Source organism: Malus domestica, chromosome 14 (genome assembly GCF_042453785.1).
Source record: "Malus domestica chromosome 14, GDT2T_hap1".
NCBI classification, from domain to species: Eukaryota; Viridiplantae; Streptophyta; class Magnoliopsida; order Rosales; family Rosaceae; genus Malus; species Malus domestica.
This window is the reverse complement of record NC_091674.1, coordinates 245,639-367,534: the sequence shown is the minus strand read 5'-3', so window position 1 is coordinate 367,534 and position 121,896 is coordinate 245,639. Positions and strand designations below refer to the sequence as shown.

Here is a 121,896-nt window from a genome sequence, read left to right as displayed (position 1 = left end):
TTGCTATTCACCACCATATAATCATGCAAACATGTTATGTTTCATTCAAATTCCTTTTATTTTCGGATGAAGATGCTCAAGTTGGCTCAATGTTAGAACTCAACCTATTACTCTTTCTTATGTAGTATGTTAAGAGAATGGCGTTTTCAACTTAACTTAGTCCCTAGCATGCAATTTAGAATGGTGTGTTCATAGATTTAACAAGTAGAAATCATTAAGAACGAAAAGAGTTTAGTCATCACAAGGCATCGTAAGTACTGGCATTGTCTTACTTATCCTAGAAATTGGTTCACATGTTAATCGCAATTAACAAGTACTACTCTAGAACATATGTAGGTCCTCATTCGATAAGGGCAGACACACACATATTCATAGCGTTCAAATCCTAGATATACTTACTAAGTATGCATCTGTAGAAAACACATAAAGAATTCATCAATGAGACAAGTAGTGAATCAATTTTCATCCATTCATAAAAGTAATTCAAACAAAATGTCATAACAAAGTTGCAATCATATTTGGAGCTTCAAAACAGCCCCTAACTACTAAAAATTTAGTTACACACAATCCTTAAGTTAAAACAAAAGATAGACATGAGTTTGAGAAGATAGAACCGAAAGAAATCGACTGAGGCCTCCTCCTCTCTTTCCTTCCTTCCCAACACTGGTTTTAAACCAATTCTTGCTGCATCATTTTCTTCTCCTTAACTCACCCACTAATAGCCATTTAGTGATGACAATAAGTGAGAGGAAATGGTAAAACAATTGTAACTCTTTGGGTAGCCTTTATGACAATTACTCCTCCTTAATCCTCATCTTTAATTCCATTCCCTTTTATATTTGAATAAGTGTCAGCTGACTTGTTCTTAGCTGCATCAGTTTTGGCTACTACATTTATTGGGTTTATTGCTTTCATTGCAGTTACAAACTGCTCAGCCTCTTGGTAACCTATCAATGTTAAAACTGCCATAACTTTTTCTAGACAAATGATATTAACAATCCGTGAAATGCTCCAGAAAATAGACATCCGTAGCTTTCCAAGTATATAAGGCTCATTCTCTAATTCATTATGAGCTGTTCGAAACTTGCTTCTAAAGTCAGCTGATCTGCACAGGCAGTTTTGACGAATTTGTTACTTAAAATCCCACTTGTGCTATTTTTCTTTTATTTGCTTGACAAATCCCACAAAACACAAAAACAAAGTAAATAGCTCAAAAATATAAGGAACTAACTAAGAAAAGACAAGTGACTTTGATGTAAAATTGATGCCGTTGACGAATACGAGCCGGACACAATGAACAACTCAAGAACAAGTATCTATTGTGCTCATGACGACACCAAAGATCTCGTGCAACACGAGCCATTGGAACAGGATGGACGTTACAATCAATTGATCGCTGAACAATACACTTCATTGCAAGAGCCATACTAGTTGTACCCGTCAAAGTGACGTGATTGAGCACTAATGGGGATTGCAACAAGGTCAAGATAATTAAAAGGATCTCGTGGTGGAACAATAAAGTTCTTAGTTTATTTAGTGTTTTTTTTAAGTTTACTTGATGAGTTTATGTAATTTTATTTAGTGTGTTTTTTAAGCTTATTTGATGCGTTTATGTAATTTTATTATGATAATAATACGTGGCGTGACGAGATTGGTTAAAAATCCTATCCGAAACTAAAACAATTATTTATTTATTATTTTATAAAAAAATTAATAATATTTTAAATGGGTTGTGTGCCAGCGCATTTTGTAAGGGTGAAGATGCATTTGCTCTAAGTGGCTCGTTTGTTTGAGTGGATAGCATGTTAAAAGTTCTACACACGCTTAGGCGTACCACGTCATCCATATGATTGAGTAGTTAGGTCTACCACCATGCTTAGTAATACAGGTGCATTGTTGCCCATCACTCTATTTATCACGATTCAATGAGTTTAAATTTTTGTGTCTATCCACTATATATAGTTTGTAATTTATATCATATAACATTGATAAATAGAATTATGAGTATTACTATCACTTAAAATAATGAGCAAAAATATTCCCAAATAATACATATAGTACATATAAAGGACTTCATATAACTGCCAAGGAATCCGAATACCCATTAATATTTGATTCATGGGAAAAATATTAATGGGATAAACTAATGATCAATAACTACGTTAAGTATATGATTAATATCATTTGCATTGAATATTTTGTTCTTTAACTTCTGAATGATTAAGCCGGTCAGGTCTCTGTCAGTGTAAAGGACGACGTCACTTGTTGATTGGTAAAAAGAATCTAAAGTGCTACTCCAAATGGATGGAATCTCTATCCTGCTGTGCGGGTGGTAGACTCTGATATTGATTTCCATCAAAGATTCTTTATCACTAGTGATTCCATAGTTTCCATGATCTTCACCAATATTTTGGCCCCATTCTATATCTACCATCCATTCATTAGTAGTTAGTAGATATATGTCCAACTATGTGATGTTTTCTTATCAGAAAGTTGTTATAGTTAAATTGTGAATCCGAACCATTATTTATGTCAGTTCTCGTCTCTAATCCTTGCGTACTTCTTTAGCTTTCTTATCAAATTACTCTTTTAAGGTTATTTTGTAATTTTCTTATTAACTTTTTCGGTTTCATTTGCAAATTCAAAAAGTTAAAGATAAAAAGAGAAACAATTATTTGGCCAACAAGTGCAAGAGTTGGGGTTTTATTCGATCAACTTTGTTGTATATAAAGAGGTTCTGGCTTAGTTAATCATAAGTGAAATGGGGAACAAATTCCCTAATTTTGACCCCAAATCATGGGAATTAAACACCAATCAATCTGTATTTTCTTTTGCCATATATTTGCTATTCACATTGTATACGTATTTTTGACGTTACCAAGAAAAAAAATTGTATGAGTCATTTTCTAACAATTTATAAAAACGAAATTCTAATTTATCTGTAATATCGAAGAGTGATCACTTTTTATGCGCATGATAGAACTAATTACGAATAAATGCACAGGCTCCACTACACAGAATTTACGTAAGCAGCAAGCTTCTTTGGATGTAGAGATAAAGCCAGGTAGGGTTACAGGGCTTAGTGGGAATGGTAATGCAATGCTTCTTTTGTGTCTTGTTTTTATCTCGTTATCGCTTTAATTTGTTGGCTTGGCAACAAGGGATATATATGTAAGACTTAGGCGTATTACGTTACGTAGTGGAATGATGGAATCCAACCTTTTGACCCTCGGCCTCCATTCTATTGGCTTCACTTAATTTCATCCCTTCTTTGTAAGCAAAAACAAAAGCACTTCATTTCCCTCATCCTAATGCTTTATTATACCCCAGTATAACAACAACCACTTTAGCTTTTTGACTTGTCCATAATATATTAAGAAGAAAATAGGATTACAGTCTAGTGGTATTCTTCTTCACTTGTAAGTGAGGGTTTTAAGTTCGATTTTCGCCAAAAGCGAATTTGAACTACATTATTGCTAGCTCATTGTAAGACTAAGCCTACATTCCATTCCCTAAGTGTAGATAATATCATTTGTTCAAAAAATAAAAATAAATAAATACTCTTTTTCTCTGTTAATTCTGTAATGAAATGAGATATCCATACGAATAATCTATGACAATCAAGAGGGGATCAAAATAAGAGAGGAAAAAACCCAAACAAAATTATAATTTGGTTAGCATAAAGTCTCGAGTTTAAATTATGCCTAGGCCAGTCGTGTGAGCTGTTGCATTTGTTAGAACATATGTGCTCCTTGTTATGTATAAGGTTCTAAAAAATGCTAAGCGCTAGTCCGGCGGCAAGCTGGCACCTAGCGGCTAGGCGGACGCCTAGGCAACCTAGGCGGATTTAAGTAAATTTCTTGTATATCTTGTAAATAAGTGCATATTAACACTTACAAAAAATTATACTTATATGAAATCCATGGATATAATAATAAAAGAATGATAAAATGCAAAAAAAAAGTATCCAACAAGTCCAAAATTTAAAAACGCATTAAGCATATATGCCATATAACCATAGTGAAGATTATTGTAGGATGACACATGTACAATAAGTTCACAATTTAAAACCACATAAAATGTAAAATAGGAGGAAATATAAGAAAATAAGTAAACAATATCGGAGTGTTTCATTAAAACTCCCTAGTTTAAGTAAACTATCTTTATATATATAAATTATATCTAAATAGGAGTCATATTTAGCTCTAGCTAGCTATATACAAATCATTTGTTATTTGTGACCTACCTGTGGAACGTAGGGTGTGTCATGTAAGACCTAATCTTTCTCATACAATCAAACATTTTGATGCCTTTTTAATCTATATTATCAATCAAATGACTAAGTGCAATTAGTCTAGTCTTCCTAGCTCGAACATTTTGTTTTGTTTTTATTTAGGATTTTAAAATAGAAAGTCACACGCATTTGGGTGACGTGAGAGCACATACCTTAGCTATTTGGGCTCAACATATGAGTTAATATATTGTAATAATAATACATATATATGGTGAAAGTTGAAATTCTACCCTAAAACTAATTGACTATTAATAAAAAATAGCCACTCAACATAGGAAAAGAATCGACAAAAAAACTTAACAAGTACTTTATTTTTCTTCACCTTTTGAAATAGGGAGTTTTAACGAAAAGTCCACGGTACTGTTCATTTTAACAAAAAACCATATTTTTACACTAAAAAGTCAAACATGATACTATTCATTTTACCCTTTATTTTGTCCTTATCACTAAAACTCAAAGTTTTCAAGCCCTTTTCATTAGTTTTTCTTTTGAAATAATTATTAACACATTTAGTGCTGTTTATTTTGAAATATACAAATAAAAGGAGAAAAACAAGATTCTATTTCGAAGTAACGAAGTAACGAAGTTTAGCCATTCAAATATCTGGTATAACTTTTGGCCAATGATTATATTCAGCCTCGTGGCCTATATCTCTACCTTGTTAGCAGAGATTCTACACTCAAATCTCATTTACGAAAGTTTGTTGTGTTGTTGAAAAAAAATTGCATACATATACTTGAATGTGACCCAAAGTTTCAAGTATATATGGATTGAACTCTAAAGATTTAATTTTGTATTAAAAAAAACTCTGAAGATTCTATTATGTTCTTAATCTATGGGTCAAATTTATTGTGAAAGTTTTTGTACTACAGTCTATTAGTATTCTTCTTCGCATTATAAGTAAGATGTCGTAAGTTTGATTTTTGCCACCAAAGGCGAATTTGAATCAAATTATGACTAGTTCATTGTGAAGTTTAATTCACTTCTCTATCATTTAATGTAGATAATATTGATTATTTAAAAATAAATTATAAAAATGTGTTCCTCCTTTTATTTTTCTTATTAATTTCAGGACATGTCCATTTCACGCCATGTGCATGCATGAAATAAGGTCAAACATCAATCTCTATTTCCACAAGCAGCATACTAGTCCATCTACGCTCTCCATATAGTTAAAAACTTAATGTTTATGATATTTACATCCTATATCATAAAGGTACGTGCCAGTATGATAGGTGAAGCCAATAAAATCCATTTGTTGATACACAAAATCAGTGAGGACTTTGGTACAACAGAAAGTGTTAAGTTTGTGACATCCGCTAGATTGCTCTGTTTATTAGTGTGGATAAGTATGTAAATGGCTAGGGACAGGGAAGCAAACACAAGATGTACGTGGTTCACCCAGATTGGCTATGTCCACGGAGTAGAGGAATTCTCATTAATTGTGAAGAGTTTACACAAGTACATAGGTTCAAGCTCTCCTTTAGTGAGTACTAGTGAATGATTTAGTACAAATGACATTAGGAAATATTGTGAGAGAATGATTTCTATTTATAGAAGAGAGTTTCTAGTTTCATTCTGACATTGACACATGTCGTGTTGTGATTGGCTTATGATGTCGACACGTGTTGCACTATGATTGGTTTATGATGTCGACACGTGTCGCGCTGTGATTGGCTTCCTGGTTGGAGGGAAACTCTTTTGGGTCCTTGACGGTATAACGTTGACCGGTGCTCAGTAGTTTCGGGATTGGTCAAGTATGGTACAAACACCATGAATTGCTACATGTTCGTATACGACATTAACCATTCAATCGGGTTTCATTCTTCACCACATGAATCATGGAGAAATACATGAAAGGAAATTTTGGGAAGATGTATCTTGCATGCATGCATGCATGCGGATAATGAACCCTAATTTGAGCAGGATAGTGCTATCCACACATCCATATATGTTTACTTCTCACATACTTCTCTCAATTTTCGACTGTCCGATCGAATGAATTGAAGAAGATCAATAGACAAAAATTATGGACATTGCTTGATGATATGGGATGAAGACATTTCAATCAAAGGGAAACTCCAATCCATGCCACGGTGCGGAATCAGTTAACGTGGTGTAAATTCGAGCAACATCACCATGAGACGTCGATCAATTAAATTTCTTTTCTCTTGTATGACTTTAACCTAAATTATGATGAATGTGAATTTATTTAGACACTCAACATTATCATATTTTTGTTGACACATTTTTTAATACTGGCGGATCTATATATAATAGTACGATGCACATTTTTATGTAAGATTACCTCTATTTGATACTTGAAAACATTGATAATTATATGTCTTAATTTTGTTTGTCGAAATAAATTGTTATTATTATTAATAAAGTTACATAAGGTCATTGTTAACTAAAAGAAATTGATTGGTTAGATCAACAACTTGAAGGAGATTCTTTTGATCATTAAATTGTCGTGATTTGAATAATGCGTATCATGGTTTCCTTTATTGCTTGAAACTTGCCTTGTTTTGTATCTTTCAGCTGACATTACCTGAAAAATCAAAGATTTAAGAAAATCAATCTCTCTCACTCTCACCACGTAGCATAATGGTGTGTGCATGTTGTTTTTTTAGTACAACGATATATTTTACATTAAAAGGAGAAGAAGTTTGGTTAAGCCACACATCATTGTTTTATACCCTACTTAGAGTAATACTAAATATTTAAGAATAATGTGTGGAAATGAATGGGAAGGTGGCAGTGTCAAGTGTGATCGTGTGTGGGAATCTAAGTGGTACAAAATCCAACAGGGGTAGGAGCATCGTATATATTCGTATTCCTGTCATGTGAGATGGAATTAATCATCATCATCATCATCACTTTAGAACTCGTTTGGAGGTGCTTATAAAATGATTGAAAGCACTTTTAGTGAAAATATTTTTGAAATTAATCTTTAGTAAAATCCAAGTGCCTTGGAAAAGCATTTAAGTGTTTCCCTTAAGAAGTACATATCTGGTGCTTATTCCATAAAACATTTAAAGTGCTTCTTCCAAAAAAGTATTTAAAGTGCTTTTGGAACCCAAAATTAATTTCACTAAAAATATTTCCAAACGAGCTCTTACACTTTCCAAAATGATATGACTATCTTCTTTATATATACAATTACACACACACATGTGTGTGTGTGTGTCTATATATATATATATGCGCGCACACAAGTCTCAACTCTGAAGAATTCCATAGAAGCAATAGCTAGAGAATTGGATTCTACTTTTGTCGCAATTCCCTCGGTTTTACTCATATATGCATTATCGACATCGATATATATTTATATCCACACTTCAAATTCGACTCTCTATCAGTAGTCATTTAACTACAACATTTAAGCTCGATTGATCAGTGTTGGCTGCCGCTGCATTTCTGGTTCCTCCTGTTGGTCTCTCTCCCTCTCTCTCTCAATTAGTCCGTGTATATATGTATACATATCTACACATGCACATATATATTCTTCCTTGTCTCTCTAAATTCCACTACAATTCTTTGGCTGTTGATCTGTATTGGTTTTGGAACCCTCGTGATTTTATCATCATCAATACCAATTTCGTACTGAATTTGCTTAAGGTTAATATTTCTTGCAAGCACGTAACAAAAGAGTTGACGTATAAAAAAAGGTACATGCACCTTTTCTTGAACAGAGAAAATGGAAATGGAAAATAAAAGTTGAAAAGGAAAACACTGAAGCTAATTCACATGCTAGAGAATTACGTGTTAAGAAGCTAATTCACATGTCTTAAATACGTACCTAGTATTTATTTATTATATGCGAAGAAATATCTAGGTATAAAGTTTGCTTGAACTGCACACTTGAAAGGCTGAAGCACCTTGCTGTTATATGGCTTGTTGATCCTTCTGTTTCTGCAAATCTCAGAAGCATTTCTTTCATCTTTCCTTTGTGTTCTTTCTTTTCTTTGGAGATAAAAGTGATCTTAGAAGTTTCTGAGCATGGAATCATGCTTTTTAGGTGATTATCAGTAAGGCACTTACTTTCCAATATGCAAACATTCGCAGGTAGGTCGTCTACACCACATGACTTTGTCTATCACATTGTTTTGTTTGATTTGTCACTATTTACTTTTGGAAAATGAAAAGATATTGTACTTGTGCTTGTGCATTGTGTCGTGGTGTGCACATAATTGCCAATATGTTATAAATGCATGATTGATGTTGCTTAATTAGAATACGGGAGATTGGCAAAAAAGGTGAAGACTAATGTGGGTTAGACACTTTACTGTACTAGTGCTGCTGTTTAATTATAGATAACTAGTGCAATTGATCATAATCAAGTATTATGAGTGTGAGAAACTTCAAGTTAATTAAGTACTGTAAATCGTTGAAACTATGAAAATAGTAACCTTAATAATCAATTACTTTAATCTCTTCAGAAAAATATAACTACTTGGCTAAGTTTCATGAACTTCAAAACAATTTTTCACCGAAATCAACACATATATAAAATGTTACAATAATCAGAGTGTGTTTGGAGAACCAGTTCTATGTTCGTAAGAGCAAATCGTCAGCAAGTACTGGCACAATTTTTATTTTTTTGATAAGTTTGTTTTATACATATAATATGCAGACTGGGGTTGAAGTTACTGAAATGTCATCCTTAATGGTCATTTACTTTGAAAAATTGTTATAGAGTGCAAATTGATGTATAATTCTTAATAATAGCTAGCTAGAGAAGCGAATTGAAATAGCTGAGCTTTTAGATTCTGAGACAGACAGTTGAAGAAGGAACAAAGATGAATGCATTAGTGGCAACCAACAGAAATTTTAAGTTGGCTGCTCGGCTTTTGGGATTGGACTCCAAGCTTGAGAAAAGTTTACTGATACCATTTAGGGAAATCAAGGTAATTATGCATATAATCTCCCTTCTGTATACCCCTTGGTCTTAATTATTAGTATATTTCACTCTAAAATTAATGTGGTTATTTTTCTTACATCCAGGGAAACATCAAGAACATTCATGGATTGTTATTGTTTAAACCTTAATACATAGTTGACTCAAACTTGTCACCAAATTTCTTATCAAACTAAAAGAAATTTCCCAACTGTTCGTCTATTTTCATTTACGCTTTAGCCATGAATATTTCAGTTTCAATTCCAGCATTTTCAGAAGATATTTCACATGTGTAACTGCATTTTTAATTCTAGGATACAATTTGAGGATATAGAAGATTATTTACTGAGTTTGAGTTTTCTCCTTTCATTGATTTTGAACTATATATTTCGGTGCAGGTTGAGTGTACTATACCGAAAGACGATGGCAGTTTGGCTTCATTCGTTGGCTTCAGGGTTCAACATGACAATGCTAGAGGCCCTATGAAGGGAGGAATCAGATATCACCCAGAGGTATATGCATACTTTGTTAAGTTTCACTTCGACAAATGCAAATGGTTGTCATGTATCAAGACTCATTGCCATGAAAGTGTCTCTAACTGTTATGGATCCATCTATGGAAAATGTAGGTTGATCCAGATGAGGTGAATGCTTTAGCACAGCTCATGACATGGAAGACCGCGGTAGCCAACATCCCGTATGGTGGTGCCAAAGGGGGTATAGGATGTGATCCAGGGAAGTTGAGTATTTCTGAACTAGAACGACTTACCAGAGTATTCACACAAAAGATACACGATCTTATCGGAATCCACACCGATGTTCCAGCACCAGATATGGGGACAGGTCCACAGGTTGAGCATGGCACATTTTTCATTAATTCTTTACATGAGATTTGATCACTAGCTGAAGTTGCTAATTAATCAAGTTGATCAGCTTGAATGTCTTCTAAACTTTGGACTGAATTTTAGCATTTTTTTCTCTCAATCTTTTTCCTTTTTTTTTTTTTTGTTTAAACAGACCATGGCATGGATACTAGATGAGTACTCAAAGTTTCATGGCTACTCAACTGCAGTAGTGACTGGAAAACCTATTGTAAGTAAATCATAATAAAAAGTTACTTCAGTTAAATTGTCCTCCTTTATTCGATTCATGGCAATCTTGTCTTGCAATAGTTCATACCTGTGCTACTAATTTTGTTTGTTTTTATTGCGTAACATTCTGTAATTTTTTTTGTTAATCAGGATCTTGGTGGATCACTAGGAAGAGATGCAGCAACGGGAAGAGGAGTACTTTTTGCAACAGAGGCATTACTGAATGAGTATGGAAAGAGCATCTCCGGACAACAGTTTGTTATACAGGTGGACTTTTACTGAACACAAAAAGTTTGTATGGTTGAGAGTCTGAGACTTGAGCCTGGATTAGATTTCAATTGATTTAACTTGTTGTCTAAGCTAAACTAAATCGATTTCAGGGTTTTGGGAATGTAGGCTCGTGGGCGGCCCAGCTAATCCATGAGAGTGGTGGCAAAATAGTTGCAGTGAGTGACATCACTGGAGCCCTAAAGAACAGCAAAGGACTTGACATTCCAAGCCTGCTCAAGCATGTCAAAGACAACAAGGGAGTCAAGGGCTTCCATGGTGGAGATCCAATAGAACCCAGCTCAATCTTGGTTGAAGATTGTGACATTCTCATTCCAGCAGCCCTCGGAGGTGTCATCAACAAGTTCGTACTACATAATTCTAATTTCTAATAAGCAGTACGAAAACTACATCAAGATTTTCGAAACATAATGAAAATCCTGAAATTAATATGGCTAGCCATGATGATCCAACTGTTGTTTTTGAATGTAGGGAAAACGCAAATGACATAAAAGCTAAATTTATAATCGAAGCGGCTAATCATCCTACTGACCCTGAGGCTGATGAGGTTGGTGCTTCGTTAATTGCTTGACAATTAGATTTAGAGAGGGGACAATTAAAACACCAGTAATGTTTAATTAGTTAAAATGAACATTCTTTCCTCTATTTTGCAGATCCTGTCAAAGAAAGGTGTTCTAATTCTTCCTGATATATATGCAAACTCTGGAGGAGTTACTGTTAGTTACTTTGAGTGGGTGCAGGTATATATCATATACACCATATACATATTTTCAAAACATTTTAACTTTACAATACAATAGCCATGTTTATTATTTTAACCTCATGCTACTAAATTGGTGGTGCATAAATTGCAGAACATTCAAGGATTCTTGTGGGATGAAGAGAAGGTGAACAATGAGCTCAGGACTTATATGACCAAAGGCTTCAAAGGTGTGAAGGAGATGTGCAAAACACATAACTGCGACCTCCGGATGGGAGCCTTCACGCTCGGAGTTAATCGCGTTGCAAGGGCGACTGTCCTCAGAGGGTGGGAAGCCTGAGCCTAACCCTGAGACAGTTTGAATAAAGATGAGGGCTCTCTCATGAGACTCCATTTCGTTTTTACTGATTTGGTATTTTGCTACCGCATGGAAATAAATTCAACACAACTAATTTCGTAGTATTTCTGTGTTGCATAAATATGTTTCCCTTCCAAGCTTTATCATGAGATATGTATATGTTCGACAAATAAATTTCACCTACAAATAAATTGCACATGTGCCTTGCATGTAGGCCGGAAATTTATATAAACATGGATTTTAAGATAGCGAGCGTTCACTATTAGTTTCCGCTAATAGACGATACATGTGATGGAAATTCCACTATTTAACTTTTAACCAAAAGATTGTGTCATTGATTGAGAGAAACTCAAGTTTAGGTTCTTTCTTTGCCTTGTGGACTTTTCTCATGCAGATATTATAAAAATGACAAGATTGTTGGAATATGAATTGAATATAAAGTGGTTATATTCAATTGAAATGCTTGGAGATAAACAAAGAAAAACAGCTTGCACAAAAAGAAATATGTACAAACTGGACTGGAAACTTACAATCAAGTAAATACATGAGCAAATAAAACTATATTGATCAAGTGTGAAATGCCATCGGATTGGCTTTATGTTGATCGGATTGCTCTAAGATTGAGATTGAGATTGAGATTGGTATGGGATGAAAGGTTTATGGTCCAAGGGTTGGAAAATCCTTTGACAAAGAAAAGAGTTGATGAATTAAAAGTAAGAAGGCTTTTTATTTGTACTTGTGTTCTGATTGTTTGAGAGATTTATTGTCTCGGCTTCTTCATGTATGTAAGGAACAAAAGCATTTGCTAAGGAACAATTAAGCAGTTGATTTCATTTCCATGAAATGGGTGAATATTAAGGCCCTATTTACGAACGAACAACATTTTCAGGCCTCATTTGAAGATATTTTAAAGAAAGAAATGAATGACAACTTCTTTATTTTGTCCAATTGAAGAAAAATTCTCTCTTTTAAACCATTTTTGTAGTGACAAGTAGTGTATCTTTTATTCATGAATAACTTTCAACTTGGATAAAATATAGAGGTTTTCATCCATTCTTTTCTTTAAAATATGTTCATTGTAGCGAACTGTCATGTCCCATTTAGTCCTCCTTATCAAACGAGGCCTTACAGTTAAATTGTTAGCAAGAGGCGTAGCCGCGTATGCGGTGGAGGGGAGAGCGATTGGTGTTGTCAGGGAAAACAATGGCAAAGCCTGTAAATAAGTGTACACTTTGTGGTGGTTGTTTACTTGTTTAAGTAATTCACATTAACCATTTAAAATGTTAAAAGCATGATATTGTATTATTGGATTTGGATATTACAGTGACAATGAATGCATTTAATGCAAGTTACTCTTATGAAAAAGGGTATTTTATTAAGGAAATGAATTTCACACGTCTCTTTTTATTTTTGACAATAAATTAAACGAAAATAACGGACATGATAACAGAGGATTGAAAGACTAAAAAAAATGTGCTTGATTTCCTATTTACAAATTTCTCACAACTTTGGAGAGCACTGACAGCAAATTTCCTTTTGACCAAAAAGTATTAACTTTTTTTTGCTTCCGTCCGACGCTTTAGTCATGAAAAAAGAACTCACCAAAATCACAATTATGTTATTGATTTCAACTCTTTTCAGAGTTCTGTTTAAAGGTGTGGTGAGCCAACCTAATGGTATCTTGAATTCAAACCATTCGTCCACTAAAGATTTCAAAGATATCTACCTTTTGTTAGCGGGTGAGGTATTGGAGGAAGTTAAATAAAATGGAAGTTTGAAAGATCTTTTTATGAAAATATACTAGAAAATGTGTGTGCCCTTCGCTGCGAAGATTGAATGTATTAGTCGTAACAGACATGTACAAAAAGATGCACTAAAAAGGCGGCAAGAACGGAATCACACCCTCAAATGCACCAACGCAGATAACACATACTAATGCCCCTTCATACAAACTGCAGGCCAAGATGCGCAAAAAACATTTGCATATTCCTTGAGGGAAAATTTCTAGGCTTTTGTTATATTATGTATTAAGGATAACCAAATTGTATCCCCTTAACACTAAATTTGTTCGAGTCACAATCCCCTTGCAAGGGTTGTAAAACTCAAAAGCTTACTGTCCAAAACCAAAATAACGTGTACCATTTTCATGCATGTGCAACATATGCCTTACACTGGAAAAACGTTTAAAATCAAATACAAATTTGTAAATCACGTACAAATTTTGTTTTACATTTTTATAATCAAGTAGCAAGTAAAATTACAAACTTTCAGCAATCTCAAAGCAGAAATTAAGATGCAGAGATATCCCCAAACATACAATATATTGTATGGAAGCTAACCGTAAAGGTTTGTGAAGCAAAATGCGGCATGAGGTTCCTCTTGAACAAATTGGAGGTACTTTAGCCTCTGTTCCTCCTCCTCAGTCAAAACAATTACAAAAACATAATAGTTTAACTAAAAAATGCATGATGAAATGGATAGTCTTCATGCAGAGAGAAAGTACTTTAATTTTTTTTATATAATATGAGACAACTATAAAAAATTATCTAGCATTTTTTCTTAGGTACATGTATAATAATACACAATTTGATGGGTGCCTAAGTAAATTTGTTAGGATTGTCAACTGGCTAAAACATATTGGAAAATAATCAAAAGAAAGCACTTTTAGTTGGTTAACTATTATAAACAATGGAAATTAGTATGAAAGTACCAAACTAAATCCCAATTAAGACAAAAGGCCTGCTTGACCAAGTTTAATAAACCAACATAGATGAATTTATCTATCATTATTGTTTGTCGTATATTTGTAGCTTCATCTATCGTCTTTTCTTGACTTTCTCAAATTCTCTCACTACAACCTCATTCATCATTCAATGAATTTAGATTTCAGATATAGACAGATGACGCATTATTGACTCTAATCCTCACTAACCAACGAAGCTTAAATGCTACTATTTTGCTCAAATTAAATAAATTGCACCCCTCTTCCCCATTTTCCACACAATTCAACACCTAAACAATGCAGCAAAAAACAAAAGAAGGGATAAAAGATTGTTACCTATGGTTAAATTTATTTATAATGAAAGTTGTTTTAGCTTTTTGAAAGAAGTTTTACATGAAAAGTATAAGGGGTGTGATATCCACACACCCCTTTTTACTTCTCCCACACCTTTACGGTTTTCGGCCATCGGATCGGATGAATTGAAGAAGGTCAACAGACGAAAATTAATAAGAGATGTGTGATAAGTAAAAAGGGGTGTGTGGATAGTACACCCCAAGTATAAAATGGGTGAATCAAGCTCTTGGAGCTCTTTGAACCACTTTATGAGCCTAATTGGTACAATTGAAAATGAAGAGTGTAATCAAACTTCATGAGCCTAATTGAAACAAATTAAAGACCATATTGAAAATGCATTAAAAGCTTATAATATGTTGTATAAAGCCATTGAACTTAATTTCAAGTTGCCTAAGAAAATGCCTAGTATATTCTGGCACTTGAGTAATCACCTCTATACATCGGTGTTCGCTTGCCTAACAAAAAAAAGAACAGAAATGAAATAAATTGCAATATATTTGGAATACTGGTGTATAAAACGTAATTTTCAAATCATATCCAAGCTAATTAAAATGCTAATCCCTTTCAATTAAGCTTGGGAGCCACTGATCATGACATGTTATAAATAGGGAAAAAAAAACTAGATGAACAACAAAATGATGTCGTAATCTGCAGAAGATTAATACCTTGACTAACTAAATGAATTGAGAATGAAAACATCTAAAATTCTAATAATTAAGTACAATTACCAGAGGAAGCAGAATAAAATGTCAGAAGTGATACATTAAGATAAGTTTGGCGGCATCAAAATCACTGAAAAAACATGCATAAACCCAACATGCATTAAATCACTAAGACTTGACTTCACTTGCTTGTCAAAATATAAAAAAATTCAAATAATATTGATTCCATAAACTTGTTCAAAGGAAAAAAAAAATCCAATCACCTCTAAGGCTCTAACCATATGGTGGGGGGACTTCCTCTTCCGCATTTAAATGGTGAATTGAAGACCGATGCTGGCAGTATACCAAGAGCAAGTGCAACCCGTCTACGGCAACAAAAACACAATTGACTTTCACACTACATAAATAAATGATGAAATAACACATGCCCCCAATGCATTGTTTTTTTTTTCTTTCTTTCTTCTGTGTAGTAATAAAAAAAGGATAACATTGCCTTGAAAACATATGACATACATATTATATTCCGTAGCCGGTCATTGATCATGCATAAAGAAATAACGCATGTCATTTAAGCCTCTGCACAAACGCAGAGAAGAGGAAAAATTTGTCTTCTTTTAAAACAAATTATCTCCTTGTACAAACCCATAGAGAAGAGGGTAAAATTGTCCTCTTCTAAAACAATTAGACTTCCTGAATGAACACACAGAGAAGAGGATAAATTTGTTATCCTTCAAAACAAATTTTTCGAGGGCACAAAAAAAATGACCTCCCTTTTCTACCGCCTTGATAAGAAAAAAAAAATCACACATTCATACACATATGAATCCAACCATGCATTTTAAACAAATGCCAAGACATAGATGGCTATAGAGGTTTTTTTGCCAGTGACTAAACCAAAACCACCGGCAAACAAACAGTGCAAGCCACGTAAACAAACAAGTACATAGATGCAGCGACAAAATGAGGAGAAACAAATACGGACAAAGAAAATAACTTTATTAAAAAGAAACAGACATATAACCGCATAAACAAGCACGCTAGCATATATTTTAAAACAACCAAAACCAAGTCATAGACACACTTGATTTCCTCGTCCAGCAATCAAAATCAAACCACATCTATAAACCATGAAATACCAAATATGAATATAAAAGGTGATCGTCACCTAAAACTATATAAATTAATCGGCAAGGAGCTGCAAAAGCAACAACAGACAAATGCAACCAAATAACAATGAAAGCCATTACCTTACAATATGTGCATCATGCATTCAGACACACTAAGTTATCATTCATTACATTCAAAATTTTCTTTACTTTCATTTTTGTTGTATTTCTATCAATGTCTAAACTTACACTAATTCTTGATAATTTGTACATATTTTCACTGTAATTAGAATAAGTACTAATTCTTGATCATTTGTACGTATTTATATCGATGTGGCTTGGTGTCCCTATTAACACAGATATAATCGGTTGAGTTATTTCAACTCTGATCATTTAGGAAACAATCATCACCTCCATCTTTTCTCTTCAGGAAACAAAATCCCATTTTTGATGCCTAAATCACAAATTACCACGATACCATATCAAAAGCAAAGCAAATTAAACCAAATCACCCACATTTTTTATGCCTAAATCTCACCAAATGTACGCTTAATATTGAACTAAAACCTATTGTTAGTTTGAGTACTTTTGGTTTTGCAAGAGAGGAGAATGTGCGTTATTTAGAAGTCTGCTTTGGCTTTTCTTTTACTGTTTCTACGGGTTAGTTTGTTATTGTGTTTATTGAATTGTGATTTCAATACTCGTATAAATTTGTAATTCATGAGCTTAATCTCTTAACTTATGTTTTGATAAGTTTAGTCTTACAGTGCCTTCTTAGTCTTATTCTTCCGGGTCTTCCTACACCTTTTTTTGTGCACTGCTTGTTATTATGTCAATTGAACTCCTGGTAATTGAGGTGCTGGGATTAGTGGGATTAGTGTTGCTTCTTCGGTTGACCTTCTTGTGCAATAGGTGGTGCTTCTCCCTTAGAGAATTAAAGAAAGCTTGATTTGTATTGAGTGTATTTGCTAAAGATTTACATGTTACTTTCATAGCCAAATAAGATAAGTAAATAATTATAAAAAAAATGTATAATGATACAGACAAGGAAGTATGGGATTGAATTTGATTGAGCACCTGGTTCTTTAACTCTCTATATGGTATCATAACTTCTTGGACGGTTTAGAATCAGAGGGCACAATGTCTTCGAGGCTGTGAATTTCAAGAACATCTTGAAATTGAGACCGCCAACTAAGGTAATTGTTGCGACCCATAGGAGTGGTGATCATATTGGAGATATTGAAGGATGTAGGAAGGGTTGAGGTGGCCATGACAAGGGAAAAGCGGGAAAGAAAACGCAGAAGTAAGGTACAGAATTGAAAGGCGAGCGTTAGCTCTTCTGGAAGGATGATACCATATAGAGAATTAAAGAAAGCTTGATTTGTATTGAGTGTAACGCTTTGTTATATGTACAGATTTACATGTTGACTGTTGTAGTAGGTAAACAAATACAATAAATGAGATAAGTAAATACACAGACAAGGATTTATGGGATTGAATTTGATTGAGCAACAATGGTGGTGTGATTTGTAATATTCTTGTCAGCTTCTTCTGTGGCTTCAACTTCCATCTCATTACCGAAGACACAGACAACACAGTTTCGATCAAGAAAGAAAGATTCTATACCAAGAACTGTATCATTTCAAGAATGAACTTACACAATGTAAGAAAAAGAAATGGAATAATTGTAAATTGTAATGGTACCAAGAATTGTCGGATGTTGGTTCTATCGTTTCTTCTCAAAATGAATTGTCAGGTTGAAAGCAGACGCATAAATCATAGCAGTACGTACTTACCAACACCGAATTGGTACCTTATCAACGAAAATTCTTGGCGCTTCAGCCTTTTCATAAGCTACATCCTCTATTTTATGGACCATTTGAGATTATTGCTAAAGTGGGACGTGTAGCTTACAAGTTGAAGCTACAGAGCCATTCAATCGCTGGTTGGTTGGCAATCAGTTAGAGTCGATCTTCTGGTGGTTGAGCAGAGCTTGCTCAAAATTCAAAAGCCAATTCTTGTTCTTGTCTTTCATAAATCTCAGCAAGTTAGGGTTAAGGTAGATTTGGTTCTATCACAATTTTAGTCATGTCGTTACTGATTTTTTTTTTTTAGCAAGTCGCTGAGGCAAAAGCAATTCAGGGGGTGAAATGAATGAGATATATAAGAATTGTCTTGTAGCGAAAATATCCCAACCAACAGCGCAGCGAGCACTCAGCACAGCAGGGATAAGCCACTTTATCCTCTGGTGGGAAAAACACAGAAGAAGAAGGTGATGAGTAGCATGGCGGCTTTCAGTCCGTTTTTGTCACCCAACAGTTTCACTCCTCTCTCTGGTACTGCTAAACACACAGACTACCATTCATCTTCTTCTTGTTTGAGTAGGTTGCTGCAGCAGCACTTGTGCAAAACTACTACCACTAGTACTAGTAACAACAGCAAGAAGAGAGAATTCCCAGCTGCGTCAGTGGCGGCTTCAAGTTCAATTTCTTTCCCCTACCAACCACCTATCAACGTGGAGCAAGAGTTCAGCGGCCATGGAGTAGTCTTCAAGGCCATTGGCGACAGCTGTGTGGCTAAGATGGAACTGGACAATGGAAGTAAAGCCATCATGATGCTCCCAAGTGGCCTTATCACCTCCTACAAGGCTTCCATGTGGCATGGCGGCACTGTCGAGCTGCTGCAGTCTTCAGTCTCCGAATCGGAGGAGAATGGTGTCGGCGGTGCCGCTGCCGCCATAGCCATTCAAGGAGGGGTGTCTTTAGCCTTTGACTGTTCGAGTGAGGTGGGTCAACAAGTTCCTTGGTCGCCGACTAACTGGGCTCTTCATCAAATTACAGGGAATCCTCAGGATCACATTCAGGTTCCTTTTTCTAAACTATTTTTCTTTAACAGTACTAGCTAGTTGCAAACTTAATCACATTGTAGCGGATAAGGTCGTCGAACTACTTAAAAGTAAAGTTCTCTTATCAAAGTTGTGTTGCCGGGCAAATGCTTAAATTGAACCAAGATAAAATCTAGTCTAGAGACTCTAGACCACATATTCAGACAATAATCGAACTTAGTCAATTGCCTAAATTCACAGTTTGCAACATAAACATCTTATGTTACGGAAGATTCTAGCAAAAGAAAATTTCTAATGTATATTTAGAACAAAATGCATTGGCCATTGGATCACCATATACCATTTGCTTGAAACTAAGTAATTGAGAAAGAGACAATCTGCGTATAGAGGAGTAGCTAGTAGTTAATTCTAATTTCCTGATCAATCAAGCATTTGATTTCAGGTAGAACTGATTAGCACAGATTCAGAGGACATGATTGAAATCAAATACATTATCACTCTCAAACAAGATGTCTTAATCTCAGAGATTGTAGTCTCTAATTCTACATCTTCGTCGCTCCAACTAACCGGCTCTATTTTAAGTCATCTGACGGTAAGCTCACCGGATGCAACTTATGCTATTGGTTTGGAAAGATCAGATTTCTTTACCAGGTTGCCAATTTTGTCAAGTTTTGGTATCATTCCTCCCGACTTTGGCATGAAAAATGAAGCTCAGATCAGCAAACTATGGCAGCAAATGGCTGGCTGGGGCCCAAATAATCAAAATGATGGCAAACAAGCAGATACAAATCAGAGAGGAAATAATGAAGAAGAAATGGAGGGTGAAGAAGATGACAACTATAAGCATTTAAGAGAGCAAATGAGCCGAATATACACCAGTGCCCCTACCGACTTCACAATCATTGACAGGGTACTTTCCTCCTATATTTCACTTACAAATTCAGGTTTTGGTAGCAAATTCAGATATTTGTGAATTGTGATGGAACAGGGTAGAAGAAACTCAGTGGTAGTAGGAAGAGATGGGTTTGATGAACTATACATGTTCAGTCCTGGCTCGAGCCATGAAGACTATGGCAAGTATGCTTATATATGTGTTGGCCAATCTGCCGTGCTAAAACCAATAATTGTACATCCTAATGAATCATGGAGGGGAGGACAGCGCTTATACAACCCCAATCTCTAATTTCTCAGCACATGACTCAGCTCTTATCTTCTAAGCTTCGGTGTACCAAGCATACAAAAGAATATAACTTTTATGATATGAGATTGTGTACAAAAAAGATTAAAGTAGCTCGAGTATGTTGTTTGAACTTTGAAACTCCAATTCATCTCAGCATGTGAAAGATTACAACTTTCAAACATGAAAGAAGGTTCTTGCCACAAAGATACATGCTCGTTTAAAAAAACCACAATTTCAAAAGCAAGGATGAACATTTCCTCAAGAACACAAATTGTTCGATTCTCTTCAGTACATCGACCATTCACAACTGGTTGTGATGCTTAAATTCTAGTGCTACAGAACATACAGAGATGCTACTGTCTACTACCATTGTTCACTTAATCAAAAGAAATTGATCCATCAGAATGAGAAGACTAACATGGAAGCGAGTACATTAAGTTGGAACTAGATAATAACCTTCATGCCCTTCGCCGTGGTCATTAATCCAAAGTAGTGGCATAGCTACTGCAAGTAGTGTGAAAGAAAGACCACAAAACAACTTAACAGCAGCCTTTCGATAGGGATTTTTTATGCCAGCCTTTTGAGCTACTGTTTGGTTTTCTGGAACCACCTCATGAGATATTTCATTTTCTGGAACCACCTCATGAGGCACCTGAACATCAGCATCCCCTGGAATGCCATCTGTTGATGACACTGATTCAGGACCACCTTCGAACTGCTCACTGCCACCATAGAAGCTACCATGCTCCCCGTCATCATAGTTTGCACCATGTGAATAACCATCTTGATCATATCTGACTTTTGGGCTCCAATCACATTCGTTCATGGATAAACTTCTAAATCTTCTAGCTAGTTTTTCGGAGAACTTTGAGTTGGCATTATTTGGTTCCTGAAGAGAGTGAACAAGTCTTCTCGGAGTATTGAAGATGATGTTGTCCACGTTGATTGGAGTGCGAGACCTCTGAAGCACAGGAGAGGCAATATTGGTCAACTTCAATACCATAATATGCAATACCAATACCATCCCAAGATTAACAACATCAAAGAAAATCATAAGATTGGCAGATTTTAATAAAAGTTCAGTAGACAGCAAAAGTAAGAAATCAGAACAGGAAGCAGGAGATTATAAGAGATTCACTGGACAAACAACTTAAGCTGTTTGGGATAAAGGTAACCAACCAATTTCATTATGGAATCAGAGAAGGATATTATGAGTTTGAATCCCTACAATTTCCTCCTCTCAACATAAGTTGAATTCCAAATGTTGGGCTCTAATGGTGAGGAGAGAACCACGTGTGAGGAGTGTCAGAACATAAAACAAGTGTCTGTTCATGTCCTTGGCTTAAGTTTTTGGGATATAGATAACGCAACAAACTTTATCGACTATTACATACCATGCCATTCCAAGATTGACACTCTTTTATGGAATGCTAAGCTTTTCAGCAGAGACAATTTCCCAAAGAGTTAGACATGGTAAGTACTTTGGGCAATCATTACTACAATTACAATCCAGCAAGCAATTTATTCACTTTGTTGCTGCATTACTTTCAGTTAAAGTTTTGACCCATGCTCCCAAAGTTAGTTGGATAACTACTTTTACCACCGTCACAATCAAATCAGCAATTGTAACTTCAAAATAAAAAGAAGTAAAGACAATAGATTTCTACCATATATACAACAGTACATGTGAAACTCACCCGAGGACTAGTTGTGGTGCTTCTTGATACTACATTTCTAGGATTTCTTTGCTGGAACCCTGTAAATTCCTCATTGCAATCTCCATCGCATTTCATGAATTCATTACTCCCAGAGTTACCTGGAAATCCATTCGCAAAGGCACTACCCTGAGCAATCTCCGAGAATAAACCATCCTTGAGAGACACATCGACTCCTCCATTCTCATGACTCCAAAGCTTCCGGTTTATGCTCCTACAATCATAAATTGAGTTTTGGGTAGCCTGACTACTCATTGTTACAGGTGAGTCAACAAATGAGTCATATTCAGCAAAGGAATCCAGAGTCTGTGATTCAGGTGACACTGATGCAGGAGACTGATCACCTCCACTTGATAAGTTTCGCCTCCTGCTATGGTCTCTCCTACTAAAATTTGACCCACAGGCTGAACCAGGAGCCTTTTCAAGTTTTGAACCTTTATCTGCAGCTATTCTCCTTGCAGTTTGCAGAGCTTCAAAGGCAGCCCCTGAGACATAAGCCATCTGATCAGACTGACACTTCTCCATTTCTTGAATTATCAACTCAATCTCAGAGATAATGCTCCAAGGATCCAGGCACTTCATCAAGAAATTCACCATTTGAATAGCTGACAACCGTTTCTGAGAATTCCCCTCCGCTACACCAGTATTCAATATCCGGATTCCAGCTTGTATCAACAACCTAGCATATGGTTCAACAATTAATGCATTACGCTTTGCAAGAGCCATAACCAGACCCATGTGTGCATTTGTCTGAGTGGACTTCTCCTCCAAAGCTCCAGAAACATTCTGGCAGACCCTATTGACCATCTCATCAGAAGCAAAACGCCAATTATCTGAGTCAACAAGAGCCCTTAAGCAAAGGGCAGCTCCAGAAGTCAAGCTCTCTTGAGAACCCAAGAGGGAATCTGAGAGAGGAGTGCAGAGTGAATGAATAATGTGCCTCTTCTTGTCTTCAGGGGTGGTTGGGTCAATCCCATATCGAGCAATAGCTGGGACGACCTTTGAGCATGCCTGTTGAAGAGGGAAAGACCCCGCACTCGAAGCCAAGGTCTTGATTATGGTGGCCATGATGCTGTTTATTAGAGGGACTATTTTGACACCGTGAACACGAGCAAGAACTTCGTAGAGCGAAATGGTGCATTCTCCAGACAAAGAACCAGTTTCTTTAGTCTGAGAAACTTGAGCAAGAAACATGGGGATTGCCTTGGAGTCCAAATCTTTCACATAGGATTTGAGTGCTTTCATTGCTGATCTACGACTATCAGCATCTTTATCAAGATTTTCCAACTGACGCCGCAGTATCGGGCTTAAACTTCTACCCATTGTTGGCCTGCATCCAATTCAAGAAAAGAGTTTATTGAAATGATTAATGCCTAACAAAATGGTTTCATGAGATGGGTTTTTCTAGCTTTGCAAGAGAAACGCAGAATCAAACGCACAACCATGAAAGTCCAAGACTTTGGAAATGTCTGAAACTTTCCCAAATCACAAGAATTGGAAAAGTATGAGGTTTTGAGCATTTGGACGGCAATAATAACCACAAATGTCAAAACTTTTCTGGATCTCTTAGTCCTAAATGTCAAAAATTCCAAAATTGAGGACAAAAGCTGGTTTCTTTCCTCACATTTTGCATAGAAATCAAACAGATAAATACTCGTTCGCTGCAGAAAACGATAAAAGGTATATATTTTGTAGATAAAATTGATAGGGCAAAGCAGCACAAGAACTCAACATAGCAAATGGGTTTCTCAGATTTACCATTAACAAACATAAAAGATCCAAAAAAAAAAAGAAAGGGAAATTTAAGAAAGTAGTGCTAGTGCCTTTAACATCAAGAACTGAGAAATACCTTCAAAGCTGCTCTCTCCTGATGCTTGGGTTTTGACTCTGAGCTGAAACGGAGGTTTCTGAGAGAGAGAGAGAGAGGTTTGGAACTTGAGAATTTGTAATTTGAGGGGTTGAATAAGAATTCGTGTATTAAGCGTATTATAGGGAGGGCTGTATGTATTGATGAGCTTTCCCTTTCTGGCAGTACACAGTTTGAGAGAGAGAGGCCAGAATTTCAAATCTTCCTTGTAAATTCCACCGCTCTCCCTTCTCCACTGGATCACACAATGAAACTTTCCTTTTAGACGAAAATGCCCCTCTTTTTAATTGACTTTTTACAAAGGCCTTCTTCATGTTGCCTTGGGAATTGGATTGCCCCTTTTCTAAGTTTTAGTGTATAATAAACCCTTTGAATTTGATAATAAGTGGTGATCAAATATCCACCCTTGATTTTGAATCTACATAAGTTTTGAACTTATTTTTTCTTAATTGTTATTTTTTAATAGGAATGGATATTCAACTTCAGAAATAATAAAAGCAAGAAAAGAAATACTTTAAAAAAAAGTATTTTTAATAAAGAGATGAAAATTTTACATTTGTAAAATATGTATGTATAAGTTATATTTTTGTTTTTTTTCTATCAAATAATATAAGTTATACTTTAATAAAGGGTATAAATTCATGATTACGTGTCATTTTACATGAAAAATTAGAATATGACTCAAATAATGTAAAAGAGTCAAAATAATATCTTTCATTTTTGGGAAAATTAGGTTCACATCATTCTTTTTGTTACTCCATTGATTAAAATCCTATTCATTTTCAATTTTTTATCAAGGTCCTTGGGTATTAATAACATCATTAATTATTTAAATAATAAAATATTTTTATTTTTAAATATATTCCTTTAATGTTAAAAATGTTACAATTAGTATATTTATATTTATGGCTAAATTTTTTTATCATATATTTTTATTTTTAGTTTGTACCTATTTTTTATTTGCAAATATTTTTTAATTTGTACCAATTTTCTTTTCATTTTTAATTTGTACCCATATATAAGCTTCTTTTTGTGCCCATATTTTTTAAAGTTTTATTTGTGTTTGTACCCATGTGTATACCGTCACGTGACATTTAATCAATGATAGAAAAATTACATATGGTATATTTATGTTTTATGCCTAAACTTTGTATCATATATTTATATTTTTCGTCTGTACCCACTTTTAATTTGCAACATTTTTTTTAAATTTGTAGTATTTTCTTTTTAGTTTTATTTTGTACCCATGTATTAATTTCTTTTAGCACCTATATTTTTAAAAATTCATTTGTATTCATAATTTTTAATTTTTTATCTGTACCCTAATTTATTTCTAATGTACCCATTCTTCTTTATCAATGTACCACTTTGTTATATGTGAAATGTACCAATTTTTTTAACACTATGGATAAATTCTTTTGCCATTTATTATTTATTATTTTTACATAGTTTTTATCCATTTATTCAATCAAAATGTTTGAATTTTTTTATTGTAACCGTTTCTAATAGTATTATAATGAGGGATTTTAAATTTATAGGATTATAAATCTCATAAAATATCAAACAATTAATGTCAAAACTATAAAAATATAAATATTAATAGTAATATAATGAGGTGTACAAAGTCAAGGGACCTTGATCAAACTTTGAATATTATTAAGATTTTAATCAACGAATGTTAAGGATTAGGGACCGCATCCAAAGTATCCCTTCATTTTTTCTCTCTCCCGTCCCTTTTCTTTGGTCGAATTGTTCTCTCGTCTTCTAGACAGACACATAGATATGTCCAAATTACACGTTGCAAGGATATAATTAATGAATAAGGTCTTAGAGTTTCAACATCCCAAGGACCGAGAAACGATGGAAATCCCAAGGCTGATTTGGTCATTCGCATTCAACTTTATCCGGGAATCATGGCGGGGAACTACTGTATTTTTTAGATCATACCAAATGGGTCATTTCCCGCTCTGCTTTCCCTCTCAATATTGGAATGACTCTAATACCCCATCATCCGATCATGACTTAAATGTCATGGGTACACCACATACATAATTTACGTGTCAAATTGCTAATAATAAAAAGACATGTGTAAATTTTCATCACCTTAGCGTTGTATTATTGATAATGAAAGCCGCAATAACTGTATACTTATGTAAATTGTGCTTTTAATAAGTAGAGAAATAATAGACCATAGATCCTTAAACACTAGTTTATCGTAGCTAGCAGCCTGGCCCAGCAAAAACTAAAAACCACATATATCTAAAATAGTAGAACGGCAAAAATAGTGACATGTTTACAAGCTCGGGATAAAAGTAGAGCTCATGGATACGAGGATTTCTTCATTGAGGAAGTCATCTCTCCAAATAAAGAAGAAAGAAGTTGCAGTTTTTTCAGGATCTACATCTGGCATCGTTTTTTCTACAGCGGAAAATTCTGTGTTTTCACTCAGATTTCGATTTCCAAATAGTTATAATCTTTACCCAATAAAAAGCAATCAAATTTGCGCTTGAAATGAGGAGAGTAGAGGGGAAGTTGTTAGATAAGGATGGCATAGAAATAGATACGTGTAAGCATCTGAGTAAGCTCACCATCATCACTATATTACAATCCTCACCAACCTTACGGATTATAGTCATAGACTCATAACCTTCTCCCCGCTCTTTCCAGGCTAAATGATACTGAAACAACAACCATGTATAATTCATTAAAAGCAACTTAGGCCGTGCGAAAGATATCACTGTTGACTCTGTGGTTGTAGTCTGCATGTTGGACAGTACCACTTTCCCTTGAATCTTGTCTCGGGTGTCAACCCAACACATGCGTAATGGAACCATTCACCTCCTTGGCACTGTCAATAAACACAATAAATACCAAACTTCATACGATTAACCTTGCACATATTTATTTTTCTACATCCAATGACAACCAATATTGTTTTTTGGTCAAACCAGTAAAAGGTTATGCAACTAGCAAAACAAAAACCAGATTTCTCATAGTTACAAGTTGTAAATCTATAAAGTGGATACTTAACTGATATGGATTTACTGTCAACTTTTTCCACTAAAAGCATGTAGAAAGTGATTACAAAGATACTGCTGAAAGAGTTACAACTATGAGCGGATCTGCCACCCCGAATTTTCAGGGTTCTCTATGCACTATGATTCTTTAAGAGTGCATATGAATTCCAGCTCATTTATTATTATGCTATTACATAGGCACAAAACTCAACCCGCTCGCTTAATGTTTGGATGAAGGACTTCTAATTCCTAAGCATTTAGTCAAATGAAAAAGAAATGGATCACAAAAAGTTTGATAAGAGGAATTAGAAAATTCCCCCCACATGAGCATTACAAAGACATGTAAGAGGGATTTGCAAATCCCTCTCACATTACCTTTTGTAATGCTCATGTGGTACATTTCTAATCCCTCCTATCCAAATATTTGTGCCCCAGTTCTTCCTCAATATGCCTAAGTCCTTGGAATTTGGAAGTTCCTTACCCAAACATACACTAAGTTCCCTTAAATTGACACTCATGAAATGAAGAATGTTGAGAAAATTAATGCAAAGGATCCAACTATTGATATTTTGTAGTCTATTGCTAATATTTGTTGCTGCAGATGATTCTACTATCGAACTTCTAATTTAATGAACAGATGCATTCCATCCAAAAGAAGCACATAAAAGGTAATTGACCAGATAATGAGAGGGAAGAAGAAATTAAACAAAAATGAAGCCATAAGGACTTACATTTTCATTGTCACAGGCAATCATATCTCCAAAAGAGACCTGAAGAATGATGATAATTCCTTTAGTTCAAAATATGCAGCAGACATTTTCAAAATAACTGAAGAAACTGTAAAAATGAGGTGCCAAAGAGTAGCTCAAATTGAAAATAACTAAATTTCAGGCATAACCTGATGGCAAACGCAGTAGGTAGGTTCATTTGGATCAATGGGTTGCTCAGCATCAATGGGGACAGCATAATCCTTTTTATGGCTCCCTGGGGGAGGCATGAGCTCAAAGTCCCTATCGCGCTCTCGATCCCAGTCCCTATCCCTATAATCAAGCCTTTTTGATTGAGGTGTTATATAAATAGGCTTGCGTTTTTCATTTTTAGGAACAATAGGTAATGGAGGAAGAACTGCTGGTTCATCTGGTGCTATTTTACCTTCTGAGAGAATCAGAAAGCACATAATTTAGTAGAAGTAGTTTATAAATGTTATGATTCATTGATTTCAATATATGCATCCTCAAAACAACATAAGTGCTGCCTGAATTGGCTGATATGACCAAAAACAAACACTAAGATATCTGGCAGTCTAGACTTTCACAAACTACTGTACCTTGCTTCAAATCTTCTGCAAAGTGATTCAGATCCTCATCCAATCGTTTTACATGACTATCTATCTGATACAAACAAAAGATGTCAAATTTCTGTAAGTTCCAATCATAAAAGGTTCAAAAATTCCAAAACATTTGAACTTGCAATTAAGGGAATTGTTAATGGCACTCCAACAATCTCATTTTGCACTCCAAACTTTCTATAATTAGAAAGAAAAATACACTTATGAGGAGTGCAGAATGAGATTTTTAGAGTGCTAATAATAGTTCCGCAATTAAAATCCCATAATACAGTTACACCAATTAAAATCCCAAATTTTAACAGCAGCCCATTTGACTACTAGACAAAATTCGAAGAAACGCATCGGATTCAGCGTGCCAACTACAATGTAGTAAAAGAAAAGGCTCAGCTTACCAGGTCATAAGCTTGTTGTGCCAACAAAACCTTCTCAGTACATAGACTCAACGCACTATCCTGATTCGATTCGATTTCTTTCCGCATTTTCTCAATAGCGGCTTCATCTTCTTCAATGTTGTTATAATTATTGTTCCATTTCTTTGAGCTCTGTGAAGACAATCCCAGACAGTACTTAGTCTGCTGCCTCGTCTGGTGTATCATGGCTTTTTCCCAAACACAAAAATTTCATCCACTTATCAGAACTTTGAATCGTAAAAGCGCCAAAACCAAAAACCCTAAAAATTAAAAAACTGAAAGCGTTGGTCGAATTGAATAAGCGTGGCCTTACATTGAGAGCGTTCGTCGAGTTCTCGGATGGTGTTGAGGAGCCTCTGGAGCTCAGCAGGCAATGTGTTTGCGTCTTTGGAAACCAAAATTCCCAAAATTCAAATTTACACGAGATTCAATTCGAATTTATTTCAAATTCAAGTCAAATTAACCAAAACCCAATTGAGGGATCGAAACATAAGCTTACATTCAAGATAGTCGTCGACGTACACTCCGGTCCTTGCAATTGCCATCGCTGCAAGTTGGGGATTTTTTCTATCTAGGGTTTCTCTCAAAATTCTTGTTCTACGGGATGAAATACACAAGCCGCGTCGTTTTGGTTAAAACCTTAAGGATGCGTTTGGCACGTGGGAGATCCATAGAGGATGGAGGATTAGTTTTTCCTCTCTTATTACAAAATTTTGGATACTAATAATTACCCTCCCAAAATATTTAAAAATTAGTTAGACTCGTAGTAACTCTTCATATTTAACTCTTTTTTCCAATTTTATCTCTATTAAAAAATAAAAATACTAATTTATCTCTTTATTCTCTCATCTTTGCCAAGCATGGTAATATGGTAATAGGAATATATATATATATATATATATATATATATAATTCCCACATTTTTACCAAGCATGGTAATATGGTAATAGGAATATATATTTCCCACTCTCTAAGGAAAAGCATGGAGCTTTATTTTCCATGAATTTTGTTTTCTTGTACCAAAGGCAGCACAACAAAATGAAATAACAAAGCATAAATAACAATCTTTGCAAAAGTTCAATTAAAAATAAAATTATTTAGTTAGTCAAATGGTAATAAATAAATGAACCGCTCGTAATATTTCAATACCTATTATATATTGATTAAACAATTTCTACTTTTATTAGTTTTTTACATATATGATTTTCACAATATAATATTACGATTCGAATCGTAATTATGAGTTTTGGCGAACTAATTACTAACTATATTTGTGTAGAAAATTTGTGCAACTAAATCTCATTGATTAGAAAACACTTCACGTGGCGTGTTATCTCAAGAGTTATTATAAAAATACATAGCACACGTCACCACCACGTATGATTCGTCTCTGTCACCGTCACGTACATCAACATATTAATATTTGAGATGTCTAACTTCAGTATTTCGAGTATTCTTATGTAAGTGCTGACGCATCATCCTCACCAAATAATAATATATCTCCATAAGCACCACCTCAGATCTCCAGTCCATCAAGTCATGGCTGCACAAACTCCTACCAGAGAAGCTGAACACTACTCTTCTTCTTCCCCTTCCCCTTCCCTGCCCCTCAACGGCCGCGTAGCCATCGTAACCGGCGGTTCGCGCGGTATCGGCCGTGCCATTGCAGCTCACCTCCACTCCCTCGGCGCAAAGGTCGTCGTCAATTACGCTTCATCAAACTCAGCGCAAGCAGATCAATTAGTCTCCGAGCTCAACCAGACAACCCCAAAATCGCAAGCGATTGCCGTCCGAGCAGACATCTCGGACCCGGACCAGGTGAAGCAGCTCTTCGACAAAGCCGAGCAAGAATTCGGGACCCAACTCCACATCGTCGTGAACAGCGCGGGCGCTTTGGATCCCAAATATCCTAGCGTGGCCAATACGGCGGTGGAGGACTGGGACAACACATTCAATGTCAACACCAAGGGGGCGTTTTTGGTTTCTAGGGAAGCGGCGAATAGGGTTACGCGCGGCGGCGGTGGGAGAATTATTATGATTACATCGTCCGTCGTCGGGCGGCTTCCGCCTGGGTACGCAGCCTACGCGGCCTCCAAGACGGCGGTGGAGACGATGGTAAAGATTTTGGCCAAGGAGCTCAAGGGCACCGGAATAACTGCCAATTGCGTTGCGCCGGGGCCGGTGGCGACGGAGATGTTCTTTGCCGGGAAGAGTGAGGAGATGGTTAAGGGGATTGAGGATGCTTGCCCTCTGGGTCGATTGGGCGAGCCCAAGGATGTGTGTGGGATTGTGGGGTTTTTAGCGGCGGATGCTGGGGAGTGGGTCAACGGCCAGGTCATTCGGATCAACGGTGGATTTGTCATTTGATCAACTCTAGCATTTTGTGTGTATTTGCTGTTTGTCTTGTGATTTCAATATTTCGGAATCAGATTCGTTGTTGTGATTCCGATTTCGATAACACGCTATTTTAAATTTGTATCAATGTTGACGGGGGTCATACATACATAAGTTGTAAATATTTTAAGAGTCCTAAACCATAATACCTGTATATAGAAATATAACTTCCTTAAAATCATAAAAAAATTTGGCCCCAACTTGGAATCAGTTGTGTATTACTCTTCCTGGCGCTGAAAGTTGTCTAATGATTCGTGGAGAAATGTTTTTAAAATGATTGAAAACGTTGTTGTTAGTGAAATTGATTTTTGATTCCAAAAGCACTTTTAAGTGTTCTTTGAATAAACACTTAAAGTGATTTTTTAAGATTTACTTGAATTTTTACTAATGAATAGTTTCAAAAATATTTTCAACAAAACTTTTTCAGTCATTATAAAAACATTTTAATGAATATAGGTGAAGAGAGGAAAGAGAGATTGGTTCACTTTCTCTTATTGATCTTTGTGTGTTGTACTGAGGATACAAGCATATATCTTTATATATAGAGGTTTTCATCTGATGCTTATTTGAACGTATGAAGAACATTTACATTCTAAAATAGTGAGAACCAAATTTCCACTATTAAACCTGTAATCTTGACTTTCATTCTTCCGACTTTCACATGTTTACTTTATGTGGACTTTCACACTCATTTCATAACAGTAAGAGCTATGTATGTGGCGGAATAAAAATACTTATCAATGACTAGACCAAATAAAACAAGGGTCAACATGTAGCAAACAAAGCAATTAATCTACATCTTCCACAGAATCATTCCTTGCAGAACTAAAATGAAATCTCAATCTATAATAATTAAGGGTGTTACTTGCATAGAAAATAAAAGAAAACATTTAACACCTTGAATAGCTTAATGCCTTTGCGTAGGTAACCATCTTTGGCACCAATATGCGCAACTCCACTTGCATTTGGTTTCTTATCCTTGAATTTCCATGTGCATGCAGACCCGAGCATCCAAGTCTTCTCTGCGTATTTCATAATTCCAGCCAGACACATCGACATAGCAATTTGCAAGCAAAGAGATTTGGTAGCAGCTTGTCGTCCTCAAATGCATAAGCAGTAATGCTGTAGGGACTGCCAAGGTGGACCAGAAGAAACGATGCCCACAAATTCATGATTTCATGGCCATCACATCTGGAGATCTTTCCGAGGGCGGTAGTCGTAACTCGTAACCCAATCCGCTGATAAATAAGCAGTGCATGTGATAAAATTTCAGATCCAGCCGTTGGCAGCGTACTTCCTCCGCGTGATAAATGTCACTTGGAGAACTTGTAAGCTGAGGTTGCTCACAAGTCGCCCGGATGTCCCATTTCATCCAGAACTAGCACCACCTTTCTTTCCTTCTTAATAACTCGTAATCTGAAACCCACGATACCGATATTTTGAACACTACTTCTTCCTTGTATTACCAAACCTAGCTAGTTAATCTTCTTATCCAAACCTAGCCAGTCAGAAATTCTAACGAATGGTGTAATGTGGCAATGATTTAAACCTCAATGGTGGTAGTTTGATTTTGAGAACCTGAAGAGATTTTTTCAAATCACGACAAGTCTTATTGGGTACAATTGAGACACTAATATTTGATAAATATATACGGTACATATACACACACACACTATTATTAGGAGAACTTTCTTTGTCAACCAATGAGGATGAAATCTCAAATTTGCCTTTAACGTAATAATGATTTTTAACAATTGCTCATAAAACTAAGGGCGTTAAGGTTATTTCAATTTACAACTCACCCTGATGTAGGTACTACAAGAAGTATGATCCCTATATTAAATGTGGATGTTGGTGGTTTTTCATCTTTCAAAGCCATGTTTTAGTTAGATGTTTAGAAACTACAATCTTTAGTGTTGAATATTTATCCTATCAGTTATTGTTGGATCCTTATATAGTAAAAAATCAGCCAATTATGAATTAAAAAAGTAATCTAAGAAGAGAGAGTTTTCTCCTTTCTTAAAGTGTTAGGTTTGGCCGTGTTGAGTGAATCCATGATTAGCGGCGTTGAGCGAATTCGTTGCCCCCTGATTGAGTGATTCCCAGGTATTTATCCCCTTGTTCATTTTATTAACCCTTACTTCTTTAACGTGTCACACGCTGTCCTAATTTTTCTATATTCCACAACTCCTTATAGCCTCTCACACATGAATATCATGTGTATGTTGCTCGTGTTAAATTGTTAATAAGATAACGAACATATGTACAAGAGGGTCAGTACTACGGAAAAAAAAAGGCAGCTATGAGATATATGAATAAGTTGAGGTTCAACTATAAAATCAATTGACAATATGAGAAATAGTCCAACTACTTATAAGCACATGCAATGTTCCTCCTCTCACTAATGTGAGATTCATTCTCAACACGTCATTCACGTGTGTCGAATTTTCAAGTCTAACACGTGGACAATACAACTCGGATTATGTGGAGCACAAGATCCCTCCTCTCACCAATTTGAGATTCATTCTCAACAAAATAAACATTGTCGAGCATTCAAACTGAATTTGAGAAAAAAGAGTGCCTTGCTACAAAGAAACAAAATATATAGCCTTAATTCATCAGGACATATGTTATGACATCCGATGGCTCCTTGAACCAAATTGCATTAGTGTAGCCAAGACCAAACCTGTTAACTTGTGAACAATATGGTTTGCCTCCCTTCGTGCATGGTGACATTTTTATTACGGAATAGACTATAGAAGCTATAAAGTACCAAATATGTTTATGAGAGATGCCAAGTTCGAAACAACCTTCTCTTTGTTGATTCTTTAAGAATTAACACTGAATTTGATAAGAAGCGTAGTATATTTAATTAATAATTATGGATTCATGAACAATGAAGGAGTTAATCGAGTAACACATACAATAATTTTGTTGTAGAAAAAAATGACTCAATTAATAATCTTGTGAAGTTTTTCTTGAACAAAATAATCTTGTGATGTTGAAATTGAGTTTAATCATGTTGTTGACACAAATTCAACTTGTGAACTCCAATTGCCAACCTTTATCCTGCTTGGACAAACACAAAGTTTAAAATTTCTGCAATTAAAATGACCTATTTACTTGAGTGACACATGTCATTTTGACAATTTTTATCTTTGGTTTTTAATTTTTTTTTATTGAAAATATAAGTTAAAGGGTTATCATTGTAAAGTGAAGTTTAAATGAGTGACTAAGAGCACTTCCACCCCTAGCACAAATGCGCCAGCACCCAACGTATTTATCCACTCACTGAATAGTGATAGACCACAATAAACAGTAAGGGGGCGTTTGTTTGAGCTCGCTAGCTTTCGTTGGCTTGGACTGGATTATGTAGTAGTCCAATCCTGTGTTTGTTAACAGTCCGGGACTAAGTTTAATGAGATTAGAAGGGACTCGCGAGGACTAACTCCTTTGCTAGCAAACCCGTCGAGAACCATGGGATTAGCGGGGACTAACTCCCTCTCGTCTTCCTCTACTCCTATGTTTTCACAAACGCCGAGAGCCACCATCATTCCCCCTCGCCAATTCCCCCTTCCCCTCCTCCTCTCTCCTCGCTTTCTTCTCTTTCTGCTCCGCCAAGATTCGAGCTCAGCTTGAACTCGGCCGCCACGGCGAAAGTTGCTCCATCCTCTTCATGTTGCAAGAATGCACGCTGCATACAAAGTCTGCTTCTTTGCAACTCTGGCCACCTGTACCTAGACTTGAAACCCACCACACCCACCGCCTAATTCTCAACACCCAACCACCAAAATTTGAAAAAAAAAATAAAATCAATTCGATAACAACAACAAACTCAATAGAAAAATTCTTCATTTTTTCCCAAAAAATTAAGAGATTTTCTGTGAAAATCAAAGGAGGGGCGAAAACAGAGTGGTTGTGAAATCCATGACGCCGCAGAGATGAGCCTCTGCACGATTTTAATTTTGCGTGGGATTTGAAGTTGGGAAATCATAATATGTGGTGCCATAAATAATTTAGATGAATCACAACAGCAAAGAAAAGGAAAGGAAAAAAAAGAGAGAACAAAAGGGGGTGATGAATGATAATGTTTTGAGGGAGGAGAGACTGGAAAGGAAAAGAAAATGACGAAGAAAGGGAGAGGGTCGGAGCAAATTAGGAAGAAAAAGGAAGATCAGAGGAAAAAAAAATTAGGAATGGAGATGGGAGTTTCCAGAATGATAAAAGAAATAGACAGTGGTAGTAATAAAATATTACTAAATATGTATTAAATAATATAAAATATTAATAAAATATGAATGAGAAAATATAATATTAGAATTTGTTGTTATCCTATTTTTTAGTCCGACATTGCATCAAACGCTTCACTAAGTCAGTCCAGCTTAGTCTAGTCTAAGTCAGTCCAACTTAGTCCCTGAAGCTAGTCCAGTCCAAGATAGTCTGGTACAATAAACGCACCCTAATATACCAAATGCATCTCCAAATCTAACAAAAAATTACTAGTCAATTTTATTAAAATATTATTATTTTTCCTCTCAGTCACAAACACGCACGGACACCCAAAAGCAACTCACTTACCAATCCAACACAATCCCAAAAGCTCTCTCTCGATGTCTCTCCAGTCAGTCATGGCTGAAAACGGGCACAAACAACAACAACAACAGTCATAAGAAGCTATTGTGCTCCTACCTTGGCCTGAGCCTGGGCATTTTCCTGGCTTTAGCTCTCGATAACTTTCAGGCTCCAGACCCAAGTGGGCAAGCTCTCTGCCCAAATGTGGCAGGCGGAAGAGCAAGTCAAGCTCATGACTTCCCGCCGAAAAAAGGACTCCAAAGCCAACGCCAGGGTCGTCGAGATCTTTGCCAGCCACTGCAACTCTTGGCAAGCCAAGGAGAAGCGGCTGCTACACCAAATTGATGCCGCCCATCAAGAATTTGGCCACCTCCATGCCAGGATTCTAGAGCTGGAGAAAACCCAGGACGATTCCAATGCCAGGATTCGGGATTTGGAGAGGGAGGTTGGGGAGAGGGACGACATGATTGGCTTCATGGCCACCAGAGGCGAAGGTTGAGGGTGTGAGCGTGAGATGACGTCAATCGGGCCGGTCCGTGCCTCTGTCGATTTTGGGCTGGCCTTGAGACCAACTTGGGCTGGGTGCCAGCCTATCTGATGGGCTGGAGTGGAAAGCCTGGGTGCCGGGCCATTATTTTGGCTAGGTGCCGGCCTATCAGTTCCTCGGTGGAATTGCTTTAAGTGTCAGCAAATGAGATAGATGATAGAGCAGGGAAGATTTAAAATCACAAGACCAAACGGGCAATATCCGGTAATTGCAAGGGATTGACTGGCTAGGTGAGAATAAGCCGGTGGACCTATATATATAGAAAAACGACAAAGCGGCGAAGCCAAGCCAGACAACAAAAGGGGAAGGCCTTCCTCACAATCTCATATAATCCTCATTCGCATTTCCTCCGCTGAGATACAAAACCCACCCCCTCACCCTCATCTCTCTCCAATTTCTTCCATCAAAACCTATAAAAGAACGTCTTTTTTGAAAATTCCTACCCCCATTTCCCAAGTTTCCCGCGAATTCTCTCCGATTTCAATTTCTCAACTTTTCATTTTCTTTCCCGATTATTGTCGAAACCCTAGATTATTGAAAGCTCAGAAATTGTGGAAAAAGGAGGTTGTGCAGATCTGATTAAGGACGATCAATAGACCAATTGCTTGGAACCCAGAAGAAAATTTAAAGAATTAAACTTTGATTTGATATATTTCTTTACCGTAAAGTAGTATTTTTGGAAAATCGACAAAGCCTTGAAGTGGGATACTGGGAATGGGGGATCAAGGTGGATTAGAAGAGAGCCAACCTGTGGATCTTTCCATTCACCCCTCTGGCATTGTTCCCACTCTTCAGTAAGTCTCTCTCTCTCTCTCTCTCTCTCTCCCTCATTTAGTTTGAAGTTTCTAGTTTCGTTTTCTCGATCCAATATCCATGTACATGGCTTCTGAATCGAGTTTTGCGTTGTGGGTTTGCTTCGATCTGATTGGTTTCGCGAGCTTCTGTTCGGAGTTTACGGGGTTATGGTGGTTTTCAGCAGGGAAACGGAGATGCAAAATTATGGGTTCTACTGTTTCATTTGTATCCGTGAGATGCTTTGTGTTTTTGAAAAGTTGGAAATTTGCCCATTTTTGTGGTGGAAGTTGACTTTTTCACCCAACCCACATGAATTTTTTTGTTGTGTGTGTTTGTGTCCTTTGTCTAAAGCTTGTAGGACTTGAGTTTTATCTGCCAATGAAACCTTTCATTAAATGTTAGTCTCTGTTATTGGAAATGAAGCTGTGGCTAGCACTTGTCATCAGAAGCAGCTGGTTGATAGTCTTTGCATTCTGTTTGTTCTGTGGTGGCCTTCTTGATCACTTCTTCTTTTTGCAGTTCTATTGTTTGTTAGCGGTAAAGTTCTATTTTTCGAAGAAAATTAAGACTTGGACTATTCCCATGCATAATCAATGTTTTTTAATCAACCCTATACGCCTCCCTTCTGTGATTAATAAAGTTCTTTATTTCTGAAGAAGAATAGTGATGATTTATTCTTGCCCATGGTTGTGTTTGTAGGAATATCGTATCTACAGTTAACTTGGATTGTAAATTGGATCTTAAGCAAATTGCGTTGCAAGCTCGAAATGCAGAGTACAACCCCAAGGTATGCAAGGGTTTTTGTAAGCTTGGCTGTATAATTCGTTCCAGTGGTATGTTGATAATCTTAGTGGTGCTTGCTCACTTCACTAAAATACTTTATAGAGGGTCCTTAGTGGTGCTAGCTCACTTTACTGATATAGTCTTGCGTGTGCCATTGTTTATACCTGAAACCATACCTACAGTAAAGTCTGGTTTTGTTAGCATATTTTCTGGCTCTTTAGACATTTTGGAGAACTGAATACTAACTTATTTTTAATTCAATGGTCTTTCAGCGTTTTGCTGCTGTAATTATGAGAATAAGGGAGCCTAAAACTACAGCTTTGATTTTTGCCTCTGGGAAGATGGTGAGCCCTCCCAAAAACTTTTGAGGATTGTATTTGCTTTGTTGTAATATCATTATTGGAAGCGATTTGCTTTTGAATCTTTTTGCTCCTGTTCAGTTCCTTCTTTTGTGGAAAATGTCTTTGTTCTTTAAATCTATGCCTATTAGTGAGATCTGATCAAACAGTTTATCTTATTTGAATCGTACCCCATCTGATTGCACTATTACCTGTTGATGCGTTGCATCAAATTCAAAGATGATTATGTATTTGTCGGAATGCGTTTGGAATCCTACATGATGAGTGTATCAATTTTTGGGTGCAGTCAAGTAATGATATTGCTTAATTCAGAGAATATCCTTTACAGGAGAGCATTTTTTGGTTGCTAATTTTGACTATTGCATCTGAATTAAAGTGTATGTTTGATTGGTTATGGTCCTTCTGGATTGCATGTCTTGTCGAAAATGTATGGTATGTTGATGCTTAAGCTATATATTTGGTGATGGACTGATCCTTTTATGAGTATGTTTATTTACTAAACTTCTATGGTAATAAATTTGGCTTTAAGTTTACTCATGTCACAACCCTGGTAACTACTGCATTGCATTTTGTCGACCCTTTTCAACTTGATATACACCCTCTCCTTTCCCCGCTCTCCCTTATTTATGATTTTAAATCTTGAGTTATGCACCCATCATACCTTGGATGCATCTGGTTAATAGATTTAAATTTTAATCTTTATGGTACTTCAGGTATGCACCGGTGCAAAAAGTGAACAGCAATCAAAACTGGCAGCGAGGAAGGTATCTGTTGAATGCTTACAGATTGGTATTAACATAGCAAAAAACATAGTGATATATGCGAGTTTTCGTAAGTTTTGACCTGATTTTAGGCATTTTAAGTCTGGAGTAGAGTGACAGTGGACTTTTACCCATGCTTTGGAGCATGGAGCATCAGTCTTAAGTATTGCAACTTTAAATATTTTTTCATTTGTTACTGGTCGCGGTCAGGAGTGGAAGTGGTTTTAGAATCGATGGTTATTTTTTCATAATTTATCTTTTCATTTAGTTAGAAGAGTGAATCTTATTAGGTTGCAAGGAATAGTGTCAGAGTTCTTTTATCTGATTTGATATTTTTGGTTCCCAGTATGCCCGAATCATCCAGAAGCTTGGGTTTAATGCTAAGTTCAAGGTCTCTCTCTCTCTCTCTCTCTCTCTCTCTCTCTCATGTGTTCAACCTTTTAAGAGTATATTATATTTTTTAATTACTTCTTTTAATACATGCTTGTCTGAGCATCAGGATTTCAAGATTCAAAATATTGTTGGCTCCTGTGATGTTAAATTCCCGATAAGACTTGAGGGTCTTGCATACTCCCATGGTGCCTTTTCAAGTGTAAGTGAGAACCATCTGTCCCAGGCTTTAGCATTTCATAACACTAATATGATTCGATATGATTTATAGGGTTTTTTTTTCTTCATGTTTTTTGTTTTTGTTTCATAATTTTTGTCTATTGATTTTAGATTTCCTTTATGATTTGATGCCAATGTTTTTACAATCAAGTTATCTTCTTATGTGGGTATTTTTCATTTTAAGGGTTATAATCAATGAGATCCACGTATTTTGCATGCCTCCGAAGAAAGTTTTATGAAACTAGGAGTGCATTGCTTAAAACACTATTGTAAATATTTAAAACGCAAAGCGAATTTCATAGAAAGTTTGCTGAAACTGGGTGTATTGCTTTCTTCACGACTCCAGACCTACAATGGACTCACATTCATTTAACCAATACAATGAACCCACATACATTGGACCAGTACAAGGACCGTATAGACCCAATAGTTGTAGACTGAAAACTTACTTTGTATCAATAAGACAATGTATATGCTCAGTACATGAATCATATGGGGTCAAACAGATTGTTGCAGGCTAAAATATAGCTCATTTAGATTATAGTTTTACTTAGGGTATGAGTGCTACCAAAATTCAGCAGTTCTGATGCTTTAGTTTGGTGTACAAAGTAAGGCCTTGTATGGAATATGTCCTCTTGCTTTTGTTTTTAATTGACTTATGAAAACGTCGTAGTGGCTGGAAGTGTATGCTTCGTAGTGGTCTCAGGAAGAACTAGTATTATCTTGTGTTATTTGGGTGCAGTATGAGCCAGAGCTTTTCCCGGGGCTGATATATCGAATGAAGCAGCCGAAGATTGTTCTTCTTATATTTGTGTCAGGGAAAATTGTTATTACGGGTGCAAAGGTGATTTGTTGTTCTATCTAATTTTAATAACTCGTGCTTTTGTGTTTGGACGATCTGCTAACGTTTTGTTTAATTTGACCTCATAGGTGAGGGATGACACATACAAGGCCTTTGAAAACATATACCCTGTCCTTACAGAGTTCAGGAAGGTCCAGCAATGGTGCGCCCTCCCTTCCCTCCATAACTCTCCACATACCAAAAAGAAAGCATAATCTGTTGCATGATGAATTCTTAATTTTGGATGTTTGTTTCTCTCAAAAGCAGCATATTGCTAATTGATTTCTCTTTAATCTTGTTTTAGATCCTGCGTATACCAGACGGCGTGAGCATTTACTGGCTGGCAGACACATCTGAATGTAGCTTGTGGTGCTGTCGTAGGCATGCCTCCTGCTGCTGCTGGTGAAAGATATTTTTGGTTAGTTCTGGTTTGGTGGCGAAGGGGGGGGGGGGGGGGGTGTTAGCACTTAGCACTAAGGTGTGAATATGTAACAGGAATAGCAAGCTTTGTTGTTGTTGGTAACTTGGTGCGGCAAGATGATGCGCCAGGGCAGGGTTGATGGGATTGTGGATGTTGGAGAAAGTTATAAATAAAAACGGTTGCAGTTTTGAACTTTGATGGTAGAAACGTTTTGATTGAATCTCAAATGATAATGTGTTTTTAGGTCTGATTCAGTCGGTCACTGTCAATCTAGCTAACGACTCTTGAGTCGCTGATGATTCAATACCATTCATAGTACGAGAGCTGCTTGGAGTTTGTTCTTGTAGAGATTACCGGTAAGATGGCCAGACGGTTATGAGGAAATCATTGTTTGATTAAGACCCACAAGGGAAATGAAATAATAATACAAGGGCAGACGAATAGCCAATAGGCAATGGTGTTGTAACTTGTGAGAAGGGTAGGGTTCTGATTTCACTCATCATACCATAATTTTTGTTTCTATGATTCATTAAAATGACCATAACATCAATACTGTTGTTAACTTAAAGAAGAGTACTACAATTCTCAATTTAACGTAGCGCCATCCGTCATCCGTCTAGGTTTCCGATGAATCTTTAACCAGACTGCTCGAGGCGAGACTTTTCGGAAGCTGCTTCTTCCTTGTCTTCTCTTTTATCACATACTTCCTCATCAAGTGGCAGAGGATCTGATGATACCTGCCCTGCTTTATCATCACGCTTCTCTTTTTTCTCCTGCACATGATGCCCTAAATTCATCTCAACTGATGCTTCAGCATCTTCACTAGGATGATCAAGTTCAGATGCCAAATGCTCAGTCGTCACTTGGTTCAACCCTGCTGCCCTTCCTTCTTGTCTGGAAACCACTTCCTCGTCTCTCATCAAATGCCGATCATCGTTTGGCCCGATAATACCGCTATTAGTTTGGAGATCACGGGGTTCTTCTGCCTCAGTATTGTTGGTTGGTGGGTTACCCTGTGGGGATTTTAGGCCATCAGGGGCATCTAATATCACCTCCCTTTCACCAGCCTCGTGATGGTCTGTATCGTTGACTGCATCCACGTTGTTGGGAGGTTGCAGAATAGATTCTCCATGAGTGCAATCACTCTGCGTATTCACTTCCAAGTCAGGTTCTTCCACTCTGCTTTCTACTTTCGGTTCACTTTCAGCTGCATTTAAAGCGGCAGGAAAAGACTGGAAAGCATCCCAATCATCTTCATCCTCTTCTTCCTCTTCGATTTCTTGTTCATCAGAAACAGAATGCGCTGTGGTGGCTGATGGCAGAGGTTTCTCTTTGCTTGCCTCTTTTGGAACCGGTAATTTTATCTCTAAGGACGGAGTTGTGGGCTTCAGCTCTGTTGCATTATGCTCTTGAGTCACAGACGCACGGATGAACCCCTGAAACGACACAAAGGGATTCCATTTAAATTCTGTTTGTAAGCGTCCATAAAAAGTTGAGCCTACAACTCCCAAGTCTTCCAGTTAGTTCCAACACGAGCAAAATACTTTTGCAAGACATATCCAATACAACGGCATAGAATACCATTCTTCAATCTGCAAAAGCAAGTGCACCCAACAAAGAAAAGGAAAAGGAAAAGACACCTGTAGTTGCTGTCGATGTGTTACAGGCATAGACAGCAATACATCCTTGAAGTGAACTGCTGAGGAAGGAAGCTGAGCAAGATGAGAAACAAGCCTTACAGCAGTGCTTCTTAATGTATTGACTTCCTGCCAATGATGCATGATTGGAAAACCATCAGTCAAACAAGTGATAAGAAGGCAGTTTGAATTTTAAAGGCTGTAGAGGCTGCTTATTTTATTACCAGTGAAGAACCTTCCTCTGAAGCCTTGAAAACCACGACTACGGCTTCCAGGAGTAAATTCATAAAACCTCTCTGGCATTCACTAGGTTTTGAAAGTGTTTGCAGCACTACTAAGAGTCTTAAGCATTCGCCAGCAACAGTTGCTGATTTTTCAGTTACAGGTTTCTGTCAACAAAAGACCTTCAGAAAGACAAATACCAGAGACTAAATGGGAAACGGGATTATAATTATCTAAAAGGATAGTCTGAAACACCTTTAAAGCATTCTGGATTATCACAAAAAAATCTGCTGTAAGCTCCCCAACAAAAAGCATTAAAAAATTGTTGCCTTCCGCATTTGGGGTTTTCTGTACCAAACTTTTTAGCAATTGTAACCCAATTGATTGAACCTGTGCACAATAGAAAAAAAATTATATGAAGTTTTGACATTCTTGGTAAAAATGACCATAAAAGTACAAAGAATGCATATGAACGTACCTGAACATTTGAATCGCTAAGTACAGTTTGAACACATTTTGTGCAGTATTTAAACATAGGATAATAGACGGAGTCACCATCTCTATTCTCATCAAGATAATCCATTTCATAACCCAACTTGGCAAATGATATAGTTTGTTCAATAGAGAAAGCAAGCTTTCTTTGCAGTAGTATGTGCAAGTCGGATCTCTTATTTTCCTGCAGATGAATGGACTTAATGCAATCCTCGGTCAAATCAGTCATCACATTCAGACAAGTTCCCAATAACTTTTGCATATGAAGAAGACCATCTTCACCAACACCGGATTTATCTGCGAAATGAATTCTGTTTAGCCTATTTTATTAATCAGAAGCCACTGTTTTATTAAAAAAATTTGGCATAGTCTTTGACATGAATATAGAAGGAAAAAAGGCCTCAAATGGATGTAGATGTGTAGGAATTAGTTGGAAAGTAAATTGACAACAATGAAAATGGAGGCTATGGAAGAATTTTGGTTTTTGATCAGATTAGATAAATAGACTGGTCAGATCAGTTTCATTATTACAATGCTCACCATCAATAAATCTTTTCAATAATAGACTTGTGCACTTGAAAAATTTGTCCACCTTGGAGAAATAAAACTCAGTCGAGGCTTCTCTGATTCCCTTGTAACCAATTAAAAGAAACGCCAATGCCGCAGAGACTAGTTGTGTCTGCGAGCCAAAACATGCAGTTCAGTGAAAAGATGAAAATTAGTGATTAACACAGTTGTTAAGAATTCTGTAAAAAACACAGTTACGAAAAAGTGCATGGCAATTGTAGAACTTAGAAATCATTCCCATTCAAACTTATAACAATGGATACACCTGACTGACCTTTGGTTGAAAACAGTTTACAAGTGTTTCTGCAGTGATAAATAATGTGGATATCAAATCCTCTGACGGTTTGTCCAGAGAAATTGCCTTACTACTGAACACAAAAGGGATGAACATTCAGCTGATTGAGGGTGATATCAGAAGTTTAAAATAAAAAAGTAAAAATAAGTGCGTAGATTGATAGATTCCAGTACCCTTGAAATACTTTGTAAAGATAAGCCAAACAAAGTTCCATTGCCAAATAAGCAAAGTTGTCCACTTCATAAAAAGATTCAGGGCAGTTCTTCACAATCTATTGAAAGAATTAAAATAAAACACCAATTCAGAATCTGTGACAAAGACAATACACACACAGAACTAATCTCTTATACGGCCTGTAAATGGAAGGTTCCCTGGCCAAATAGGTAAAGTTGTCCACTTCATGAAAAGATTCAGGGAAGTTCTTCACTTTTGAATGAATCAAAATAAAACCAAAATTCAGAATCTGTGACTGACACATTACACACACAGAACTAGTCTCTTATAAGGTCTTTACAGACAGAAATCTTTTTGACATTACAACTAGGAATCTCTGGCCACAATTTTCTAAACACATAAATATGCAGCCAACTTTATTAAAGGATATGATTCCTACCAAGCCAGCGCACTAAAATAAAAAAAAAAAATATATATATATATATATAAAAGTAAATAAAAAGCAACTTATGATTCTGCAGATCAACTTATTGTTCTGCAGATCCACATACACACTTTTATAGAAAGAGCTTAAGTTTAGCAAAGTGCAAATCGTTCTTAGACATATCAGTAGGAGTGTAAAAAGGCATGTTGGCTGTTGCGGCCTGCAGGTGGATGGTACCAAAGGAACTGGAATAGTAAGTAGTAATTGAACAAAAACATCATAAGATTCTGAAAGTAACAACTCACAATCCAAAGATAATTCAGCCTCAATTAATTGGTAAGAACTTCATCACATGTATTGTCTTAGAATATGAAAAATCAATTGTGAAGCAGCATAGATACTCATCATAATACTAAAAACGCCTTAAATTATCTAAGAAGACTTTTTTTATTACCTGTGATATAACAGACGCTGAAAGACTATCCCAGGAATTATCCATGCACATAGAATATGAGAAAACCTGCATCAGTCAAATATGAAAAAAGAATTACTACACAAATATCAAAGTTAACAGGTGCCCTGTATAATATTAGAAGACCAAAACTGGTGACTGCACAATTCAAAAGAAACAGACAGGGAACACGTAAGTGACATGTCAGATACCACTGTCATATTGATATTCCAAAACTTTTCTTAATTATAGAATTTGCAACGATGACACAGAGTTGGCGTCTACTTTCTCTTAACAAAAACTTATTTCAATGTTAAGAAGCATATGGCTTCATGAGTAACTCAACAGCACAAATAATGAATAGAAATCAATTAACTCTTAAATCAATCTACCATATTGCACCACACTGACAACATTGTAATGCTGCATCTTTAGGAAATGTTTACTAATTATAAACATATAAAGGGAGGTGGACTTTTGATTAAAAGATGTGAGTTGTACAATGTATGTGTGCTGCACTAGATTTTCTATTGCTGAGAATACAACTTATTCTGTTTGACTTGCAAACTCATTAACTCCCTTACATCGTAACTGATAAACAGAATAAAATTTGATGATCACTTTAGAAGGAAAGAAAACAATAATGAGCAGAACTATAAGGATCCAAGAATTTGAAGAGATCAATTAATAATTTATCTGTGACAGTCCTTTTTTTTCAATGTCTTTTGATTATTGCAACGCAGTAAAATGAGTAATTCAGACGCTTCTGGATTGAAGATGATCACTTCCTACGTAAAACTGCATATGAGAACATGTGGGTCTTTTCACAGGATGCCTATGCACACATTAGATCTTTTAGGAGTTACTAAGAGAAAGAGAAAAGGAAACGGATAGCCACCTGTAGCAGTTCTCTGCATATGTCCAGAGTGAGAAATCCCGCACTGGCAAACCTTTTGGTCGACAGAAACTGGAAAACCGGCAATGCAATTTCATATAACTTAATTCCTGGGAAAGATAACTCTTCACTAGCTGAATCTCCACCGTTACTAGCTTTAATGAAATAAAGTGGACTTTTCAGTTCACCAAGGGTAGAATATTGGCCCTGAAATAAGACAAGTAGAGCAAATCCCCAAAGAAATTGATATTCTTCGGATTCCAATTTAACCATGCCATGTCCAGACAATAAGTTATTGCTTGATATATTTTGAGTAGTGGAGTTTGAATACTCGTTCTCTTCAATATTCACAGGAACTGCATCCAATGCAATTGCCTGCAATATTACTGGCCACGATTCTTCTAAGCAAGGTTGCAACTTTGATGATACCAGAGGTGACTGAATTCCATCAAGAAATGGATTCCACTATGAGAAGAAAGAAATATAAGATGGTAGCCACAAAAACATTAAAAAAATTCATATTAGTGAAAACAAAGCACAAATGCAAAGGAGGAAAGCTAGCAGTTTTCCTATCATTTAGCTGACCTTTGTCTTGAGATGCAAGCACAAGAATACATAACTGTAATCCTTCAAAACACTAATCCAGTACTTCCCAAGCATACTTGAACTCTTTGAAAATAATGGTAACAATGCTAGATATTCATCGGGAACCCCAATATGGTGTCTCGTCAAGAATGCATATGTATAACATTTGAGAGAGGCATGAGCAGCAAGAAGTCTTATCTTGATCTACATTACAATTAATAAATTAGTTTACCCTTTAAAACGTAAAATGGATTCCTTCAATCAAGAAAACATAAAAACAAAGTTGAACAATGAAATTTATATACCTTGCATGAGACCCATTCTGCAAATGAAGGATAATACAGGTCCTTAAATTCATTCAATGGTCGTGAAATTAATGAATATACGCGTTTAACAGCAATTTGATCGCCCTTAATTATTCCACTAGTCAATATCTGTAATGACAATTGATTTCACATTGTCAGTTACACAAAAATAAAAAAAAAATAAAAAAATAGGAAGAAACCTAGGAAAAGATAAAATTAGAGTTGTCTTTATCGAGAACCTTCGTAGCGAGCTGGAAGCCTGCTTCCAATAGAATAGGGCCAGAGGACGAGTCTAAGGCAGTGCGGACAGCAGATACGAGTTGGGCCTGAATTTCATACAGCCTCAATTATAAACACCCCTCCCATTTCCCCCAATAAAAGAGAAACAGAAACTGAAACTCAGTTGAATCCCTCCAAGGAGCTATCACAGAGATAATGGACATCTTTTTGCAATTTAAAATCTATGTCCAGGAAAATAGAAGCAAGTGAAAGAAAAGCACAAACACTTCTGACATACCTGATACTGTTCTAGTAGAAGGTGCCCTGGAAGCTCCGGGTCAGGTGTCTTTTCAAACTGTTCCCAGCATCACAAGACAGAAATTTTTATGAACAAAACAAACTACATGATATAAGAATAAAATAAATATTTAAATTATACAAAGGAATTTGCCTAACTAGATAGCAGTGACATATAGGCTATGGTACAGAATGGATAATAGGATGCTCTCCCATCTCAGCCCAATGGGGGTATAAATTAAAAGACAGTAAGACAGGAAAGGGGAGTAGTAATTAATAGAAACCACTTCCATTTCAAAGATTTAGGGAAAATGAAAATAGAAGTCAAGTATGCATTAGAAAATATGAAGTGAAGAAGAGGTATTAAGAACTACATATGAAACATATCATATTCAATTACATATAAGAACTATTTTCTTTAATATTGAGGAACAAGACAAAGCCAAACAAAGTACAGGCGAGGCTTGGATTTGAGGAGCCCAAGCATGACTTAGGACTGTATTTGCAAATTTCTATATTCCATTATTCCTACAGGGTACATGTAGCACTTGTTCCATTGAAAGGACTGAGGTGGTTTTTCCTCAATTAATAATTAAGAAACATAATGAACAAATGAAAAATAAGATAAAATATCCAAAGAAATCCTAAATCTACCCAACCAAGTGGTGCTGCTGCGATAGCATATAAACTAGTAGAATAGCATGTCTTATACAAACTCACCTTATCTGTAATGGTACTCAGAAGCCCCACACCAATTGGCTGCATGTTTTCCAACTGGATCGTGCTTATCTAAGAAAATTAACAAGAAATGTCAGCTCTAACATGTATTTCAGGCATTTGATATGACATAATAAAAATTTAAAAGAAAAAACAAACAAACTTCACATCCACACCTGGTATGCAAGAGCTATAAGTTCTTGTATATGGAGGACGAGCCAATCACTAGAGGCCAGTCTATTAGTAGGTTGGCTCCTAGCAGTACAGAGATCAAAATGAGCCGGATTCTTTCCAACAGCTCTAGGTAGGTAACTCAAACACCTACAAAGCAACAAATTACTATATCAATTAAACAAAGAATAGCATAAGTTAAGACAAAAGTTCATGACTAGTTCTTTGAAAGGGAAAAGGGGGGTTGTCCTTGGTACGTGTCAAACACAATAGGGTATCTAAAGGCATGGGTTATGCACATTTACACCTTTCTTCTGGGTCGTACCGTATGCAGACTAAAATTAATTTTATGCTAAATGAAATTTCTTTCATCTGATATTTCAATTGCTACTTTAAAATCTATCACAAACTTCGTTGATTATTCTTTTCTTGAGGTCCATGACATAATAATCATAGGCACTTCTGCTGCACTTGCTTGTTTCTTTTTCATACAATGTCTATTTTTGCCTTGTGGAATCATGCCCTACACAAACTCGGGCTGCAGCCTTCAACATGTGTGAACTTTGGGCACATTTGGGGGTGTGCCTCTGTGCAGTAGATTTAATGCATAAATTCAGATAGTGCATGGAAAATATCATCACATACTCAGCAGCAAAAACTCTGGTTCGGTATCTGAGGTGTTTATCTCTGTTCAGAATACCATGGAGCACACCTGTGGTGCTAGAAACCATGTTCTCATCGTCTTCTCCAAAATTTACACTTAGGTCACCCTCTGTACCCTTTGAAGATTCATTTTCTAAGCTGCTACTACTATCAGCATTTCTTCGCGTTGATGTGGCAAGAATCTGAGAAAGATTTTGACAATTCACTGAATTAGTAATTATACTTTCCAAGACAAGACAGTTAATGCGTATAAATAAGCATATACAAAGTCTTCTTCCATCAAGAAAAAAAAAATGCTTATCAATCAAGAAAATTGGGGATAAACTGAGTTACAAAGTACTATAATTCTATTAACAAGAAGAAACCAAGCTCAATGAATAGAAGTATACAGGTATTCCAAATAGTTTTCGTCACTTTTTTTCTTTCAAAATTTACATCCAAAATGTTACTATCCGTGTGACACTCTGGATTAAGAAACAGACTAAAGGAGCTTACCACATTACGACAAATTGATATCCACTGAGATGGACAGGAAGGGCATGATGCATAGAGCAATCGCATGATTGTGGTGCGCACCAGATCCCCTATCCTACAAGGATAAAAATAAGGGGAGATACATTATTTTGCTTCTCTCTCTCTCTCTCTCTCTCTCTCTCTCTCTCTATAAAACTTAAAAATGAATGTCATAAAAAACCGGGGGATGGGGGAAGAACACACTACAAGAAACCAGGCTAAAAGTGAAGTAAATACTCAGAATCTGTTTCTTCATCCAGCATGTGAAATAACCTCTCCTCTATTTGCTCAACAACAATGGAGACCTGTATAATAGAGAATCAATGAATGATATGATTTATCGTGATGAGACTTTTATTTGAAGACGGAAAATAACATGAGGGCATACTGGATCTTTTTCAATCAGATGTCGTAGAGTGGAAACAGCTAGATGCCTTAATGCTGGCTGTTTGAAATAGGAGAGGAAAAAGGGTAGAACTTCATATTATGGAAAGAAGCAGAAATATATAAGCATATGAATTTCACCAGCCACAGAAACAAAACCTGTCTTGAGGCCAAAGTAGGTAGAAGAGTTTGCACATGGGTGTGCACGGAAACAGCTTGTGGTGCAAAAAGAACAAGTTGCTGGGTAAAGCGTACACTCCTACAACAATAATAGCTTTTGAATGGAGCCAATTTCTATTCTCTAACAAAAAACCGAAACAAACAATTGCAGAAGAGAACATATTACATGAAAACTAAACAAGGGTTGAACAAATTGGAATACATACTCGAGCATCGTTGCTGTTTCTTGCCCAGAGCTTATCTCTGAAACAACAGACTACAAAAATAAAAATTGAAAAAAAATCAACAAATGGACATCAGTCATTAACTATAATATGAATGGAAAGAGATGATAGTTAGTCTGTTGAAATTTCACCAAGAAAAATAAAATTAAACTTAATCAGTATGTTCTGAAATATGCCAATTCCAAACATGATAAAACATATTAGCATTACAGCAGAAGCTCAGAGGCAGTGGAAAACTATGATAATAAAATAATACCTGGCAACGTGAAAAGAAAATACTGCCAGGGGCAAGTTCAGGACCAAGAACAGCAACAATAGCATTTATAAGACGACCAACACCTTGCTGAAGTGCAACCCATCCATTCTCTTCGGACAAAAGAATTTCCAGAGCAAGACCTAGTGTTGCCTACAGAGAAGAAATGTGACAAGAGAACATGTTGAGTCAAGTACAAACTAAAAATTCATCTGCTAAGAGGTACAAATCTAAGATGACAGTCTGCTCTAACAACAAAACCTAACAAAAAATACACATAGTTAGAACTTAGAGGCTATTAGTTATCACTGATTAAGAAAACCCTATCAGTTAATCTACTTCATATAAGGGCAATCACTTTTCAGTACACAATACAAGACATATCGATACTACTCACAAATGTATCAGTTAAACAAGGCAGCAGAGTAATTCAAACAAATGTCATTTATTCACCATCAATACCTTTGATAGTTTACAAACAGCTAATCAGCATAACATTTGACTTTTAATACGAAGTATCACGTTGCCTCAGAGATACAAAGGTCAAAGCATGCCAAAAGTTTCTGTAAAATCACTTCGAGGTCTAAATCAACGACAACATACTTATCCAAGTTAACGAAGCAATTAGTAACAAAAATAATACCATCTCAAGAGACCGCTGAACAGAATCTAACATAAAAAGATACCACAACAGTTGCAAATTTCTTTCCTTCTATTGCCAAAAATGTATTCAGTTTATGCCAATGTAAATAGCATTACTTTAACACATACAACAATTAAAAACATGAGTTACCTGGACTTGAGATACAAAGGACAAGCCAGCAGCTTCAATGGTCAACAGAAGCCCATGCAAAGACCATATCTGTAAACCAGCTATTGAACTTTTAGAAAGCAACGAGATTGAGCTCACAGTTGAAGGCACTAAAGTTGACAATGCCATGCCTCCTGCACTGCAGGCATAATATGTAAGGACAGTGAGAAAAAGTATAACTTCTACTTAAGATATCTAGTTCACCATCAAAAGGATCACTTATTGAAAATTTAAAAATCAAAGGAAAAAAAAGGATTGGCAAAGATATCAGGTAATGGTAGGACACAAGAAAACAACTCACCCTAAAATCTGCATGTGATGTGATAAACAAACAATAGTTTTAGTGTACATATATATAGACCTAACTCAAGTGATTATCACAATTGTCTCCCCCGGATATGAACTATATATCAACTGCAAATGGCTCATGAGTTGTGACTCGCATTCTGAGGTAACTTTCAAATTTAATAGCACCAAGGGAGGTGCAATGCAAGTGTGATACAACGACACCCACCTTCAGGCATGTATCTGCTTCATAGAAAGAGGTTGCAAAAGAAAGCAATAGAATAGACTTCTCTATATGCTACTTAAGATTAAGACTTAATATTTAAGAGTACCAACTCAGAATATTCCTGTAAATATTCATAAAACGAACTTAAAAGGAATTTCAATATGTCACCTGCGATGAATGCAGCCAAGAGCAAAAGCAATTGATCCAGCATAGTTTGAATCTGTTGCCCCAGTTAGGTCACCAAGCAGAGATCTAGTCTGTTTGACACCCAAACAATGAATCAGAGTGGGAAGGAAAGACGTGGTCAAAGGGAGAGAGAGAAAAGGAAAGCTGCACAGTCAGCAACATGACAGAAATTCGAAGAACAAAACTGACCATTCTTGCTGTAAAGATATCGTTTCCAAGACGAGCTAAAAGACCAAGACATTCTGATGAAGCCCTACGTTGTGATGGACAGATGTCTCCCTCTGCCAGAATGCTCTGTTAAATTAGGACAACAAATGTCAGTACGGATGGTGTGTGAGCACCACACTTCCTGACCAATAACATATCCATCTTTATTAAATTAGGCACCTGAAATATCGCCTGTGCGGAATTTAGTATCTCAAGTGATAATGGCTGGGGACGCAAGGAAAGCAAAGCCTGAGGAAAGCATTTAAACATGAATTTTAATGCCAGACATTGCAAAACAAGATATAGTAGATAAGAAAAGTAAAACCAGCACCTTAAATCCAGAAAGTAACCCCACACATATATTGGTTATGCTCGCTGCATGCCATGGTTGCTTTTTTCCAGCTTTCAGGCACTGCTCAATCATTCCAAGAAGTGACAGCATCCCCCCACTATCCTGGGATGTTAGTTCCAACTGATGTCAACGACCAACCAGTCACTTGTAAGAGAAGTCCAAATATGACAAAGTTTCCGTACCTGAGAGGCAAACAAGACGCCAAAGCAGAGGAGCATCTGGTTCACCAATGTCTTGTTTACTGGTTCCGGCTTCATAAGCAAGTTTAAAAAGTAACTATCAGTATTGACAGAAGGATGTCTCTATAAACATTAAGTACAGGAGCTGACTTAAATAGCTTCAACATAGCAAAGCTAAAATAAACAAATCTGATTTACAACAGTTAAAAAACCGTACCTGAGGAAAGCTACAAACTTCATTCTCCCAGACACAAGGAATAAGGCCGTTTTTGCCACCTTGAAAAGCACGAAGTTCATCTTCAAACCAATCTCTAAGTAAACACAATTAACAATAAACAAGTAAACACAATTAACAATAAACAAATATCACCTGAACTGAAAAAGAAGCAAAGAAAACGACTGAAAGCTCTGAAGCTCTGACAAAATTAAATTACAATGTTCAGTAGTAGTTTAAAACAAAGCCGGTGGAAAGGTAGACACCTTCCAGGAATCCAGGGACCCAACCATGCATCTCTTTTGTCTAACAGAAACCTCAAGCATGTACTTTCTTCACATCCAGAAGCCTCTCTTTTATGTTAGCAACAAGGAAAAAAATCCAAGTCAGACACAAAATAACATTTAAATAGGTCTTGGCAGTTGAGCTAATGCCCTTTTATTTACAACAGAAAGAAAATAGAAGTCAAATGCAAGGTAATGCGACAGTATAATAGGCAGCTAACTTTACATGAATGGGCTTGTGCAAATTTGAAGGACCATGGGGTGGTCATTCTTATATGCTGTTGGATCAGGAAGAGACTGGTAAGCTATTAATGTCCGGATGATAAATATATCCAAAGCAGGCTTCACATTTGGCAGTTGCTTGGCTGCTATCAGCGATATATACGATAAAGCCCTGCATTCCATCTCATCTTAGAAAATAGTTTTGAGCATGATCTAAAAGTAACACAGCTTCTGATTTAAACTGAGCATATGAAACTTGTCCTTGTACAGCAAGACATGCAGCGACCAGAACCAACCATAAATTGGACAAATTAGAGAACAAAATTGAGATAAAACGAACTTACCTACTCAGGTATACAAGTACAGGTTGAAGGAAAATCCCGTTATTCCCATCATTAGGAGAAAGAAAGCATCTTAAAAATGCAGTAAGTGCATCAACTGCAGCAGACCACATGCTACAAGGCAACAAGATGAAATTGTTAACCGCTGAAAAAGAAATTAGTCATGTACACCCTAGCCCTACTTGTATCAGATAGTTCAATCGTACTGCAATGGCTAATGCATTAAATACCTTGAGAATCTCAAAAGTTTAAAGACAGAAGCAGGAAAGTGCAGTAAACTGAGAGAGTTTGGAATATGAGGACATAAGCCAGTATACAGAAATTATACAATACATACTAACCGTATCCTACTCGTCAAATCTCCAGTTTGGTTGGTTTCATCATCTGGATTTCCAGTAAAGAGGGAAGCCCACAAGGAAAGAATATCAAAAACCTGGTCTTCAAGTTCCTGCATGCATGAAGAAAATCCCCTTAACATACAAATAGTATATCTTTTAATTCAATAATACAAGCTCCTTGACCTGTGACTTGAAAGGTAAAAGTAGATTAGGATATCTAATGGAATCGATGACATGACTGAACTGAATATTGCCTAGTGAAGAAAATTAAAAGATACAGGGATGATCTTCTACCTCCTTTGGCATAGAAGCTAACAGGGATGACAAAAGTAACCAACCAGCTTCTTTTTCAATTGTAGCTGCCATAGGGTTCCGACTAGATTCATTCAACATCTTCTTTGAAACTTCAAGGATTGACCTGGGCAATCTGGGATAGCAACACGTAAAAACTAGCTTTAAAAAACCAACAGTTCACAGTGACAGGAAAAAAAATAGGTTGAATGTAACAATGACCAGAACAATAAAAATCTACGCCAAATATGAAACGGTGGAATTCAAAGGCCCCCAGCAGTACATATGACATGAAGAAAACAAATTAAAGATAAGGAAACAAAAAGTACAAAACTGCTCCAACAAGTGATACTAAGAAAAAAGGTGATAAATAGCCAACGTATCTACTTCTGTTTCTTGGGAATAAGAAGGCTTCTATTACAGCTAAGCCACAGAACCAATGACTGGGTATCTCCTATAGATATCTAATTCTTATTTGTTCCTTGTGGACACACAAAATAAGATGACATCTTTACCTGGCAGGAAAACCGAGAGGTAATTTTGGGGAAATGGACACCAGAGCTGCCAAGACAGTAGCCTGTCCATGCAAAGAATCAAGCTCTAATTGCAAAGTGCTCCCCTGAGAAACATAAATAAGAGCAATTTACTTAACAGATGCCATAGTTAATAGGACACATTCCAAAGCATGCTTACAATCGACAAACAGAAATGACACTGAAAAGTTTGTCATTATTCCACTGGCCCAAGATTCCTAAAAGTGGTTTGCTAACTTTAAACTGTGCTCTGAAAACATTGATACTTCAAAAAAGAAATTGCGAAAAGTTGGATGCTTCATGAGAAGGACCAACAAAACATGGCAACAAGTGATTTATGTGGGAGACTATATGTAGAAGCGTCAACCGAAAGAGGTACCACCAGCTCAGCTGACTAACCAGCTAGAATATGAAACACTGTGGTATGAAATACCGTGGCATGGGCAAAAAGAACATGTAACAGCTATAATATGAAGCCACGACCGGAAAGCAGAATACAGGAAGAGAAAAACTCCAGGCAGTTACCATCAAAATAAACAGGACTAGTTTGATAAGGCACTATGACTGACATAGGCATGCTGGTGAAAGAACAAACAAAAACAGAACAGAACAAAACAAAACAAAACAAAACAAAACAAACAAGCAACAATAGCTACTACTACCACCAACAAAAACTTTCAAAACTTGCAAATGAATAAACAAGCTACATACATTATCATAAGACAAATAAATTGACCAGAAATCAATAAAATGAAGTCGAAAAGACATAATAGTCAACATTGCATCGCACCTTCTCATATGCCACATTTTCTCTCAAAGCATTTAGCATGGTCACTCCATAAGAAATTAAACCACCAACACAGGTGGGATCAACCTCAGCCAGGGCACGTAATGTCAAAGCAGCCTCAATTCGAACCTGACCAAAGATTATCAATTAAACTTCAACTAAGAGATATCATATCGATGAAAGGAGAATAATAATTTTAATCTATCAAACAACCGACCCCACTTATTAGTGGGATAAGGCTTGGTTGTTGTTGTTATAAAGACCTTTGCCTTCAAATAAGAAAGAAATCAGAGCTTACAAGTTGTGAAGAATGAGATACTGCTGCAACAACAGTGTTGTCAAGAACTTCCTTGAAATCAACTGGAACCTGCAAATTGATGGAGCAAACACAGCTTCCCAATTAACTACAAGAGGAACAACAAACATCACGGTGTTCTTCCATTCTATGATGTCAATCAGCAAGAAAAATGTTCAAGATATAACTGATAATGTGAACATACCATATTAATATTTAAATGGAATAATTCCTCAGGAGATCAATATGTAAATAACATTACAACCATACAAAAGTTAAAAATAAGAATTGATTATTATATCATTGAAGAGACACTTACCTCTCCCAGCGTTTTCAGGGTATATGATGCAGTACGTAGGGCGGCAATTTTCATGGAAGGACTGGCATCTAGAGACATAAGCTGCAAGTTTCATAAAAACATTCAATTACCAAAGGATAGCACAGAACAACAGGTAACCATCAGAAGATTTAATTGAAAGAACACCTCCATGACAACAAAACAGGAAATAATTTAGATAACCTGATTCCCAAGAAAACCCAAAAAACTCCTTTGCGTAGGCTCTGCCATTTGATCAGTAACACCAACACGAAGGATATAGAGCACACAAGCCTTGAGTAAATGAGGGATAATGGTCAGTTCTTTAAATTAAAGAACAAGATGATTCATGACAACATTAGCAATCAATGAAGTTGTTACAGTAACTCATATTATGGATCCATCAGATTTAGGTAATAAAAAGCTGGGTCATGTACATAATGGAGCAACCGTCTTATTTTTAAATGCATGATGCATCAAACTTGTACTGCTTCTTATACTGATAAGTTCATCCTTATTCAGCAACTAAAGAAAAAATAGCATCACAGCCTTGGAATCGGAGTGTACTTTCATCCTTCAAATTCCAGAATATCTAGACATGCACCAGTATTTATTTCTCAAAAGTGCTAAAGAAAATATATCACATTGTTCATGCTGGCGGCATAAAGCAACCTGTAATTGAACTCGTGCAAAGAATGTAGCCTCTAAGCTTTTTTTTTTTTTTTTTTTTGAGAAACTAAAATTTATCAATTCTTTTTACAAAAACAGAGCTTAAAAGAGAATACATATTATATTAAAGAGTTGAAGGCCATATTGAATAAAAGAAGAAAGACTTGAAGGCCATGAATTTGTAGAAGAATACCAGTGCATGGGCATCAACAGAATTATCGGAACAAAGCATTTCCATAACCTGAATTGCATAGTTTTGTAGCTCACTATCTGGATGCATGTATTTTAGACGAATCGCCTGCAATATACAATCCAATAATAAATAAGCACTGCTACTCAGGCCAAAATGTAAAATAACTGCATGCTCCTTTCCAGCCTAGGGGGCAGACTGGTTTAGGGAACACCATACAAAACAGACGTTAAATGCAGTGAAACCAAATTAACGGCAGAAATATTGTTAAATGGATAACACTTTCTTGTCAAATAAATTATCCGTATTCAAGATGGTTTTGGTCCATGGAATTCAACTCAGGATTCACCAGAACAACAAAAGGAGAGGGGAAAGAAAAAGGAGAGGAAGTCAATATCAGCATCTACCTGTAAAAAGAATACCCAAGACAAGGTTATGCCAACTCGCACGTCCTTTGACCGAGCTCCAACTACACATTGGAAACTTTTAGTTTCACTAATGCCATGAATTATGAACATCTTTCAAATTCAGTAGCAGGAAAAGTCTTAATGTAAGGGCACCCACACTAGCAGGAAAACTACAAAAATACCTTTTGTGAAAGGCAAAGCTAAATGTCTATGCAAACCACCTTCCAGTTTCTTTGCTGGAGGGAAAGGTCCTTTCCCCCTTGGTTGAACCTAGGAGCAATGTAACATATTACGGTTAGGCTGGTGACCTAGTTAGATGAAACTTCGAAGAGATAAGGAAAAATATCACAGAAACATATGCAAACCTGTGCATGAGGATTCATTCCAAGAGCAAGCAACGAACCCAATGCTTCAGCAAATGCATCACGGACAGAAGAAACAGGATCCTCAAGGGCCTACTATAAGCACCGGCCAAATGGGTAAGTTTAAGACTGAAATATGAAACACTCAAAAAGTACAAGACCAACCAGGAAAACTTGGCAATGAAAAGCATCTACCTTGACACAATAAGAAGCTGAACTGTCTAGCTCTCCCACCCCTAGACCAGGTCCTCCAATAATGGCAAATGCCTTCAGACATCTTGCAGCAGCAATTCTAACAAGAAATGATTTATCACCAACTGCAAACCGCATGATGAGACGAAATGCCTCTGTATATGCTGAAGCCGCTGCGTTTCCACCAGAGCCTTCCAAAGCATTTTGAAGCATGTATAAAGCTTCTTGTCTCACAAATTCCTGAGTTACATGCAGTTCAACTTAGAGGTGCAACAAACAAGAAAAATCAAGAACCCAAAAAAGAAAACATAAAATATATTCAATATTCAATCATATGGCATGCCTACGGAATACTTGGGGGAGAATGCTTATTTCAAAGTATGTTGAGTCTTGACTAGTACTTCCCAACTATTTAGGAATGACCATAGGGTCCTTTACTAGTAGAAGCAGTAAAAATGTCAGTGTGAACATAGAGTTCCTAAAAGCATTGTTCACTCGGTACAGAAAATGACAAAGACACTTCATCCCTTTCCACTTCTTTCATAATGAAAGTTTACTGAAAATTTTATACCAATAAAAGGAAAAAAGCTAAAAATATTAGAGCAAAAATTACAGATACGATGAAACTACCTCATTAAACTTGAAAAGTTTCGTGGCAATGATAGTCGTTTCAAGTAAACCCGATGTGATTCGCCTCCCAAAATGTCTATATAATTCTCCTAAGCACTGTGCAGCACCTACATCATAGTATTTGAAATGATAATTATTAATGTTAAAACAAAACACACACACACGCACAAAACAGAAAACGGAAAATGTTAAATGCACTAAATCAGGAAAATGCCTGAGTTAAACTATATATAAACAAATAGAAACAGTGGTTAGGAGTTAGACCATATAACCTATGTACTGAAGAGGTACATTACCAGTTTACACAAAATGCACATAAAAGTGGAATACATTAATAGGTCCGGTCATTTCGACTAACCAGCAACTTTTTGTGGTTCATTCCTCCTTCCATCAGAAAGAAAGCCTTGGAGACTGCTTGCTCGAGAGTATATGGAAATGCCATCTCCCTTAGATATAACCCTCGCCATAGCAACTGAAGCCAGATGGCGGACAGGTCGCCGAGCACCAAGAGTAAGCAAGGAATATAATGCGTCCTCGCATCTCCTTTGCCACAACAAAATGGATTCCTGCAAGTCATCAATTCAACACCAACCGTTAACAGTTTACACGTACAGAAATTTATCCATTAGTCAGAACAAATACTATAATGTACTAAAGATCTAATCAATCCAAGTGATGATATGTATAACTCGGCCCCTACAATTTGAAAACTATTTACAAGAATTCAGGATCTAATCAATCAAATCAAGATGCGGACTCATCAGTCAGCCAGTACCATGGGCAAACAAGGAAGGAAAATATCAAGTCTAATTCCCAAGGATGCTCTACTTAGTAGATATATACCAAATCAAATCCCAATTCGGATGCAGAATAGAATGTACTAAAAACTGAGTAAAAGTGGAAAGACAATGAAGTGAGAGGGACCTTGGGCTCTTCGTTAATGGCGGATATGAGATCGGAGAGGAGATCGAAACATAGAAGTGGCTCCTGAGGCTTATGGGATGCTGAGGCGACTATGGACTCCAATTGCGCTACCAATACACCGAACTGAGAGAGGGGCGCATTCTCTGTTGTCACATACTTCTTCGCCATCGTGGAAGCGGCAGTAGAATGATCAAGGAAGACGGACAAGATTGAGAAAACTCAAGTAATACAGTAAATAAACAACATTGGAACTCTGGTATTTGGACTGGGACGATGAATCTTCACCGTCAGGGTAGCTGTGGGGTCAGTGCAGTCTGGTTGAGGAGGTACGGGGGCCGTGCGCGACGCAGGTGGTGGTGGAGCGAGAGAGTCGAGCAGAGAGGAGTTCCTTTGTTTGGGACCAAAAGGCGACAAATGGGGTGGGAGACTAGTTTTTTCACCTTTCCATTTTCACCCCAAATCTAATGGCGAATCTTCTAATTTGCCCTCCTAGACGGTGTAGTGCGGTTTAATTTGGTTTGGCACTTAAAATATAACCAAATCAATTAGCATTTAATTGTTCAGTTTGGTTCGGTTATAATAATCACCAAATAACCTATAATATAGTGATATGTGAAACAAATTAAATTAATAATTAAAAAACAAATAGTCGATTCGGTTTGGTTTTGATCGGTTTGGTTTTAATGACGAAATCGCAACAGCAATGGAAGTGGTGCTAGTTACTAAACCTTGTATTTGTTTTGTTGGTGTGTCAATCCAATTTCATCGGATGTCTATCAAAGGGCCTAAACAAAAGTATATTTGTGAAAACGAAGGAAGATAACAGAAAATCCGATAACAACATGCATTAAAATGGGTCTGGAAATACAAGGCGGAATTTGAAGCTTTAAGATATCAATTTTCTTTAAATTGATCTGTGAAACCAAACTAATCCCACAAGGCCACAGAAGAATGCACCAGGCAAAAGAAAAACAAAATAGTACATCCGAGCCATCTACAAAATCCTACAGCAACAGCAAAGCGGACAGTAACATAGCTAGCAAGGCTACCAATACGGAGGAGGAGGAGGACGGTCTTAGAGAAAATGCAGATGAAGTTGCTATCTGAATTATGAAATTGCAATTCCCTTGTGAGATGTTCTGTGTCGTCAACGTAGCCAAACCTTGGAAGTTACACGACAGATCATCCTGATTCTGAACCTGGTAGTACATATTAAACGCATACGAAGCATTCCCGTTTGCATCCAAATTGTTGCAAGAAGAACCATATTCCAATGCCGTGCAATCCGAAAAGGTGCAAGCATAGTTTATGTTATCTGCCAGTTTGCTCACATCTTTGGCATTCGGGTTAAACATGCACCATTTTTTTGAAAGATACTGCACATTCTTTGCAGGCACTAGTAACTTGTTTTGACCCTGACCAGAAAGATCGACCGGGAACTTGGGCTGTCCATCATAACGGAAAATTCCCCAGTGACGCTCAAAACTTCCTGGAGCAATGCTCTTTGCATCCTCATCAATAAGTCCAAACAAGTAAACTTCAATATATCCAGGTCGCAGTGGGGTGCCTCTGTTGGTTCCAAGTCTTGGTAGAAGCCCGTTATAAAATCTCAAAGCATTACCTGCATTGGCATTCTTGTCCCCGTCTGTTGGCCATCCCACCTCCCCAACCACAATGGGCATATTCCCAAATCCCACTGCTTTCAGGGAAGAGACCAAGGTATCAAAATTAGCATCGAAAACATTGGTGTACTGAATCCCAGTGCCTGCATCAACAATGGGATTGGTATCCCCATCAAAGAAGGCATAGTTGAATGGGAAGTCGTCATTGCCATATAAACTCAGGAAAGGGTAGATGTTTATTGAGAAAGGCGCCTGATTTTTGTCTAGGAACTGGACAATCTCAGTCATTAGTTGAAGAATATCAGTCCGGAACCTTCCTGCAGATGGCACGGGGTTGTTTTCTGGTGAGTTGTAGACATCAGCATTTAAGGGCACGGTAGCCTTTACCGAATCTCCAACTCCAGCTTCGTTAAGGGCATTTTGAATGTTCTGAAGTGCTGGGAACGTAACATTCAGGAATGAACCATTGTACGATGTGAGGAAAGGCTCATTCCCAACTGCTACATATCTGAAAAAATAGCAAATATGATAAGAAAACAGAAGAGTTTGTAGCAGGACTTTGTTTTCAACAAAGCCGCAGCCTTGAAATAAAGCCCGCTCACACATTAGTAAGGACATAGATACAGCATATCAGTATGATAATTCCTTGCTCCAATGACATAGTAAAGCAGAGAAGAAGAGAAAATAAAACAACAATTTCCATGTTTGACTCCTTAGATCTTTGAAAAAAGTTGCTGCCTAAATTATTGTGCCGTGTTAGTAGTTCCGGGGAATTTGCCTCCAAGAAGGGATACATGTCTAACAAATTTCATCCATCATTCTGAGACTGGTACTTAAGGAAGTGCATGTACTCCATAACAGCAGACAAGAAAAAAGAAAAACTACAAACTGGACTGAAACAGAAAGACGAATCAACTAAACTAACCGGATACCGGATCGGATTTCCAGACAAATTTATGAGAAGAAAATCAAAAGGGCCCATGAACAAATCATAATCAGAAATTTCAAGCCAACCAGCAAGCAATTCCAAAGTAGTTCTAGGTGCTGTGATAAATAATACATCTAAAAATAGAGTAGGACAGTCATATCATGTAAGCATTGGTCACAAAAGCAGATTCGATAGCAAAATAGCAATAACAATGAAATCAATCTGGACTATAAAAGGATCTAAAGCAAACTGAAGTCATACTTGATGTTAACTCCTCCGTTGAAATTGTAGCGGGTGACGTTGCGGCGGACCCATTCTTTGGCACGTTTGTAGCTGGTCATGACAGCCAGCTGATCATTAGGAATAGCAACCATGACCTCAAGACCACTGCCAGCCAAGGCACTCATGGTCGACTCCTCTGCATCGAAAAGCTTCACCTTCTGAATCCCATTGTCCTTTAGCATCTGAACCACCGTCTCCGGCGGCAACTTGTGGGTTGCCATCGTTCCCCAATTCACACCAAGACCTTCCACACCACTGCAAACACACAACACAGCCACCGCAACCAAAACCCACATCATCCTTTCCATGTTTTCTTTTCCTTTTCTTTTGCGGTAAAATTCTGGGTTTATCGAAAAGGCAGGGGAGGAGAGAAGGGAACAAAAGCAAAAGGCTTTATAGTGTAAATAGGACGATAAATAAGAGATGAAAGATCAAGAGGGAAAAAAAAAGGAGTTTCCTTTATGCTAACTGAAGAGAAAAAAGAGGGAAAGAGTTGCAGGTGGGTCGGAGAATCGGCGATATTCCAGTGACTTTATTTTTCCCACGAAAACTGAGAGGGGGGTAGTGGAGAAAGAGGGCGATCGATCCGATCCGATCCGATCCGATCCAATCCCCAATATTAGGAAGTGGGAAAAAGGAAAGCTGATGAGGAATGAGAATAATAATAATAATAATAATAAAAAGAAGAAGATGGGTTAGTGGGGAGGGAGGGAGGGTGTACAGAGGGAAGTTTTACCACTCCACACGTTTTAGTAAAGTGACCTCCAATCCAGAGGAGTGAGGACACCCACCACCACCTGGCTTTGGCTTTGTCTGGCTGGTCGAAAGCCCTCACTCAAAGACCGACGTTATACTCTCTCTCCTTATGCAGATGCATGTATCGCAATCAATATATATATGAATCTGAACAAATTCAAAAACCCAAAAACCCGTATACGTAAAATGGTCAGAAATTCCAACAATTTTGTAAAGGAGAACAAAAGTCCAAATGATGAAACGACAAGGACAAAACCCAATTTGTGGTTCTGGGCTCCGGGAGTGTCTGTCGGTCTGTCTGTCTGTCACAGACTTCTCGGTTTTCAAATCGAGGGGAAAGGGAAAAGAGGGAGCTCCTCAACTCTAACGGCTAGAAATTGATTTTGTCACGCACGGTTTGAGTTTTGAAAACCTCCCCCTAACAGTAATAATAATAATAATATCTACTCCTCTGACTTTCTGAGCACCAGAATAAATTATTACCAGTAACGAATATTTTTAAAAGTAAATTTCGAAAAATTGGGGAAGGGAATAATAGTGAGCTGCCAAGTGTATGTCTGTCTCTTAGGCCCGGTTGGGTTGGATTGCTTTCTTTGTTTCCGGTTCGATTCCGATGTGCAAAGTTACCTTTTGATGCATCATCAGAACAAAAGCACTTGTCTTTTTCTCTTTCTTTTGGTTTTTCGATTCCAAATATTGCAACTTTCAGACAGTTAGAATCCGAACAAGTTCCATGCTTTGTTTTGTTAATTTCGTCCAAGTAATGAAAAAATACGTCAATTAAATTTAAATTTAAATGTTTGGAAAATCTAAAAGTTAGGATATAGCTCGGTGATGACGTGGCCCACTAACCCCTAACTCCGCCCGACATACCACGTTTTTTCCCACTACTATTTCTCATGGCAAGCCAAAGGGTAAGACACGGAGGATGGCACCGTCATATCGACAAGTGACCGTGAAGTTGAAGGAAGTAATTGGCGTTTTCACTTTAAATGGTCGCCTTGCGATGGTAAGATCCGATCCAATTTTTTGAGATTGGAAAAGAAACACAAACAGGGTAGGAGATGTTAAATATTAAACTTAAAATTTAAATTTGAAAACTTATATAACATTTTAACATCTCTTAAAGTTTCGGTTTCCACCTAATATGCCAAATTTAAACATAAAATGAAAATTCGTAAATACTTTCTTCGCATTGAGAATAAAAGAAAGTGGATTAAAAGGTATAAAAATATTTAAATATTACATTGGTAATGGAAAAAAACAAAAAAGCAATGCTTTAAACTAATAAAAAGCATTTAATTATTAAAAAAAATTGAAGGCACTATAGCAGGGGGGAGGGGGAGAGGTGTTATCCCATGTTATGCTATATTAGATTTGGTTTCTCGGTTAAAAAACATTAATGCTGTCTTTTTACCATTATTGCTAATTTAGACATTTTGAGATGCTCTAATGTTTTCTTTTATTTTTCTGGTAAGTAAAGTAAAACTTTTTTATACTAATAATACTCTATAAAAGAGTAATTTTAAGTTAATCATAAAAACATTGGTCCCAACTTACTTGGGCCAGTATTAGTATATAAGAATAAACATACAAGTCATACTATTTTAGACCTTGTAAAGAAATTTACAAAGGATTATCATTTAATACTACGATCTAATGATATTTCTCTTTATTGGTAAATGAAAAGTCTTATGTTTGACTTTCACCAAAGACGAATTTGAACCGCATTATTACTAGCATATTATGAGACTTAGCCTACCCGCCTACTCTCTTAGTTTAAATAATATTGATTGTTCAAACAAAAAAGAAATTTACAAAGGATTGAAAGAAAAACATCATTTAGCTTGTGAAATTTCTATGTCGAGAGAGAGAGAGAGAGAGAGAGAGAGAGAGAGAGAGAGAGAGAGATATAGGTGTGTGCAAAAAACCAAAAAAAAATGATGAGATGATCATTAGTTGAGGGCCAAGGCCTGCTGCTTGAGCCTGATGAAAAAAAAGCGCCTGCCTGAGCCATGTGGAATAATGGAAGGTAAGCAATCATACAGGGTAGGCCGAGTTAGTTCCGTTCCCTGCTAATCCTATATGCTGAACAAGAGATGTATAGCATTCATACTCAAACTCTATCCGTGGGTATGATCGGGGGAATTATCTATATAGCTTGGAAACCATACCACAAAATATTCCAGACACAAGTTTCATTTATTTCAATAAGTAATTGTGTGACCTTAACTAGAGATGGCGGGTGGTCTGGTCGCTGCCATGGTTGCAGCACCCAAAGAGGGGCACCGTCCTGTGGAGCAAAAGAAATCAGATAATAGATAGGCATAGATAGGTAATTTCTGAACAAAAGAAAACATCCACAAGAGGAACTAACATATTGCAAACAATTGTATCAAACTTCCTGTGGCTGTAACTCACTTCTAATATTTTGGTGGCCTAAGACCTTTTTTCCCACACCTTCATTAATCACGAAATGTCTTAAGTGAAGAGAAACATATTTAACAAAAGTTGATACAAGTATGTTGTTTCCATCTAAAACAAACTATGTATTAATACATCAAAGTCACTTACATCGTTACGCTGGTGGCACGCTGTAACCCTGCTGAAAATCAGAAATTAAATTGACACTCGAGCTCAATGAAAGAACATGAAATAACACGGAATGCCTGCATCCATTGTATTTTGTACTCCTAAGAAACAAATCACTTACAGTAATACAGGTACGTTCGAGAAAACTCAAGGAAAAAACGGTATCTCTTTCTCTTTCTCACTCACAGATGGTCCCCCCACACAAATGCCTGATCCTCATAGATCCTCACTTTGACAACCAGTAGATAAATATGAGAAATGTGCATACAGATGCAACGAGAGAAAGAATGATGGTATCCATGGACTTTTTACGCTTTATAGCAGACAGCATTTGATTTACCTGCACCATCACATCTTTGAACGTCAATCAAGAGAACTAAAGAGTACAGAAATAATAAATGATAGATATACACATTTCAAGGGATTAAAATCCATAATTTCTTTACTTCATTTTTGCATTGCCCTTCAAACAAGTCATCCTTTTATTACACCATAATTTCAGACCAGGCACTTTCTTAGCCTACTCGTTATTAGGATTCATCAAATCTAGTTTTGGCATAAAAAAATTCAGTTAACTTTGTAGTGGTGAATTTTTCTGCAATTAACCTATTGCGTGCATTAACTCTTATTCATAGAATACAAGAGAAACATTTTGATTCTGTTTCATGAGGGACCTATGTAACAACAAAACGCCAAAGAAATAACTAACACATCAAGGACCACAATTACTGGTTTTATACCGTTGGAAGGCGGCTGCCAATATTGCTGAGCTTCGAATTAATACCACCAAAAGTGGAGCGTTGAAGGACAAGTGAACCAAGGGTTGCTTGAGCTTGAGAGATCACAGTATCCACCTGCAGTAACAGAATAGATTGGGAATTCAATATAAATCACAATTTGAATGCTTCCATTTGACAAACCTCAGAAAAGGGATGTAAATAAATCAAAATGTCTGACCAAGGACTCTAAACCATCAGCTAAGAGAGGTGCTACCCTGCACAATAAAATTCTGTTTCACTTCCTAACTATGAAGGCGTCCATTTCTCTTCCGTCAAAGCCATATGATATATATCTTTAATTCTTTACTAAAACAATCACTGAAACTGGGTCCTAATAAAACGCATCACCACCCAACACAATCTGTATGGATAAAAAAATGTATCACTTTAATTTGCGTACCTGTCCTGTACTTCGGCTAACAGCAGCATGCTCTTTCAGGAGAGCGTTTTCCGCAGAGCCAACACCATCTTCCAAGTCTACTCTTGTTCGATCAAACTCCCTAAAATCCTCAAGGAGTGAAGCATGCTCTTGCTTAGCTCTAAGGCTGTTGCGGAGACGATAGAACTCCTGCACTTCAATCATGATTCATGTCTAATAAAAAGTTGAAATCTGATGGGTTCAATCTTAGGAATTATACGTTTAATAGCAAAGACAGCACAAATGATTCAAAAAATGTACAAAAAAAAATTGAATAGAATTCAGGATTGTAGTTGCTTCACCAGCATATAGACTATATAGCATGAGGCCAAATCTCACGCTCTCTTGCTGAGAAACGAATAGTAATAATAGATCTGTAACTTAAAGTTGAGCTCAGCTCAGAATGATCATCCACATTTTGACTGTTCAAATTCTCAATTTCAACTTCAGAGAGAACTCGGAACACTAATGAAAAATGAAAAACAAGGGATTGGATGATGACCAGTAATACAAATTCCTTCTTAAAAACATAAGGGTCTTGACTTCAAGAGATTTATAAGGTGGCATGAGAGCTCATAGAACACATCAATCATGCCGGTTGGACTATGGATCAACCCACAGCACATTCAAGACACATTAGCAACATATGGGTCAAAAAAACAAAACTGCCATCCCATGTTCACCTTAGCATATTTAAGAGGCCAGAATGCCAGAATACCTGAGTGAGATCTTGGAAAATTTCTTGATGTCTAGTCAAGGTATGAGAAACCATTTCTGATCCTCCTGATGATACCCATGCCTGCATTTGTGAATTTACTTGTTGGAGTTGCTTTAATAGTCGATCTATCACAGATTCAAGATCATTCTCAGCAGTACCAACTTTTGCAGAACCCTTTGCAGAGACAAACTTACGATAAGAATTCATCTGCTCATCCAACTGAGCTTCAAGTTTCCTTGCCTGAAATTACAAATAGATAAAAGAATCATTTTAAAAAAGCAAAATTCCCAGCTAACCAGATTTAGTATGAAGGGAACTACATGGAAGAGGAAACAAATGAAAACAATTAGCGTCGCACATCTGTGATCATGCACTTTACAGACAAACGGAATTAATATTTCCATTCAAGTTGAGGCAATGTGATTATATTATATGATATGTAAACAAACTTGATGTCTTACTTAAGTACCTTCGGTTAAAAGATTCAGAAAAATCAGTAGCTTAAGCCAAATTTTCAAAATTCATGCTCAAAAAGTGACACTAGGAATCAGAAAGCCAAGTGGAAATTCGTGCTTCATCAAATACTAGTACCTTCGTGATAGCAAAATGTTCAACCTTTCAACACAATCAGGGAGTAAAGTTCAGAAGTTCCAGAAATATATACGAAAAGAAGAGATGCACTAACTGAATATTGAAATATTCACCACGAAGCCTTTAGCATTCTTGAAAATAGTATCGTGATTTAGATGAGAAGCTTAATAGTAAGAATCCCTGGATGAGTAGATTTAGGTACCACAGTTCAACCTTGTTCTTTTTCATCTTCTGGGACTTTTTCAAATTGCACATATTTAATATTTCTTTAGCTGAGGATTACATCATTGCTCATCAGGATGATGCTGACATCCAATGATCTACCATTTTCGTTAGAGTGTGCATGATTGAAAATTGAGGTGGTGGTGGAATCATAGTAGTGATTTCATGTTAGACCTTACTACCAGGGTTTTAAAGGAGGGGAGGGTATTGGGGTTCTAGGTCTGTTTGACATTCAAAGGCCCGTACTAAAGTAGCACTTTTTCATTTTGGGCCTATGCTTTGAGGAAGATGTTCTTATATGATGTCCATAGAGGAAAATCATTATTCTAAATCGTCATATGCAGAGAGAATGTCGAGAAGAGGGTCATCTATTACTGCACAGTTCTAATCGTAATTCTCATTTAAGTAATGACACAGGCGGCAGAAGAGGAATGCTATAGGGACTTTGAGTCCCATACAACAATGGGGCCTCATTCAAAATTGCTAGTTGAAGTTAAATTTTGATTCTAGGCCTTGCTAAGGTACATTAATCTTCCAATAGAATCCGATTTGAAATTTTTACTAGAATTTCTTTTAATTCGTTTTTGTTAACCAAATAGAACTATATGCCGCAGGCAATTGAGCATGATTCAATTACAAGTCTAGTAACTTTCCATATTCTTTTCTTCAATCAAATTTCTCCACCATGATCGAAGCTAAAATTTAACAATTTGTTGCTAGAACAAAGGGAATATATCAATTTAACTCACCAATCACAAACAAATCCAAATTGACGATAAAAGTTTGAAGAAAAAAACGCAAACTGATCTCATACAATACAACCTACCGACAACTTGAACTAAAAGGAAAGGCAAAAGCAATAAGCACTAGTCTAGTTGCAGAATTCAAAGCTGTTATCGAAATGGATAATATCTAAGGCAAACCAAACAGAATTCAGGAAATCGTCAGTTACCCGAGAAAGTTGAGAATTGCGAAGGAGGAAATCATACTGAAAGTATTGATCATCGCTGAAGAGGAAAAAGGAGTACCTGCTTGCGAAGAGCGTCCCATGAGCTCGGCACCTCCATCTCCACCGACACCACAAATACAAACACAAACAAAAACACACAGGCCGATCTTCCAAAATTGAAAATCAAATCACTTGCCGTTTACGTTTCACCACAAACAGAACCAAAGGTTTCTCCTTCTTCTTGGTCGCTTGATTCAGATTTTGAGAGGGTTGGGGAAGTGGGGCTGTATGGAGACGGAGACAGGCGGTCTGCTTTCAATTTTCAACGGCAGTTTGTTGTTTGGCCGTGGCCTCCTCCTAACGATATTTCAGATGCGTTCGAAACGAAGAATTAATTATCTTCCAAAAACAAAATGGGGTGGGGAGAAAATGTCCAAACGAAGAATGTTAAAAGACTAGACGGCGGTGGTTGGTCCATTACCAAAAGACCAATGCGAGCAGAGGCCCACTCCAATCCAATCCACTCCAATCCAATCCAAGCTGCACAGACTGTTGTACGTACCAGAATTATAGGGAAAAAGAATTCAATGAGCAATTGACCCCAAAAAACAACAAAAAAAAAATGCTAAATACCTTGCTAATGTTTATTAGAAAGGGTTTATACTGCTTTCTATGGTATAAACTTTATAGCAACTGTTTTCTGAATTATACTTCCATTGGCATTTTGATTCATGAATTTGTTTATCTCAAAATTTGTCATGCGTTACATTTTGTCTTCCTCCGGCACTTCTATCTATTTAAAAAGTAAAAATGGTCGATTGTAGGTCCTTTTGACATGAAAATATCATAATTGGTTCAGTTTCATAAAACATTGCATTAAATCAGTATTAGCATTGACTTTACTAGGGCCTAATTAGCAAGCAATTTGAATTGGAATTGGAATATCCCTGCTCGAAAGAGTTGGCCCTTCCTCCTTTCCCTGGCGGATATCCAAAGGAAGAAGCAGAAGGAATATAGGATTGAGATTGCCAAGGACATTTTTGGGCAAGTAAAAATCAGAATCTAGGTCGTTTCATAAACACACTTATTTGAAAAAACCAGTGAGACATTCTTCTCGCTCGACCAAAACAAGTACGTCATTCATATGCATTCATATTAACGACTGGCTTAATTCAATCAACCGCTTCTAACTCTTGTAAGATTGGCTATGTAACTGCCCAATGGCTATATATGTGTTGATCAAAAAAACTATCAAGCCTACGTGGCACGCAGGCCGAGTAATTAATAAGCTAATTATGTCCTTCGGTTGTGTACGAGGCATGTCAACTCATCGGCCGAACTCGGCCGGGGTAGAATGTGTTGATGTCGCGTTGGGCGTGCTGCTGACTTCTCGATCTTGCAACTGCGGCCAAGGAAGGAACACATATCGGCCTTCAGGTTCTAGAGCCTGAAGACAATGCTGCTAGTTTTGCGAAGTTCAATATCAAATTCGACTTTCAATGTGCCGAATGTAGTAACTGGTAACACCTCACTTCGCCGAAAATGCTACTGAGATGACCTCTACCAACAAGGACTTGAAGATCTTTGTTGACCGAGACTTGGATAAATAACCAATTGATCTCGAAGCAGTGCTATTTATCCAAACTGAAGGTGCTCCTTGATCAGCTGATTCTACAGCTATAGTGCTGTTTATCCAAACTGAAGATGTTGTCGGTTGCCTTCACAGTGCTGTTTATCCAAACAGAAGATGTGTTGGCGGAAAAAGAAAATAAAAATCTCAAGGTGTTTGAGAGGTTTGTGTAGGGCAATTTGTGTGTTGAATTGGAGGGGACTTGAATGTACACTCCCTCCTCTATTTATAGTAGCGAAACCCTTCATAGCTAGGCAAAAAAATCATACTCGGATTAGAACTTCTCAACCTAATCTGATTAGGTTTCGGCCAACCCTTCATACCACACGAGATTAAGGCGACTTTGATTATGATAACGGTACAGGCTTTAATGTGATCGACAACCGTGTTTGGAGTTGTAAGCCACTGCCACCTAGGGGAGGGTGAGTGGATTAACATAAGAGTTTACTGAACGAGCGTGAGATCAGGACATATTCTGCTTTCTAGTCCTGGAACTCTCAATCATATATAAAAAGATATTACATCCTGCTTGCCTGAGCTACTTGTTATGTAATTGATCTAAATTAATAGCTAGGTGAATGTCTTTGTACTGCAACTTATTCCTTTCAGCTCGATTGAACAATACGTTTGCAGCACGCTATTGTGCTCTGTCTATCCTTTGGTATGAAGCTGAAATTGCAGTGTTTTTATCCCTTTGATTCACCCACTGTAAGCCTACTTAGCTCCAACTGAAGCCATTCAAGTCAAACTGTCTGCAACTTGAAGAAGCATCATTATCATCATGAGCATTTAGGTCTAGCTTTGCTGCAAAGTAAGGCACTGATCTGTATCCTTTAGAAACTTTCGCACCCTTGACTTTAGCTGAATCAGCCCTGCTGCTGTTCGTACGTTCTAAAAAGCTGTCATCTGAGTCTCTTCCTTTGCTATCGATATTCCATCTTTCTCCTTGTAGTCCAATGCTCATGGATAAGTCACTAGACCTTGTTTCTGCAGCAGGGAACATTCTTTTTTCTGCATCTTTACTTATGGAGGAAATAAACATGTTATTCTCCTTCATATCTTCACACCAATTAAGTTGACTAGTGTTTTGGAGCATTGGCGGCTGCGCTCGTTCTGTATCTTTTTGTTCCAGGACTGCTGTCACCCTGCCATTGTAATTTGGTCTTAGAGGCACTCCACTGCTGTGTATCTGATCTTGGTCCTTTTTCGATCCTTCGCAAAAAGTTAGGCAGCTGTCCATTGAGCAATCGGCGGGCTGCTGGTTCATTTGCGTTTGCTGAGGGCACAATCCCTGTAATTCTTTGAGCTCTGTGAAGGAAGAGTTCAAGCATTGGGTGGATACTGTGGACACCAGCTCAGAGAGTTGAACTTGGGCAGCTTCAAGTCCTACTGTACCTAAGTTTTGTCGTCCTAGCGTCTCCTGGGCTTTCTCCAGCACAGACTGCAGGTATTTTCCTTGAGACTCTATACGAAGTTGCAAGTGCCGCTGAACCTGGTTTTCAGTTGGAACAAATTGTAAGAATAACGCTGCTATAATGGGAAAGAGTTTATGCTCTACTGAGTGATGCCAAGAGCATGCCCTTACCTCAAGTTGCTCGTGTAGCCTTCTCTGGACTTCAATTTGCATCTCTAGTGTTTCACTTATATGCAAGCCTCTGGAATTAAATAAGAATTGCCACTGTGAGACTAAATCTCATAAATATTGAGGTAATTATAAGATGATAAATAAATGAAAAATTAACAGAAGATCAAGCGGGTAAATGAGTGGCAGCAGCCAGCTTACTTGTTTGATTGGGGTGCAATGCCAGTGCTCATAGTGCTCATCTGACTTCCATTTGCTTCAGATATTAATCTTTCTCCTGCCACTGAAACTGGAACTGGACCTGTACATATACAATATCATGGTCCAAACTATTAACAATGTTAAATTAAATTGGCTGTAAATTAAGTGTAAACCAATCAAAGTACATATATCTTAAGAGGAGGAATTGAACAAATGATTAGTCTCCTCTGCTTACCAATTTTGGTGAGGCTACTAGTAACATGCCCTCCATGCAGATTCTTGCTAAGCCTGTACTTCTGTTTGACAAAAACCCAAAAATAACTGGCTTAAATTTGATTTCAATTATAATGGCTGGACTAAAATTGGTTTCACTCTGTTGCTTGGAGCTGAAGAAAATGAAACTAATGCTTGAATACTTGATTGTTGCATTTTCCTTTTTAAAATGGCCAATTAAATTGCAATTTAATTAATTAGAACTAAATGGAGATTTTGAAATCATTTGAACTTAATGGTTGTAGAAAAACATTGAAGTAAAGTACCTGAAGATGACTCTTTAAGTGGTATAATGTAAGGCCTGGAATCCCCATAAGTTTCATAACTGTTTTTGGAGTGGCCTCTGCATAACATTGGAAATCATCATAACTTTATTAATTAAGTGTAATTAATATAATGATCAGCTCAGCTCTCAGCTGGGAGCTAGCTAGGGAGAGTATATACACACACATATACAGTATTAGTAAGTAAATAGAGTGGTACTCACTATCTGCTCCTCCAAGCTGATTAACTGCCTCAATAAATCGCTCGTGTAGATCGGGGGTCCATTTGAGTCTAGGCTTGGCATCGGTTGAGAGGACAAGGCCTGAATCTCCTGCGGGGCTATTTTGGTCACCTTGCTGTAGAAACAAATGCCTTTCAGAAGAGATGTTAGGCATCGATATTCTGCTTGAAGAAGCAGAAGAAGAGTGGATGATCTTCTTTCCTTGGTGTTGGTGTTGGTGTTGGTGCTGCTGCTGATGATGGTACATCATTTGTATATATAAAAAAATATTATTCTGCCTTCAACGATCAAAACTTAGTCTCTCTTTTTGCTTCTTCTTTCTTCGATCTCCTGGATATATATATCTGTGTATTTCTCACAGAAAAAAGAGTGCGGTGAAGATGGCTTTTATAAGGCAAGCGAAATTGGTTTGTGGGCTATGAATGATATGAGGGGAATGGCATGGCAATATGATATATATGGCATAGAAGAAGAATCTCAAGTGAAAACTAACTCATCAACCAATCCAATATTCACAGCCACATCCAGCAACTTTTTCCTTTCCCTTTTTATGCTTATAATTGTGTGGGAAGTGTGATCGTGGACCATGCAATGTATGTACCCATTTGAATTTCTTGATGGTACCACAATAGATTGGCTCACATGTAAAGCTCAACAGTCACACATGTTCTACGTCATTCAATTCGTGGTCCACGTGTTTGACTTGAAAAATCCATCACACGCGAGGGACATGTGAGGATATGAAGTTAAAAAAATCTCACATTGATAAAAGATGAAACCTTACATGTGTTTATAAGTAATTGAGCTAGTTCTTATATTGGCAATATTGGTTTTATGGTTGAACTTCAACTTTCTTCATAGCCTAACATTAATTATTTCCATTTTCTTAGACTACGAGTGACTTAACTTAATCACTCTCCCTTAGTTACATGTAAATCGTAATGCTTAATTTGTATTATTAGATGATTTAAGCACGTGTATACCAAAATATATTGATCATCCACCATTTCTTTTTTTATCTATATTTTCTTTGTGCGCGCGCGCGGGTTATTCCGTATTCGTATCCATTCTCGTGCTCGTGCTGGCAATGCCAAAGATGCTGGGAATCTCATTCCCTCATTTTAGAGATGAGGAGAATCCAATCCCACCATACATGGCCTCCAAAGGCCCCCTTCACCTCTCAAGTCCTCAACCGGAAGATTCTTAGAATTTCCATATCTTTAGTAGTACAGATACTTGTAGTCGATCCTTCACCATCGCGTCATTTGTCTTGACTGCTCTCGACTCTTGGGGGTAGTTTTTGTTTGTGTGAGCGGCGTGCGTGTGATTTTTAGGACTCGTCACTTGGAGAGGAGTTTGTTTCTCCCGTTGTGAATGTGTGCATGATATATAAGTACTATTACTTGGCTGCGTGATGGATCAGCATGTTATATAAATACTATTACTTGAGACACAAATCAAACAAGGTTTTGGTAATTATTTCTGGAGTATTTTGGGGAGGTAGATTCTGTTGACTGGAGCACCTATATATGACCTAGCTAGCTAACAACAACAAAAAAAAAACAAGGAAAAAATTGGGAGGGAAGTTAGAGATATTGAGATGCTGCTCCTCCTGTCCTGCTTGGGGCACGGAGATATTCATTTTTCATAGGCAGGCAGGCAGGCAGGCAGGGAATAGAATAAATTAAGGAGTGCATTCCATTTTGTCTCCTTGAGTAAGTTTGGCACTTATTCAGCAGAGCAGCCCACAACGTATATTAGTATAAAATAAAATATGAGGTGGGACCCAGCCCAAGCCAACCCAAATTCCCTAGCTTCTTTCTTCAATTGGCAATGGCATAAAACACCGGGACCCTCAGCGGATGAGAGATTTTTAATTGTGACAGGAACATACATCACATGTTTTAATAGAAGTGGTGAGAAATTTTATTTTTTAAGTTATTAACTTTTTAGTACATATATCACATCATTTGTATAATGACATATGATGTATAACTCTGTGTACCGATCACACTGAAAAATCTCTCTCAATGAAGAATCCTAAGCAACCGGGACCGACAAATAGGAAACAAGGAAAGAAAGAAGAGATTTCTTGTATTTGCCTCTATACTTGCATTCTCATCTGGATGGACTCTGATTCAAATCAAAAGAGTCAATTTCATTTCTCACTTCCACAATCCACACCCACCCGCAGGTGATCAGGCCCAAATTGATTTAGATCATCATTAGCTAGGCACTTTCACAATTATAACAACATCTTCTTCTTTTATTACCGTAATTTAGGCATCTTTTTCTTCCAAGTAACCTTTTTCTTCCCCAACTCAGTTGTTGTAATCATCAATCAAATCTTCTTAAACCATCAAGCAATCGTACGTAAGTCTTTATCAATGAACCTCATTTGAGTGGTCAAAACTATAAAAATCTACAAATTAAAATGGACTAAAAGTCTTAACATTAATGTTCAAATTTTGCCTATTCTCACCCCAAGGAAAATAAAATGTGACAACAAACACACAATGAACATTGTGAAAGTATTTCTACATCGCGCGTCAAATTATTGTTTATTTTATTTTATTTTATTTCTTCCTTTACAATGTTCAATTTATAACCGATGAATTTGATGACTTAAACTTGAGAATCAGATTGTTGAGTCCATTCCAAATGTTTTCCATGATCCTCTCCGAAGGATACATTAATATTTAGGCCATATCTGGTTTTCCTACGCAATGTGGTTGTTCTTTAAACATTATATTGCACAACGAGCCAACGAATTTATATGAACTCATAATTATTCACCACCATATAACATGTACGTGCGTACACAATATTTAATATACGTCCACTAGTCTACACATGCATGCATATAGCAGATTTTGTGCCCAACTTCATCGAAACAATTGAAGATATTTTAGTAACTGCCTAAATGCAGTATAATATTCTCTGATTTTCTTATTCATGAGGGTTATATACAATTAACAGGCCATGCAGATAAACCACCACATAATGGCGTAGTGGTTGGGGTGGATCCTAAGCCCGTATTCTATATGGCTTGTTTTGTCATTAATTTATGGTGTTATTGAATCACACGATATAATGGTCAGAGAGAGACTAAAATATCTCTGTAAGTCTTTGCGACCCCTAGAAGGATGGATTGTCATGGCTTTGCCACCAACTGATTCCTTTTTTTTTTAGAAAAAAAAAGAAGCTATGCACATATGTGTCAAGTGTATGTGAATTATGCTTATGCTGTTTTTATTTGATGGTGCTCAAGGAATTAGGTCTGGTGATCATTGATCTGTAATTAAACGCTACATTATAAAAATATACAAGAAAGAATATTGGCTAGTACTTATATGATCAACAGCTATTGATCAGGAATAAATTCGTAAGTATATAATTAAGTTATGGAGACTAGATCTCTGTAAAACCACCATTAAACCCACAACATACATCACAATTAATAAATTTATTTATTGACCTAGCTAAGCTAGCCATGACTATGATAAACATTTGGAATACGGAACTTAACACAAGGACTTGCTCAAATTAATACATTTAGAATATGTACAATAAAGGCTCATCAGTTTAGAGATTTTTTTTTTCTTTTGAAAAAGAAGCGGCATAATTTCAGGGAAAAAAAAACCAGGTTAATATGCATGCATTGACGAGACGAGTCTTAATAATTATTAAGACTTGTTATATAATTATTTCATATAGGCCTAAACAATATCGTGTAGAAATATGAAACAAGTGCTCGTTTTCGTGTATATTTTTTTTCTTCCGAACAATCGTTTTCATGTATGTTAGGCATTGTCGCATATGTTAAAATAGGTAGAAATATTTAAGATTTTTAATTTATCACTAGGCAGATAAATCATAAATGTAATTAACCCTAACTGCGGCTATAACTACCTATGTAATTAATTATTCCAATCTCAAAAACAGAAGAATAATATTCTCCTCAAGCAGGAAATGAATGTTATTCGTTGCTCTAGAAAAGCAAGAAGTATGTTGTTGATTGTACTTGCATATTTCCCTTTTGTTTTACGGGATTTGATAATAGTAATACTTTATTTTGGAGTTTGGATGGGACGAAGACAAGACGAAGCTCCTCATGATCTGAAAAGGAGAAGATTATATAAAAATATATATAGTGGAAGGGAATCAAATCAATTGTAGTAGTTATATCAAATGGCCGGGCTGAAACTGAAAGGGCGCACACACGCGTAGAAGCTTATTGGTTGGTTGTGAGTTGTTGACCATGGAATGCTCGCTGCAACTGAATGGGCATAGAAATTAGAAAGTGATCAGAGAAATGACCACGGAATGTTATTCCTTGCGGAAGAAAGTAAAAAAGTTTTTTATAAAAAAAAAAGATTCTAGGGAATGGGAATGTGGAATCTAAACTCAACCAAAGCCAAGGAAAGGAGGAAGTATAACTAAGGTCATATTATATATTCTCAAGTCAAGAATCCGGTTGTTCTTCTCCCACCAAAACCACAAAAAATGGGTTCCTCATTCCCACTAATTCCCACTTCCTACTTCCCACTCCCCACTTCCCACCCAGCTGTGCTGTTTCAACACTAATCTAATATCATACTATACATGTGTGTTGTGTATAACGTCCATGCATGCACGTACGTAACTAGTCTTAATTACGATAGTAATTAATTTACCAAGTGTCATTGTAAGAGAAGAGAATATTTCCATTAACGTTAGAGCTTGCTTAAGTTTTCTGAATTTGATTAGATTGTTTTTCTACTTGCAAGTTCATATCCCTATATATTGTGGTACTCGTTATTATCATTATCATTAATTAGAATATGTAAAACTATGACTCATTCTTTTTATATGGTGCAATGTTAAACCCTATATATAATACGGTGCAACGTTTACAATATATATACATAGCGTTTAACAAAAATCCATACGTGGAAGGAATAAAAAATAATTACACTATAAAATTACATTCTTATAATTACAACGAAGGTTTCGGATTAACTAAATCTATTATAGCAGTGTATAACGAATTAATTGTCATTATAATGTTCGTCAACATTATTAATTACTAGCTATGTTTTTTCAATGTGTTTGTCACAATGATGTGGCATCACCAATACATTCATATTGTAACACGTGAATTCATTTATTTACACTATAATGTGGTCTAAGTCAATGACATACAATGTTGAGTTTATCCATATTATACATCGTGAAAATTAGTAACACCATAGTGACCGTCAAATTCAAAAAAATTTCTTCAACCCATTCTTAAACTCATGCCAAATATTTTTACGAATGATAACTACGTAGGACTTTAGAAGTAAAACATGAACTGTATGTTTTTAATTTAAACAGCGAGTTAAATATTTACCCTCTAGTAAAATTGTCTTGCTCTTAGCGTTTTTGTTGATTAAGTACTTTTTAGTCTATATATAGCTAGGGGGAGTCTGCTAAAGTGCATGATTTCTATCTTGAAGTACTTTTTTTGGTCTATGTACAATTCCTTGATTTGAGCTATAGATAAGATAGCTAAAGCAATATGTTTCTCTCTTTGCATCCAAGTTTGAATCTCTTTTCCTTAATTTAGAGAAATCTTCTATAAAATATCTCATCATTTGTCAAATAAAAAAAGTACCAACAATGTAACAATCCATCCCTAATTTTACTGTTTTATTAATTTTAAAAGTGTGAATTTACGAAAATGATCTTAGAGGCGAAATCGTAGACTTTCGTTGACCTTCGTATTGTGAGACGTATAACCTATTATGTTAGCGTATCCTTCTAATACTCATTGTTATGAATGCGTAGGCGTGAACGGAATTACATTCAGAGTTCGGACGACATTTTTACAAAATTCGAAACGTTAGGGGTATTTCGGTGATTTTACGTTTCGCAAGATATTTCCAATTTTGTCTCTTTTGGCCTTGTTATGTGAGCCACTAGGCCCACATATGTTTCCTTGTTCCCTGAACCCCTCTCCCCGTGACTTTGTTCCTCTCCCTTCTCTCTCTCCCCCCTTATCTTTCCCTGCAACTCTCTAGTGGACTCAACGCGCGCGCACACACACACAACAACGACAACACCTCCACCATCACTGGTTCTCACTCTAACAAACACCACCACCATCATAACCTTCCCATCATAAACCCAGACCGGCCGAGGTCCCTCATTCCCTTTCTCTTGCTGCATAGTGAAACCATCACTGTTTAAGGTTTTCTCTGGCAAATCATCGTCGTTTTCGACGAAGGTAAGCCTCGAAAATCCTTTGAAACCTAGTAGATGTGTTTTGGTGAACCTTTAGAGTAGTTTTGAGAAGTTTTGGTGGCTTTTGGATGTATAAATACCTTGGGGAAAGCCTTTCCCAATTTTTCAGTGAGGGGACCTCTTTTTGCAAGCATTTTCTGACCAACTCTGGCCATGACTCAGTCTCTTTCTGGTGCGAATCTCTTTCCCTCGTGTCAAGCTTCATTTTGGCTTTTGAATATTCGAAAATGGTTGAGAAACGAGCTAGAATGGAGCTCTAGAATTCGAGCCCAAAAATTGGCCAATTTCAGGCCTCGTGAAGAAGGTGAGTACACCTGTACTCGCATGAGCATGATGTTATGCGTGGTGTTGTAGTGCTTGGCGCGCACGCCTCCTCAGATGTACTATGCTCCGCCGCAGTGGCGACTTTCCTTGCCAACTTTCCGGCGACTCAACTCGATGTGTGGCGACGTTTGCGGTGGCGCGTGGCCTCTTAGGCCGCCATTCTGGGGAGGCGCGTGGGGAAAACTGAGGTCTCTCCTTAGGTTTTTGACGTCACGAATCCGAATACGACGTTCGTTTTCTCAAATTCAATTGTTTTAGTAAGGTTTTATTAATTGGTCCTTTTATGTGCTTAGGTACGTTTGTTAGTGGCGTCATAGTCCTTTCTAGTTTGCACAGCTCTTCGGCGATGAAGTATCTGTGAGTGGACCTCTTCTCAAATTGCATGATTTTATTAAAAATACTAGGCTTGCATTCATGAAAAGCATGATTTCATATGATTTTACGTTTCATGAAATATATTTATAATTTATTGAACTTATGTTTTATGAAATGTTATGAATTATTGGATTTACGCTTTATGAAATATTATGGATTCGTGAATATAGTTTATGATAATGATTTGAGCTAGAATGCTCCTATGGTTTTATGATATTATGTTTCGAGCTTTTGACCTTCGATGATTTATGCGAAATATTTGGTTTATGATACGATGCTTTGAGCTTTTGAGCTCCAAAGATTTGATATGAAAAAATGTGATTTATGTTTTATGTGCTTATTTAGTTTTTAATCATACAACACATACACACAACACAAGTATGTATCTGTCTATGGCCATAGGACACAGTTGATGCGAAGTGAGATATTTTATGACATACTCCCAGCTTCATTGGCGAAACCAGTGTCGGACAACTTTACTAACCACAACTAGTGTTGGTGTGTTATGTACATTTTCTTTTCTGGCGTAACCCAGAGTCGTACAACTTCACCTTCAGGTAATGGGGCCTACCATGTTTCTTCACTGTCGTACAGCTTCACCCTCGGGTGATGGATATGCCTTCAGGCGACTATGATACCCCTAGTTAAGTACATTATTTTTTGATTTACGAAGGTTTAATGGATTTATCTTCGAGCGACTATGTTACTGAGCACTATTTGATGTATACATGTTTTGCGAATGTTTTATGGCATGCTAGGGTTTTCGAAAAACCTATTACATATTATGCTATATAGTGTTTTCAAAACAAGGGGTTAGCATGTTCAGAAGAAAAGTGGGTTTAATTATTATTTATATTAAATTGGTCCACTCAAACTTTGTTTTGCGCCTTCTTCAGGACTTAGAATCGAGGTGTACGTTCTCGGCGTTGAGGCACCCTCGTATCGATATCTTCGAGTCCTCTCGGCGTAGGACCCCTTTAGTTGCAATCGTACCTTTTTATAATATTCCTTTTGTAATATTCTTGATTAGTTGTATGCTCTGAACACGTTCCCGCATTTGCATATTTCATTATATTTAAATTTACATATTTTACTTGCGTTCTTTCTTCATAACTTGCATGCATGTTAAAATGGTCATCGGGTGTCGGCCAACATGTGCCCATCCTAGTGTTTGGAGGATATCGGGATCGGGGTGTGTCAAACAACACCTCCCTATCATTTATATAAATAAGGGAAAGCTTATTGTCTTACATCTTATCCGAGTCTGAATTACATATAATTGGAGTTCTCTTCAAAGTTCTAACTTCTTTCTTTTGGTTCAATATCTAGTACTTTTGAAGTTGGCTTTATTCGATTGTATCTTCCAACAAAACTATCCTATTCGTGTTGGAAGACAAAAATATCGATCGTTGCAGATTAAGAATATGATTCCAACCAAATTAAAGACTGTTGATGGGCTTGCTGGAGATAGGTTTGCAATTATGCACCTTTCTTGATTAACAAACTTAATTTATTAATCCTTGACCAAAAAAAAAAAACTTAATTTATTAAGGGGATTCCGATTTTTGTTGCATGCGCTCATGCGCATCTCCGTTGTCGTCAATCAATTAATACAATAATGTTGCACTTGCGCATAGAATTTGTGTGTGTATAAACACGTATATACAAAAAAGAAAAGTGGCCTACGATTACAATTATGTGAACTAAGAATTTGAGACGGTACAACTCATCTTCCATGCATATGAAATCTGTTGGCAGTTTTATATTTAATGTATTATTGTAAATCTCGTATTAGTAGAAACTTCCTTATTGTTAGGAATTTCTTTGTAACCCTAATCAACTATGTAACTTGTATATATATTCTCTCCCTGAGAGAAGAATACAATACAATTATTCAAACTCCTTAAACACTTTTACATTTTATTTTGGTATCATACTCGGTTGCCCTGCGTGTGAAGCCAAACCACGCGTGCTCTATGTCATCCGATTTGTGTTATCACATGTTAGACTTGAAAATTCGTCACACGTAGACGCGTTGAGAGTATGAATCCCATGTCGAATAAACAAGAGACCTTGCATATGCTTATAAGTAATTAGGCTACGCCCTCTATCACAAATTGATTTTATTGTGGAACCCCAACTTTCTTCAAGGTATATAGACATGGCTCTTGGGATTTATCAGTCAATCAAGTTACCGAATTTGTATTGTACTAATGTTAACATTTTTTTTTGCTTACTTCAGGATATTTGGGCTAAAAGATAATTGGGGTACTAAGAGAAGAGGGTCGTGCAGGGTCAATCAAGTGAGTAGTGGAAATGGTTACAAAGTTAAGAAGATTTTGTTATGGCTCTGATTTATAGTGTCATGTATGTACTCAGTACTTTAGCAAAGAGTCACAGAACTATTTATCCTTTGAGTTACACTAAAAGAACTGTTCATTTTGAATTAGTACATACATCCTGATGCGTGAGGTCTTCCTCTTGTTTCAACTCGGCAAGGAATTTGATGGTTTGTATTATTGTGGATGACTTGGTTTTATACAATGAAACACAAGAGCGATGTTACTACTATTGTCAAGAATTTTCACTAGATGATTCAAATTTAGTTTTCGCTTACTATTAAGGTGATTCACTCCGATAATGGGGATGATATGATAATACCGAATTGTCTCACCTTTTTGAAGAGCAAGATATCCTACATGAAACTACTTGTCCTTAAACTTCCCAACAAAATAGGATGGCTGAACGGAAAAATTGACATATTCTTGATACGGAAATGACACTTCCCATTGAAGCGACTGCTCCACAATCTTACTAGGCCGATGCAGTTACATATGTCGTTTACTTGATCAACCAAATGCCTTACAAAGTGCTTGATTTTCGCACTCCTCTAACGGTGTTAGCAGATCATGTTTCATTTATATGTTCTCTCAGTTTCACCCTACACATTTTTAGGTGTGTGGCGTATGTGCGCTACACAAGAATCAACGCTCCAAATCCTTGTGCAGTGAAATGCGCGTTTCAAGGCTTTGCTCCACAACAGAAGCATGTCGGTGCTACTATCATTCATTTAGTAGACTCTTTGTAACAATAGATGCTACATTCTCTCAATCAGAGATTTTTTTTATCTTTTGATGAACCAAATCATGTCCTTCAAGAGAAGACAACTTATGAATGAACGATTTGGTATGCATCATCGGGGTTAGAAGAAACAACTACCGAACAACAATCGGCTGCCGAACAACAGCCGGCCAAACAACAGTCGACAGAATAGCAGCACGCTGTCGAACAACAACTTGATCAATTCCTTATATCTGCCGAACAATCAGCTCTTGCGTTAACTTCCCATTATGACCAGCTTGTACCGGCTCGTGATTCCATGGATATCCCCGATGTAAGTATTTCGGAACTAGAACATTATCTAATTTTGATGTTGTTGAGCGTGCTTATCAGTTGCCTAGAATCAAGGGAAATCACCAGTAAGATTTTCTCCATAAAGGGAAAGTTATAAGTATGATATTGCAAACTAGGTTATAAGTATGATATTGCAAACTATGTATCACCTAGGGACTTTTGCCACATTACCAATCCACGGTGAATCAAATGAAAGAAATAAAAATCCCGACAAAAGTTGAAGATGCTTTGAAGGATTAGAAGTGGAAATAAGTTATGCAAGTAGAGATGGAAGCACTGCAGCAAAATGAGACTTGGAATATTGCATCACTGACAAAGGAGAAGAAAACAGTGAGATGCAAGTGGGTGTTTACTGTCAAACACAAAGCAGATGAGACCATTGATCGATATAAAATGAGATTGGTTGTCAAGGGGTATACACAGACCTATGACATATATCAAGAAACGTTTTTACCAGTTGCAAAATTGAATAACATCCGAGTTTTGTTATCTTTGTCAGCTAATTTCAATTGGCCATTGAGATAGTTTGATGTTAATTTTTTTTTTTTTTTTTTTTGTTTGGAGATTTAGAGGAAGATGTGTACATGAATATTTCGCCTGAATATGGAGTGTAGGATACCTTTGGGAAGACGTGTTGACTTCCTAAAGTGCTTTATGGCCTGAATCACTCATATTTGAGAGCTTGATTTGGGAGGTTTACACAACCCACGAGGAAGTATGGTTATTGATGAGCAAACTTTGATCATACCCTGTTTATCAAACGCAAGGATGGTAAGGCAACCTTGCTAATTATATATGTGGATGATATGGTTGTTACATGCGATCATACATAGGAAATTAAGAGACTTCGAGAATACTTAGCTTTCGAGCAGCTTTATTGTGATAACTAGGCGGCTCGAGAAATTATGAACAATCCAATTCAATATGATTGTACTAAGCATGTTGAGGTTGATCGACACTTCATCCAATAAAGTTGAACATGAATTTGAGTCACATACCTCATGTGAAGTCGGAATAGTAATTCGCATATGTTTTGACATGTGGTGTTTGTGAAAGCTTTTCATGATTCATTTGACAAGTTGGGCTTATGAGATAGCTTCGCACCAACTTGAGAGAGAATGTTGATGTGAGTCACCAACTTTATATTTAATGTATTATTGTAATTCGGGTATAAGTAGGGATTTCGTTATTGTTAGCTGGGACTTCTTTGTAACACTAAAACACTTTTACATTTTATCTATCTAGCTAGAATACGAGCGCACCATGCCACACACACACACACACTGCATGTGTTCGTCATGATGATATTCATGTATGCATAGAGCAGCACGCTAATTAGTTATTCAGTTTTTGCTACTTCAGCCAAAAGTTAACTCCAAAACCATATACATACAAATGGTTGGATAAATGGTTGGTACTCTTCTTCCATTCCTAATTAAAAATGGTTCTATATATCGGAATATAGTGCAGAATCATAGTATAAAGTTTAATTGACACTTTCTCTTTTATTGATCAATTGAGTCAAGATGTCCATTTCTTGCATATATTCTCTACAGTATTTTCACCTGTTGGGGCAAACCAAGTTGTTGATTTTGGCTTTTGGTCCAACCGCATCTATCTTTCTTTGACCTTTTTCTTTTCTTTTCTTTTTTCTTTTTTCTGTTCTTTCATCTTTAGCAAAAGAGATGATGTGTATATATGGTAAGTACAAATTAAAGGTATTATGTCCACTTCAGTTAAAAAGAAATAACTAATTAAGGATGATACTTACATTCAACCCATTGGCATGCCACTTATTCATCTTTGGCGATTATTGTATTTTCATTCTACAAAATTACATAATTGCAGACGTTTATTTTCTTATCATCATGAAAAAATTCATTTGGAACGACGGTCGTTTAGTCATCACACTAGCTGCATAAGCCATTATCAGACTAGGTATGACACAAATAGATGAATCTCCCCACATGCCAATTTGTGTTTAGGATCAACTGGAGTACCTGTAGTCCAACAAGCAATTTTTGTTGACAAATCGAGGGCCTACTTCTTCTCTTGAGATAAAACGTTGTCATATTATATGATCTAACAACTTCAGTCCCCAAACAATACTTGAACTCAACTAACGTTTTCATGATCCCTAAAAAAATAGATGATATTTCAATGCAATGCTTTCACGATCCCAAAAAAAGGAGCTAAAAATCATCAAAGGGTCAGAAAAAAGAAGGATTTTTTCAATTACTAGGTATTCAAGCGGTATTTTACATGTCATAATACAAAAAGAGGTATATTTTTCTATGTCGCTTCACTTATTTTATGACAAGTAAAGTACTCGCTTGAATACTGGTTATTGGAAAATTTTCACTGTAAAGTTTTGCCCCAAAGTGTTGTACCCACCATACAAGAACTCAAAGCCTAGTCCCAGCCAGCCCACTGAAATACTCAAGGCCCGGCCCCGTCCCAGTCGAGCTCAATTCTGCTGCGGCCAATTTCACAAGCCTAATTGGTTGACATCTCCCTAAGGTACCGTTTGGTACGTAGGATGGAACGGAATGAGACGAGACGTTTCGTCCCATGTTTGGTGCGCCTAAAACGGATGGAACGCGCTGTTCCACGGGACGAATTTTGGGTGAATTTTCGTTTCGCCTCACCCTCTGAAACGACTCGTTCCATATATGTGGAACATAAAATTATAACATCTATGTCTCATTCTTCTTCCTCATTGTTTCCATCCAATGACATCTTTGCTCCCTTTCCGTTCCGTCCCGTCCTATCCCGTCCCGTTCTGTTCTGTTCCGTCCCGTCTGCTTACCAAACGATACCTAAGGTACCGTTTGGTACGTGGGACGGGACGGGACGGGACGGAACGAGACTAGCCATTCCGTTCCACGTTTGGTGCGCCTAAAAACTGTGGAACGGGTTGTCCCATGGGACGAAATTTGGCTGATTTTTCGTTCCGCCTCTTCCCCCTGGAACGACCCGTTCCACATTCGTGGAACACAAATTTATAACATTTTATGACAAAATTTCTCCTTATCTTTTTCAATATTTACATCATCTGTTCCATCCTGTTCCGTCCCGTCCCGTCCCATCCCGTTCCGTCCCGTCTGCATACCAAACGGTACCTAAGGTACCGTTTAGTACGTGAGATGAGACTTTACACACTGGGACGGAACACGCTCGTCCCACATTTAGCGCGCCAAAGACAATGCCACAATGGGACACGCTGTCCCACGAAACGAAATTTGGGGGTTTTCCGTTCCACCCCTACCTTGGGAACGACTCGTTCCACCCGTGGAGCACACAATTATAAAATTTTAAGGCAAAAATACCCCTCATCTTTTTTAATATTTACACCATCTAAATTATAAACAGACCCTAAAATTCCATCTAATCTTCTTTCCATCTTCTCTGCCGCTGCCTTCTTTCTCCCAGTTCTCTCGCAACCTTCCTCCTCATCCTCTCCCTTAGCCTCTGTTTTCTCTTCTCCACGGAGTGGAACTCAAAGCTCTGCATCTCCAGGTTCCAGGTTCCAGGTTCCAGGTTCGATCTTGCTTTCTGTAGATCTTTGATTTTTTTTTTTTTTGGGTTTTACTTTTTCTTTTTCTTGATTTTTCCATGGAAAATTTCAATTTTCTGGGAAAATAGGATGATTATGAGAAAATAAGTTAGTTTTGTTGGTTTCACTAGTTTAACCTGTGCTTGGGAATTGTATTTGATAAGTGGTCTGTTTGTGGTTTGCGTTCCTGAACCTGGCTCAAAATGTGGTTTGTCTAATCTGGTCATATATAAGTTCTAATCTTTCTGAAAAATCTTGAATTTCTTGTAATGTGGATTGATTTGAGCTGAAAAAATGAATTGGACGATAATATTGTCATGTGGTTTTCTTTGAGTAGTGTTAAAGCTTTGGTCTAGCAGTAATGCTGGAGGAGCACCTATGCCGGGATTACTAATACGATTGGACCCGCTATGGGGATCGAAGCGTTGAATTATATCAGTTATCCGGCTCAGGTTTGCTTTCCAATTTAGGGTTTGATCAATCGTATTCAGTAGACTAAATGAGCAGCATTAGAGACCATATAGTAATGGTTATAGGAAGAAGTGATGGTATTGTGTCCTAGGTCTAGTTTGTTTGATTTGAGTTTCTTAAGGATCCAATTGGCGAGGAAGCAAATGATTTTCATATATGTTATGGGGTTGTTCATTTCCTCTGGATAAAAATCATTGGCATAAAAATGGTTTAGGACCGATCCCATCATTTTGGATAAGTGGTTAGTTGAGTTGAGTGTCAGCTGGATGGTTATATAGTAACTAATTCTCAGCATTGCTGGATTGGGTGTAGAGTGCAAGGACCTTCGGCTTCGGGAACTTCTTTTAGTATGTTAATTCTAGGTTCTGTATTTTTGAAAGATTTTGCAGAATTGTATTTTAGTATGATTTCTTGACATTTTCGTATCCATATTCCATGTTAATTGTGACACCCTGGGCATTTGTGTGCTTCTTTGCATATTTGGAAATTCATGATACAAATCTTGTGGTAATAAATCTCTATCGACCTTTTCCATGGAGCGTTGTTTCTGAATATAATTATGGGGATTAAACGTCCTTAATCCGACTCATACTAACGAATACATGGTTATTACCTTTCAAATTTAATTTTACAGAGATTATACATGAAAAGAAGTGCGCAGAGCTTGTGAACCCGAACAATTCCGATTCCAGAGTTGCTTCTTTCTCTGGAGGTGGAGAAACCCCAAACACAGAGCTTGTGATCTTCCTTGTGATTATCGATTTGGCAAAGGCAACAACAAAAAAAACACAAAGTAAAACAAACGTGGCAGCACAGCATGACCCAACCCCGTGAGCAGAGCCATCTGAATATCTGATTGAGTCAGCGGCGACCCCGCTCCTCATTCAGAGTGGCAGGTAGAAATCTCAAATGTCGTCACCTTTCTGGTTGTATCTGATAGTTTGATTCTTGTACAGAAAATTAGCAATAGCTGGATTGAGGTTCAAATTTCTTAGATTTATTTTGTTTGAAAAGGGTTTATCTTACATTGCCGGTCCCAAGCCTGGATAAAGGAGGAGGGGGAGGGCGTCAGGTAGTCTATAGCCGGTACTCCTAGGTTACGTCGAATCCTTATGATAAGGAATCCAGAACGAAATCCCCACTTAGTGGGAAAAGGCTTTGTTGCTGTTGTATTTTGTTTGAAAGGCCTAAGGAATCATCATGGACGGAGGCAGAAACATAACATATTTAATTTAATGAATGATGAACTTTTTTACAGGCGTTCATTGTGAAGGAAGATCTGGTGCCTGTTTAAATTCAAGAAGTCTGTCTATTAGAGAAAAAGAGCGATGGCCGATTCCAAACCTGAAACTAGTACTGGCATGAGATGCCATCATTGTGCAGGTCCTCTTTCTAAGAAGATGGAAACGAGCGAGTGGACTGTTGCACCTCTTATTAGGGATAGCTTTTCCATGGTATTCTTTTCTTCTTTTCTAATTTTATCTGCCTCCTGCATCTCAAATTCAATATATGGTCTATCGATTGTCGGAGAAATTTATTTCGGTTTTATGGTACAGATTGGGTCGGCTGTTGGTGGCACAGCAAGTGCTTTTTATGGATTCAACCATGGTAATCCATTATTCGTTTTCTTTTGTAAAAATTATTTGCATAAACTTCTTAAATGCTTTGACAAGGATTGTGCAATAAATTTTGCTTTTTGGCCTCTTCTTAGGCTTCAATGTCTATAATTTTGTTTCTGTTTTTCATTCTAATGTATGTGAAACATCCTTCTCTTATCGACCTGGTGGAGTGTTGAAAATAACTTTGCTCTCTTCTTACCTTGATGTAGTTATAGTGTTTTCTTTATTTATTCTGTTGGCATAGGATAGGATGGACATCATCCTCATTAAATGTTTCCCTCCTTAGCTTGTTTCCTAATACCTTTGTTATTTTTTCTCTTGGTGCAGTGATGCCTATTGTTCGAAGATGGGTAAAAGGACCTATGTGGTTGCATTTTTTTGTTGGTGTAAGTTCTTTAATGTTTTACAAGTTATCCCACTGCATATAACTAAGGATGAAAATGCCAGCAGTAGAACTAAAAGTAACTCAGATTATTTAAACTTCAAAAGTTTCTAATTGTTAAATAGATTTCAAATTAAACTTTGGAAATGCTAAACCAATTGTTGACGCCTCAAATGAACATGCTAGGCGTCATAAAATTGTACATCCATGATCAACATATGCATGTAGAGTGTGAAATAGTGTGCTTGCTGACATGATTTTCTTGTGGTTTCTTTTTGCCAAACCATTAGAACTAAAGGTTGAGGATAAAGTTTAATTTTGAAAGAGAAATAGGTGGCCTCTTAGTTGCAGTCTCTGACCTTACATTTTTTTTGTTGGTGTTCTATGGGTGAATATAATGCTATCCTTTGGGAGGGTTTTCTTATGGGAATGAAAAGTCCTAATTTGTGTTCTTGAGCATTCGATCTTGTGTATTTCGTCCTTCTGGATCACAATGAGATTTTCTTTTTTACTTAAGTCCCTGTTTGATCTTACTATTGGTTTTGTCATAAATTAGATTTCCTTATGAGAAAAATCATCTTGTTCGTAATTAGAATGTAGGAAGCCATGTTTACCTTCTAGATTTCACGGACATCTTGTCCCAATTTCGAGACATAATTGACTTCCCGCCACGAGTCAATAGAATCGAGCACATCTCCCTAACAAAGAGGTTTCTGGTGCTTCTGTTGAAAATTACACTTCACCTTCATGACAAAAGTATTTGTGGAAGTAGGTTTGGTAGCACTTATATCCCTCTTGAGAGGTACATTTGCCACAAAACGTATGCACTTAGTTAGCTAGGATATAAATTGTGATGTTTGATAAAGATACTATTTGATTGAAAAAAAAAACACAATAAAACAATGAGAGAAGAAGAGAGGGAGGAGGGAGGAGGGAGGAGGAAGGGGGTGGGGGTGGGGAATGAGTGTTCAAGTGGACAAGAATATAACTAATGCATCCAAATTGTATTTGTCACATCTCAAGGTTTTTCTTTCTTTCACTTTGACCAGATCAAGGAATGTTTTTGTCAGAGGCTATTTTTGACGTCTTAGTTTCAGTACACATTGTTGTTTTATACTCGACCAAATGAACTGTCCAAACTTATATAGTTACAATATTTATGGTTATATATTGATGTCCAACATAGAAAATAGTACATTGTGTTAGTTGGGTTTCATGTCAAATTGTGAAGTGGACCCAAACGAGTGGATAGCACTGTATTAAGTTACTAATTAGTATATTATAATATATAGAACTATATGCGTGCGCACAAACGCACACATTATCAGGTGATGAATATTTATCATGGTTAGGAAAACAAAGAAGACTTTGCCAAGACTATATTTTATCAGATGGACATGGATTGGGTTTTATGCTCCTAAAACTTTGGAAGGATTGGATTGTTTCTGAAGTTGCTTTGTTGCACTATTTGTATCTGCTAATTTTTTCAATTGCTAGATTGAATAACACAGATCTCCCTTTTGCAACTGTAGGCTCCGCCTGTGATTGTATTCTCTTCAGCTTGTGCAGGTTTGGCAGGTCGGTGATTGTCTTGTTATATTATCCATGTTCATGAGATGTGAGCTATTTGATTAGTTTTCACTTTTGACCAATGTCTAGTGATTAAATTTTGTTAGGGAAAATATTTTTTGAAAACTCCTTTCATGTGCAAATGTCTAGGTTTCTGAAACAGCATGCCTCTTTGTCATCACATGTTTATTATTGAAGAACCAGTTGTGCAATTTAATCTTCAGGTAGTGATTTGATAGTGGTATAATGGTCGAGGTAGTACATCTGACATAGGCCAAAACAAAAATACTGAACTTACAAAAGAGACTAAAAGTTTTGCAGCTGTATGAGCCACAGCATAGTTTTGAAATTAGTGCTTGTCACTGGTGCAAGTTGAGATGGTGCTTTCAGATGTTGGATTAGTTTGAACTTTGAATTAATGTCTAGTCTAACAGGAAACAATAATACTGATGCAATGGCTGGTATAAACTATCCAGTGCATGTAAAACATAGGTCTTATCTTACAGTTGTGCAAGTCCGTTTGACTGTCATCTAATGATGCCCTTTGGAAAATTTACAGGGGGTGCCGTTCCAGCGTTGGCCCAACTTGCTTCTTCATCTTATCGTGCAGTGGTCTCACCGTCCTCGTTGCCTCCAACTTGTCAAGATGAGAAGATGCACAAGTCCAGAACTTCCTCGATTCTGTAATGCTGTATAGTTTTACGAACGCAAAAGACATGTGAGAGAAACATCGAGGTTTGACCTGTGTAGTTGCCCACCAGATGAAGGTTCTGTCGGCTTGAGGCTGACACAAGTTTTGGTTATACAAAGTTGTGATGCAAACTATTGTTTGATAATTATTTATGCCGTCAATAAAATTGTCAGTTTCATACTGAATAACTTTTTAGTTTCCTCAAACGCCGGTGCGTTTCTCTCCATCGTTCATGTACATGTTAATGCTAGTAGGTGCTGTTAATCAGGAAATACATACAAGGCCGAACACAGATTTATCCCAATGACGGTATCCGTAGGTATCATATTTTTTGCTTGGAAGAAATTACATGGTTGTCAATTTAATATTTATTATAAATGGCGCTCAACCGAGATTGTGGCAAGGCTGAGGAAATACCCTCCCTGTCCCGGTGTTTCTCTCTTCCCCTCTCACTCCGGATGAGGAGTGAGATATACCGCATACGCCAAGCAACTAAGTTGTGAATTGAGGTTTGTACCCTTAGGACTTTAGGAATAAGCACAATTAAGGTACTGGAGGATTAAGCTCCAATAATAGGATTTAATTTTCAGTTGATTAAAAAAAATGAAAATTTGAGGATGGGCTTAAATAAGAAGACGCGGGCTGCGTTTAGTTTTGGGCCGCCACAGGTCGGTTGAGAAGGGGGCCGACTGCAAACAATCTCCTTTCAGGATTATATAAAAACGGAGGAGAGAAGCCCTAAGTGCTTCAACTACTTGATCTTATCTGAGCAGAGAGTGGGCATCGCATCGAGTGGCTGAGGCTGAGCCACCCGCCCTTTGGCCTCTCATCATAGTTTTAGGGTTTTAGGGTTTTAGGGCTGATGGCGGCTCTGGACCGTCACTGGCTGGTTTGGTGCCCCTAACCCTCCTGCAGTGAAGACTGCCCGCAGTCAGAGCCCTCTAAAATTCATTTCATATGATATTATATGGGGGCAGTGATGGCTCAGCGGGCTCACCCCCATCCCCACCCCAATCCCAACTATTTAATTTGATTTGTTCATTTTGTGATTGGTTTGGTAGTTTATTAATGCATTGGGATGAGATGAGAGATGAAAGTTGAGTGTTGATTATATTGGATATGCGGTTGTTGTTTAGTCGAATTTCTTTCAGATACTTGGTTTACGTTTCTTATTATTGAATGAATGATATGTTGCTTTGGTATCTTGGTTGATGTGGGCGGTTGAATTGTTACTTGGTAGGGTAGAGCTGTTGAACATATATACATTAGCACCTTGCTCGCTTTCCATTTTTGTTTTGTTTTGTTTTGTTTTGTTTTGTTTTGTTAGTGTGCCTTTGTAATTTGTATTGTTGTTGGGTTTTGAGTGATATTTAGTCAGCTTCATATTCAGGCATGACATACACCAGCCCTGCTGCCCAGTTCTGCTTTGGATTAGGAATTTGGGTGGGTCTGCCCTGCCGCCCTTATTTTTATTTCTCACATGTTTTCTTTTATTTTTTTACTATTAATTTTATTAATTTTTTTTAATTCATTCGATAAATAAGTGTCAAAACCACTACTCTGCTATTAATGTAAAAGCTTGTAACTTGCCCCAGTTGTAGCTTGGTAGTTTGACAAATGGAACGGGATGTCGAATAGCAAAACTGATTCGTGCTTTATGTTACAAAGTGCAGAATGTAAACAACTTAAAATAACGTGGGGAAGTAAATTACATGGGTAAGGTGTTGGATTGGATCTCTGGCGTGTTGATTTTTTTGTTTGTTTATTGGAGATGTAAATATGTAGCCTTGTATGTAAAGAAATCGTAGATTTGATCCTTAATCTTTGGTTCCCCACCTGCCGCTAAAAAATCGTAAAAGAGGAAGAAGAAATTTTTAGTTTACGTGTTAAGAGTTCAATGATGACACCGTAAGACGTGTTAAGAGTTCAAAGATTACAGCGTGCGACAGGGTGGCGGACCGGCGGTTGCTTTCAAAATTTAAAAAAAAAAACGGACGAAAGTTTCTGTTGCTTGGCATTTTGTCGAATGAGTCACCATGACTTTATGGTCAGCTTCTGCGGTCGGTAGCCTGGTAGGAACCCACCGCCCCCACCATTATCCGCCTTCTTTCGTTCGTTCATGTGTTTGTGTGCGCGCGTCATTGTGTGTATAAATTAAGAAAGGCCACGTTCATGCCTCCACTAACACAAAAAGTCTTATCCCATCCAGCTCTCCTTTTTCCTTTCGTAGAACTTTATCCACCCAATTCAGGGAAAAGATCCTCGTCGGATTTTTTTTCTTCTGAGAATCTGAAGAATCTCGTGATCATATATCGTGCGATAAAAAATTATTTAAAATTAAAAATAAAATATAAATAGTACTTAACGAAAATTAACCACACGATGTACAATCATGATAACGGGATCCTGGCCGATCCCTTTCCCCAATTCAGCTTACATTGTATTCATGTGATGTGATCCAATCCAATCCAATGTTGCAAAAGCAAACAGGGAGGAAGCGTCGATCTTTCCATTCCAGCTGTTTCCAGACTAAACTTTTTATCGGACACTTGATCCGCTCGGCATTCAATCCAAGTGTGTGTGTGTGTACCGTATTCATTCATTCATTCATTCATCATCTTCTCTCTGGTTTTAATATGTGCATAATGAGGAGGTAAGGGTGCAGTGCAGTATAAAATCAGCAGTCAGCACTGCATTCAAACTTCAAATCCCAAATATTAACTTGTATACATACATACATACATATATATGATGATACCGCGCCCCAGTAACAACAACAGGCGAGGAGAGGAGGTATCAAGGACCTTCCATCTTCCCACTGACTCAATACTACATATAGAACAAGAAGACCACGAAGCTCTTAACTACATACACACTTGCAGACAGGATATGATAAGAGCGAACCAAATTCCGAAATACAATTGGTTGCTCTCTTCAAATTTACAACACATGATTTTTAAACACAGGCTTGGATCTCAAAAACTAATTCCAAAGGACCTGCAGCTCTCAACTCTCAACTGCTTATATGTTCCACTCTGACTCTTGCATGTATGAAAATATCACATCAACAAGAAACACTACTGTACACAATACAACAAGGTGAGTAGAGAAAATTGGTAGGTTTAGGGAATCGGGATGGTGAAGAAAACTGACCACGTTATCTCCAGGCAGTGACCACTTGGGCAGACTTTGAGGTTGCCAATGGAAGAGGAAGACGAAATGGTGTCTCTTCAGCCACAATCACTTCCTCCTCGGCAGGCACATCTTCTGTTGGTTTAGGAGTGTAGGTAAATGAGAGGTCTTTGTTGGTAGCAAGAGCTAGGAGCTCTTTCTCCTCCAGCCCTTTTGTTGGCCCAAGGCTGCACCGCTCTGGTTTGTGCTTGGCTAATGCATCTCTAAACTTCTTGATCTGCCAAGTCAATGCCAACAATCAGGGAACAACACCAACACACACACACACACACACATCATTTGCCAATGCCATCCGACAAATAAGCATTATCCAGAGAAAGGAAAAACCACAGCTAACCCATAAATAAGATAGAACAAGACACACAAAATGCTCTTGAGGAAGTGGCATTAAGTTCGAATTCAGCTATTTGGAAAACACCCCAATACCAATAGATAGGGTTTCGATAGTAAACTCAACAGAGACCAATTGAAGGAAAGACAAATACTAACCGTGGCGTTGGTACAGCTGAAGCTGCAAAGGCGACCATGAGCACCTCTGTAAAAGCGGAAGAAGGGCAGGACATGAACATTGAGACTGTAACACATGGACTTGTGTTCCTCGTAGTTCACCTGAAGGAATTGAACATCTGGGGTCATCTCTGCCAGCTGACATATCTTGGGATGAAGAGCCTTGCAGCCACCGCAGCCAGGAGAGAAGAAATCAACGATCACAAGCTTATCCCCGGCATTTGAAAGGGATTCCACTAGGTCCTCCGCAGATACCACCTCTTTCATGTTGGGCTGATTCCCCTTCTCCCACCATTTCAGAGCTTTCCCAATCCGACGTCCAGACTGCTAAATTCCATTCCCCCCACAACAAAAACAAACAAACCGGTCTTTTAACTTCAAGCAACAAAAAAAACATAAACAAAATCTCGTCGTGACTTTCGAGATCAAATTTTGATTGGAAAATCGATTTAAATTTGGGGAAAATTCATTACTCATGACCAATAAAATCTGAAACCCAGCAGAGCAGGGGAATCAGATTTAGAACAAGGATATGAGGAGAAATAAACGAACCTGCTGGGAATTAACGGCAGAAGAAGCGTGGGGTTGGGAACTCGTGATGCTGGTGGCTTGAAAAGCAATATTTTTGCCGTGAAAATCACTCGTTGTCGATAACGATGGTGATGAAATCTCCGGACTCAGTTTGAGAGAGCAAGAGAAAGACCTTGACTTATTGTAATTACAACTCTTTGGGAAAACGGAGATGCTGCTTTGATTGTTTTGATGATACTGATGATGATGATGCCAGGACGACAACAGACTGGTTTTGCTCAAAACCTCTGCCATCGATCGATCGATTGCTCTCTGAATCAATTTCCACCAAAACCCCCAAACAAACAATCAACAAATAATAATTGAGAGAATTTTGATTTGATTGACTTGAGATTTGAGATTTGAGAATTTGGGATTCGAAAAAGGGAAGGGAAAGAAGGGGCTCGAAGTTGAAGCAAAGAGCACGAGGGTGGAAAACTTGAGAGCGTTTTCAAAGGTTCAAGGGAAAAGCAGAAACGCGAGGGAGGAGATTGAATTCAGATTCCTCCCACGTACCAACTGTAAAAATCTACGCTCTTGTCTGGAGCCTTGTTTAACCGTACGTTATGTCGTCGCTACTTAATCGGACGGTTACAAAACGTTAACGGGAGTTGTGGTCTGTGTGTGCGGTTCAACGTTACTTGTGGTGTAGACTCGGAAATAAAATTGTAGACAGAGATGTTGGATAAGGATTACTTTGTATTTTAATGCGAAGGAGAGAGTCTTTGAAACACGTGGCGATACTTCACACTGCCTCATCCTTTGAATCCTCCATCTTAGGAAATGAGTTTAAAGGGAAAATTGGAGATATTCTTTGAGATAAATATCTTTCAAGGTCGCTTCTTCGCTATCTCAATCCACGAGTCAATTTTATTATGGAATATTGTATAAAAAACGATTAGAGCTAATTATATTTTACAAGGTTTGAAGGGGTTTCTAAAATATAGATTTATAGAGGGCGTCAAATGTAATTAGCACCTATAACAGTTTACAATGCCCTTTTAAAATATTCGAGGAGGATGTGTGTTGATTAAATCGTTGAGTGTGTAAGTTTAACAACTTCTCAATAGAAAAACACATCTAAACGAGAAAGAGGTTTTTTAGTGCACATCAAAAGTCCACATTTGAGTTATACATATGAATAAGATTTATTACATCATTTAACCTAAAATAATTTAACAACTCTGTTCGGGCGAAGATTTCTCTGGAGAATGATCCTCGGACCTCAGCACAGCTCCCCAAGGGATTGACACTTTGGATGTGTAGTCGGGCTCTTACTTGTTGATGTGCTACAAGAAGATGACATAGTTAGTTCTGAAAGGTGCCTTTGTGGGGCATTAGGTGTAGGCCTTGAGGCTCGCAATCAAAACTAACTGAGTGCTAGGCATGCCACTACTATCTCAATATAGCAGATGTAGAACAAGAGTGTTTTTAAGTCGATTACTTGCACCCCAAGTTACTCGGACTTCTTGTTATCAAAGGACTGTCGTAGATGGGTTAAGCCTACATTAAGTTCTTTTTCTTGCCTTGTAAACAAGGACTATTAGTTCATAGTCTTGTATGTTTGAATGAAGGGAATCCAGATCCCCTTAAGTCATTTGTTTGGTCCTAGATTGCTTTTAATGATAACATATCTATTAAACTAACCAGATCCAGATGCAAATGGAACTCTTCATATAGGAAAACTGATGGAAATAACTTGAATACATAATGGAGAGTGCATTAAGTAATATATCTATTAACTGGGATAACAAACAAAGAGCTTCGGGCAAGATTTCACCTTGTCTGTCAAGGTTGTCTTCTTGTAGTTACTTCTCTTTGAAATTACAGGGTTTATATGCTAAAAAGGGATGGATGGTAAACAAGTTTACAAGAGGGAATCGATACTACATCACCAAGGGAGATAGCATAGCTTTTAAACTAGACAAGAGATAGCTTGTTGCTAAAAAAAACTAGGATCTAGGCTGATTACAGCTTTTGCTAAAAGATCCAAGATCAAGGCTGATTACAGCTTTTGGTTGCAAATTTGGCTTGAGAGCAGAGTTTGTATGTTTGTTTGTTTGATTGGTTGAGTGTCCTTGTCTTTGGGGCCTCTCTCTCCTTTTATAGGCAAATTAGCCCGACTGCTGTAACTTTGTTCTTACCCGAAAGCATTTGAAAGGTAGTGAGTCATCATCTTTTTACTTGGAATGCCACTAGTAAGTGTTCTTTGGCTGATAGTAGGTTAATATTCATCACTTGTCACTTTAGTGGTAAACACGTGACTTGTATTTTGGTTGAAAAAGCTTCACTTTGCCTTTGGACTTGGTGCTGGGCTTTGGGCAAGTCCCCTTTTAGTTGGCATCCTTGGGCTTTCCTTCATCTCGGTCCAATGTTCAAATATTAACCCAAACAAACTCTTATTCAAATGTGTAACTTAAGTGTGTATTTTATTTTATTTTATTTTTTTTTGAGAAACAAGTGTGTAAAAACAAGTCTGTACTTTTGATGAGCAGAAGAGAAAATTCAAAAAAGGTGATGGACCCCAAACACGATTTGCTGAGGTGAGGCCCATTCATTATTTTCTTTGGGAGGGAAGGGGGTGTCGTTTTAAAGCCCGGTGGGTAAGAAGTACACAGCCCACACCATAATGCGATGCAGGGAGAGCAGCGTTGGACAAAAAGCAGAATCCCTCATGTGCGAGCATTTGTAAGAGCTCGTTTGGTTGTACTTTTTAAATGACTGAAAGTGTTTTTAGGAAAAATATATTTGGGTTCTAAAAGCACTTTAAGTGCTTTTTACAAGAAACATCAGTTATGTGCTTTTTCCAGAAAGCACTTCAAGTGCTTTTTCAGGATTTACTAGTATTTTTACTAAGGATTGTTTTTAAAAATATTTTCACCATAAACGTTTTTAGTCATTTTAAAAGCACATCAAAACGAGCTCAAGTTTGTGATGGTGCCTAGTGCGGCGACTCCAAACATGCTCCAACTCCACCTTTAGCTTCGTGCTGGACTTCCTCCCCACCCATCCATTAATAATAGGGAACTTTAACGAAAAGCCCCCGGTACTGTTCACTTTAACGAAAACCTATATTTTTACACTAAAAAGTCAATCATGATACTATTCACTTTACCCTTTATTTTATCCTTATCATTAAAATTCAAAGTTTTCAAATCTTTTTCATTAATCGACGCTTCTCACTCCAACTGGTCCCAACACAACTCCAATTGCAAGAATAGTCGACCCCCTTCTCACTCCAACTGGTCCCAACACCACTAATCCCAATCTCACTCGCATTCACAACTGCAACTTCATCAATGCTAAAACCACCTTCAAATTCAAATGCCGCCGCCGCTGCTGCATTCATAACGTTGCTCCTTCTTCTACTTCAACTGCAGCAGCCAATAGTAATGATTTCCGTCAACAAGACAAGAGCTTCTGGGGTGCTGTCACCCTGATCATCGGCACTGCCGTTGGTCCTGGCATGCTCGGTTTGCCATCCGCTCCGGCCCACTCCCCTCCACCCTTGCCATCCTCCTCTCTTGGCTCTATGTCATCTCATCCGTCATCCTCGTCGCGGAGCTCAGCTTTTCCGCCATGGAACAAGACGCCCTTCAAGAGGTCAGCTTTACCGCCCTTGCTTCCAAAGCATTCGGTGGTCGTTTTGGCGCATTTGTTGCTGTCGTCCATGCCTCTTTGAGCTTTGCCTTGTTGGTCGCTTGCATCTCCATGTCATCACCCCTTTCATGTGCAAGATTGCTGGCAACACTGTAGCCGACGCTCGCAAGGCCATACTCATTGGTGGGGCTGTTCCATTGATCACGGTCTTGTCATGGAATTTGATTGTGTTGGGGCTTTCTGGATCCGGAACCAACGCCGCAGCACCCGGAGACCCTATATCCCTTCTGCTTTCCGTTAATCCATCTGCACTGTCTGCAGTGCAAGCATTTGCCTTCTCCGCTTTGGCAACGAGCTTGATCGGGTACGCTGTTAGCTTTCCGAAACAGCTTCTTGATACTGTGGAATTGATTGCAAAAATCAACCTCAAAAATAACAAAGTAGGAGTAGCTTCTTCTCAAGGCAATGGTTTTGGAGGAGTTGGGTTTGCTGTTTATTAAAAAATGAGCCATGATGATAATAATATTGGAAATGCAGGGAGGGCTTCTTTTACCACCGGTTCAGGTTCAGGGCGTTGTATTGATGCTTCTGATTCTAAACCGGGATGGAGCATTAATATGATTGTAATGCCGCTGGTGCTCGGTATTCCAGTGCTCATAGCATCTTTCTTTCCCTCCACCTTTTCCAGAGCTCTTGATTTCGCCGGACCTTGTGCAAACTGTTTTCTGTTTGGCATCCTTCCTCCAGCAATGGCTTACATACACCAATCGAGGAAGAAATCAAGGTAGCGCCAACGTTTCCTAGTTGAGATTTGACACTCAAAATTGGTCTAAATGAAAAGGATATAAGGAATGAACATTGTTTATGCTTATGTCTGATAATGCTAATTGTTACTTAGAGAATACTTTCCCTGTACAGTACCAGACTAACGGTACCGAGTGACTAGAGACTAGAGACTAGAGAGTGTATGTGTGTGCATGTTTAATTTAAATGTTTTGGTTTACGCAGTTGGTGCAGGTCATCCAACATTTTACCAGGGGGAAATGCTACACTTGCCAATCCTCTTTGGAATTGCTGTCATTTTGGGGATTTGGCATTAGCTAAATCTTGAGAGTTTTAACGAAAAGCCCGCACTACTGTTCACTTTAACGAAAAACCACATTTTGGTACTAAATAATCAAACCTGATACTATTCACTTTACCCTTTATTTTGTCATTTTCGTTAAAATTGAAAGTTTTCAATCCATTTTTCATTAGTTTTCCTTAAATTTAATCACTTGAAGAAATTACAAACTCATTTGTTCTAGTACATGCCTCTGCCTGGCCTGCCTGCGTGCGGTAAACATTTTCAACTTGTCTGATTGCATAAGCATTTCGGTTCCTCATTGATGCAGAAAATGTTTGTGTTTTTCTTTTATGTATATGAATTATGAAATTTGTCTCTCACTCTCACACACGTGGAAAAAAGAAGCAGAGGGAGTCACTCGGGGTTGATTATATTTATGTATAGACAAGTAAAAGACATGAACGCAGAATGCTTGAGACCCTCCCGAGTATATATCTCCTCATCCCTTAGGTTAGCTGCGTAAACCTGCGTGTCTTGGCGGTTGTGGATTATTTTACGGCCAGTTTGATGCAATTCATATTGGAGAATACAGGGAAATCAAACCTAAGACTTTGGTTGAGTTGTTAAACCATGTGAGCTACAAGTCAAGTATACAGAGGAATGTAGAATAAAAATTAAAATGGTTACCGAAAAAAAGAGAGGATAAAATTGAATAACAAAATGTTATCAAATCTTTAGAGAAAGAGGACCAACAAATTAAGGGGGCGTTTGTTGCGCCGGACTATCTCGGACTGGACTAGCTTCAAGGACTAAGCTGGACTGGCTTAGACTAGACTAAGCTGGACTAACTTAATGAAGCGTTTGATGCAGTGTTAGACTACAAAACTGGATAATAACAAATTCTAATATTATATTATTTAATATATAAATTATTAATATTTTATTATGATCTAGGTAACCGGAGATGACGAGGAGTCTATTGGGAGTGGTTGTTGAGCATGACGAGGACGAGAGAGGATAGTCTTAGCTAGTCCCATGGTTATTGGGGGGTCTCACTAAGACCTCTTAGTGAAGGGTTTTGTCCATGCTAGTCCCCTTTAGTCTCATTAATGTTAGCCCCAGCATGGAACAAACACAGTACTGGACTAACAGCTAGTCCAGTCCCACTTAGTGAGGGCAAACAAACGCCCTAAATGCGTTAGCTAGGATAGGGATCGACGCTGGATTAGGGCCTATATCATCAATCGCAGGTAAAGCCCAATGGCATGGATGAAGGACTAACATGCAAAGTAAAACAGCATGCTGCATAGTTAAGAGTTATTTCCCGAAAAGACCTATTAAGTAATTATTTTTTATCCAATGTAAAGTTGAATTAGGTTGGATCGGATCCCAGAATTGTAAAATCAACAATCCAACGTACGTTTGTTAGATGCGGATGGGCCACATTTCAATTGTTTCAAACCTATAAATACCCCTACTAAATCCCTTAAATAAAGATTATTTGTGAATTTTTTTAATGGATGGGGTCTTTACAGATACATGTGGATCGAAGCATACATCATTGGGGATTGGAACTTTTTTTTTTTGGCCAAAACGTAAACTTTATTAAATTGTAATAAAAACGTTTATATCAACTGCAAGAATATTAGATAGAAATTTAGGGTCATAAACATCCTATAAGAAAGAGCCACCACGTGAGGTTGCATATGAAGCCACATCATGGGTAGCGATATTACCACTCCGCTGAACAAACATGAACTTCACCTCCCTAATCTGAGACGCCAAGGCTTTAATATCACATAGCAAACACTCCAAACATGCATCAATAGAGCGCTCTCCATTCAACATTTGGATAATAGAAAGGGCATCAGACTCTACTTCCACCTTGTCGCTACCCAGGTCCCTACACTTCACCAAAGCTCTGTGAAACACTTCACCCCCCATCCCACCAGCCACCTTCAATAATCCTGCAAAGTCGAGCATAAAGAGATAATTGAGTTGTGATTTACAGAGTGTAGTGTCCCTATCATTTTGTATACAAATTTAAGTGTGTGTGAACATTATGTTGTATTTGTAAATGTTTTAACTAGGAACAAGTCGCTGGTTAATTTCTTAAGAGAAACGTATGTTAGATTTCGGTAAATTATGGGACGATTGAAGCAATATAATAATTAGTTGAGTGTAGTAGACCGAAGAATGTTAAACTAGGTGGGATTGTAAAAATAAAATGATGATGTGATGATGCATATGATATGACATAAGCAGATGTGGGTAGGCATGTGGCATGATAAGTATGCATAATATAATAATACTATATGTCAACCCCAAATATATAGCACAATTACGAGGAAAAGGATCCTCTCTGGATCCTCTTTGTGAGAATCCAGGGAATCAATCACTTATGTTCGTTCGTCGTATATCATGTGGTCAGTTTTCGTTAGGTACTATTTATATTTAATTTAAAATTTAAAATGATTTCTAACCGCACGATGTTTGATTGATCATTTGGATCCCCACAAAGAGGATCCTTTTCCCAATTAAGAAGTTGGTTTTCATAGTACATATAGGAAATGGGTGCAGTTTTGCTCACTACTCTCAAGTGGTAGTAATACTCATCATCTTAATTATTATCGTTTGATGAGTTTCAATTTTGAAATTTGTGTTTATCTGTTAAACAAAGTAAGCTCATTCAACAATAATAAATGACGTGATGAACATTACCATCACTTAAGGGTGAGAGCAAAAATATTCCAACAGAAAATAGAAGATAGACCTAGCAAGGACTAAGAAGAGTTTGCGTGTGACAACCAGTCCCATATTTTATTAATTTATAAATTTTAAAATGTGAAATTACGAAGACACCCTAGAGACGAAGGTTTTGACTTTCATTGACTAGCGTGTTATGAGATGTACTAAATATTCTTTTAGCGTATTCTTGAGGTAATTGACGATACGAACGAGTATGCACAAGCGGAAGTGAATTTGGAGTGACGAATCGAAAGTATTTTGAAGAAATAACCTTTCTAATTATATCATATTATGGTATACTAATTAAGAGGACAAGTGTCTGTGTGTGTGTATGTGACGGGAAATGGGGGAAGAAAAGAGAAGAGGAAGAAGAAGAGGGAAAGAGGAAGGGCTACTGCCCAATCAGTGGAGAGGAAGGGAGAGACTGCCCAATCAGAAGCAAAAGCAAGGAGGGAAAGGAGGGAGTGTGGCGTGCGGGGGAAAGGGGGAAATGGGTTCCCCAACCCGCGACCCGTGTGCACCCATTCCCATTTCTTCATATTTCCGGTGGTTTTCCACCGGATTGCTCACGAAATTGGACTAAGAAACCATTCTCAATCATCCCCTAGTCCTTTCCTCTTCCATTCCCAATCGAATTTTATGGGATTTGAGCTTGAATTCGTGTAGAACGAAACAATGGGTTCCGTGGGTACCATGACAAAATCCGACGATCGTGAAGGTAATCCAGCAAATTGTTGCCACCAATAGACTCCCATAGAACCCAGGAACAAAGCCCAATCAGTGGTGGAGGCGTCGGAACACATTTGGAGGTCGAATTGAAACACACCCATTTCTAGGGTTCCGACGGGTTTTGTTGAAATTGGAGGCTTTCCGGGCCAAATTGACCTTGGTCACAGGTATGAAAGTTGTTCTACTCATTGAGATCTTCAAATCTGAAAATTTTGGTAATTTTTAGAAATAATTGAATTTTCCGGCTAGCCGGGGCGGCCGACCGCCACCCGCGGCGGCTGGTGCGGCGGCGCGTGGCCTGAGGTCCACCAATGTTATTTTTAGACTATATGTGATGTCTTGAATTCATTTTTGAGAAGTGAATGACGTAGATTGATCATTAGAGCCAAAATTCTCTAAGATACGTTAATAGGCCATTATATGAATCGACGATCCGACCGTTGGATCGTCATCAAACTTTGATAGATTATTATTCATAATATTTGAGGAATATAGGAACTTACGGATTGGGAATCCAACATATGGATCTCCTCGAATTGGATTTGTAAGTTAGTAAAATAAAATGCTGACTGCCACTTGGTTTTGGCAATTGACGGAGATCCGACCGTTGGATCGTTCTGAAAGTTTAGTATGTTATTCTAGAAGCATAATGTGAATCCTTGGAAGTTACAGATCAGATATCTGATTTGTGGATCTTCTGGACCGAATTGCGTAGACTTGAGTGCGTTGTAAGTTATGTATTATATCAACAAGAATTCTTAGATATGGTTTGATAATTGGTCACAGGCGCCAATCGTTTATGACGACTAGATGTTCGTGCTAGGAAGTTTTAGCCCGAACTCCAGGTGAGGGGATCTTTCCTTGCTCATCTTATGTTTCATGATTGATAATTGTATAAAAGCTTTTAAATAAAACTGAGAAACTTATGCCATGACATATATATATATTTTTTTTATGTTATAAAATACTAGGAGATGGTTGAGTTAGATTTCATTGTGATTTATCCATATGCGTATTACTATAAATGTTTTTTGTGAACTACGAATGGCTTGATTCCTGTTTAGGGTACGTAGGCAGTCTAACGAGACGTTAGATGCAGCCATATAAGAAATTAAATTAAATAATCAAGACCATAGCCTTGTTTAAGGAACTGAACAATGTGTGTAGGCTTTTGGTTTTAGGTATATATATATATATACACTTGATGTTTCCCATAAATGCAATTCAAGGATTTATGCTTTAAAAACGCTATGCCTATTGAATAATGCTTAATCAATGAGTTGAATTGTTTGTGTGTATATATATAATTGTGGTGCCGTGAACGCTTTGAAGTGTAAAGGTGAATGCAGGACACTCGGGTAAGTTCATGTAAGTTTAGGTAAACTCAAGCAAGTATAGGGTATTAGTTTGATTGATGAGATATGTGATGAGATATGTGATGAGATATTAATATGTCGTATAGGTCACTAGAGGTGACTCCGACTATTATATGCTAGTCATAACTGATAAGATATATGATTGATGAGATATGTGATGAGATATGAATATGTCGTATAGGTCACTAGAGGTGACTCCGACTATTATATGCTAGCCATGATTGATGAGATATGTGATGAGATATGAATATGTCGTATAGGTCACTAGAGGTGACTCTGACTATTATATGCTAGCCATAACTGATGAGATATTAATATGTCGTATAGGTCATTAGAGGTGACTATTATATGCTAGCCATGATTGATGAGATATGTGATGAGATATGAATATGTCGTATATGTCACTAGAGGTGACTCCAACTATCATATGCTAGCCATAACTGATGAGATATATGATGAGATATTAATATGTCGTATAGGTCATTAGAGGTGACTCCGACTATTATATGTTAGCCATAACTGATGAGATATTAATATGTCGTATAGGTCATTAGAGGTGACTCCGACTATTATATGCTAGCCATGATTGATGAGATATGTGATGAGATATGAATATGTCGTAGAGGTCGCTAGAGGTGACTCCGACTTACACGCTAGTATACATAATGAATATATATGATGAGCTAATATATGTGGTGAATACGTGATGGGCTAGTAGACGTGATGAATATGCGATAAGTTAACATACGATTATAAATATGTGAAGCATGACTTGAATCAATATACGTATGTAAAGATGTATATTTTATATTCTAAGTCTGGAAATTATACAGGTGTTGTAGCGAGTGATTACATGTTTTATATGTTTTCTATTAGTATTTTACTTACAGGGTCACTCACCCTTATCTTGTCTTCACCATCCAGGTATTATTAGCTGAGTTTTATCATCACCAAAGACTCGCAGCGATTCTTAGTATCAGAGACTATTTCAAGGGTATGATTCTTACATCACTTTTCTGTACTTACTTATACTCTAACATCACGTGTGAATTTGGTTCATTCTCGCTCACCAGTGCACTCTGGTAATTAGGCACTTTTAGGTTTAAATTTATTCACAATTTTCCACAACATCACACTTTATGGCTTCGTCACCTTCCAGGTGTCGGCCAACACAGCTTGATTCGGAGTTCAAGTGGACATTCCGGATCGGGACGTGTCATTGCGGGGGAGCGGGATTGGTTGTAGAGGGCCATCCAGCCACCACCATCTCCATGTTCTCATGCAACAAATCAGCCTACGCTGCTGCTGCTAGAAACTAAATAGCTAGTTTCTTCGTTTGAAATATTTTGTTGCTCAACACAATATAATTTTGCTATATTTTATTTCAGTAGTGGAAGATAATTAATTAACAAAAATAGTATGTGTATACGGCAACACACATCATTGTCTAAAAGTGTAAAGTGCAAACAAGCGAAGAAAGCTACAGAAGGGCGGTTAAGTTGCCTGCAAGAATCAAAATCCAACGGACGCTTTGCTTTGAATGAAAAGTTAAGTTTTTTTCCGGGATGAAAAGCGGCAAAGCAAATTCTATTGCATAAATAAATTTTGGATAAATATCGATCACATGAAAAGTAATCTTCATCATGCACCATTCATGATGAAAAGCATTCATCGTTCATCAACATTTCTCCTTCCGTTTCTAATATATATTAAAAGTGTGATTTCAGTAATGCTAATATAATTCGTTTTGTTCAATTGGCAAGTTAATTTCTTCTTGTCTGCTTTGTCTCTTGTTGAAAACATTTGTGTTCAAGTGAACAGTTAGGGATTGAAAAGTTAAAGTTAACAAAGTGATATATGACTTGTTTGAATATGCTTTTAAAATGACTGAAAATACTTTTACAAAAAAGTTTTTGGGTTACATGCTTATTCCAAGAAGCACTTTAAGTGATTTTTCTGGATTTACTTATATTTTTACTAAAGATTGGTTCTAGAAATATTTTTACCAAAAATGCTTTCAGTTATTTTAAAAGCATATCCAAACGAGCTCATAGGTAATGCTAAGTAGATCAAAATTTTAAACCAAATAATATGTCACCAATATGAATTAAGTACCTTAATCAACACTTCAATTATAACTCAATCATTAATAAACATATCATTTAGTTTACAAAATTTAATTTAAATAAAATATAACGAGTGAGTAGTTAGGACTATCTCTTTCTCCTATCTTTATATTTTTTTTTTCTGTTAGCTTTTAGCCTGATGAAATGAAGCATATACATGACGTCATACACGCAAGTTATATATGCAACATGCAAATCAAGCCAATTTTATTCTAATTAACTATTTAATTACACAAAATTCCCAATACTAAAAAAAGCATACAAATTAACAAAGCAATTTTATATACATGCCACAAATATTATGGTCTACTAGTATTTCTATGCCTCCAAAAAATAGGAGATTTAAGCTCGACTTACTTAGATGATGAGTTTGATACATAATTAATCACTTTAGCAACAACATACATGCATGCCAACGAGCACATATACATCTGAAAAACACGTTAAATGGACAGATGGGCTCACGATAAAAAGCAAGCATAACATGTGTGAAGAAAGATCGAAGTCCAAGTAATTTAATTAAGGTACATGTAATAACTAATTGAGTTCCGTTTGACAAAAGATTTACTATGGCGTACGTTTTTGAAGCAAGAAACCAATGATTGTTACGAACAAGTTAGCTGGCTGATGCTTATTCAATTATTTCAACGAAACGAATTCGAATAAACCTTTCTCGTGGCCAAGAGCATCTGCTGCATGACATGAGCAAATATTCAGGGAACAATTCACGTGATTCATAATGGATATATCTAAATCACCATTTCTTTCATCTCAACTAATTCTCTCAAATATTTCAACGAGCTAGGTTTCTGCACCAGGTTTATATACATATTATATATGGAGTACTGGCATTCCAATACTAATTTAGCATTTGTTTTACTTAAATTTACACACACGCACACACACTGCATGCATACATACATATATATATATATATATATATATATATACGGGAGAGAATTCGTGACACCATTTTTTTGTAGTAATGATCTATGAATTATATGATATAAGATAGCCGGTTCGAATCATTAAAATACATCACTGAATGAGTCCAACAAAAGCTTATGTAAAAAAAGTTGTGCCACGAATTTTTGGGTTGGTAGATGCAAGATAACAGTTCAATTGATAGTCACCTTGTGTATTCCATTCAAACACAATTAATCACAAATTAAAAAATTTAAATGCAGGAAAAAGGATGAAAGCAAATTAACAAATCAAAATTACAACATGAAGAATTGCAGTAACCGTAGTAATAATAAATTTAAATAATAAAAAAGAAAATTTACATGAGTTTAGTTCACAATAATCATGAAAATTAAAATGGCCCCGGAAACCATGAAAGTACTATACAGTATTCGTGTATGCAACAACATCCATTTCTGACTAGTTAATCTACCTACCAAAATAAAGAAAAAATTTAAACCCTTAATAATCCCAATTAGCAGAAGGCGGCGCGACTTGTTTTTGAATGAATGTCAAAAGCCCCACAAGCCTTCAATGTCGGAAAGGGGGACAACAGATGGATCTTGATCATAGGATGAGTTGTTGGTGCTGCCCAATTCTTGCTTTGAAATAAATGATGATGATATCTCGGTAGTGTTCATGTCGGTGCTCAATCCGGTGTCTTGGGAGAGGCTAAACATAGACTGGTTGGACGAAAACTGCTCGACCTTGCAGTGCCTGTCTAAGCCTCCTCCTCCTAAGCCAGACGATGATGTTTCATTATTATTCTTCCTCTTGTTGTTGTTGTTGTTGTCTGCAGCTATTGCTTTTAGAATGGCCTGATCATCGTCATCACGGTCACTACTAGTAATAGTACTTGTTTGGAACACCGACCCTTGCCCTTGAGTACCCCTCATCATCCCTTGTTGAAAATAATCAGAATCGCTCATCATCTGATTTCGCTGGAAATTTGGGAAACTAGAAGGATTTTGAAACTGGTGATGATGCTGATGATTATGATGAAGAGGTGGAGGATATAACATGTTGGAAGGGTTACTGAGACTAATGGCTTGGTAACTGTTGTAGTTATTGTTAGGCTGCAGCTGAAAGTTGCAACTCTGCTTGAGGCCTTGAACACCGCGGCCGCCTCCCCCCAGTGAAACGTAGTTGAGGTAACTGTTAGTGTTGATTCCACGATAATCCGATGGGTGTGGCGCTGTGATAATGGAATCGGGCTTGAAGTCATTGTCTCCATAGCATGAAGAATGTTTGTTGGTCATGATGTTGGAAGTATTAAGAGGAGGATCCATAAGAGGTGGGAGGGAAGAACAATCCAAGAGATCGTGATCCCCAATATTCCCAAAAGAGTTCATCCGAGTTGGGGTAAGGGTTCTTTTGAGCCCCATGTTCTTGTGGAAAACTCTGCACACAACCCATTCATCCTACACCAACGTATATATACAAAATTAAGATTAAAATTAAAACTAAAACTAAAATCGATTGATCTTCAAATATTGATGACTTGCAAAAAAAAGAAGAGAAAATTTAAAGCTAGCTAAAAGCCCAAACCCGTCCTTGAAAGGAAACTCCCAACCAACATAACAAAATTCAAAAGGGGGCCACGGATGTTTAATTGGTATTAAAATAGGTATGAATATGATTTTAAAAGTTTAATTACCTTTGCAGCCTTGGAGAGGTTATTGTAGAGTGGGATTTTGCCATCAAGCCTGTATTCATGCATGACCCAGTTGGTCTTCTCTCCTTTAGGGGCTCTCCCTCTGTAGAACACAAGAGTCTTCTTCATCCCAACCAGGCATCCTCCTCCTGCACCTTTCCCGCCCTGCTGTTGCTGCTTTTTAACCTTATTGAATATCTCTTTATCCTTTCCTGTGGCCTTCCAGTACCCTGATTCCGTCGCACGATTCGTCCTCATCCCCGTCGGATACTTCCTGTCTCTCTGGCAAAAGAAGTACCACTCCTTCTCTCCCATCTTTGCTTCTTCTGCTCAAGGAATATACATATCCATATATGCAAACTAAGTTATTTCAAGTAATTCAAAATATATATATACATACGACACGAAATACCCCTGGAAGACAGACAAGTAATACTTACTAGGCAAATCCCAAGGTTCGCACTTGTTCAAATCAGCTTCGCCGATTGCAACAGCTTCGAAGCTGCTGTTGATGACCTTCTTTATGAGATAGCTAGTTATGATTTCTTCATCCGTGGGATGAAACCGAAAACCCGGAGGCAACCCCTTGAGCTCGTCTGATAATCCTCTATTCACCACCATGCCTGTTTCTGTTTGTGCTTCAATCGACGGATCCATCTCTCCTCTTTTGTTATATGTATATGTACGCCGACAATTTCTCTTTTTATATAAGGGCTGCCTAGCAAGCCAGCTAAGTTCAAGAATACAAAGTATTCTCAATCCAACAATTAATTTCAACTACAAACCGAAGAAAAGAAAGAAAATTAACGAATGAATCTGCAGCTAGCCGATCGATCGAATTGAAGAGGAAAGAGGGAGAGAGACAAGTCAGAGAAGAAGAAAGAAAGGGTCAGAGAGCAGTTAAGAAAATAGAACAAAGGAAAAAAAAAGAGCTTTTATAGAGAAGGGAAGAGACGGGTTTCTTCTTCAAAACAGCTCATATTATCAAGATCCGTGGTCCGCAAGGCACCTGCTGAGGAAGCCACATAATTTTTTATTATTTTTATCTCCATTATTTTATGTATTGTTTGTTTTGATTTTGGGAAGTGTTATTGACACTTCAAAAATCTCATTCAACACTTCTCACAAGTGTATTTTTCTTTCCTAATATAAAAAGTTTGGAGTGCTAATAACAATTCATTTGGTTTTTTGCGAAGATAATACTTGAGTAATCAAAGTGAGTATTCTATATATTGATAGTAATATGGAGACAAATTTTTTAATCAAATAATGTGTTACCAAAAATTAATAAACACGGTAATAAGAATTTGTAATAATTTAACCATCAATATTCACATTATTTGGTTTACAAAATTTAATTTAAAATTTTGATTTTTTTAAATTATTCTTTACTTATTTATTTTTTAATTTGGTACAATAAAAAATATCGGGTGTTTCTTATTTTTCAAAAAAAAAAGAATTACTAGCATGCTATTATTTTCTAAAATAATAAAAAAGGTGTGAGAATATTATTGGATTAAATAAAAAAGTGAATTCTCACTTTAAATAACCAAGTATTATCCTTTGCTAAATTAGAAATAAGAACAAAAATTAATGAATTGTAAAAAAAAAGGAGCTTTCTATGTTGGAGGGACCCACGTTCCCAGCGTACCCAGTAGCCTTTCACATTGGCTATTAATTTAATTAAACAAATAAAAAAGGGGCTTCTATCGGAAGCTTCCAATGAATAGTTGAATGTAACCTCTTTTGGAATTTCATTGCATGTTCCAATCAGTTAAACCGAATCCATCCAAAAAGTCTCTCCCTATTAAAAGCTTTGGAAAAGGTTCACATCTTTCTTCCTCTTTTCGTTCATTCGTTTCTTTTCTACAACAATACATACATATACAATACGTTCATGAATATATACATATACACGTTTAATTATCAGCTTCAATTATGAATTATTCAAATTAGTACTTAATTTTGTAGGTGCTCGATTAGTGGCTTACTGACTGACTCGGCTAGCTAGCTCATCAACTGTTTCTAAACTCATGTAAATCCAAGGTTAAAAGACGTTAGGCGCTAATCGGGCGGCTGACTAGGGTCTAGCGTTTAGATGGACTAGACGGATTTAAGTAAATATATTATATTTTGTATAAATAAGTGTCTATTTATACTTAAAATATATATAATTTTATAATAAACTACAAAAGAGAATAACATATATATTATGAAGTATTGAAATATAATGAAAATATGGGGAACAAACATATAATATATGTTCATGTAAGTATTCAACAAGTCTCTTACAATTTATGAAAAAAATAAAATACAAAATGAAAGTTATCTATTTTTTGTATAAATGAATCGCAACCTAGGTGGGTCTGGACAAGCTAGGCGAGTGCCTAGGTGGTCTGGATTGGTGCCTCAATAGGTTTAGGTACCATTTCTTAATTTTCAAATGCTTAGACATTAATTGGGATGGTGATCATCTGCCTGCCGCCTAGATGAGGTATAGAAGGGGCTTAGACTGGGCTTAAAAGATGCTAGGCAGAGATTTTTATAACAGTATGTAAATCAATGTGTCATTCGCACACAAATACAGTTTCGAAAAAGTAAATTAAGTACGAATATCAACCGGTCCATATATCTGTCCCGATCTCTAATGTGTGGTGTGTACATATAATCATATATATGCATAATGTGGCAGAGCAAGAAATTAATTAATTAATAGATAGATCATGGATGCATTCCCCACAAAAAGCAAATCAGGAAAACGAGTACCCAACAGAACAGACCGAATCTAGCTAGGGGGCTCATACGTCATACCCCTCACCCCTCACCCCCCACCCCATAAGTCAAAAAGAACGAATTTTCTAAGAATTTTCCAGCTTATTAGTAGCTGGCATTCTAGGGAGAACATGATCCACCGATCACCATGATGAAATGAATATATGTGAAATCTTTAGCCCTTCATATATTTTCTTCTTTTGTTTGTCAATTTCTCTTCTATCTCTCCTATACCGTATGCCTTGAACTTGCAAAAACTTAAAATCGAACGGGAAGTGATTTGTGTACCCATGTTTTATTTTAATTTTTTATACAGATATTCTCCTGCTAATATGTTAGCTTTAGATTCAATAAAATTATAGAAGCAATCAGTGCATAGGGGAATGAAAAAACGTGCAAAAAAAAAAAGAAAAAAAAAGAAGAATGTAAAAATCTCTACAAGAAAAGCAAAATGAATTAAATTGGAACAACTGTTAGTATAAATAGAATTCAATATGCTATTTTTATGTATTTGTCTGAATACTTCAGAGTAGCCATGCATTTTCGCTGACTAAATCTTTTAAGCAACATTTTATATGAATTTGGCTGTTTTTTTTTCTTTCATCAACAAAACGAGAAATTTTTCTATGTGACTGGAACACACACCTCAGCATGATAGGTGGTGTTTTTCACCAATAACTTATGGGCACCTGTATTCTTATAGTATAACAATTTAATACATTTGAATTTTATTAAAAAAATCAAAATAAACAAACATGCACTGTTCCCAATAGTCTTAGTCTCCCAAAAGGCCCCCATCTCCTCCCAACTCTCCTCCTCCCCCCCATTGTAACCGGAAAAATCTTAAATAGAGGTCGGTGACGGTAAAATCTTAAACCACCCACCTCCATCGTCTCCTGTGATTTCACCTGGACGCTATTTTTCACAAAGGTTTATGATTCCATGCCTAATGCCTTGGCTTTTTGCTGCTTTGGGGTTGTATTGTTGCAAGAAAAATTAAGTCCCGAGTTTTCCAACCTGAGTGAGAAACTGCAGTCACTATGATTCAAACCAATTTGAAGCTAAAAATTTGAGAAGTAAGACGATTCCCCCCCCCCCCCCCCCCCCAAAAAAAACACGAAATCATTATAACAAATGATTCTGAGTAATCCAACTAAATTTTCAGATGTTTGATAATAAAAGTTTAGATCCAAACATAAATTTGAAAACTGTTGTTCCTGATGCAAACATCATCTAGACACCTCATGTCGACGATGCACGTATTGGTACCACCCATTTCAATATACATACTATATCAAAAGAAAGGAATCTCAATTTTTTGTCTTATGACAAAGAATTTCATTGTTGATGGCCTTGAGTAATTACGAATTAACCTCAATTGTCTGGTTGAGTCCAAAACCACATTTATAGACACCTTTCCCAATTACTAGTAAAGAGAAAGTTCCAAGTCACCAATTAGTTTGATGCTTCCACAAAAAAAATATTACTACTTAAGATAAACAATCTTCACCACAGGACATGGTAAGTATCCTACTCATCCATAAACTTTTACTGACTAGAATGCAATACAAAACAATGCCATCATACCACTCTAACTCGAAATTTCTGTTGACTTGTATTAGGATTCCTATAATTGTAGGATTCCTACCATATTTGGTTTCCTAGTTAGGATGTAATTATTTTTCCCTTATTCTTTCCCATATTTGTATAGGGTTGTATATATACCTTTGTTTGAGATGAAATACACATATCATTAAAAAGCATTCTTTCTTCTTGGCACCAGAGCCGGGTTAGAAAAGGAAAACACCGAACCCTAATTGTTTTTTTTTTCCTCTGCCGTGTCCCTTATCAATTGCAGTGAGCAACTTAGAGTTGTAGCTGCCCGTTTCCTGATTGATTGCAACGAGCAACAGAGAAGTTGTTGCTGCCCCGTCAATTCATCAGTATTGTTCCAAAGCCCATCAACGCTGCATGTTTTTTTCTGCCTAATTTTTTTGCCCAGTTTGTATTAGTCAGTACCAAGTTCCAAGGTCCCATCCACGTTGCAGGCTAGAGAGATAATTGAAGAAAAGGGGGTTGGTTCTCAGATTGTTCCAGTAGCTGCTCCAATTATGGTGCATTTAGAGAATTAATGCTTTAATATTGGTATGGTTTTGGATGAAAATAACTATGATTTATGGGCTCCTCTCATGCAAATCCATATTGCTAGAAGGAAGAAGATGGGATATCTTCGTGGGTCTATCAAGGCACCTAACAAAGACGATCCTAAATATGATGATTAGTTCTCTGAAGATCAAAAAATTAAGAGTTGGCTTTTGTCTTCAATGAAGCATGAGATTATGAAATGGTACATTTGGTTGTCTACATCGAAGGAAATTTGGGACTCCCTTAAGACAACCTACTTTGATAAGAATGACGAGGCTAGAATTTATTCATTGAATCAGAAGGCATAACGTCTTCGTCAGAATGCCCGACCTTTGGCTATCTATTTTGGGGAGCTAACTGAGATTTTCCAAGAATTGGATCACTTTAATAAGGTATCCATGGAGTGTGAAAACGATAGCAAAGTGTTTCAAAAATCCACTGAGAGACAATGAGTCTATGTGTTTCTTGGTGGTCTTGATGATGGGTTTGATCAGGTGCGTGGAGAAGTGCTGCGGAAGGATCCCCCACTTGGCCTGTAGGCTTCTTATGCATATGTTTGTTGAGAAGCCAATCGAAAAGAAGTAATGAAGATGGAGGTTAACAAGAGTGAACCCGTTGCCATGGCAGCAAAGGCTCGTGGATCATCTTTTAGGTCGAACTGAGAAAGGTCACAAAACCGGCCAGGACAAACTGGGCCTAGTCAAACAAGCCGGGATCGTCCCCAAGGTAAGTGCCTATACTGTGGCATGACAGGACACTCCAAGAGTTGCTGTTTTGAGTTGATTGGATATCTTGAGAATTGGGATAAGACCCATGATCCTCGTTGCAACAAATCTCGAGCCTCCGTTGCAGAAACCAAGAATGATTCAAACCAGATAACGGACAAGGCATCTGCCATGATTGTTGCAGCTGGTAGTGATGGTAAGGCACTAAGTACTTCTATTTCTATTATGAATAATACATGGATAATTGATTCCGGAGCTACTGAACATATGACTTGTGATTCTAGATAGGTTCCATCACTAAAAACATCCACACAAACCGAGGTCAATGTTGCTAGTGGTAATGCCATCCCTGTTATTGGGGAAGACACTGTTTCCCTTTCCAATACCATAAAACTTGACACTGTTCTTATGGTTCCATTTATAAATTATAATTTGTTGTCCGTAGCTCAAATAACCCTTGCCTTACATTGTTTGGTTATTTTTTGACCCTATTTTTGTGTTTTTAAGGATATCCGGACGCGGAAGACGATTGGTTATGGTATTATAAGAGGGAAACTTTATTACTTGGAGTTGACCACCAGTAGTTCTAGCTTGCTGACTCAAGCTCTTTCCGCTGATGATTCTCAAGGGGATACTAATAAAGTGTCAGACATCGGGATGTGGCACCAGCGCCTTGGGCATGCTTCATTTGGTTATCTGCATAAGTTATTTCCTAGTTTGTTTGTCAAGAATGATGTTTCTCAGTTTAAGTGTGATGTTTGTGAAATGACTAAGAGCCATCAAACCTCATTTCCTCCCAGTTTAAATAAAAGTACTGTTCTTTTTATGATTGTGCATTCTGATGTATGAGGACCGTCGAAAATAGCTACTTTTGGTGGTGCTCATTGGTTTGTTACTTTTATTGACGATTGTACCAGAATGACTTGGGTTATTTTGTTAAAGTTGAAAAGCGAAGTTAGTTCGGCCTTTCAACGATTCCATAAAATGGTTGTTGTGCAATACAACAGGAATATCCAAGTTCTTAAAAATGACAATGGGGGCGAATATGTTAATATGGAGCTTTATTCCTTCCTAGAATTGCATGGTATTGTTCATCAGACCACGTGCCCGTATACTTCTCAACAAAATGGGGTTGCAGAACGGAAAAATAGACACTTGTTAGAAATGGTTCGTGCTTCACTCATTGACATCTACATTATTGGGGAGAGGCACTTACGTCCGTAGCCTATCTTATTAATCGTCTTCCTTCTCGTATTATCAACTTCCATACACCATTTCAAGCTCTCACATCTCATACTAGTAGCCTACCGACTCCCAATCTTCCCCCACGGGTCTTAGGGTGTGTTGCTTTTGTTCATCTTCATCCCCCTCAACGGAATAATAAACTTGAGCCTCGCGCCATTCGTTGTGTTTTTTTGGGTTATGCTATTACCCAGAAAGGATATTGTTGTTAATATCCTTCAAGTAAAAAAAATGTTTATTACTCAGGATGAGATTTTCCATGATAATGAAATGTTTTTAGGATCCTCCGCATCCTCACTTCAGGGGGAGTACCGAAATAGTGAAGTTCTGATCCAAGATAATAGTGAAGTTTTGAGCTTTGACTACTCTCACGTGGCTAGAAATGAGCTGCATGAAGAGCAACCATTGTAGTCATCACGCCTGGAGTACACGACATCTGGAGAAGGGCAGCAGCTCATGTGTTGCAGTGATCAACCTACGACATTTGGAGAAGGGTAACAACCTGTGTGCTTTGGTCATCAGCCCATTGAGCAGCCTAATCATGAGCCTATTGAGCAACCCACTGAGGAGCAGCAAACAAATCAGGAGGATAAGCAGCCCACGGGTTCGACTATTTGCAGTGGAACCGGGCAGCAATTGCAGCATTTGTCACGGGATTTTTATCCCCAAGTTATATCAGGTCCGAGTATGAACTCATCTTCTATTAATTCTCATAACCAATCGTCTCCTACACTGGATGCACCTCCACTCTGTCGCTTTCCAGAGCGTATTAATCGAGGTATTCCCAAACCCACTTATGAGGCAGATCCTAAGTGTAAACACAAGTATTCCGTGAGTGAGCCAAACTCTGATTCAAGGGTGAGATACCCATTAAACAATTATATGTCTACCTGTCACTTGTCAGAATCAAATAAGTCATTTGTATATCAATTATCTACTGTATCTATTCCTAACAGTGTGCATGAGGCTTTAGCAGATTCCTGTTGGAAAGATGCAATGAACGAGGAATTGAGATCATTGAAGAAGAATGCTACCTGGGAAATAATTGACTTGCCAGCCGGAAAGAAACCTGTGGGATGCAAATGGGTTTATACAGTGAAATACAAAGCAGATGGAATGGTAGATCACTTTAAAGCATGATTGTTGGCAAATGGGTATACACAGAAATATGGCATTGACTACACTGATATGTTCGCACCAGTGGCAAAGATCAATACAGTTCGTGTTCTACTGTCCTTAACAGCAAACCTGCATTGGCCTTTGCAACAGTTCGATGTTAAAAATGCATTCCTCCATAGAGATCTAACTGAGGAGATTTACATGGACATTCCACCAGGGTGCAATGATTCAGACATATGGAAACAAAAGGTATGTAGGCTCAAGAAATCATTGTATGGGTTAAAACAGTCTCCGAGAGCCTGGTTTGGTAGATTTACCAAGTCCATGAGAGCATTCGGGCATAGGCAAAGTAATTAGGATTACATGTTATTCCTGAAAAGCTAGAACGGAAAGGTTACAGCTCTCATCGTATATGTGGATGATATGGTGGTTACTAGTAACGATCCTATTGAGCAAGCAGCCTTGAAAAATTATTTGTCCACAAAATTTGAAATGAAAGATCTTGGTTCTTTGAAATATTTCCTTGGGATTGAAGTGTCGAGATGCAATTCCGGGATATTTCTATCACAAAGGAAGTATGTTCTTGACCTATTGGAAGAAACCGGTATGACAGCGTGCAAGCTGGTGTTTATTTCGTTGGCTGAAAGAATGAAGTTGGGTATCGATCAGAACCAAGTATCGGTTGATAAAGGGAGGTATCAAAGGTTAGTAGGAAGATTAATGTACTTAGCTCACACTAGGCCGGATCTTGCTCATGCCTTAAGTGTAATTAGTCAATATATGCACAATCCAGGAGAATAACACATGAGTGCAGTTATGAACTTATGAGGATATTGAGTTACTTGAAAGAAAGCCCTGGTAAAGGAATTTTATTTCAGAAATATGGGCATTTCAGAATTGAGTGCTATACGGATGTTGATTGGGCAGAATCAACGGATGATAGGCACTCGACATCTGGGTATTTCACCTTTGTTGAGGGAAATCTAGTAATGTGGAGAAGCAATATCAAGGTCAAGTGCAGAAGTCGAATTTAGAGGCATGGCACTCGGTATTTGTGAACTCTTGTGGCTTAAGTTTCTGTTACAAGACCTGGGGGTCAAACATGGTCAGCGATGAAGTTATTTTGTGACAATAAAGCTGCTTGTGATATTGCTCATAATCCCATGCAACATGATAGGACCAAGCATGTAGAGGTTGACCGGTTTTTTATTAAAGAGAAGCTAGATAATTGTGGGATTCCTACCATATTTGGTTTCCTAGTTAGGATGTAATTATTTTTCCCTTATTCTTTCCCATATTTGTATAGGGTTGTATATATACCTTTGTTTGAGATGAAATACACATATCATTGAAAAGCAGTATTTCTTCTATTTAAAACAACACTAGAGACACCATTTGGTTTTACAATTTCAAAAGGGTATTGAAATTTCGAAAGGGGAGGAGTGGGAGCGCAACAATAAAAAGCCAAGGCATTAGGCATGGAATCGGAAACATTTGAGAAAAATGGTGTCCCGGGTGAAATCACAGGAGACGATGGATATGGGTGGTTTAAGATTTTGCCGTCACCGACCTCCGTTTAAGATTTTTCCTGTAACAATGGGGGGAGGAGAAGAGTCGGGAGGAGATGGGGGCCTTTTGGGAGACTGAGACTATTGGGAACAGTGCAGGTTTGTTTATTTTGAATTTTTTAATAAAATTTAAATGTATTAAATCATTATGCTATAAGAATATATGTGTCCATAGATTATTGGTGTTGAGGTGTGTGTTCCAGTCACATGGAAAAATTTCTCCAACAAAACAAAGGATGGCTGACAGAACTTAATTAACAGAGACAAGTGCCTCAAAACTCATTTTTATCAAATATGGCTTAAAAGTCTCAGAGTCAGAAAAACATTGGCTTAAATCTCATGTGCAACGTGTGGTGCCTCATTAACGTTAGAGTGTTTTTTACATTCGCACATGTCCTTTCACGTTTGATGAATCTTTAAACCAAATAAGTGGACAACACAAATTGAGTAATGTATTGAGTGACGTGGAGCAAGTCTAGTGACTAGGTAACCTGCGCTCGCTCTGGTACTATAAAAAAAATTGAGGTTCATTCTTAAAATCGATTGACAATATGAGAAGTAGTTTAACTTCTTATAAGTCATTGCAAGTTTGATCCATCATCAATGCGAGACTTTCTTTCACATAATCTATTATATGTGGCGAATTTTTAAACCAAATACTTAAACAATATAAATCAAATGATGAGGAGCATGTGATTATGACATTATAAAGAAAATTAATATTCAGCCACAAAATCTGTTGGTAAATATAAAATGTAAAAAAGAAAAAAAAGTAAAGATTAAGGGCGCCGACTGAGAAAATCAGTTGGCTTTGCAACAACAAACATCACCTCGTTTTCTGGGGTGTATCATGTACGTGTATCAAAATAAGCACTTGCATCGAAAATGCTCCCAGGCCCCAACTTATTACTGGCCTCAAATCAATTACGTCATTAAATAAGGAATTGGATCCTCTCCAGGCAAACCTTCGTGATTCTCAGAATCCTCTAACACGGGTTGTTGGATCGAAATCTAATGACTACAAACAGAAGATCATTCTAAAAGTTATAATAATTGTAGCTGTTAGATTTCGATCCAACGGCCCGTGTTAGTGGATCCCGAGGGTTTGCCTCGGAGAGGATCCAATTCCATTAAATAAGGACTTCTTAATTATCTCTATTAGTAATTACCACTACAATTGACAATAAATTAATCAAGGACGATCACTACCTATACTATTATGAAGTTATAT

General features: G+C 37.2%; 14 protein-coding genes and 1 long non-coding RNA gene across 51 annotated transcripts; 7 read left to right on the top strand and 8 right to left on the bottom strand.

Annotated features, from left to right (window-relative positions):
* Positions 1–7,476: 7,476 nt before the first annotated feature.
* On the top strand, positions 7,477–11,878 carry LOC103453876 (glutamate dehydrogenase 1-like). 15 transcript variants are annotated; one of them, XM_017337229.3, is made up of 11 exons: positions 7,524–7,726; positions 8,316–8,362; positions 9,064–9,204; positions 9,593–9,706; positions 9,823–10,044; positions 10,211–10,285; positions 10,435–10,551; positions 10,665–10,915; positions 11,044–11,119; positions 11,226–11,312; positions 11,427–11,878. In XM_017337229.3, exons 3-11 carry the CDS (start codon positions 9,097–9,099, stop codon positions 11,610–11,612), a joined length of 1,236 nt encoding a protein of 411 aa, XP_017192718.1. In that variant the 5' UTR covers positions 7,524–7,726; positions 8,316–8,362; positions 9,064–9,096; the 3' UTR covers positions 11,613–11,878. The 15 variants fall into 15 exon arrangements, with proteins under 15 accessions (XP_008391683.1, XP_008391684.1, XP_028948745.1 ...); XM_017337231.3 differs by having other exon boundaries at positions 7,524–7,730; positions 9,076–9,204; XM_008393463.4 differs by having other exon boundaries at positions 7,529–7,730.
* A 6,461-nt stretch (positions 11,879–18,339) lies between these two features.
* Positions 18,340–20,703, top strand: LOC103453875 (protein NDH-DEPENDENT CYCLIC ELECTRON FLOW 5). The gene is made up of 3 exons (XM_029092513.2): positions 18,340–19,337; positions 19,762–20,229; positions 20,308–20,703. Exons 1-3 carry the CDS (start codon positions 18,750–18,752, stop codon positions 20,500–20,502), a joined length of 1,251 nt encoding a protein of 416 aa, XP_028948346.2. The 5' UTR covers positions 18,340–18,749; the 3' UTR covers positions 20,503–20,703.
* Positions 20,621–24,297, bottom strand: LOC103453874 (protein SINE1). The gene is made up of 3 exons (XM_008393456.4): positions 24,064–24,297; positions 22,197–23,544; positions 20,621–21,460 (listed from the first exon to the last, which is right to left on the bottom strand). Exons 2-3 carry the CDS (start codon positions 23,535–23,537, stop codon positions 20,933–20,935), a joined length of 1,869 nt encoding a protein of 622 aa, XP_008391678.3. The 5' UTR covers positions 23,538–23,544; positions 24,064–24,297; the 3' UTR covers positions 20,621–20,932.
* A 2,316-nt stretch (positions 24,298–26,613) lies between these two features.
* LOC103414841 (PHD finger protein ING2) lies at positions 26,614–29,575 on the bottom strand. Its single transcript, XM_008353207.4, has 7 exons — positions 29,356–29,575; positions 29,170–29,241; positions 28,839–29,044; positions 28,426–28,489; positions 27,997–28,253; positions 27,830–27,868; positions 26,614–26,929 (listed from the first exon to the last, which is right to left on the bottom strand). Exons 1-7 carry the CDS (start codon positions 29,399–29,401, stop codon positions 26,816–26,818), a joined length of 798 nt encoding a protein of 265 aa, XP_008351429.1. The 5' UTR covers positions 29,402–29,575; the 3' UTR covers positions 26,614–26,815.
* Positions 29,576–30,000: 425 nt separating this feature from the next.
* On the top strand, positions 30,001–31,374 carry LOC103414842 (NADPH-dependent aldehyde reductase-like protein, chloroplastic). Its single transcript, XM_008353208.4, has one exon. The coding sequence runs from the start codon at positions 30,396–30,398 to the stop codon at positions 31,221–31,223; it is 828 nt and encodes a 275-aa protein (XP_008351430.1). The 5' UTR covers positions 30,001–30,395; the 3' UTR covers positions 31,224–31,374.
* A 5,280-nt stretch (positions 31,375–36,654) lies between these two features.
* Positions 36,655–41,130, top strand: LOC103453871 (TATA-box-binding protein 1). Of its 2 annotated transcripts, none has more exons than XM_029092371.2 (9): positions 36,655–37,163; positions 37,864–37,951; positions 38,220–38,291; positions 39,020–39,070; positions 39,414–39,458; positions 39,567–39,659; positions 40,419–40,520; positions 40,607–40,680; positions 40,822–41,130. In XM_029092371.2, coding segments are annotated over exons 1-9 (606 nt in total). In that variant the 5' UTR covers positions 36,655–37,083; the 3' UTR covers positions 40,823–41,130. The 2 variants fall into 2 exon arrangements, with proteins under 2 accessions (XP_028948204.1, XP_028948203.1); XM_029092370.2 differs by having other exon boundaries at positions 39,020–39,127.
* Positions 41,131–41,440: 310 nt separating this feature from the next.
* LOC103453872 (protein SWEETIE) lies at positions 41,441–60,330 on the bottom strand. 4 transcript variants are annotated; one of them, XM_008393454.4, is made up of 48 exons: positions 59,848–60,330; positions 59,282–59,489; positions 58,924–59,030; positions 58,297–58,533; positions 58,105–58,194; positions 57,922–58,009; positions 57,740–57,801; positions 57,336–57,440; positions 56,678–56,767; positions 56,477–56,557; positions 56,161–56,229; positions 55,866–55,991; positions 55,058–55,161; positions 54,546–54,678; positions 54,255–54,361; positions 53,917–54,027; positions 53,577–53,744; positions 53,333–53,419; positions 53,070–53,163; positions 52,856–52,924; positions 52,653–52,775; positions 52,502–52,570; positions 52,304–52,408; positions 52,097–52,185; positions 51,400–51,556; positions 50,610–50,759; positions 50,336–50,385; positions 50,109–50,208; positions 49,954–50,010; positions 49,803–49,870; positions 49,548–49,641; positions 49,035–49,234; positions 48,395–48,539; positions 48,222–48,290; positions 47,503–47,559; positions 47,225–47,311; positions 46,986–47,114; positions 46,681–46,884; positions 46,099–46,560; positions 45,204–45,269; positions 44,325–44,422; positions 44,131–44,224; positions 43,830–43,968; positions 43,276–43,586; positions 43,053–43,187; positions 42,800–42,964; positions 42,579–42,704; positions 41,441–42,374 (listed from the first exon to the last, which is right to left on the bottom strand). In XM_008393454.4, exons 1-48 carry the CDS (start codon positions 60,013–60,015, stop codon positions 41,574–41,576), a joined length of 6,654 nt encoding a protein of 2,217 aa, XP_008391676.3. In that variant the 5' UTR covers positions 60,016–60,330; the 3' UTR covers positions 41,441–41,573. The 4 variants fall into 4 exon arrangements, with proteins under 4 accessions (XP_008391676.3, XP_070668674.1, XP_070668675.1 ...); XM_070812573.1 differs by having other exon boundaries at positions 44,131–44,221; XM_070812574.1 differs by having other exon boundaries at positions 46,099–46,533.
* Positions 60,331–60,667: 337 nt separating this feature from the next.
* LOC103453873 (glucan endo-1,3-beta-glucosidase 8) lies at positions 60,668–65,140 on the bottom strand. Its single transcript, XM_008393455.4, has 2 exons — positions 62,659–65,140; positions 60,668–61,977 (listed from the first exon to the last, which is right to left on the bottom strand). Exons 1-2 carry the CDS (start codon positions 62,985–62,987, stop codon positions 60,852–60,854), a joined length of 1,455 nt encoding a protein of 484 aa, XP_008391677.1. The 5' UTR covers positions 62,988–65,140; the 3' UTR covers positions 60,668–60,851.
* A 425-nt stretch (positions 65,141–65,565) lies between these two features.
* On the bottom strand, positions 65,566–70,186 carry LOC103453955 (Golgi SNAP receptor complex member 1-1-like). Of its 9 annotated transcripts, none has more exons than XR_011575735.1 (8): positions 69,784–70,108; positions 67,943–68,182; positions 67,207–67,374; positions 66,768–66,881; positions 66,149–66,367; positions 66,010–66,040; positions 65,813–65,895; positions 65,566–65,728 (listed from the first exon to the last, which is right to left on the bottom strand). XR_011575735.1 is itself a non-coding variant. In XM_029092744.2 (5 exons), the coding sequence occupies exons 1-5, from the start codon at positions 69,820–69,822 to the stop codon at positions 66,254–66,256; spliced, it is 675 nt and encodes a 224-aa protein (XP_028948577.2). In that variant the 5' UTR covers positions 69,823–70,186; the 3' UTR covers positions 65,865–66,253. The 9 variants fall into 9 exon arrangements, 1 of the variants encoding a protein (XP_028948577.2); XR_011575737.1 differs by having other exon boundaries at positions 65,857–65,895; XR_011575734.1 differs by having other exon boundaries at positions 66,010–66,037.
* Positions 70,187–71,663: 1,477 nt separating this feature from the next.
* LOC103424216 (myb-related protein 2-like) lies at positions 71,664–74,422 on the bottom strand. Its single transcript, XM_008362306.4, has 6 exons — positions 73,878–74,422; positions 73,657–73,733; positions 73,353–73,413; positions 73,118–73,217; positions 72,920–72,989; positions 71,664–72,826 (listed from the first exon to the last, which is right to left on the bottom strand). The coding sequence occupies exons 1-6, from the start codon at positions 74,143–74,145 to the stop codon at positions 72,053–72,055; spliced, it is 1,350 nt and encodes a 449-aa protein (XP_008360528.3). The 5' UTR covers positions 74,146–74,422; the 3' UTR covers positions 71,664–72,052.
* A 9,406-nt stretch (positions 74,423–83,828) lies between these two features.
* On the top strand, positions 83,829–84,764 carry LOC139191398 (uncharacterized). The gene is made up of 2 exons (XR_011575451.1): positions 83,829–84,255; positions 84,429–84,764. It is a non-coding gene; the product is annotated as an uncharacterized lncRNA (long non-coding RNA).
* A 2,868-nt stretch (positions 84,765–87,632) lies between these two features.
* On the top strand, positions 87,633–92,751 carry LOC103424215 (uncharacterized). Of its 5 annotated transcripts, none has more exons than XM_008362305.4 (8): positions 87,665–87,801; positions 88,169–88,283; positions 88,937–89,198; positions 89,561–89,756; positions 89,859–89,910; positions 90,249–90,307; positions 91,836–91,881; positions 92,432–92,751. In XM_008362305.4, the coding sequence occupies exons 4-8, from the start codon at positions 89,631–89,633 to the stop codon at positions 92,557–92,559; spliced, it is 411 nt and encodes a 136-aa protein (XP_008360527.3). In that variant the 5' UTR covers positions 87,665–87,801; positions 88,169–88,283; positions 88,937–89,198; positions 89,561–89,630; the 3' UTR covers positions 92,560–92,751. The 5 variants fall into 5 exon arrangements, with proteins under 5 accessions (XP_008360524.3, XP_070668672.1, XP_008360526.3 ...); XM_017329245.3 differs by lacking the exon at positions 87,665–87,801 and adding an exon at positions 88,011–88,064; XM_008362302.4 differs by lacking the exon at positions 88,169–88,283 and having other exon boundaries at positions 87,633–87,801.
* A 2,191-nt stretch (positions 92,752–94,942) lies between these two features.
* Positions 94,943–97,584, bottom strand: LOC103424214 (thioredoxin-like 1-1, chloroplastic). Of its 7 annotated transcripts, none has more exons than XM_070811969.1 (4): positions 96,815–97,506; positions 96,245–96,586; positions 95,717–95,972; positions 94,943–95,188 (listed from the first exon to the last, which is right to left on the bottom strand). In XM_070811969.1, the coding sequence occupies exons 1-3, from the start codon at positions 97,085–97,087 to the stop codon at positions 95,721–95,723; spliced, it is 867 nt and encodes a 288-aa protein (XP_070668070.1). In that variant the 5' UTR covers positions 97,088–97,506; the 3' UTR covers positions 94,943–95,188; positions 95,717–95,720. The 7 variants fall into 7 exon arrangements, with proteins under 7 accessions (XP_070668070.1, XP_070668071.1, XP_028949037.1 ...); XM_070811970.1 differs by having other exon boundaries at positions 94,943–95,081; XM_029093204.2 differs by having other exon boundaries at positions 96,245–96,589; positions 96,815–97,326.
* A 1,765-nt stretch (positions 97,585–99,349) lies between these two features.
* LOC103424237 (uncharacterized) lies at positions 99,350–101,633 on the top strand. The gene is given in 6 exon segments (XM_070812389.1): positions 99,350–99,375; positions 100,049–100,311; positions 100,314–100,546; positions 100,549–101,216; positions 101,441–101,489; positions 101,491–101,633. Coding segments are annotated over 6 exon segments (1,281 nt in total). The 3' UTR covers positions 101,533–101,633.
* An 8,079-nt stretch (positions 101,634–109,712) lies between these two features.
* Positions 109,713–111,981, bottom strand: LOC103424213 (NAC domain-containing protein 77-like; the record flags this gene model as incomplete). Its single annotated transcript, NM_001328863.1, is given in 3 exon segments — positions 109,713–110,861; positions 111,098–111,420; positions 111,535–111,981. Coding segments are annotated over 3 exon segments (1,449 nt in total). The 3' UTR covers positions 109,713–109,952.
* Positions 111,982–121,896: the final 9,915 nt, after the last annotated feature.

Excerpts from the sequence above, each read along its gene's own strand:
- LOC103424214 (XM_029093204.2), bottom strand. The coding sequence starts at position 97,087 with ATGGCAGAGGTTTTGAGCAAAACCAGTCTGTTGTCGTCCTGGCATCAT. Across the intron at positions 96,590-96,814 it reads CTGCCGTTAATTCCCAGCAG|CAGTCTGGACGTCGGATTGG; the intron begins GTTCGTTTATTT and ends AATGGAATTTAG. Across the intron at positions 95,973-96,244 it reads TCAGCTGTACCAACGCCACG|ATCAAGAAGTTTAGAGATGC; the intron begins GTTAGTATTTGT and ends TTGACTTGGCAG.
- LOC103424215 (XM_008362302.4), top strand. The coding sequence starts at position 89,631 with ATGGCCGATTCCAAACCTGAAACTAGTACTGGCATGAGATGCCATCAT. Across the intron at positions 89,911-90,248 it reads TTTTTATGGATTCAACCATG|TGATGCCTATTGTTCGAAGA; the intron begins GTAATCCATTAT and ends CTCTTGGTGCAG. Across the intron at positions 91,882-92,431 it reads AGCTTGTGCAGGTTTGGCAG|GGGGTGCCGTTCCAGCGTTG; the intron begins GTCGGTGATTGT and ends GAAAATTTACAG.
- LOC103414841 (XM_008353207.4), bottom strand. The coding sequence starts at position 29,401 with ATGGCAATTGCAAGGACCGGAGTGTACGTCGACGACTATCTTGAAT. Across the intron at positions 27,869-27,996 it reads CCTACTGCGTTTGCCATCAG|GTCTCTTTTGGAGATATGAT; the intron begins GTTATGCCTGAA and ends ATCATTCTTCAG. Across the intron at positions 26,930-27,829 it reads TTGCCTGTGACAATGAAAAT|TGCCAAGGAGGTGAATGGTT; the intron begins GTAAGTCCTTAT and ends GTTTATTGACAG.
- LOC103414842 (XM_008353208.4), top strand. The coding sequence starts at position 30,396 with ATGGCTGCACAAACTCCTACCAGAGAAGCTGAACACTACTCTTCTTCT.
- LOC103453955 (XM_029092744.2), bottom strand. The coding sequence starts at position 69,822 with ATGGAGGTGCCGAGCTCATGGGACGCTCTTCGCAAGCAG. Across the intron at positions 68,183-69,783 it reads GGGACGCTCTTCGCAAGCAG|GCAAGGAAACTTGAAGCTCA; the intron begins GTACTCCTTTTT and ends TTGTAATTTCAG. Across the intron at positions 66,368-66,767 it reads TTGGCAGCCGCCTTCCAACG|GTAAATCAAATGCTGTCTGC; the intron begins GTATAAAACCAG and ends GTGATGGTGCAG.
- LOC103453871 (XM_029092370.2), top strand. The coding sequence starts at position 37,084 with ATGGGGGATCAAGGTGGATTAGAAGAGAGCCAACCTGTGGATCTTTCC. Across the intron at positions 38,292-39,019 it reads TTTTTGCCTCTGGGAAGATG|GTATGCACCGGTGCAAAAAG; the intron begins GTGAGCCCTCCC and ends ATGGTACTTCAG. Across the intron at positions 39,660-40,418 it reads CCCATGGTGCCTTTTCAAGT|TATGAGCCAGAGCTTTTCCC; the intron begins GTAAGTGAGAAC and ends ATTTGGGTGCAG.
- LOC103453876 (XM_008393461.4), top strand. The coding sequence starts at position 9,097 with ATGAATGCATTAGTGGCAACCAACAGAAATTTTAAGTTGGCTGCTCGG. Across the intron at positions 10,045-10,210 it reads ATATGGGGACAGGTCCACAG|ACCATGGCATGGATACTAGA; the intron begins GTTGAGCATGGC and ends TTGTTTAAACAG. Across the intron at positions 10,286-10,434 it reads TAGTGACTGGAAAACCTATT|GATCTTGGTGGATCACTAGG; the intron begins GTAAGTAAATCA and ends TTTGTTAATCAG.
- LOC103453874 (XM_008393456.4), bottom strand. The coding sequence starts at position 23,537 with ATGGGTAGAAGTTTAAGCCCGATACTGCGGCGTCAGTTGGAAAATCTT. Across the intron at positions 21,461-22,196 it reads GCACCACAACTAGTCCTCGG|AGGTCTCGCACTCCAATCAA; the intron begins GTGAGTTTCACA and ends CCTGTGCTTCAG.
- LOC103453873 (XM_008393455.4), bottom strand. The coding sequence starts at position 62,987 with ATGGAAAGGATGATGTGGGTTTTGGTTGCGGTGGCTGTGTTGTGTGTT. Across the intron at positions 61,978-62,658 it reads AACGGAGGAGTTAACATCAA|ATATGTAGCAGTTGGGAATG; the intron begins GTATGACTTCAG and ends CTATTTTTTCAG.
- LOC103453875 (XM_029092513.2), top strand. The coding sequence starts at position 18,750 with ATGAGTAGCATGGCGGCTTTCAGTCCGTTTTTGTCACCCAACAGTTTC. Across the intron at positions 19,338-19,761 it reads ATCCTCAGGATCACATTCAG|GTAGAACTGATTAGCACAGA; the intron begins GTTCCTTTTTCT and ends ATTTGATTTCAG. Across the intron at positions 20,230-20,307 it reads ACTTCACAATCATTGACAGG|GGTAGAAGAAACTCAGTGGT; the intron begins GTACTTTCCTCC and ends GTGATGGAACAG.
- LOC103424216 (XM_008362306.4), bottom strand. The coding sequence starts at position 74,145 with ATGATGTACCATCATCAGCAGCAGCACCAACACCAACACCAACACCAA. Across the intron at positions 73,734-73,877 it reads TCAGCTTGGAGGAGCAGATA|AGGCCACTCCAAAAACAGTT; the intron begins GTGAGTACCACT and ends AATGTTATGCAG. Across the intron at positions 73,414-73,656 it reads ACTTAAAGAGTCATCTTCAG|AAGTACAGGCTTAGCAAGAA; the intron begins GTACTTTACTTC and ends TTTGTCAAACAG.
- LOC103453872 (XM_008393454.4), bottom strand. The coding sequence starts at position 60,015 with ATGGCGAAGAAGTATGTGACAACAGAGAATGCGCCCCTCTCTCAGTTC. Across the intron at positions 56,558-56,677 it reads TGGGTTTTCTTGGGAATCAG|CTTATGTCTCTAGATGCCAG; the intron begins GTTATCTAAATT and ends TGAAACTTGCAG. Across the intron at positions 53,164-53,332 it reads GGTCCCTGGATTCCTGGAAG|AGATTGGTTTGAAGATGAAC; the intron begins GTGTCTACCTTT and ends GTGTTTACTTAG.